Here is a 144,179-nt window from a genome sequence, read left to right as displayed (position 1 = left end):
ATACATATATATATATATATATATATATATATATATATATATATATGGCAAAAGGATCACCATAGTAATCTAGTCACCATCTATCACCACACACAGTTACAATCCTTTCTTATGATGAGAATCCTCCAGATCTACTCTCCTAGCAAATTCAAATATATTAACTGTAGCCACCAGGCTGTACATTACATCCTCAAAACTAATATATTTTGTAACTGAAAGTTTGAACCACTTGACCACCTTCATCCATTTTCCACCCCCACCCCACCTCTGGCGATCACAATCTAGTCCCACACTAGAGTGGTACATTTGTTACAATGGATGTACCTATATTGACACATCATGATCACCCAAAGTCCATAATTTATATTAGGGTTCATTCTTAGTGCTGTGTATTTTATAACGTTTGATAAATATGTGTCCACCATATAGCATCATGCGGTTTCACTGCCCTACAGACTGTGTTCTGCCATTCATCCCTCCTTCCGCTGATCCCCTGGCAACCACTGGTGCTTTTACTGTCTCCATAGTTTTACCTTTTCTGGAATGTCATATGCTAGGAATCACACAGTATATAGCCTTTGCTGATCGGCTTCTTTCACTATGTAGTACTCATGTAAGCTTTCTCCATATCATTCATGGCTTGATAGCTCATTTCTCTTTAGTGATGAGTAATATTCCATAGCCTGATGTACAACAGTTTATTTACTTATTCACCTACTGAAATACATCTTGTTTGCTTCCAAAGAGTGTTGGCAATCACAAATCAAGCTGCTGTAAACGTGTGAAAACATTTGTGTGAACATAAGTCTCTAACTCCACCAAGTAAACAGCAAAGAGCCCCACTGCTGGATTGTACAGTAGCAGCACGTTCAGTTCTGCAGCCTTTAAGGAATGCCTGAATGGGTAGTTTGAATCTTTTTTGGCTAAGGATGTCGTCTCCATTTTAAATTCATGGAAAAAGTTTAGTAGTTGGTTGCGATAAATGACCTTACCATATTACACTTAAAAGAACAGTTTAGAAAGTTGAAAGACACTTATGTCATTTAATAATGATGATTATGAGATTATAAAGTGATTATGATATCTCATAATCTCCATGAGAGAAGAGGTAATTTTTGATTTTGTTACCATTAATCATTAGCACCTGTAGAGTGCCTGAAACCTAATAGGTACCAAAAATATAGTGGAATGAATGAATGATGCCCTCTGGTCCTCCTGATCAAATTGCATTAGCCTGAATGTAAAACTCTTCAGCTTAATTTTGATGATTAGCCAGACTGGGGGACCATTGCTGTCACTACATTGTATGTAATAGAGTGTCCTCATTAATGTCCTGGGTTGGGTCAGTGGGTGGAACTATAATAGAAGAGAAGTCAGCTACTATTTATTAAGTACTGTGTCCACTGAAGTTCTTATTTGGGGGATGGGGTGGCTTAAACAACAAACATTTGTTTCCTACAGTTCTGGAGGCTGGACATCTGAGATCAGGGTACCAACACATTTGGGTTCTTGGTGAAGGCCCTCCTCCTGGTTGTGTCCTCACACGGCCTTTCCTTGGTGCAGAGAGAGAGAAAGCTCCACTTAAATGCTTCATTGCTAGCTATAGAAACAAATTCTGGTTGGTTTGAATGGAGAGTTATTTATTTTAAGGATATTGGGTTGCCTACAGAATCACTAGGAAGAATGGAGAATCAGGTTCACAATTATGCAACCAGAAACGATGTTCAAAATTATGTTGCAATACTTGCCCCGTAAGGACATTACAACCACTGTCCTCATCACTAGATACTGCAGCTTGCTCTGCAGACAGTTTTCGAATACCTCTGCTGCGTGTTCTAGGAACTTCATCTGCAGTTGCAGCCCCTACCAGAGAGAGAGTCCTGTGCAGTGTTTGCTACAGGGCATGGTTGGGCAAGTGATGTCTGGTCAGTTGAGCCTAAGTCATGTGCCCATGGTTTAGCTACAAGTGAGAATGAAAAAACCACATGCTGCCTGACCAGGCAGTGGTGCAGTGGATAGAGCGTCAGACTGGAATGCAGAGGACCCAGGTTCGAGACCCCGAGCTCGCCAGCTTGAGCAAAGCTCACCAGCTTGAACCCAAGGTCTCTGGCTAGACTAGAGCAAGCAGTTTCTCGGTCTGCTGAAGGCCCGCAGTCAAGGCACATATGAGAAAGCAATCAATGAACAACTAAGGTGTCCCAACAAAAAACTAATGATTGCTGCTTCTCATCTCTCTCCATTCCTGTCTGTCTGTCCCTGTCTATCCCTCTCTCTGACTCTCTCTCTCTGTCTCTGTAAAACAAAAAAACAAAACAAAAAATGCCCAATATATATAATAAATAAAAGACATTAAAAAAACAACAACCACATGCTTAGTTTTCATAGAGGAAATAAGGCCCTACCTTACCAAGGATCATAAAGATAGGGAATTTTACAAACATAGTGAAAGCTGTCAGATACCAGCTGGCTAGAAAGAATGATAAATGTTATCTACAAATCCTTATTGTGAGCTATGCTAATTATATATAAAAATTAGCATAAATATCCTTATTGTGAGCTTTGCTATGACCTCATAGTTCTTTCTTTGCATAGCACTTATCATTCTCGACGCCCTGTGTAGTAGTTATTTACATATATGTCCTACTTACCACCTAGAAAGGAATTAAGTATGTTGTATTTATCTTTGCATTTCCTTATTAACCAATGAAGTGCTTACTTTATAGTCAGGTGGCAAGAGGTTTGGGATAGTCATTAATATTGGTTTGAGAACCTCTTATTAGGGTGTGCTATGAATGGCTGTAAGCTGAACTAAATTAAATTTGTGATTATAGGGGCTGATATCTAAAGTAAATCTGAAAATTTTTCAAACTAAAGTTCTCATGTAATGTTTAATAAATCAAGTCCTGATATTATTAATTCTATAATATTACATTTCTGGCCCTGGCCAGATAGTTTGGTTGGTGGGGACATCGTCTGGAAGCATAGAGATTGCTGTTTTGATCCCTGGTCAAAGCATATACAGAAATGACTTGATGCTCCTGTCTCTCTCTCTCTCTCTCTTCTCTCTCCCTTCCTCTCTCACTGAAATCAGTAAAAAATTCTGAAAATTAAATAATTAATAGTGAATATTTCTAGAACATTCCCTCTCTGACACTTTAATTTCATCAGCCATAAGTGATTAGAATTATGTTAATTACACAAAAACAATTATTTACATAGACTCCTCCTCCTATGCCTTTACTTTCTATCACATTTTTTTTTTTAGGCAGAAGTGAATGGATCAGTTGTTCAAACTTCCAGTGTTTAACTACAGTTTGATAAAATACTTAAATGTGGGTACCAAGTGAAAAATGAGGTTGCAAAAGGTTAACATTTTCATGCTTTAATAACTATTAGTGCCATTCTGCATCTTGTCAAAATGATTCAAGCTCATTCTGGCAGGACTCAGCAGAGCAGCTAACAAAGACTCACTTGGTTTTAATAACAAGAAAGTTAAGAAATGAGAAAGAGCCATTATCCTCTTCTACTTTGGCATTAATGTAGAGGGAAGTGCCAAGGAGTCATAAACACTATATTAAAAATGTGAGTACGTTTTTTATCTTTCCAATTAGAGCCTGTGCTGATCTGTCAGCCGTCAGTGCTCCATTACACAAAACAGACTGCCAATGACAAAACAGTCTGATCAGGCCTGACCTGTGGTGGCGCAGTGAATAAAGCATCAACCTGGAACAAAACAGTCTGCACAATCACGTGCGTTTCTATAATATTATGCCGAACATAATATAAGGGCAAGGGGAAGTACAATGAAAAAAAAAGACTTAGAGTATTTAGTTCTATATATTTTTTAAATTTTATTTATTAATTTTAGAGAGAAAGAAGGGGAGAAAGAGACAGACAGAAACATTGATCTGTTCCTGTATGTGCCCTGACCGGGCATCGAACCTACAGCCTTTGCTTATCAGGATGAGACTCTAACCAACCAAGCTAGTTGGTCAGGGCTAGTTCTATATTTTAAGGTGCATTTATACAAAATCTCTGACAGTCTAAAATCAACAGGAAAATTTCTATGTAAGGAGTGTCAATATCATAAATGGTGACTCCAAATTCTCCCTGATATTATTTAGGGTTTTTTTTTGTTGTTGTTTTTTACAGAGGTAGAGATAGACAGGGACAGACAGACAGGAATGGAGAGAGATGAGAAGCATCAATCATCAGTTTCTCGTTGCGCGTTGCGACTTCTTAGTTGTTCATTGATTGCTTTCTCACATGTGCCCTGACCGTGGGCCTTCAGCAGACCGAGTAACCCCCTGCTGGAGCCAGCGACCTTGGGTCCAAGCTGGTGAGCTGTTTGCTCAAGCCAGATGAGCCCGCGCTCAAGCTGGCGACCTCGGGGTCTCGAAGCTGGGTCCTTCCGCATTCCAGTCCGACGCTCTATCCACTGCGCCACCACCTGGTCAGGCTATTTAGTTCTTTGATTCACACAAAGAAGATTCACCTGGCTCAAGAAGATTCTCCCCCCCCCCCCCCCCCAATAAGGAGCCTTAACAGGTGCTCCTATATCTTTGTCACTTTGGGAAAAGGTAATATTTTTCTCTGAAGATTTTTACTGGTATTATAGAAAAATATTGGGCAGTAATATTCTCCAAAGACTCTCTATAGAAAAATTATAGCTAGAATACTAGAAAAGTATTGCTGCCCTTGAAATTGAGATTGTTATTATTTAATTTCTTCTATCAATATGATTTTTAAATAATGTATTATTTCTGCAAAAGCTGAATGAAGAAACTTTACAAACTATTATTTAATGCTAATTAGAAGCCATAGGCACATCCTTTCTCTCTGGAGCATACCCACAACTTTCCCTCTTTCCTTCCCTCCAGCATGTTTGTTCTGTCTTTTTCCTAAGCAACAAGCGCCCTTCTTCTGACTCTGTAACTTGTTTCCTGAGTCCACACAGTCCAGCTGGCTCATTTCTTCTACCTCTGTGACGAAGAAGAAGAAGAAGAAGAAGAAGAAGAAGAAGAAGAAGAAGAAGAAGAAGAAGAAGAAGAAGAAGAAGAAGAAGAAGAAGAAGAAGAAGAAGAAGAAGAAGAAGAAGAAGAAGAAGAAGAAGAAGAAGAAGAAGAAGAAGAAGAAGAAGAAGAAGAAGAAGAAGAAGAAGAAGAAGAAGAAGAAGAAGAAGAAGAAGAAGAAGAAGAAGAAGAAGAAGAAGAAGAAGAAGAAGAAGAAGAAGAAGAAGAAGAAGAAGAAGAAGAGCCTGACCAGGCGGTGGCGCAGTGGATAGAGCGTCGGATTGGAATGCAGAGGACCCAGGTTCAAGACCCCGAGATCGCCAGCTTGAGTGAGGGCTCATCTGGTTTGAGGAAAAGCCCACCAGCTTGAACTCAAGGTCGCTGGCTCCAGCAAGGGGTTACTGGGTCTGCTGAAAGCCACACATAAGAAAGCAATCAATGAACAACTAAGGTGTTGCAGCGCGCAATGAAAAACTAATGATTGATGCTTCTCATCTCTCTCCGTTCCTGTCTGTCTATCCCTCTCTCTAACTCACTCTCTGTCTCTGTAAAAAATAAATAAATAAATAAAATTTAAAAAAAAAAAGAAGAGGCCATTAACATGTTTCTTCATAAACCAGTGCTAATCAATAAGACATCAAAAATATATAAATTGAGCTTGCTATACTAACGAAGTCTAACCTATTCGGGTACTCTCCCCTCCATGAGACAAACCTTTATATAGACTTAGACAATGTAAAGAAAAATATATATATATAAATTATCAATTATAAATATGCAGAACAATCCCTGCCATTATCTACAGATTTCTGTAATATTAAAGTACTACAAACAACACAAAAATGAAGAGGAAAATATTTTAGAACAAGTATCAATTTTGGGTTCAACAAGCCTTTATTGAGTATCTCTCATATGCAAGTCACTTGATTATGCACCAGGGAAATAAAAATGAACATAATCTCTGCTTATATGGTATACATGATTAATTATTTTAGATAAATTTGAATGAAAACAATTATAGCCCAATTATAGAGATAAAGCACTAAGAAATGCATAAACAAAGTGTCAACCACTAATGCTCAGTATTCCTCCTATAAAATGAGGATAAACAAATCTTGCATTTTAAAACAGAAGGTGTAAGATAGTGAACTCCGTAAATTAGCTATTCTGATTTTCTGGAATGCCAGAGACATTACTTTATTACATCTTCACTTTTAATCTCTGGATAGTTAGTTAGCTCAGTTGGTTAGCATAGCAAACATTCATTCTTCATTCATTCATTTATACTTTTTGAACATCTATTATGAGACAGGCCCTGTGATGGGCACTGGTAACACAAATGTGAAGAAAATTGTTGCAGACCAAGAATCTAATGGAATAGTAATGAATAAAAGATTATGGATCAAATCATTTTGTGAAACTTTTCTGCTCCATAGCTACTGATTGATCCCTTTAGCCAGCAAAGTGCAGTGATGAACTAGAAAAAAGCTCAAAGAACATGTTCAATTGATGATCAGCCACTAGCGTCATTTATATATATAAACATTGCATCTTTTCATTAGCCCTTATATTTTGAATTAGCATTTTAGTTTTTCTGCCTTATTTCTCTAAATTAGTAACATTCTCAATGCTATAAAATTTGAAGCCTTGTGGGGGGAAAGTATTAGAAGGGTGGAGCATTTTCTTTCAATAAGTCACTTATAACTTTGTGGTATTCTCATTCGATATCAGTTGAACAATCTTTTAGAATTATATTTTAAGTCTAATTTTGTTTTTGGAAACATAACCTGGTAATTTTGCTTGTGCAATTTCTTAAGTATGTCTTAAACTAAGAAATATACTGTACAATATCTCCTGTGGTCTTTTTCACTTAGTCAACTAAAACAATAAGTAGAATAGAAAATAATGCTCTACATGCCCCGTAGCGGACTTGTGGGGTGGATCCTGGTCAGGGCGCATGCAGGAGTCTGTCTCTCTGCCTTCCCTGCTCTCACTTAATTAAATACTACTACTACTGTTAATAATGCTCTAAAGGTGGCTTGATACAATAGGAATCTGATTTTTTATAAGTTGTAGACATAAACTAGCTGCTACAAATTCGGCTTTTCACATCAGTGGATAAAAAGTATTATTAAAATAATTACCCTTGTATAAAAAAAATGCAGATAACTATGTCAAGAGAAGTGCTGTAGCTCTTCAGGATTTTTTCATAATAAATGGAAAACAATAACAAAATAACTAGAATACTCCTATAATTAGTTGCAGTAGTTTTGAAAGAGCTGTTACTTTGCCCAGATCCTATTCTTTGTTTAAATTTTGTTTGACAAGCATTTTATAAATGATTAGAGGAGGTGGTTTCTGTTTCATTAATGAAGTTGATAATGGTTAATTCCTAAAATAGAGTAAACTGTTCAAAACCAGATCAAGAATGAGAAGCCAATTATGTAGAAATTATCCAGCTGTACTAAATGTGATTTCCTTTTGCTATTAAAAATCTCAAAACATTTGAAAACACTTGAGAGAGAAAAAAAACAATTAAACCATCTATTTTGTAATTTTATTTCTTACTGTTTTGTTTAGAATTAAAAGCCACATCTAGTTTAGTTTTCAAATTCCATGAAACAGTTCCAAAACAGAAAATGGAATTCAGTTGTTCTTAATATAAAACGGAAACCAGGACAAGTTTGACACATTCTTTTGGGTTGCTTAATATGAACTCCAACTGTAGAGACTGGCTTTTTTTTTTTTTTTTAATGAGGTGAGATTCACGTAATGTAACAAAATTAACCACTTTAAAGTGGACATTTCAGTGCTATTTAGTACATCCAGTGTTATGCAACTACCATGGTTCTAAAACATTTTCATCGTTCCAAAAGGAAAGCTCATACCCATTAAGCTATTACTCCCCATTCACCCAGCCCCAGCTCCTGGCAACCACCAATTTGTGTTTTGTCTCTAATGGATTTACCTATTCTGGATATTTCATGTAATGGAATCATTGGAATGGAATCAATGGATCAATGGATAACCTTGATCTTATGTATCTACCTTCTTTCACTTAATGTTTTTGAGGTTCATCCACATTGTAGCATATACAGAGTATCAGTATTTTATTTCTTTTTTCACTGAATATTCATATCACAATTTGTTTATCCGTTCATCTATTAGCAAACATTTATATTATTTTCATCTTTTGGCTAACATGATAGTGCTGTTATGGATATGTATTTGTTTGATTACCAGTTTTTAGTGGGTAATGTACTTAACAGTAGAATTGCTTGTCATATAGTAATTCTATTTAAGTTTTTGAAGAATTACAAACTATTTTCCATAACACTGAACCATTTTACATTCCTATCAGCAATGTAGGAGGGTTCCAATTTCTCTACATGCTCACCAATATTTATTTTCTATTGGTGTGGCTTGGTTTTTTTTTTTTCTGAAGCTGGAAACGGGGAGAGACAGACTCCCGCATGCGCCCGACCGGGATCCACCCAGCACGCCCACCAGGGGCGACGCTCTGCCCACCATGGGGCGATGCTCTGCCCACCAGGGGGCGATGCTCTGCCCCTCCGGGGCCTCGCTCTGTTGCGACCAGAGCCACTCTAGCGCCTGGGGCAGAGGCCAAGGAGCCATCCCCAGCGCCCGGGCCATCTCTGCTCCAATGGAGCCTTGGCTGCGGGAGGGGAAGAGAGAGACAGAGAGGAGGGGGTGGGGGGTGGAGAAGCAAATGGGCGCTTCTCCTATGTGCCCTGGCCGGGAATCGAACCCGGGTCCCCCGCACGCCAGGCCAACGCTCTACCGCTGAGCCAACCGGCCAGGGCCTATTGGTGTGGTTTTTAACTATAATTATAGCTATCGTAAGGGGTATAAAGTGGTATCTCAAGGTTTTTTTTGTTTTGTTTTTTTACAGAGGCAGAGATAGACAGGGACAGAGAGAGATGAGAAGCATCAATCATCAGTTTCTCGTTATGCGTTGCGACTTCTTAGTTGTTCATTGATTGCTTTCTCACATGTGCCTTGACCATGGGCCTTCAGCAGACCCAGTAACCCCCTGCTGGAGCCAGCGACCTTGGGTCCAAGCTGGTGAGCTGTTTGCTCAAGCCAGATGAGCCCGCGCTCAAACTGGCGAGCTCGAGGTCTCGAACCTGGGTCCTTCTGCATCCCAGTCCGACGCTCTATCCACTGCGCCACCACCTGGTCAGGCATATCTCAAGGTTTTGATTTACATTTACCTAGTGACCAATGATGTTCAGTATCTTTTCATGTATTTGTTAGCTATTTGTATATCTTCTTTGGAGAAATGTCTATTCAAATCCTTTGCCCATTTTTCTCTTTCTCTTTCTTTCTCTTTCTTTTCTTTCTTTCTTTCTTTCTTTCTTTCTTTCTTTCTTTCTTTCTTTCTTTCTTTCTTTCTATAGAGACAGAGAGAGTTGGAGAGAGGGACAGATTGGGACAGACAGGAAGGGAGAGAGATGAGAAGCATCAATTCTTTGTGGCGGCACCTTAGCTGTTCGTTGATTGCTTTCTCATATGTGCCTTAATGAGGGGGTGGACTACAGCAGAGTGAGTGACCCGTTGCTCAAGACAGCGATCTTGGACTCAAGCCAGTGACCTTGGGCTTCAAGCCAGCAAGCTGTGGGCTCAAGCCAGCGACCATGGGTTCATGTCTATGATCCCACGCTTAAGATGTTGAACCTGCGCTCTAGTTGGTGAGCTCGTGCTCAAGCTGGATGAGCCTGTGCCCAAGCTGGTGACCTTGGGGTTTCTGAACCTAGGTCCTCTGTATACCAGTCTGATGCTCTATCCACTGCACCACCACTTGGTCAGGCTGCCCATTTTTTCAATTGGATTTTTTGTCTTTTTGGTGTTGAGTTATAAGGGTTTTTTTTTTAAATATTCTGGATACTAGACCATTATCAGATATATGATGTACAAATATTTTATGCCATTTTGTAGATTTGCTTTTCACCTTCTTGGTAATGTTCTTTGATGCACAAAAGTGTTTAGGTTTGATGATGTTCAATTTATCCATATTTTCTTTTGTTACTCATGCTTCGGTTGTTATATCTAAGAAACCATTCCCAAACCCCAAATCATAAGAGTGTTTATGTTTTTCTTCCAAGAGATTTATTGTTTTAGCTCCTATATTTAGGTCATTAAGCCATTCTGAATTAATGTTTTTATACATATAGCATAACGTAGGGTTCCAACTTCATACCTTGAAGTTAGATAGCTAATTGTTCCAGCACCATTTGTTGAAGACACTATTCCCCCATTGAATGGTATTGACACACTTACTGAAAATCAATTAGCCATAGATGTATATGATAGAAATTGGCTTTTTTTTTTTTTTTTACAGAGGCAGAGATAGACAGGGGACAGACAGACAGGAACGGAGAGAGATGAGAAGCATCAATCATCAGTTTCTCGTTGCGCGTTGCGACTTAGTTGTTCATTGATTGCTTTCTCACATGTGCCTTGACCGTGGGCCTTCAGCAGACCGAGTAACCCCCTGCTGGAGCCAGCGACCTTGGGTCCAAGCTGGTGAGCTGTTTGCTCAAGCCAGATGAGCCCGCGCTCAAGCTGGCGACCTCGGGGTCTCGAAGCTGGGCCCTTCCGCATCCCAGTCCGACGCTCTATCCACTGCGCCACCACCTGGTCAGGCAAGATTGGCTTTTAAATTACTGCAAAATCAAATGAACATTTTCATCTTACCACAAAGATTGTCAAAAATTTGATCCAGACTAATGGGGATGTGTAAGGATTTTCTAGGTGTTACATGTTCTGGTCTCTGGGATAGGAAGCACTAGTGTTTGAATCACATCTCTGCACTTACTTGTCAGTGACCTCAAGCAAATAGCAATCTGTTCCTATAGGACAATGTCCAGAAGTTTCTTAGTTAAATTAATCATTATGATTAATGCTGATTGTTGGTATGTTGACCCAAACTGCAGTCATGCTTATGAACTGTGATTCTTTTACTACAGTGACAACTGGGTGGGGAAGGGAGTTTACTGGATCTTTTCTTTATGATCAAGTGTATCGTAGAAGAAAATAGTTTGGTATTTACTCTCCCATTGCACATGCTGTTCCCCTTACACCTTCTCCTTAGTGGTATGAACTCATAACAACCTGTGAAAGCCAACTGTGTGCCTCCCCGTCTAAGTTTGTGTTCTGAGACATCACGTTGGTAGCTTGACATTGGCCATGGTGAGTAAATATACACCAAATGTTACAAATCAAGTTTATTATTTCTCCAGTGAGTTGGTTCACTAACTCACCACTGCTTCCACTCCTGTCTTGCCTTGCCAATTTTTAATAATGTTTTAAAGACTTAGTTTGAGTGAAATCTTACTCCGGAAATCTTCACTCACTCTGTAGGTCAAGTGTACCTCCTGTCTGCTTTCATAGAAGCTGGTGCATAACTTTAGTTCCTTTTCACGAACTTTTTGAGGATCCAATTCTGTATCAGTCAGGATTTGGAAAAGTGGAACCAGAGATTTTTAAGGGGTTTCTTATGAGGAATTAGTTGATGCAGTTGTGAGGTTGGCTAAGCAAGTCCAAGGGCTATCAGCAGGTGGTCAGGAAGGGAAGTTCATCAGCAGGGTAGAACACATGGGCATGAGTTGTTTGGAGTCTTCTTTTCCAGAACCTCTCCTCTCTGTATCATTAGTCTCTCCCCTCTTCTCTGTAATCATTCCCATCTTCTTAAAAATGTAGTCTACTATTTCATGTTAAAAACAGCAACAAAGCCCTGGCTGGTTGGCTCAGCGGTAGAGCATCAGCCTGGCATGTAGAAGTCCTGGGTTCGATTCCCATCCAGGGCACACAGGAGAAGCGACCATCTACTTTTCTACCCTTCCCCCTCTCCTTTTTCTCTCTCTCTCTCTTCCCCTCCCGCAGCCAAGGCCCCAGTGGAGCAACACCCCACAAGGGTTGAGCATCGCCCCCTGGTGGACATGCCAGGTGGATCCCTGTTGGGCTCATGCAGGAGTCTGTCTGACCTCCCCCCCTTCTCACTTCGGAAAAAAATAAAAATAAAAATAAATAAAAACAGCAACAAAATAAAACAAGAAAATCTATGACCTAAAAACTCAGTCTAGAGACCATTCCACTTCTCTAATCCCCTTCATAACTAAACTTCTAGCCAAACAAATAGAAAAATGTTATATCCGTTGTGTTTTGCGACCTCACTTCCCATCCAATCTTCAGTCCACTGACAAATGACACTTCAACTTTACAACAGAGTGGGCTAGATTTGTAACTCTTTTAGATCATTTGTTACTGATAATGTAAACAATTTAATGTAAAACAATAAATAAAAATATTTATTTTAAATGACATGTATATATCTAGGCTAGCTGTGTATTGAGTGGCAGTATAAAAAGAGTAAACTTCAAGAGATTTCCCCATTTATGCTTATTAAAGAATATCTGTGATTATAAATAGAATGCTCAGGTGACAGTAACCTGTGTTAAATTCCAAAATATGTTCTGCTTTTGTAATAAGGTACCAAAAAGCTGAAAAATTAATATTGATATTCTAGGAGGAAAAGTCAGGCTTTCCTGTCCTGTCCTTCCTTTGGGGAGAGGAGGGAGAAGAATGTAGAAATTTCTGGCTTGCAAGAACAATGGGTCATTTCGTTTTAAATCTAAAATAAAGGTTAACTGAGAAACTTCTTCTCTTATAATGGGAGACAGAATATACATACCACCCTACATTGATTGTAGTTTCTCCCCCCTTCCTGGAATCTTGAGAGTAACATACCTCTAGGCAAAGGAGGGAAGATGAACCTTAAAAGATTTATAAACATCTTTGATTGTGTTACCTTGAAAGTCTTAATGTTTCTGTGTATCCCCTAAACAAATGTTGTAAGCTTATGCCATGATGTCATGCTCTTCCCCGCCCATGTGTGATCAAGGGTATATAACCAGCCCCTGAGATGTATTTGGAGCACATGGTTTGGGTTTGCAACTGCCCCATGTAAGCCATATTGCTGCCAGCATATTTAATAAATCTCCTTTAATAAACCCCTTCAAAATTCATCTGGACTTGATGTCTCTACATGAACTCGCAGAAGTGAGTGTTGTTGTGAGTCGGGGGCGCAGAGAGAGAGATCAGCAGATGAAATCATTGTGGACTAGCAAAGGACCACTGCTCGCTCAGGCAAATGGCCCCGAGTTCGCACTGTGTCCTATTTTTATTCACAAGACTTCAAAAAGCTTGTTTACTGAGAAATTGGCATAACATCAAGCGTAACTTTTACTTAAAGATACATGGAGTATACCTGCATGATAGCTTAATAACAATATAATATCAAAAGGCATTAATTGCTATTGCTTCCATGGTTTCCACAACATTCCTCTCTTTATCTCAAGGGATAACCTTGGAAGGTACAGAAATCTTATGAGAATGTTTTACTGAGGCCCTGGCCGGTTGGCTCAGTGGTAGAGCATTGGCCTGGCGTGCAGAAGTCCCAGGTTCGATTCCCGGCCAGGGCACACAGGAGAGGCACCCATCTGCTTCTCCACCCCTTCCCCTCTCCTTCCTCTCTGTCTCTCTCTTCCGCTCCCACAGCCGAGGTTCCATTGAAGCAAAAAATGGCCCGGGCGCTGGGGATGGCTCCTTGGCCTCTGCCCCAGGTGCTAGAGTGGCTCTGGTCGCAACAGAACAATGCCCCGGATGGGCAGAGCATCGCCCCCTGGTGGGCGTGCTGGGTGGATCCCGGTAGGGCACATGCGGGAGTCTGTCTTACTGCCTCCCCATTTCCAGTTTCAGGAAAAAAAAAAAAAAAAGAATGTTTTACTGAGAAAAGCCCAGCAACTGCCTTCAGTCACATAGACCTGTTTCAGTGACCCGCCTTCAAGTCACAAAACAATTCTCTTGGCAAAACATTTTTTTCTTGTTGACTGTGTTCCCATCCAAGGCCATGCAATGGGTTATTCCACTACAAGTGAGGTACAGTACTTTTCAGCATCTGGGGTACGGTACTTTACAACACTTTCACTATTTGAAAATATTAACATATATTTGCCCATATCTTTAAGTATCTCGGAATAAGTAGTATGCTAATTTCACAGTAAATAAATGGTATTATTACAAACTAGGGTAATATGTGTAAAGATATATAGCTAAAGTTCTTAATGAATTATTCATTGTAAAACTATACAAGGAAGCTGATTGACAATGAATTGTAATATCACAGATATAATCAGGGTGGAATTGCAGGGATGAAGGTCAAGCTGATATGAATTGGTGAAAAGTTTGACTCATTGAAAATTTTAATATGTATCATTTGAATACAGAAACCTATAATTCTACTTATAAGTAAAGGTTAAAATTGGGAATTGTTTAATAATAAAATTTATTTATAAATTACCCCTGTACACTTATAATGAAAGGGCTGAAATTCTTTTAAAAATATATTCTCTTAAGAAACAAATGTTTCTGATAAATATTTAGAACTTAGGCAGTGGATCTAAAAATCAAATACTAGTCTGACCAGGCAGTGGTGCAGTGGATAGAGCATTGGCCTGGGATGCAGAGGACCCAGGTTTGAAACCCCAAGGTCACCAGCTTGAGCACAGGCTCACCAGCTTGAGCGTGGGGTCAATGGCTTGAGCGTGGGATCATAGACACGACTCCATGGTCGCCAGCTTGAGCCCAAAGGTTGCTGGCTTGAAGCCCAAAGTCACTGTCTTAAAACCCAAAGTTGCTGGCATGAGCCCAAATACAATATATTTATACATAGTATATATATATCAAACACTATATGTAAAGTTAGCCTTTTTAAATGTAGGGTTGCCAGGAGGGTGTCACTTTTTCTTCTTCCTCCTCTTCCTCTTCTTCTTCTTCAAAAATTTTATTTATTTTACAGAGAGAAGGGGGGTGCAACAAGAAGTATCAACTCATAGTTGCTTCACTTTAGTTGTTCCTTTCTTTTTTTTAATAACTTGTGTAGCTCTACAGCTATATTTTTTCTTTTTTATTTTTTTGAATTATTTTTATTTATTTATTCATTTTAGAGAAGAGAGAGACAGAGACAGAGACAGAGACAGAGAGAGAAGGGGGGAGGAGCAGCAAGCATCAACTCCCATATGTGCCTTGACTGGGCAAGCCCAGGGTTTTGAACCGGCGACCTCAGCGTTCCAGGTTGACACTTTATCTACTGCGCCACCACAGGTCAGGCCTAGTTGTTCCTTTCTTGCTTGTCACATGGGCCCTGATCGGGCAAGCCCAGGGTTTTGAACTGGCAATCTCAGCATTCCAGGTCAACACTTCATCCACCACACTACCACAGGCCAGGCCAGAGTGTCACTTCTTTTAAGACATAATTTAGCCCTGGCCGGTTGGCTCAGTGGTAGAGCATCGGCGTGCAGAAGTCCCTGGTTCAATTCCCGGGCAGGGCACACAGGAGAAGCACTCATCTGCTTCTCCACCCCTCCCCCTCTCCTTCCTCTCTGTCTCTCTCTTCCCCTCCTGCAGCCGAGGCTCCATTGGAGCAAAGATGGCCCCGGCGCTGGGGATGGCTCCTTGGCCTCTACCCCAGGCGCTAGAGTAGCTCTAGTCGCAACAGAGCGAGGCCCGGAGGGGCAGAGCATCGCCCCCTGGTGGGCAGAGCGTCACCCTGGTGGGCGTGCCGGGTCGATCCCGGTGGGGCGCATGCGGGAGTCTGTCTGACTGTCTCTCCCCGTTTCCAGCTTCAGAAAAATACAAAAAAAAAAAAAAAAAAAGACATAATTTGGATCCTGGTTTTGAAATATGTTAAATGAATTATAATTCTATTATAATTATTCTTTGGTTCAATTAAAATTCACAGATACAGAGCCTATTATTTAAAAAGTAAACAAAACTTTGTGACGTGACTTTCAGGTTTTATTATCAGTTCGGCCCTGTAGTAGAGGAGGACCATTGAAGAATTCTGCATTAGTCTAGTAGTTGCAAAGTCGATACTGGCTGTGTCGGGAACAGTAGTAAAGGCGTATACTGAAGCTGTGCAGTGTTATGAGAAAGTGGGACGGAGGCCAGAACCTAGGGTCAGACATAGGTCATCAGGTCAGACATGGTGCGACCTGAGGAATAGGCATTTGGTGGTGGGACATGTCTGTAACCTTGCCTTCTTAGAATTGCCTTAAAGGGATGAGACTATGAACCTAGTATTCAACATACTTTGTTTATGTAAGTGACATCTGAAAAAATCATAATGAAGTTATTTATCTATCCCATTCAACTGCTTGGATTTTCATTGAGTTTATCTCTGCTACTAACTAGCTATGAGAACTTGAAAAAGGAGTAGTTTCCATTTGTTGTTTTTTAAAAATTTTATTTAAAAAGTTACATTTGATAAGGGGATATTGATCAATAAGAGTACATAGATTTTAGGTAAACATTTCTATAGCATTTAAATTGAGTTGTTTCTCTTTGAATTGCAGTTTTTCTTGGCCATAAAATGAGAGGGTTGGACTAGATGATTTATACACATCTCACATTATTCCAACTTATGAATTATTATTCACACATATAATTGGCTTTAACAATAATTTTTGTGGCTAATGAAAAGTTGAATTTAGCACCTGTATTAGCAGAATTTGAATGAATGAGAGTGATTTCCTTCCTGTGTATATTGCTTCGTAGTTTGTAGAGGCCCAATGTTTTGTAACCAAAATGGGAGAATGTAAATTCAAGCAAGAAAACAAACTATTTATTAAGTAAACAATAAGGAACTCTGGAGGAGTGTGACCTAAAGGTCCCAAAGGCCTCTATGCCTGATGATCTGGTTATTATTTGATTTATGGCAGCTTGGGACTGCTCTTGTTTTGACCCAAGAGAGGATTGTGTAGGAAGTTTGTTTCTGAGATAGAGCTGAAGCATTGGTCTGCTGAGTGTCTGGAGCCTAAGGGTACGTAGAGTGCCCCTGTCTCCTCCTTGATAAACAGGGAAAAGGTCCAGTTTGCTCCATCTGGAAAGCTGAAGTCGTTACTGAAACTGTATTTGGTGAAGACAAGGACAATTCCCAGTAATTTTATTTAACTGTGAGTATGCTTCTCAAATATAAGAACATTTTATAATTTTATGCCATCTAAATTAAATATAGATATTAATTTTGTTGGTAACTTATTTATTTAAAACTATTATTAAAGTATAAGATGTTAGTAAAAGGGTGTTTTATGAGATTTTTAGTTTCCATTAATTTTGCAAAGTGAAGAAGACAATTGTTACTATAATAGCTAAACTATCAAAAGCATTTTCTCCTTGAAAATAAGAAATTTAATTAAGTGAATTATACACTAATTTAGTTTTCTCCTAAAGAATGACAAAGCAATTTTGGACTGTAGTTGGACTTTACATTTGATATAAGGATATTGTTATATATTTTAAATGAAACCTATTTTTAAATTAAGAACTTATTGATTAAATATATTTTATGTTATGAAGCAACAGGATATATTGTAAATTCAAAGCACCTTGAAATATATTCCGATAAAGACGTAGTTGGGAATTATATTTCTGTTGAAAATGGTGTGATGATATAATTATGAAAATTATTCCAAATTAGGGAAATAGACACAAACTGTATTTCTACTTATCTAAAGTATATAAAATATTAATTTCATAGTTATGAATTTTATAAATATTTCATTTTTTTCTTAAGTTGTAAAAATAACTTGACATAATAGAAATGGAATACTTTTTCATTTAAAACTATATATGGTATTGTATGATTGCATTTATATGAATGTGTGGGACAGGCAAATCCATAGAGACAAAGTTGATTAGTGGCTGCCAGAGTTTGGGGATGTGGGGGGGCAATGGGGAGTGACTGCTTATGGGTTTGGGAGTTCATTTTGGGGTGATGAAAATTTCTGGAATTAGATGGTGGTGATAGTTGCACACTGCGTGAATATTCTAAAAATCATTGTATGCTTTAAAAGAATAAATTTTATGTTATATAAATTACATCCTAATAAAGCAGTATAATAAAACTTTGAGTACCTTACAGTGTAAAATTCTCCATGTATTTTATAAAGGATAGATTCTTATTAAAGAATCAAGAAACCTTGATTTGTATCTTTATTCAATCATATTCTTTTTATTTTCCTTGGTTTCAAGAAGCTCAGGGAATATTGGCTCATAGAAGCTCTGCTATGAAATATGTTTTTATAATTATGTATCACATAGCACTATCATTCTTTTTTTAGTAGAGGATTATGAACATATTAATGTTTTCTTATGAAGCAATCTGCTTTTCAGTTATACCAACTTTGAGCACTGCATTATTTATAACTCAAGTGACATTTATTACAAGAGTAGAAATGCAAAAACTGTATAATTTTTAACATATAAATATAGTTCTCAGGAATCAATTTTTTTCTGTTAAAGTTCTAGATATATGAAGATTTAGAGAGAACAATTTATGGTTAAGGTTAAGGACATCTAATTTTATTTATGAATTAAGTATCTTTTAGTAGAATAGCTATTATAGTCTTTTTAAAATATGGTTTTTATGAAGTTGTATTTGCTAAAGAAAAAATATAGACTTTGCTCATGCTAAATTGATTGTCTTGATAAAAGCTTCTCTCTTGACTAAGTTATTTTTTATTTTAAATAAATATTTACTAGGAAAGATAACAAAACAGAATCATTCCAGGCCCATTGTAACTTTTCACTTTACTTTAACAAGATAGAACATTTTCGATTACATACCTCTCTCTATGTTATTAATTTAATTTAATGTTTTAAAACTAATTTTAGGAACATTATTTCTGAAATTTTTTTTTACTATGCCATACTTATTTTAATACTTCTTTTAAACATTTAAAAGTCTGAAGAAAAACATTATTAATGAAAAATGTTATGTACAAAAATAATGTGACTATTACCATTGGTCCTATTTATGCCCTGGAATATAACTAATTCATAAACTGATAAAAACAGGTCTGATTTACAAAACATTTTTAGTCATTTATTTATCAGTATAGTACTGGTTTTAGAACATTGTTGTTTATGATATGAACCCTAACGGTGGCATTATTATAAGATGCTTATGTTTGTGTTTGTCAAGATATTACCAGCTTTTTTTTATTTTAAAGTGAAATAGAGAGAGATAGACAGACTCCCACATGCACCCTGACTGGACTCCACCCAGCAACCCCATCTGGGGCCAATGCTTGAATTAACCAAGCTATCCTTAGCACCTAAGGCCAGTGCTGGAACCCATCAAGCCACTGGCTGCAAGAGGGAAAGAGAGAAAGAAGGGGGAGAGACAGGGGAAAAGAAGCAGATCTCTTCTCACATGTACCCTGACTGAGGATTGAACCCAGAAGTCCATATGCTGGATTGATGCTCTATCCACTGAGCAAACCGGTCAGGGCCACTAGTTTTCTTCTACTGGGCTGCCTCTTGTTTGTTCCATATTATTTCTCAAGTGCAGTCTCACTCAGTAAAGTCTATATCTAAGCAGTATCAAATATTTTTAAATTTTTAGACATCTTCAGATATTTAATATTCTATGGAGCTTAATGATAAATGGAGCAATTTTTTTTTTTTTTTTTTTTTTAAGCCAGTCAAATTTAGCAGTGGGAAATGGAGCAATTTTAAAAGAAGGGTCAATAACAACTTCAAATTTTCACATGCATTTGTAATTTTCCAGAGTCCAATTGAGACTTAAAAGGGAAGTTAGGAAAGAACTAAACAGAACTATTGTTAAAAATTATCACACAAATTAAACCAATAACATTCAGAGTTCATTTTATAGTTAGAGCCAGTCGATGTGTTGTAACACAGGGAAAACAGAAGTATAGTATATACTGACTGATCCTGTTGATTTTAGTCCTTAATTGTCAAGAAAAACCTCATATTGATATTGTACTTATTTGGAGGCACTGCTTTCCTTCCTCTGTTCCACCCAATACTCACTATATGATTGCTGCATACTGTTAGAAGAGTGGGAGGTTATTTTTATTGATTGATTTTAGAGAGAGAGGAAAGAAGGGGGGAGGGAGGGAGGGAAGATGGGAGACAAGAAGAGAGAGAGAGAAGAAGCAGCATTCATTTGTTGTTCCACTTAGTTGTGCATCCATTGGTTGCTTCTTGTAAGTGCCCTGACTGGGGCCAGGGACAGGTCCACAACCTTGGTGTTTTGAAATGATGCTCTAACTGACTGATCCAGCTGGCCAGGACCAGAATGGGAGACTTTTAAAGGGACCTAGATCTTATTAGATGATAAAGAAGACAAATTTCAGAAATATTGTTATTTGAATCATCTTTGTGGATATAGAAACCTTAGCCATGAACATATCTAGAAAAATAAAGATTTTTCAATACAATCTCAGAAGTTTGTCATGTATATCTTTGAGTGTAATTTAAAACCTATTTTTTTTCTCTTTTGGTTCTTTTCAAAGGTTAAAACTGTCTTTATCTTCTAACAAAGAAGATAAAGCTATAAATATGATGGACTCGCTAGTGACCTTTATTTTTATTAAATAACTTTCAATTTCTTAAACTGTGATTTCCTGTTTAATTCTATTCAAAGATACATTATTTTTGGAGTTCCTTCCTAGAAAATAGCAAAAATAGTTTTTTCCTTATGGGTAGTATTAGATTTTGAATAATTTTCTCTCATAACAGCTTATGATTTTAGGCTTTATTATTAAAGTATAAAACAATTTTCAGTAACCAACAAACTATTTTCATTAGTCAAACACACCCCAAATTAATGTTTTAATATTTAGCATATCATAGTGCTATGAAAGTAAAATATTTACAAAGAACTTAGTAGATAAAAGTCCTATGAAAGTTATTCTTTTCCTTTTCCTACTCTTTAACTTCCTTCATAAAAAACCCTATTTTTCTTCCTAATTTATCTAAATTTAGAACACTGAGATCTTGAAACTATTAGAGTAAAGGTTATGGGAATCAGTTATTAGGTCAAAAACTGTGTTGGATGTTACATATATTAATTAAAGACCTAACAACTTTGTTAGGAGTGTTTTTAGTATTCTATTCTCCAAAGGAAGAAAGCAGGGCTCAGGGAGATTTCATCAATAACCCATACATAAGTGTGAGAGCAGCGTGTGAAACTTAACTCCAAAGCTTGGTACACTTTCAAGAGCCACAATTATTATTACTAAGATATATCAAGTTATTTGTGAAGAGCTGAGCAATAAGAAATTGGCAGAATTTAACAACTTGGTGTGTAAAATGTGAAAAATCAACATTTTTCCAGTTAAAGTGTAAATATAAATTTCTCGTGTACAAATTGTGCTAAATTCTTTATTTTTCAAAATGGTATTTTATTTTCACCAAATTATATTGATTTGATAATTATACTTTCAAATTGTCTACAAAATTATTGTCTCCTACAGGCTTTATTTCAGCATTCACTGATGAAGAAGTGAGAATTGTACCACAGGATGGCAAATTCTTATGTCGCTGCATCTGATGGGTACTGTCTTGTTGAACCAGTGCAATATTATGGTATGTAACCAAAAAACTATGATATAATACATAGTTAATAAAACATTATTTAATTTACCTTACTTTCCCATGTATAAGACGCACCTCCCCCAATTTGGGGTCTAAAAACTGGGTGTGTCTTATACAATGGTTGTAGATATTTTTTTACTTGCATTTACTGCTTTTTCGCACTTGTTTTTGAGCTCCTTGTTGAAGACAGTGATTTGTTATCAGACACAGATGAGGAAAGCTAATGGGTAGGAGTTTTGAGAGTGATGAGGAATTGTATGAATTTAATGATGAATAAAACTTGAGTTCAATAACTTTATGTAATACATTTTTTTTCAAATGTTGGGCCCCCAAATTAAGGTGCATCTTATACATGGGGGAATACAGTAGTGAAATATTTCAGTCATGTTGAATAGCAACTCTGAACTACATTTACTAAATTGCATGTAAACTAGCTTTAATGAAATTTAAGACTTTTTTGGGGGCAATTATGGTTAATTCCAGTTTTTTTAATTAATAAATGAACCACAGACTTTAAATTATTTCCTACAGGAGAAATGATTTCAAAAATCAGTAATACTAAAAGGTTGCAAGCCAGAATTAAATGTAGACAAAAAAGCACTAGTTAAAAATTGTATTCAATTTTAAAAAATAGAATTAACATGCAAATAGAAGTCATTTTTAAAGGCTAGCTAAAGCTAGTTTACATGTAATTTAATAAATGTAATTCAGAGTAGCTATTCAATATATAGGGGGTCCTCAGGTTAGGTCACAGTTTCATTCCTACGACAGTGATGTAACCCGAATTTTAGTGTAAGTAAAAACACACACTAGCTTAAGTCACTTACCTATCCTAACACAGTTGTAAAATCATAATCTAGAACATAGAAGCACAACTAAGTCACAGAAAAAGAAAAAGGACATAAATATACTGTATTGTACACTGTACTGTAGTAACAGAAAAAATGAATGTAAAAAAATATTTCTACCTATATTCCTGTGGTTGGCTTGCTCACTGGAAGGGGCATTGCAAGGTGGGAAAGAGTGACCTATTGGGAGGAAGAAGCTGGAGAGGCAGGAGAACCTGCAGAAGGTGCCGGAGATACTGGGTCAGGTGAATCAGGATCGCCTAAGGAACAGGAGACGCTGGAGACTATTCTACCTGTACTACAGGTGTTTCATCTCGAGAAGCAGCTGATTATAGAAGGTACAGGATCTGTTACAGGCCTCTCTACCTTCTTAAAGAATTGTTCCAGGCTAGTCTGGAAGGTTGATGACTTCTTTTCTTCTAAAATCTATCTATAGCATTGCAAGGCATCCATAACAGCTCTGTAGACCTTACTGAATCTGTCATCGCTGGGGTCCTCAGCCTGAAATTTTGCCAGCCCATCCTCTACCATAGAGAAACCTTCTGCCAAACCCTTGGTAATAAATCTCTTGGGTTCTGGGGTTTCTATCTCTTCTTTTTCAATCAGCTACTTCTCCAGCTGAATGAGATCCTCAGCAGACAGCTCCTCTCCATGTGACACCAGTAGCTCTGTGACATCCATGGTGATGGCTTTCCTCGTCTTTGAAGCACTGCCATCTGAACACTGACTTTCATTTAGGAGCCATGATAAGGGCCAAAAAGTCACCAAACAAAGCAACACAAACAGAACACTAGCTCTTTTAACAGTCCAAAATGGCATAGGGAAGCGTACTGGGGGACGCCAACTCCCTCACTCCTATGCCGCATTACTGCGTATTCTTCTGCTGTGTGCAACCAAACCAGTTCGCCCATAGAGTCTAAGTACAGCGCTAACAGTGTAAGCCAAAAACACTCACGTCTCAATTTTTAAAAGTTTTTATGGGAGTGAGCATTGTAAACTCGAAACATCATATGTCAAGACTGTCATAACTCGAGGACCCCCTGTATTTGAAATTTTAATCTTAATATAAGATTTTTATCAAAGGGAAAGAAATACAAAACATTTCAGGAGACAATAGGAGTTTTCTCCTAAAAGACTAAAGTGAGAGGGGTTCTGGCCGGTTGGCTCTGTGGTAGAGTGTCGGCCTGGCGTGCGGGAGTCCCAGGTTCGATTCCCGGCCAGGGCACACAGGAGAAGCGCCCATCTGCTTCTCCACCCCTCCCCCTCTCCTTCCTCTCTGTCTCTCTCTTCCCCTCCCGCAGCCAAGGCTCCATTGGAGCAGAGATGGCCCGGGCGCTGAGGATGGCTCCATGGCCTCTGCCTCAGAAGCTAGAGTGGCTCTGGTCGCAACAGAGCGACGACCCGGATGGGCAGAGCATCGCCCCCTGGTGGGCATGCCGGGTGGATCCCAGTGCATGCGGGAGTCTGTCTGACTGCCTCCTGTTTCCAGCTTAAAAAAAAAAAAAGAAAAAAAAAAGACTAAAGTGAGAATATAAACTTTTAAATGCAGGTTTTCTTTTACAGTTTTAACTCATATTTCCATGCCAAAGTAACAGCCAGTATTCTGCAGTCTTGAGACTGATCCAAGAAGGGCCCTCTTTTAAAAAAAGTTATTGTTTTTACTGATAATTTTTCTTCTTATATCAGGCTGTCATTAGTATTTATTCAACACTTTGCATTGGATTTGATGCTCTAAGATTTCAAATGATTTATGTGAATTAATAGAAATTATACTGTTTACCGATCTTGGTGGTAGAATTTTGAGGGTAAGAGTAAATCTAATCACCTGGTGATTCAGGATCAGGGAAAGGACAGATATGATTAGTTACAGACATGGAGCAACTTAAGTATTCCTGGATCCTTTGGGAGCCACTTTTCTGCATTTACATTCAGTAATTCTCCTGAAGGCAAAAAGTGAGTTGATGTTTGGGAGATTCTGATAATAATTTAAAAAGTAACAAATAATAAAAAATGATATTCATTAAGTATAATTTTATATTTTTACATATGATATTTTATTTCATTCTTACAGTAATCCTGTGAGGTAGGTGAATTTATCCCCAGATAATTGGTTGTTAGAATTGCTTGACAACAAAACAAAAAAGAAACTAGTAACTTAAATCAAGTCTACAAATGGCAAAAGAGGGTGTTATATTAAATGGGGAGTTCAGACTTTTTTTTTTTTTGCTTGAAATAACCAATGTTAAAGAACAAAAATTCAATTGAGTAAATTTGAAGATCTAATTGACTTTATTGAGCCATTCATGAATTAGGCAGTTTGCAACCCAGCAAGTAGAAAGGACCCCCAAGAAGCTGTACAATATGGAAGTCTTTTCTAGGCAAGTCTTTTCTAGGTGGAACAAGAAAGTTATTACCAAAAGAAGAGATTGTTGTTTAGGGGAAGCCAGGAGTCTTATCAGGCAGATGCTATCAGCTTCCTTGGAACCAGGGGATGGAAAAGGCTCACGTGAGACATTACTCACAGGTACTGACTGAGAAATTCCTGAATGGCTTATTAAGATTACGTTTCTAGAGAAGGCTGAAACTGCAATTACATCAGGAATTAAGTCTAGATTTGGTTTCATGTGCTTTAGCACAAGTGACTCCATTTTGGGCTTACGGTTTTCACTTTAACACCCAGCTAACTAGTAAAACTGTATTTTAGTTTCATTTTTCTTGGGTGGAAGGGTGGGATAATTTATTAATTCATCTCTAAAAACAGTTGTATCCACAGCAAGGGAGATGGAAAAGATGGGGAAAACCTTCTTTCATTCCAAATTGGGAAATATTTATTTCTACTGAAGCGGGGAGACTGGGTTGGTGTGAGAGCCGTTAGCGACTTCCTTGCAGCTCCTGAGTAACCTCTGCATACCTCTGGATGGCAGCATTTACCACGCATTGCAATTCAGTTTACTGTCTGCCCCTCATGCTGCACAGCGGTAGGTCCTGGGATGTAGTGGACAACAATGGACTAAAATTCTTATTTGTTGCCCCGGCCAGGTGGTTCGGTTGGTTAGAGCATCGTCCTAAAACTCAGAGATTGCCAGTTTGATCACTGGTCAGGGCACATACAGGAACAGATCAATGTTCTTGTCTCTCTCTCTCTCTCAACTTTCTATCTTGTTAAAATCAATAGATAAAATAATAAAATAAAATAAAATAAAATAAAGCTCTTGTTTATTGAGCATAAAACCCTTTGAAATTTGAAAACAATATGAAATTCTGACTTTTTATATTTGTTTTTTTATGTTAAAAAAAAACCTAGATATTGTGCCAGAACAAATCAATTATCAGCTGCATGACTCTGACTTTCAAGGATCACCTTATTGCCAATATTCTGCTGTCCAGTTTCCACCAGCTCTACAGTCCCCGTCTTTACAAAACCATTTCAACACTTCTAGCTTGGATCCACAGTTCAGTGGTAGAGACTATCGACTTGGTTCCTGTGAATTAAATAAATCCACTTACGTAGTTGCCCACGACACTGAAGATGGATTCCCTGGAATTAAAAGGTCCAGACTAACTCATTCTTCCATGCAAACTAAGGGACAGAAAGAACTCTGTGTAGTTTGTGGTGATAAAGCATCGGGATATCATTATAATGCACTTACTTGTGAAGGTTGCAAAGGTAAGGATAAAATTAAAACAAAACTGACATCCTAGTGTTCACTGAAGAGGCATGAAATTTGAGATGTGTACTCTTATTTTTTACAGTGTGAAAAATAAGAGCAGGGAGAACTTTGATATGTTTAAATGTGATCAACCTATGGGATCAAAGATATAAAAATGAAATGTAATAATATTTTATATTTCTCTTTAAATAAATTTAAAGAGAAAACTGAATGTATATGCCAGAAAAACAGTTTTCATGTTCCTAGACAAATCTGCTGTTGAAATAGGAAATGACTTTTAAAAGGATCTGAATGGCCTGACCAGGCGGTGGCGCAGTGGATAGAGTGTTGGACTGGGATGCGGAAGGACCCAGGTTTGAAACCTCCGAGCTCACCAGCTTGAGCGCAGGCTCATCTGGTTTGAGTAAAAGCTCACCAGCTTGGACCCAAGGTCCCTGGCTAGAACAAGGAGTTACTCGGTCTGCTGAAGGCCCGTGGTCAAGGCACATATGAGAAAGTGGTCAATGAACAACTAAGGTCTCGCAACAAAAAAACTGATGATTGATGCTTCTCATCTCTCTCCGTCCCTGTCTATCCCTCTCTCTGTCCAAAAAAAAAAAAAAAAAAAAAAGGATCTGAATGTTAACTAGTATATCTTCTCATATGGTTGATATAATTCATGCATTAGGAGGGAACCTGAATTAAATGACTTCTAAGATTCTATTTTTTGAATAATTTTTTTGAAAACCAATGGGAGGTCTACAAATGAAAATAATCATTGACAATGGAATTTCAAAGAGTGAAATAGTCCTTGATGAAGTTTTGAGGTTTTGAAACACTTCTGCAGTACTTTTATTCACAAATGCAATATTGGGACAGAACTTGGAAATGATTAAGCCAACACAGCACTTAGGTAAAAATGTCTGTTAGAAGTACAGGGTAAAGTTTTACTGTCAATCTCACAGCTCATTCCTCACAAAGAGCCATATGAGGACCAAGCGAAATGAGGTACTGCCTTTATGAATAGAATAGCTGGGCTAGTATTTGCTTAATCTTAAAAGGCAAACCCTTGCTGTTAAAACAAGGTTGAAGAATGAGGCATAGTTCTGGAAACCTAAGCAGAGCTTTCTACTCCTTTTGTTGAATCTAAGTCACGAAACTCCTCGTCTCACATACAGGGGCATTGACTAAGCTTATGAACTTCACTGTTTGGAAGGAACAAGAGGAAGATAGCAGAGATTATTACATAGGAATGGGAAATGAAAGAGGAAATGGGAAGAGGTGTTGCTATGCGTGGTTTCAGGAAATGAAAGTGAAAATGTAGAACCCCTACCCCACTCAAGTACACACACACATATGCACAAAACATGGCACATTCAACATCTCAGTCGAGTAAACTAGCAATCCTTTCTCAACTGGGGAAGCTGAAATAAAGGAGAGAGAGGAGTAAGTTTGGAAGACTCTTTATGGGTTGAGATAGAATGTGATAGGAGAAAAAGGGAGGTTTTCCTTATAGTTTTATTTTCAATTAGCACACATTTTTCCAAGGGGATCTGGAGAGGTGCTTCCTGTACAACATAGTTTTAAAAATGTGTTTGTATGGTATATTATAACCATAGTAAAATAGAGTTGTCTTAATGTGATAGAGCTATATAGTTTAATTTTCAATGTGAGTATTGACATGAACAACCTTGAAATAGAATATATCAAACAGAAGAGGCTTAAAATAATTAACCTGAAAAATGTATGTTAAACCAAATCATATTGAGGGAAAAAAAAACACTGAAAAAATTTAGTTAACTTGATTATCTAACCGTATTGAAGTATATATTAATAAAAACACATAGCTAAAAACTCCTAATAGTAAAATTAAAATTTTTTTGTTATTAGGTTTTTTTCGGCGTAGCATTACCAAAAATGCAGTATATAGTTGCAAGAATGGTGGTCACTGTGAAATGGACATGTACATGCGTAGAAAATGTCAAGAGTGCAGACTGAAGAAATGTAAGGCAGTGGGAATGTTGGAAGAATGTAAGTGGCATTGTGGGCTTTTTTTCTCTTTTGAAGGAGATTTTAGTTTTTTCTTACCTTATTGAGAACTTAGTACATTCCTCAAGAGATAATTTTAGAGTCATATTTGCCTGGATTTAAGCTATTTTTTAACATATGCTAAATTAGGATAGCCAGTTACCAATCTAGGTAATTATTTTTATAAATCCTGCTTTATACTGTATTACTCTAATTTTAGCAATAATCATATTTTCATAAATTAGAAACCCTTGTATTTTCATATTACTTAACCTAAAATTATGTAACGCATCTAGAAAGAACAGAATTTTAAATGAGTAGTTCTCCTTCTTCAGTCTTATATCTTTAGAAGCCTACATGATATCTGGGTATGAAGAACCTACTAACAATGAACATATATGGGTTAAAACCCAACTCAACAGACATAAGAGCGACAAGACAAGGAATGCAATTCTTTGCATTCCTTCTATGTTCATTGTGTCTTTAGCTTAATAAATTACATAATGTCAGTTGACTCTCACAGTAGTAGTTCTAAAATTTGGCATCATTTCCTCAATTCCTCCTATTCCCCAGGGCTCAATATTTCATGGTAATTTGAATAGTCATTTTTCTCTGTACAGTACTGTTAACATTTTTCATGTCTAATCTAGCCTTGTGCAAACTCATATTCTCTTGTACTTATACTATTATATTAGTTTCATGGCCATTTGTCCATTCTTTTTTGTTCAATCTGCCTTCAACTGCTATAATAATAATCTTCCAGTTTTGTTGTTATATTCTTATTCAATAAACACCAATACAATATTCTGTTTATATCACACTACATGTTATAATCAAATCCAAACTCTTTAGTCAAAGATCTTCACTATTTAAAATTCCCAGGTTGGAGATCTTCAAGTTGTCATGCCCAATCAGACTAAATCCTTCCTGTGTCCCTGTCTTAGTCTGCTCAGGCTGCCGTAACAAAATACCATTATCTCATTTTATAAGAAAAAAATAGACTTAGTTCATTCAAAATAATTGCAAGATATTTTCTTCGCCAGTCAAGGATTAAACTTCTAGAAACAGTAGCTCAACTGCTGTACCAACTGACTTTCTATGTTGCTTCCAACATATAATTAATGTGGAAATTTCTCTACTATAAAAGGTCTAAATTTGTAATTTGGAGATGAAAAATTAATTTTTAATTGATGTCTAGGATGACTATGGACCTCTAAGTAGACAGGTATTATGGAAAGAAAAGGTGAAAGTAATGTAGCAAATTAAATTGCTGTGTACATACTTGCCAAGAAAGTTTCTTTGTAAAAGGAAAGTCTATGATCATATATGTGTATAAATAATATAAGACAATTTTCATCAAATTCTATAATGTTCTTTGCTGTACCCAAACATTTGGTATGAATTTTGTAATATCACAGGTTTGCTCACAGAAATTCAATGCAAATCAAAGAAACTCCGAAAGAACATTAAGCAGAAGAATAGTTTTGACTCTAGCATCAAAGAGGAAGAGGTAGGAATAGACAACAAGTTTGTATCATCCACCCCTAGATCTGGAAAAGTGGTGAGAGTCTTCTTATAAGATTTTTTTTCTTTAATGATATGTCTTGTTAAATAACTATGCATTATAGTTTCCTCTTATATTTCTTATAGATCCAGGAGAGCATGGAACTAACTCAAGAAGAATATCAGCTTATTAATAACATTGTGGCTGCTCATCAAAAATATACAATTCCTTTAGAAGAAACAAAAAAATTTGTATGTGGTCCATTACTGGCAAGAAATAATTTATAATTAATTATGTTAGAATATATGAGCATAGCCCTGGCCGGCTGGCTCAGCGGTAGAGCGTCAGCCTAGCGTGCGGAGGACCCCGGTTCGATTCCTGGCCAGGGCACATAGGAGAAGCACCCATTTGCTTCTCCACCCCTCTGCCACGCCTTCCTCTCTGTCTCTCTCTTCCCCTCCCGCAGTCAAGGCTCCATTGGAGCAAAGATGGCCCGGGCGCTGGGGATGGCTCTGTGGCCTCTGCCCCAGGTGCTAGAGTGGCTCTGGTCGCAACATGGCAATGCCCAGGATGGGCAGAGCATCGCCCCCTGGTGGGCAGAGCGTCGCCCCATGGTGGGCGTGCCGGGTGGATCCCGGTCGGGCGCATGCGGGAGTCTGTCTGACTGTCTCTCCCTGTTTCCAGCTTCAGAAAAATGCAAAAAAAAAAAAAAGAATATATGAGCATAAACATAAAAGTTTAAAATTGGAAGAGTTATTTGAAAGAAAATAAAATTTTTGTTAATTTTATTTTTTTGTTGTTGATTAGCTGCAGGAATATGAATATCCTGAACTGAACTTTTTGCGACTTTCAGAAACAGTAGTCCTACACATACAAGGGCTAGTGAATTTTACCAAGGGACTTCCAGGTAATCACTTTATCTTTGGAAAAAAATAAATTTAACACTTAATTTTTAAGAAGTTCCTTTCTTAAAAGGAAGAAGACATTATAATAAAACAAAAACCTCTATTTCCCCACCAAAACTGCTTCTAAATTAAAAAACGTGTTTATTTTGTCTGCTTTAATAAATCAGGTGGGTAAAAGTATTAGTATTTTAAAATAGTCAAGTGATTTTAAAAAGTTAGACTTAAGACAATCAATGTGATTCACTATCATTTTTATTTCATTTTTACATTCTGGAAATACATTTTTTAAAAGTATTATCTCTTTATTATTATTATTTTTATTTTATTAATTTTAGAAAGAGAAAAAGAGGGAGGGAGGGAGGGAGAGAGAGACAAGAACATCCATCTGTTCTATATGTACCCTGAATGAGGATCAAACTGGCAACCTCTGCACTTTGGGATGATGATCTAGCCAACCAAGCTATCCAGCCAGGAAAAATTGTTTTTTAGATAAACCATGAAACACAAAATTTGTTATTAAGTAGAAATAAATCAAGCCACTCTTGCCTAAAACTTAGCTATCTATTTACAAGAACAGATAACTCGCTGTAAAAATAAATTCTTCAAGGCTAATGTATATATATATATATTTTTATTTTATTTTTATTTTTTTACAGAGACAGAGAGTGAGTCAGAGAGAGGGATAGATAGGGACAGACAGACAGGAACAGAGAGAGATGTAAAGCATCAATCATCAGTTTTTCGTTGCGACACCTTAGTTGTTCATTGATTGCTTTCTCGTCTGTGCCTTGACCGCGGGCCTTCAGCAGACCGAATAACCCCTTGCTCGAGCCAGCGACCTTGGGTCCAAGCTGGTGAGCTTTGCTCAAACCAGATGAGCCCGCGCTCAAGCTGGTGACCTCGGGGTCTTGAACCTGGGTCCTCCGCATCCCAGTCCAACGCTCTATACACTGCTCCACCGCCTGGTCAGACAAGGCTAAAGTATATTAAATTTATTTTTTTCTATAGGAAAGATTATCCAGTTCTGATAAAAGTGTCCTAAAATATTGCCACCTAGAATCAAGAATTTATTCAGATTTGAAGTTACATATCATGATTATTTTAAGGGAACATAACTGAACAAATAATATAAAATGTTAAATCCTATACCTAAATATGATCTTCACATTATCTACTTCAAACAATTATATAATCTTTTCTTAAAGGATTTAAAAATTTGACCAATGAGGATCAGACTGCATTACAGAAGGGATCAAAAACTGAAGTGATGTTTCTTCATGCGGCCCAACTTTACAGAGAATGTCTTGCATCAGCTTCTGAAAGTAAAAAAAGGCCAATTAACTCAATCTTAATAGTTGCTATTAAAATTAGCAGCAAATTTATAACATTGAGCTATTTTTTCTTATTATACTTTAATTTTACTAGTTATTATAGGAATAAGTACTTCATAACAGCTGTTTATAGTTTTCTGATTTATTGGTCTAGCTTTTGCCTTTTTTTTTTTTTAAGAGAAAACCATTCTTTATTATATAGCATCATGGAAAAACATTTTTGGAGGGTCTTCTATATAATCTTTATGTAAAATATGAACTCTATCTAGCTTTGTGTTTCAGTAATAATTATAAAGCTATCTTTCATTGGAAACATTTCCTATGTAACCGTTTAGAGGAGTTGAATTTATTATCTGTATAAAGATTTTTTAAAGATCAGAATTTTGTATTTCCCTTTTACTAGGTACTATGAGATTACCACCTCATTCAGCCAATTCACTGAATTGTCACAATCATAGTGATGATGGAAGTGTTATTTATTCCACGGAAACACTTTGCAACAAAGGCTGTCCTTCCACTACCCTGACTGGTATTATTTGTATTAACTGTATTAATACCCTGTATTATTTGTATTAATACAATACAAAATATTAATTAGATTAAAAAACAATTAGTCAGATATAATGTTTCATTTTCTTATATGTCTTTGAGAAAAAAATAATAATGGCAATATATTCTGTTTTGATGAAACTACATTTGATATTAATCTTTTCAGGTATTGTTGAAGAATTTATTGGCACGCTGTTTTACTTCTACAGAAGAATGAGTGAGCTTAATATTACTAATACTGAATATGCTCTGCTTGCAGCAACAACTGTGTTTTTTTCAGGTAAAAACCACTCAGCAGTAAAACTCTGGGTTAAGTTTGGCAATGTAGTCATAAAGTTTGTGGTTATTATATTATTCATTGATGCCAAAAGTATTACTTTTGTTTCCTCAAAATTGCTTTCAGCTTACAAACATGCTGTAATTTCTTGCCTCTTAAAAAATGCCTAATTGACCTCATATCCCCCGTTCAGCTAGTCTCCCATTTCTCTGTCCTGTATTACAGGAAAAAAAATTTTTTTAAGAGTTGTCTACACTCCTGCCTCCATTTTCCTCTTCTTATTCACTCGTGACTGAACCCAATACAGTCATATTTTATCCCCTCCTTTCCATTCCCTTGTATCTTGTAAAGATCTTCAGTGATTTGGCATTGCTGATGTTACTAGTCAGTTCTTAGTGCTCATCTTACTTGACCAGCTACATATGACAGAGCAGATAACTCCCTCTCTTAGAACAAACACTCATCACTTGGCTTCGGTTGATCACTCCCTCCTTGATATGCTCCTGCCAACTCCCACTCCCCATTTGATTTCCAGGGCATCATTTCTATGGATTTTCCTTCTCTGCTGCTGCTTGCTCTCTCTATTGTTAATTCATCCTGATCACCCACACTGATACATGTCAGAGTGTCCCAGGGCTCAGTTCTTTTTCATTTTATATTACTTTCTTTGAAATTTCATCTTATCTCATAGGTTTAACTGCCATCTATATGCTGCCAATGCCCAAACTTACATACCAACCTGGACTGCTCCCCTAACTCCAATACAAGATCTATTCAAGATTTCAATTTGAATGTCCAGTAGGCATATCAAATCTAACGTGTCCAAAGGTGAATGAACTCTTGTTCTCCCCTCTGACTCTCCTTTTCCTCCTCTCTACTAAATGTCATCTCCATCCTTCAAGTTGCATAATCCAAACTTCTTGTAATCATCTTTCACTTCTTTTTCTTACACCTATATTAAATATATAGCAAATCCTATTGACTCTAACCTCAAAATATATCTAGAATTCTTACTCTGTTCCTGCTGCTTTAATTAGAACTGCCATTCTGTCTTTCCTGTTTTCTGCCCTTGCATCTATTCTCTATAGAGTAACCAGAGTGATTCTTTGAAAACAAGCCAGGCCATGCCATTCCTCTAGTCATACCTCTTTAATGGCTTTCTGTTTTACACAGACTAAAGACAACGTTCTTTCCATCATTGCATACTACTATCCATTTTGCTTTTGATGTATATAGTCCTTGAAAATTTCAATCAGGCTCCTGTCATAAGTTCCTAAATTGACAAACTTTGGAAAGCTTTTTTCCTAGATAGCTACATGGCTCCCTCCTTTTTACCATCTTAGATCTCGGCTAAAAGTCATTTACTTCTGATTATCTTTTTAACAATAGTTGTTTCCTCTCCACCCTATATTCTTACTCCCTTTCCTTTTATTTTTCTATAACACTTATCACTGTCATATTATATATTTTTAAAATTTATTGATTTTAGAGAGAGAGAGATTTGTTATTTCACTTATTTATGTATTCATTGGTTGATTCTTGTATGGGCCTTGACTGGGGATCAAACCTGCGACTTTGGTGTATCGGGATAACACTCTAATCACCTGAGTTACCTGGCCAAGGGCTGTCATACTATATTTTATTTTTTTTAAATGTGCACTTGAATCTTTTCTCCCCTGCTACTCCCAGACCCAGAATATAAGTTCAATGAAGGCAGAAAATTTTGTCATGTTCACTGTTGTTATCTTCAACAAAATGGATGAATGAATGCTGCTTAACTATGAAGAAATACTCTTCATAGAGTATTATGAAGTTTAAATAAGATATTTCATAGATGCAAGTTACTTAGCATAATATCTGGTCTATATTAAGGATTCAGTAAATATTTGCTATTTTTATTATTTAAAAGCTGTATTTTAAAAAATTCATTCTCTTCCACCATTTTTCTAGCATTCATTAAGATATATATGATTATGTTTTTCAGATCGTCCATGCCTTAAAAATAAGCAACATGTGGAAAATTTACAAGAACCAATTTTACAAATTTTGTACAAATATTCAAAAATTTATCATCCAGAAGACCTACAGCATTTTGCTCGTCTCATAGGGAGGCTTACCGAACTGAGAACACTCAATCACAGCCATTCAGAAATACTTAGCATTTGGAAAACTAAGGACCCTAAATTGGCTAGTTTACTCTCTGAGAAATGGAATTTGTATTCACATTGCTGAAACTTTAGAACATTGTGGTTTCTCTTAAAATTTCTAAATCTAGATTGTTTACTCTATCATTAGAGGATGCTGTGAAAAACATGAACAGCATTACTATGTTACTATCAACATAAAATGGACAACATCAGAGCTCATCAAATTTTGTGGAATGTAAGACCATCATAGAGGGATATCTAAGATTCTATTCAAGATTTGACTCAAAAGAAGCAATGGTTATTGTTACGTTTCTACAAAAGGGAATAATGCTAAATAGAGTTCTTATCTGAAAAAACATTTTTCATTTAGTATAAAATTGAATGAGAAAGATATAGATTTCTTAGACATGAAAAAGGCTATATCTAGTAGAAACAATGTAATCAGAATAAAGACAGTTTGTGAACCTCATTAATTAATGCCCAATTGATAAATAAGGAACTAACATTTTAAACTGATTCCTGTTAAGGCCCTGGCCGGTTGGCTCAGCTCTACCGGGGGACCCGGGTTTGATTCCCGGCCAGGGCACATAGGAGAAGCGCCCATTTGCTTCTCCACCCCACCCCTCCTTCCTCTCTGTCTCTCCCTTCCCCGCCCGCAGCCAAGGCTCCATTGGAGCAAAGATGGCCCGGGTGCTGGGGATGGCTCCTTGGCCTCTGCCCCAGGCACTAGAGTGGCTCTGGTCTCGGCAGAGCGACGCCCCGGAGGGGCAGAGCATCGCCCCCTGGTGGGCAGAGCGTCACCCCTGGTGGGCGTGCCGGGTGGATCCCGGTTGGGCGCATGCGGGGGTCTGTCTGACTGTCTCGCCCCGTTTCCAGCTTCAGAAAAATACAAAAAATAAAAATAAAAATAAATAAATAAATGATTCCTGTTATAGTAATTTATGATTAAGGAGGAAAAAAATCTATGTTCAATTCTTACTTTTTCTTAATGTCTTAAAAAAAGAGATCTTTTATAAGGCCCAATTAAAAAATTTTGTGATGATAAGATACTGAAAAAGTTCAAGTAACAAATCATTAAAACATTTTTTAACATATTTTGGGAAATTTAGCATGATTTATAGCTCATTCTTGTAGAAGGTACTTTTCCATCATTTTGCCAACACGTTTTGTAGAAAAAAATGAAGTTCTTAAAATCTTTTCACAAATATTTTTATTCTTGTGAGGATGAAAATGATAGAATGGTTATATGTTAAAAGTAAATTTCATGTGAAAGTGAGAAATTCTATGGCGGCACTATTGTTTTGAAAGACACATACAAGTAAATAAAATGCTATGAATTAAATTAATTTAATATTAGGAGTAGCATTTTGGTTTTCAAATAAGAAAAGATGACCATAGTTGAATTTTTCACTGTTGTAAAACTTTAAAAAATTGAAATATTTAATTTATAGCCTCAATTTAGGAAGATCTTACTAAATGCATCTATTGTTGCCTTCAGGAGGTACCTTGTGCATATTCTTGGAGGAAACATTTTTATCATTTTTAGGGTACTTTGTATTCTCTTTCTTTTCTTTATTTAGACTGTTCTTAAAATGTAAAATGAATAACATATGATCATCCTTTCCAGCTCAAAAATTTTGTACTTTTAGCAGAAATTAGTATGTCTGGTAGATTAAATTTATATAAAATAAAATGGGTTATTTAAAAATATTACTAAAGTCCTTTGGAAGGCATTAGTTATTATACACATGGAGAGATTTAGAAAACACAATCTGTTCAAAACGAGTCATGTTATTGCTCAAACCTAGATTCTTAGCACCACAATATTTATTTAAGTTTATTAAAGCTGGGCACAGCCTGACCAGGCGGTGGCGCAGTGGATAGAGTGTCGGACTGGGGTGTGGAGGACCCAGGTTCGAGACCCCGAGGTCACCAGCTTGAGCGCGGGCTCATCTAGCTTGAGCAAAAGCTCACCAGCTTGGACCCAAGGTTGCTGGCCCGAGCAAGGGGTCACTCAGTCTGCTGAAGGCCCACGGTCAATGCACATATGAGAAAGCAATCAATGAACACTTAAGGTGTCGCAACGAAAAACTGATGATTGATGCTTCTCATCTCTCTCCGTTCCTGTCTGTCTGTCCCTATCTATCCCTTTCTCTGACTCTCTCTCTGTCCCTGTAAAAAAAAAAAAAAGCTAGGCACAGCCTGACCTGTGGTGGCACAGTGGGATAAAGCATCGACCTGGAACGCTGAGGTCGCCTGTTCGATACCCTGGGCTTGCCTGGTCAAGGCACATGTGGGAGTTGATGCTTCCTGCTCCTCCCCTTTCTCTCTCTCTCTCTCTCTCTCTCTCTCTTTCTCTCTCTCCTCTCTGAAAATTGAATAAATAAATAAATAAATCTTTAAAAAAAAAAGCTGGGCACGGTTAAAAAGGAAAGGCCTGGAATAGAAGAAGCAACAGGAGAGAGCCTAGGTGGGGTCGCTTAGGTTCTCTAGAAACTTTATGTGAAAGAAAGGAGCCTACGCTGGGAAGCAAGAGAAAAGGGGGCCTTGGATTCAGGGGTTTAGTTCAGGAGAAGCTGCTATTGCCCATTGCTCCCCAGGTTGCAAGTCTGGTGGGGACTCTTATCAGACTTTAGGAGATGCACACCTGTGGGGAAGAAGAGGTGTGGGGGGCAGGTGCTGGTGCACCTTGGAAGGAAGTGTGCTGGGTCCTTTACTTGAGGGATTTTAAAGACTGGAAGTTAAGGATAGGATTTCCATAGAATATTTAGCATCACGACATTTATTGTATCTAGTCTCTCAAGCCTGAAATCAGGCAGTCACCTTAGCTCAGTGGTTCTCAAAGTGTGTGCCAGGGTGCACTGGTGTGCCCTAAAAGATTTCCAGGTGCTCCCTATGGTATTCCAGAGAAATATGTGCCTGTTGGGGACCAAAAAACCAACAGGGTTTTTGGAGTTTAGATTTTTGGGGGACAGAGGTATGGGGAATTGACTGTAAGCTGACAGTCTGCCCAACCCCCCACCTCACTTGACTGATTAAGTTGAAAAAGGCTGTTAAGCTGTGGTGCTGGATTGTTTACACTACCCCCCATGTTCCCCGGAAAGACTGGAGGCAAGTTTCTTCTATTCTTTGTTTGATGTCAAGTTAAGATGATATGTATGGTGAGGTTTTGGGTTGATGATTAAACATAAGGAATTGTCTCTTGGAGCCTTTTGGATTTTTTTTTCTTTTTTTTTTTTACAGGGACAGAGAGAGAGAGTCAGATAGAGGGATAGATAGGGACAGACAGACAGGAACAGAGAGAGATGAGAAGCATCAATCATCAGTTTTTCGTTGCGACACCCTAGTTGTTCATTGATTGCTTTCTCATATGTGCCATGACCGCGGGCCTTCAGCAGACTGAGTAACACCCCCCCCCCTCCGCTCGAGCCAGTGACCTTGGGTCCAAGCTGGTGAGCTTTGCTCAAACCAGATGAGCCCATGCTCAAGCTGGTGACCTCGGGGTCTCGAACCTGGGTCCTTCCGCATCCCAGTCCGACGCTCTATCCACTGCGCCACCACCTGGTCAGGCGTTTCTTTTCTTTCTTTTTTTTTTTTTAAACTTTTGTGCTTTTTAAAAATTTTTCATTTTATTTTATTTATTCATTTTAGAGAGGAGAGAGAGGGGGAGAGAGAGAGAGACAGAGACAGAGAGAGAGGAGAGAGAGACAGGGGGGAGGAGCTGGAAGCATCAACTCCCATATGTGCCTTGACCAGGCAAGCCCAGGGTTTCAAACCGGTGACCTCAGCATTTCCAGGTCGATGCTTTATCCACTGCGCCACCACAGGTCAGGCGTGGATTTCTATTAAAGAAAAATATGTGGCAATATCTAAAAAAGATTTGAACATTTTACTACAATTTTAAACATCCTATTTATGTGAATCAGGATTTTCTACCCTCAACACAATTAAGAGTAAAAAAGGAATTCTTCAGTGTATTGATGAGGAAATGAGAGTTTACCTTTCAAATATATGCCCAAACATTGAAGAAATCGCTAGGACATATCAGGCACATGTTTCTCATAAACACAAGAATGAAAAAACTTAACACATTCGCACCAGGACCTGCCAAATTTACTAAATCTTACTAAGAATGTATCTATGTATATAAAAAAAAATAACTTTTTTGTCATTTAAAAAATTTTTTAACCCCTCTTTTTTATGAATTCTAAAAAGCATAACTCAAAAAATGTAACATAAAAATGTTCTTTAATGTCAGAATAAATTTAATTTTGTCATATTTATTTTGTTTAATTACCATAAAAGCATGCTTGGACTTTATATATTTTTTCTTTACTATTTGACTTAATTATTATAACATATTTCTCAGAAATTTGTATATAGTGTGCCTACAATTATTTGTAGGATTTTAAATGCATCCCGACTTCAAAAAGTTTGAGAACCACTGCTTTAGACTATTCTCTCTTTTGCTGCTATTAGAAAGTCATCAAATCCTATTCCTTTCAGTTCCTATCTTTCATACTTGAAACCTCTTTTCACCACCACCATCACCATCTTAGCTCAGGTCTTTATACCTCAGCCAGGCTATTGAAACTTTATCTGTAACTCATCTCACAAGCTTAAACCTTTTTCATAATACAAATTTTCCTCTGAACCTGATCATGCCTCCCTCGCTGCTCAAAATTCTTCAAGATTCCCACCCATAAAGGCTAAAATCCAAGTCTTTGTAAGGCCTTCATATCTGCTCTTTAAGTCTCCAGTCTCATCTCTTGCCATTTTTCCACGTCATCCTCACAACCTACGCCACACTTCTTGGACCCACTCACTCTTGTACCAATCTCTCTTACAATTCCAGTGCCTTTGCCCAACTTCCTTCTGCCAGGAATTCTCTTTCCCCCATTTCGCATCTAGCCAACTCTGTTCACCCCTTTATTCTCTACTGAAGTAAGTAACAGAATTGTATCACATCACGAAGCCTCCCCTGACCCCACAAGCTGCTGTGAACTCCCCTTTCCCAATGTCCTAGCGACTTCTTAAAAATGACCACCTTTAAATGATGACACCGAGCTATAACTGTTTGCCTATCTCCTTCCTGTGACTCTTGGAGAACAAAACGGACCTTTAACTCGGTTCCCATCTATCACAGCACCCAAGAGTTCTAACATTCTTTGACAAAAGCAGAAACTTAAAGAATGTGAACCGGGGAGGAGAGGGGCACAAAGAAAACCAGATAGAAGGTGACGGGAGACAATTTGACTTTGGGTGATGGGTCTGCAACATAATTAAATGTCAAAATAACCTGGAGATGTTTTCTTTGAACATATGACATTTATTAATGTCACCCCATTAAAAAAAAAAAAAAAAAAGAATATGAACTCTATTTTTTTTTTTTTTTTTTTTGGTGTTACTCTAAAGAGTAACAATCGGGGAAGGACTTGTCACCACCGAAGAGGAAGTCTCGCGAGATGTTGGCCTCGCGAGCTTGGCACGCTCACGTGCTTGAGAGTTAGTGGCGGTTATTTAACCGTTAAACGGCCGCCCGCCTGCCCCACTGCGCCTGCTGGCTGCACAGGCAGAGCGGCTTCCCGCCTTTTCAGAGGTTCGGAGGCCGAAGCTCTCGTGGGTTCTCTTTGGGGCCCTCCTAGGTGGCAGGTGGCGGTTCTGTGGACTTTCAAGGTATTACCGGGTAGGCCTGCCAAGCTCCTTAGTGGAGGACAGAACCGAGAGCTGGGCCAGTGTTGATACTGCGCCTCGCTCCTTCGGCGGCCGGAGCTGGCGCTGGGAGTTCGGCTCAGAACCCGAGGCGGTTCCTTCCTGGGAGGTGTTGTGTCGTAACAGGGCAGGTGGGCACGAGAACGGGCTTTCCTTCCAGGCGGTCACAGCCCGGTGCCATGTTCGAGTTCCCGGGGAGTCTAGAAGTCCGGGCCGCACGGCCATTAGTGGGGGGTGGGGAGCGGGAACAAATAGGGGTGCTTGGACTGGACAGGCGCAGCGACGAGCGACGCTGGGGGCTTCCACTGGAGCAAGGGCCTGCCCGGTCCACTCCCACAGCTGGCCGTGGGTCTAAAGCACCACCTTTGAAAAAATAAAGAAAAACTTTAAGAACCTTATATTGGGCCTGACCTGTGGTGGCGCAGTGGATAAAGCGTCAACCTGGAAATGCTGAGGTCGCCGGTTCAAAACCCTGGGCTTGCCTGGTCAAGGCACATATGGGAGTTGATGCTTCCAGCTCCTCCCCCCTTCTCTCTCTCTGTCTTTCCTCTCTCTGTCTCTCTCTCTCCCTCTCTCTCTCCTCTCTAAAAATGAATAAATAAAATAAAAAATAAAAAAGAATACCTATAGACTAAAAAAAAAAAAGAACCTTATATTGAGTGAAATAAGTAAATCAGAAAAAGCTAATTAACTATGATTTCACACATAGGTGGGATATAAAACAGACCTGTGGACAGATAAAAGTGAAGTCGTTACCAGGGGCAGGGGGACGTGTGTAAAGAGGGACAAAATATAAGGTGATGGACAGTGATTTGAATTTGGGTGATGGGCATACAATATAACGGTTCAAATGCTATAGAAATGTTTGCCTGAAACCTACGTACTCTTATTGAGCAACGTCACCCTGTTAAATTTAATTTTCTAAATAAATAAATAAAAATGGCGTATTAATGAAACAATGTACAATCCCCCACCCCCTTGAGGCCGTAGGTCATCCTGACTGCCAGAGAGAATGGAAAAGCAGAAGCCTTTTAAGTTGTTTGTCCCACCGAGATTGGGTAGCAGTCAGGTGTCTGCGGTGAAACCCCAGACCTCGGGAGGAGAGGCTAATTTTTTCAAGGTAAGTGTGTGTTTTGCATCTTGAATTTCTTAGTAACTTTGGGCAAAGGAGGCAAAGTAGTGGTAATATTTTGGTGAATATTTGTTTTGAGTAACTGGTCTGACTTACCCAAGAATTTTGAATAGCGTTGCTTGGGATGAACAGGGAGCCGACTTAATTTGTGAAGGGATCGCTCACTCAGAGACGTAATCGCCTTGGTTGTAGAACTCTGTGGACATAATGGAACCTAATTTTAATTCTTTCTCTTAAGTGACTAGAGGCAACTTATAGACCATGCTGTAGTAACATATAAATTAGAATAGTAGGATTAAGGAGAATTAAGAACATTGGGACAAATATGTTGACATACTAGTAAAAATTACCATAATGTGTGACTAAACTTAGAATTTGCCTCTGAGCTTCCTGGTTGATGGGATGGAAAGGGAAATTTCTGTTGTAATTTTTTTATTTTTTTTAAGCACTCACGAGAGAGAGAGAGAGAGAGAGAGAGAGAGAGGGAGAGAAAGAGAGAGAGCAGGGACAGACAGGCAGGAAGGGAGAGAGACAAGAGGCATCAGTTCTTCCTTTCATCACCTTAGTAGTTCATGGATTGCTTCTAATATGTGTCTTTGATGGGGGTGGGAGCTCCAGCTGAGCCTGTGACCCCCTTGGTCAATCTAGTGACGTTGGGCTCAAGCCAGTAACCTTTGGGCTCAAGCCAGAAACCATAGGGTCATGTTATGATCTCACTCTCAGGCCAGTGACTCCTTGCTCAAGCTGGTGACCTTGGGGTTTTGAACCCAGGCCCTCTCCGTTCCAGCTTGATGCTCTATCCACTGTGCCACTGCCTGGTCAGGCTGTAGTAAAGTTCTTATCAAAAGGAAGAATTATGCCAAGTTTCTTGGGTGAAACAGAGCTTTTTCTACTAAATTATTTAAAAATTTTCTCATGCTGAACTTTATATTGGAGATGGAATGAAACAATATTAAAATTTTTATATGATGTAGAAAAATTCTTATATCTCTAGAACTAAGAATGTAACTTTAAAATACTATATAGTAAAGATAATTCCTAGTCATATCATGGGAAAGATCATAATGAAATAGAAGCAAACTAATATCCTATGCTACTAATTAAAATTATTAATGTTATTCTTGAATAATACTTATAAAGCATGTAGTGCATAACTGATAGTTTAGCTTCATCTTAAAAGTGAAAATACTTAAGTTTCATGTCTTGTTTACATAGCAAAAGCTTTTGATATTTTAAACACCATATATATGTTAAAGGACAAAATTTTAGTCACTTCTTTAAGCAGATGCCTATTACATATTACAGTTATCAGAGTGCTATGGGACAGTATGCTTAAGAACTTCTCTGTGTTTCTAGAACTTCAACAAAGAATTTCAACAAATTAAAGATGATACTGCTTTTCCATTTACAATGACTAACCTCTCCAAAAATGACAGAAATACTAATTCAGGTAGGAGACTGGAAAATCAATATATCACCTCATATAGGAGCATTTTTAAAATGCACACTGCTAGATATAGAAAATATATTATATTGATAGCCTTCACATTAAAGCTGGTCATAACACTTAATATGTAAATTAATAAACAAAATAGAAACAGACTCATAGATAAGGAAAATCAACTGACAGCTGTCAGAGGAGAACGGGATTGGCTGAAAAAGGTGAAGCAAAGGAAAATTTTACAGACAGAGACAACACTGTGGGGATTGCTGGAGGTGCAGGGTGTGGGGGAGGAGGGGGAGGAGGAGGTGCAGGGTGTGGGGGTGGAGGTGGAGGGTGTGGGGGAGGAGGAGGTGCAGGGTGTGGGGGTGGAGGTGGAGGGTGTGGGGGAGGAGGAGGTGCAGGGTGTGGGGGAGGAGGTGCAGGGTGTGGGGGAGGAGGGGGAGGAGGAGGTGCAGGGTGTGGGGGAGGAGGTGCAGGGTGTGGGGGAGGAGGGGGAGGGTGTGGGGGAGGAGGTGCAGGGTGTGGGGGAGGAGGTGCAGGGTGTGGGGGAGGAGGAGGTGCAGGGTGTGGGGGAGGAGGAGGTGCAGGGTGTGGGGGAGGAGGGGGAGGAGGTGCAGGGTGTGGGGGTGGAGGTGCAGGGTGTGGGGGAGGAGGTGCAGGGTGTGGGGGAGGAGGTGCAGGGTGTGGGGGAGGAGGTGGAGGTGTGTGGGGGAGGAGGTGGGGGTGTGGGGGAGGAGGTGGAGGGTGTGGGGGAGGAGGTGGGGGTGTGTGGAGGAGGAGGTGGGGGGTGTGGGGGAGGAGGTGGGGGTGTAGGGGAGGTGGTGGGGGGTGTGGAGGAGGAGGTGGAGGGTGTTGGGGAGGAGGAGGTGGAGGGTGTTGGGGAGGAGGAGGAGGTAGAGGGTTTGGGGGAGGAGGTGGAGGGTGTGGGGGAGGAGGTGCAGGGTGTGGGGAGGAGGTGGTGATAGAGGGAGACTGGACTTGGGATGGAGAACACACAATGCAATATACAGGTGATGTAGAATTGTCACATGAAACCTGAATAATTTTATTAACCAGTGTCACCCCAGTAAGTTTAATAAAAAATTTAAAAACAATAAAAAATCAGATGTTGGCATATTTAAAACCAGTTGTCTTTTTTCTTGCAGATGCTGCTTTACAAAAAGTTAACTTTTTGCCCATGCTTGAACAGGTCAGTTAAGTATAATGCTTATAGAGATAATCTGTTTATTAAATTCCTTGCTTGAAAAAGAAAAAAAATTCTTCACCTGAAACATATAATTTTATTAACCAGTGTCACCCCAATTAATTCAATTGGAAAGAAAAATAATTCTTTAGTTGTTGGATTGCTAGTCTTCAGTATTTAATTGCTGCTATTTAGAAACTCTCATTAGAAATATTTTCTTACAGGAAACATTAATTTTTTTTTTTAGGTTGATAATTCTGACAGTTGTCACTACCAAGAAGGACTAAAAGACTCTGATTTTGAGGTCAGAAGATTTCCCATCCATATGAAATTTTTTGTAATTAGAGTATCATTTATTAATTGTATACATATATATTTTGAAAAGCAGTATCTCATAGAAGGTTTTTTTATGTTAATATTTTAAAGTATACCCTTTGTTCCCCCCCCCCTTTTTTTCTTTTAAAATCTGAAACACTAGACTGAGTTGCAATAGCATCTGCTTTTTTTAGGGGCAATTTAATTTTAAATCATAAAAATCAAGAACAGAAGAGGGGAGATAGATATAATATGTGAAAAGGCTGAGAAGCCAGTATTTTACAGTCTTTATTAGTAGGTATGATTGTTTGGCTGGTTTACTGTGTAAGGAATTTATAGGACATACTATATTTTTTATTTTAGTTGTAAAAACCATTCCCGCTAATGGCATATAGGTGTCTTTAAAATGAAGAGAAATTCCATAGTGCTGTATGTTTGTTGCTTTGGTTATAATATAACAGAATTTAAAAGTATAGAACTTATTTACATATTTTGATAACAGTATCAGTGAGGAGAAATCAGTGTGATTTTTAAAAAAATAAACTCTGGCATTTACATTATAATATGTAAATAAATGGATAATGCAGACAATCCAAATAAAATCTCAGGTTAAATGAAAGTTAGATCTTGTATTCACTATTATTTTTCTTGTCATTATGTTTTAAACTTTATGTCCTTTAGTTAGTCCTCAAACTATTTATATAACCAAAACATTTTAAGTCTATTGTTAAAATTTATAGATTTCTTGTAGAGTGATTTATTTTACCTTTTTTCCAGCCAGATTCTCTCACTGACTAAAATATTTCTAATTTCTGGCTTAGGTACATTTTGAAGTTATTCAGCAAGGTATAACTTAGTCAAATGACCAGTAACATTAATAGCTTAAAATGTTAATGTAGCGTTTAGTATGCCATTAGGATGTCAATGGAGCGATTTTGTCTCAACTATTAAGATAGTATACTCATGGATATTCTCAGTAGGTAGATGTAGTTTGATTATACTAAAATTTTGAACAATTAACAAGTTTTGAAAAACTGTTTTAACAGAATTCAGAGCCAATGAGCAGACTATATTCAAAATTGTATAAGGAGGCTGGAAAGATTAAGAAGTGGAAAGTGAATGTAGAATCTGAGCTGAAGCAGAAAGAAAATAAGTTGCAAGAAAACAGAAAGATAATTGAAGCACAGCGGAAAGCCATTCAGGAACTACAGGTATAAGGAACTTTGGAATTGAAATGTAGTATAGTAAATCTTATTGTAATACTATTTAAAATAGTATTTTTTATTCTGGGTCAGTTGCATTTATCTTGTTTCTGTGATGTAGATTTTAAGGACAGGCTTGTTGTTGTTTTTTTGTTGGGTTTTTTTTTTATTTTTTCAAAGTGAGAAGCAGGGGGGAGGCAGAGGGACAGACTCCTGCAGGCACCCTACTGGGATCCACCCAGCAAGCCCACCAGGGAGTGATGCTCTGCCCATCTGGGGAATTGCTCTGTTGCAACTGGAGCCATTCTAGCGCCTGAGGCAGAGGCCACAGAGCCAGCCTCAGTGCCCAGGCCAACTATGCTCCAATGGAGCCTTGGCTGCAGGAGGGGAAGAGAGAGATAGAGAGATAAGAGAGAGGGAAGGATGGAGAAGCAGATGGTCGCTTCTCCTGTGTGCCCTGGCTTGGAATTAAACCCGGGACTTCTACACACCAGGCTGATGCTCTACTGCTGAGCCAACTGGCCAGGGCCAGGACAGTGCTTTTGTCAAGTTTCATTGATATTAATTGCATTTCAGCTTTAGGAGGTGTACAGAAGACAGGTTACACAAAATAATGCAAATGATTAGGGGAATAATAAATTACTTTAGATGAGGAATGATTTCATTCTAATTTATTTTTATTTTTTTAAATCCTATTTTAAAGATGTTTTGTTTGATAGAAATATCTTGTATTGCAATATGACATAGATAAAACTTTATGAATTTGAAACTGTTTAGCTTAGATTTTATGGCATAGTGATAGAAAAATGTTGAGAAAATGCAACACTGGGTTAGGACAAAGATAAAACATTTCAAAGTGTTTAGGGAAGGTAATGTTGCATTAAAATGTAGTTGGATTTTTTTTTTATGATGATTCAGCAGACTTGATTTTTGACTGATGAAAGTGAGACCCATTGTCTTCTGGGAAATCCATAAGCTGTGACAAAAAGTACTTTTTGGTGTTCAAAGAAAAGAACTCCTCTAGACCATCATAGCATGTTAGCAAAGAAGTACTGCTTTTGCTTTGTCCACATAGCAAAAGCATTTGCTGCTTTAAACACTATCCATTAAAACAGCGGTTCTCAACCTGTGGGTCGCGACCCCGGCGGGGGTCAAACGACCAAAACACAGGGGTTGCCTAAAGCCATCGGAAAATACATATTTATTATACAATACATTTTTAAATAAAAATACATATTTATTATACAATACATTTTAAAATAAAATGTGTATTTATTATACATTTTAAAATAAAATATGTATTTATTATACATTTTTAAATAAAATATGTATTTCCGATGGCTTTAGGCGACCCCTGTGTTTTGGTCGTTCGACCCCCGCCGGGGTCGCGACCCACAGGTTGAGAACTGCTGCATTAAAAGATCTGCAATATAGTCACTTTTGTAAGTAGACGTACATTACATATGTAACTATATATTACAACGCTTGCTATTATACTCATTTATTTTGCTAAGCAAAATGTGATGGAACTGTTACTCTATTTTTTAAATTAGTTTGAAAATGAAAAAGTAAGTTTGAAATTAGAAGAAGGACTTCAAGAAAATAAAGATTTAATAAAAGAGTAAGTAATGACAAATTTGTTCTTTCCAAATTTATTATTAAAATAATTTACAAAAGTTTATTGAGTATTTTCTGTTATGTAATACTAAGTATATGTAGAATTCCACCTGGGTGCTATGGAGAAATAAAGACAGACAGGTTTTACATTCTTGCATTTGGCAAATTGTAGTCACAGACTGCTAATAAAATCTCAATTTAGAAAATGTTAGGCAGAAGAAACTATTATTTGGTTTCAAAAAGTTGCCTGATAATCCTGTATTTACAATTGCCTATGTATATTGTCTACCTTTCCATTTGACTATTATTTTAGGTACAGCACTTGCAAAATAGGGCTCAAGTTCAAGCTAATTCTCAAATTCCTGTTTTTTGCTAGAGGTTCAGTGATTCTTCCATTTTACTTTGGCTTAAAACTTTAGTAATCATCTTTGACTTGTCCTTTTCTTTGCTCTAGGCAATAGTTGTCTTATTTTATATATTTATCACCTCATTCAGCTTATATCATGCAGAATTTAATAGAAAAATGTAATTGTTGCCTGACCAGGTGGTGGTATAGTGGATAAGAGCATCAACCTGGGACTCTGAGGACCCAGGTTCAAAACCCTGAGGTTGCTGGCTTGAGTGTGGGTTCACCAGCTTTAGTGTGGAGTCGCCAGCTTGAGAATGGGATTATAGACATGATCCTATGGTCACTGGCTTGAGCCCAAAGGTCATTGGTTTGAAGCCCAAGGTCGCTGGCTTGAGTAAGGAGTCATTGGTTCAGCTTGAGGCTCCCCCTCCCACCTCAGTCAAGGCACTTATGAGAAACAATCGGTGAACAACTAAAGTGATGTAGCTACGAGTTGATGTTTCTCATCTCTCCCTTCCTGTCTGTCTCTTGCTAAAAAAAAAATAAATAAAGAATTGTTTAATTCAGCTGCCAAGTAAGTATTGAATAGTTAAAATGTAATGTCTGGGTCCACATAGAGTGCTGAATTTGTTTATTCCTTACTTGCTTTAAGTTAAACATGCTAAACATGGTTCTAGAAGCCTGTTACTGTCAGTGAAGTTGCTAAGTGAAAAATGCTGTTGCACTGGACTGTAGCTTAATTGAAAGTCAACCTGGAAAAATTTAAATGTCACACCTTAATATTTTCTCTGCTTAAATGAAGTTTGGTTATAGGGGGAAGGGAGAGAGAAGTTTCTAACATTGTGTGCTTGCTGTATGTTTGATACTGGCCACTTTTATATGTGTGTGTGATTGAGTTCTTATAAGATATATCCTGACTTACATCTTCCAAAACTCTTGGAATTTGCTAAGTGTTGAGAGTGACAGTGATGTCTCTTGTTAGGTTGATGCGGTGACTTTTGGACCCTAACTAAGGATGGGGTGGTTACCGGGAGAATCAGGTGATTAGAGGGATGGAACTTTCAGTCCTCTTGCCCGTATTACCACTTCCAGAGACAGGAAAGGACCTTGAGGTTGAATCAGTTGCCAGTGACCAGTGATTTAATCAATCATGGCAATGTAAAGAAGCTTCCAGAAAAACCTGAAAGGATAGTGTTCAGAGAACTTACAGGTTGGTGAACACCTGGAGATTTAGGGAGAAAGCGTGGAAGCACACATTCTTTTCCTATACCTTGTCCATCCATCTCTTCCATCTGGCTGTTCCTGGGTTACATCCTTTTATAATAAACTTGTGATCTAGTAACTAACATGTTTTTCTGAGCTTTGTGAACCATTCTAGGAAATTAATTGAAACTAAGGAGGAGGTCTTGGGAACATCTGATGTTAGCCAGTGTGTTCTAAGTATAGGAAACAACCTGGGCTTCGTGTCTGAAGACACCTGTGAATGGTGTCTGAAGTCTAGGTCATGTTTATTGAAGAGGTTGTCTTTTTCCTGTTGTATATTCTTGACTCCTTTGTCATGAATGAGTTGATCATATATGTTTTTTGTTTATTACTGGGCTATTCTGTTCTACTGATCTATGTGTTTGTTTTTATGTTGATACTAGTCTGTTTTGATTACTATAGCTTTGTAATATAGTTTGAAATCAGGAAGTTGATGCCTTCAGCTTTATTCTTTCTCCAGATTGCTTTGACTATTCAGGATCTTTTTCATTTTATACAAATTTTTTTTTTTTTTCTTTCTTTTTTTTTTTTTTTTCATTTTTCTGAAGCTGGAAACGGGGACAGACAGTCAGACAGACTCCCGCATGCGCCCGACCGGGATCCACCCGGCACGCCCACCAGGGGCGGTGCTCTGCCCCCCAGGGGGTGATGCTCTGCCCATCCTGGGCGTCGCCATACCGCGACCAGAGCCACTCTAGCGCCTGAGGCAGAGGCCACAGAGCCATCCCCAGCGCCCGGGCCATCTTTTTGCTCCAATGGAGCCTTGGCTGCGGGAGGGGAAGAGAGAGACAGAGAGGAAAGCGCGGCGGAGGGGTGGAGAAGCAAATGGGCGCTTCTCCTATGTGCCCTGGCCGGGAATCGAACCCGGGTCCTCCGCACGCTAGGCCGACGCTCTACCGCTGAGCCAACCGGCCAGGGCCATTTTATACAAATTTTATGATTGTTTTATTTCTGTGAAAAATGCTGTTGAAATTTTCATAGGGATTGTAGTGAATCTCTAGATTGCTTTAGCTGGTATGGACATTTTAACATAACTTTGCATCCATGAGTACAGAATATTTTTGTGTTTATTTGTGTCTTAATTCAGTTTATGTAATCAGTGTCTTAACAGTTTTCAGTGTATAGGTCTTTTACCTCCTTAGTTAAATTTATTCCTAGGTATCATATTTTTTTATGTATTTGTAGATGGAATTGTTTTCTTAGTGTATAGAAAGCAACTGATTTTTGTGTATTGATTTTGTATTTTACTACTTTACTGAGCTTATTTTAAAAGGGTTTTTTTTGGTGGAATATTTAGGGTTTTTTCTTTAAATATATGATAGCATGCCATCTGTAAATAGTAACAGTTTTACCTCTTCCTTTCCTATTTGGTTTCCTTTTATTTTCTTGCCTAATTGCTCTTACTACATTTTCTAATACTATGCTGAATAAAAGTGGTAAGAGTAGGCCTCTTTCTCTTGTATCTGATCTTAAAGGAAAAGCTTTTAGCTTTTCACCTTGTTAGATGTCGGCTTGTAACATATGGCCTTTATTATGTTGAGGTACCATTCTCTCTCTACCTACTTTGTTGAGAAATGAATATTGAATTTTATCATATGCTTTCTTGGTATATTTTGAGGCAGTCAGAGGTATTATTATCCACATAATGAATGGCTAGCAGAAAATTACCCATTTTATGTTTTGAAGGTAAATAAGTCAGCTGGAATATTTATAGGTTAATTAATAAATGAAAAGCCCAACCCTCTCCTTTTTTTTCCTTAGGCAAACCTGGAACCATTTACTGATAGATTATTATTATTATTATTTTTAATTTATTATTTTTAATTTTTCTGAAGTGAGAAGTGGGGAGGCAGAGAGACAGACTCCTGCATGCACCCGACCGGGATCCACCTGGCAAGCCCACTGGGGGGTGATGCTCTGCCCATCTGGGGCGTTGCTCCATTGCAGCCGGAGCCATTTTAGTGCTTGAGGCAGAGGCCATGGAGCCATCCTCAGTGCCTGGCCAACTTTGCTCCAATGGAGCCTTGGCTGCAGGAGGGGAAGAGAGAGATAAGAGAGGGGGAACAATGGAGAAGCAGATGGTCTCTTCTTCTGTGTGCCCTGGTCAGGAATTGAACCTGGGACTTCTACACACTGGGCTGATGCTCTACTGCTGAGCCAACTGGTCAGGGCATTGATAGATTATTGATAGATACTTGGGTAGAAACTTGTTAAGTATTTATTCCTTTTACTTTTAAAGGGAGACTTTACAACTAACTTTGCTAATTGTATAGTCAACCCATTTTTTTTTTTTTTTTTTTTGCTATTTTCTGAAGCTGGAAACAGGGAGAGACAGTCAGACTCCCGCATACGCCCGACCGGGATCCACCCGGCACGCCCACCAGGGGCGATGCTCTGCCCACCAGGGGGTGATGCTCTGCCCATCCTGGGCGTCGCCATGTTGTGACCAGAGCCACTCTAGCGCCTGGGGCAGAGGCCAAGGAGCCATCCCCAGCGCCCGGGCCATCTTTGCTCCAATGGAGCCTTGGCTGCGGGAGGGGAAGAGAGAGACAGAGAGGAAGGCGCGGCAGAGGGGTGGAGAAGCAAATGGGCGCTTCTCCTGTGTGCCCTGGCCGGGAATCGAACCCGGGTCCTCTGCACGCTAGGCCGACGCTCTACCGCTGAGCCAACCAGCCAGGGCCTGTCAACCCATTTTTTCTTCACATAATGATTTATAAACAATATGTGATATATAAAAAATTTAATGTTTAAGAATTTCTTTAAAAATGTAATAGTTATGTTTCATAACTTTTATATATGCTTTTGCTTGCAATCAGTTTAAACTTAGGCTAATTCTTTTCTTTGTTCCAGGAATAATGCTACAAGGCATTTATGCAATTTACTGAAAGAAACCTGTACCAGATCTACAGAAAAGACAAAGAAATGTAAATAATTTTCTTGTTCTATGTGATTGTATCAATTTATTATTATTTAATGGTAGTGTTGAGAGCAGAAGAAATAGTCTTTTCACTGTTCAGTTTCAGGCTCTCTCTAGTCTGAGATCAGATGGTGGTTTGAAGAAACTTTTAAACATTTTTTAGGTGATCTCTTAAATGAACTAAAGATTATACCTTGATGTGACACAGATTTTTTTTCCCCATAAGAAATTCTTAATACTTGCCTTATTATATGTGTGGTCATTTCTTTCTTTATGACTGTATCTTTCTCATTGAGGCCATGTTATCTCGGTTCTGTTGAGAATATCAAATAGTTTTCTGGAATTTTTATTTGGTTTCTGTAGAATTTCTTTTCAGAGGTAGGCTGTTTAACATCTTTCATTTTGTTTCCTTTCTTTTGACAATATTTTCTCATGATATAGACTTTTTTCCGCCTATGCATCACTGAAAAAGGCAAGAACTATCTAGACTAAATAAACTAAGTGATAAAATGACTTTTGTCTTAATTTATTCCCCCCCTCCCCCCGATTTAGTGGTTTAATCCTGTTTTCATGTTTATAGTTATATGGCAGGTCACTGAGCAGTTTGTAAAGTTTTCATCTTACATAGTTATATTTTCCTTCTTCCCCTTCGGTCTGGTTTTCTGGTACTGTGACAAATTTTGCAGAGTATATGATTTTGAGTAAGTTTAATCAACAAACTCAACTGTAATACTGGTGGCTGAGGCCAGGCAGGTTCACATTGGATTCAGGCAGACGGTAGAGAAACTGCAGAGCCAGAAAGCCTTGGGCTATTCCATTTAATAAAGTCTCACAATGGTGGACGAGCACACAGGCAGGGGAAAACTGTGTTTCAGGCAAACAAATAGCAAGAATGGCACCTCACAGTGGTGGGCAGGCAGTCTGCCATTTGCAATCCCCCTGAGTGCAAGCACCCATACTGTTGTATAGGCTATGCACACGTACCTCTGCCAGGGGCTCACACACTAATCAAGCAAAGTGCTTACAGCTGGTACATCAGCAAGCATACCTAACACAGCTGCCCCACATTCCACTCTGTTAGGGTTGCTTGCTTCATAATAGGTACATTACGTACATACCCAAAATGACAATTACAAAGGTACCATTTGCAGGCGTCCCCAAACTACGGCCCGCAGGCTGCAATTTGGCCCCCTAAGGCCATTTATCCAGCTCCCGCCGCACTTCCAGAAGAGGCAACTCTCTCATTGGTGGTCAGTGAGAGGAGCACTGTATGTGGGAGCCCTCCAATGGTCTGAGGGACAGTGAACTGGCCCCCTGTGTAAAAAGTTTGGGGACCCCTGATTACAGTGTCTCTTTAAGCACTCTGCCCAGGGAGTTAGCTGGAGGCCACCTCTAGTCCCATACCCCACAGTGCCAACAAGGCCCCCCATCATGATGGGGGGCCCGTATAGTCCACGGCCATGACCATTGAGGAAAGTGACCTTGGTGTGTCTCTGCAAATGGGTGAGAAGCAGTCCATGATAGCCCAGCTGTCTGTGCAAATCACCAAAGTAAAAAGTCCATTACAGGCAGTGCCAACACCTGCTGCACACTAGAAGGGGACCAGTGGATTGCCAATTTCACACGGGGCTCTCCAGCCCTCTTTCCTTCTTTGTTGGATCAGTCCCTTGGCCTTGCCCCTAGTCAAACTGGGACAACACATCTTTGAGGATCCTGAAACCTGAGCGCCAGCCATTTTCCTGACAGATGCAGGGGCCACGCGCTTCCCCCATTTTTCAACAGCTGGAACCTCTGTTCTGACTCAAGCTGCTGCCAAAGCTCCAACAAGACTTTATTAGGCTTGCCATCTAATTTCTCCCTATCTACCCTGGCTGCAATCAAATCCACCCACATCTGTGTTTGGGTAACTTTCACAGGTCCATTTCTCTTGTTAGTTGGGGTGGCAGAATGGGCAGCAGTCCTCACAGCCTTACGATCCATCTCTGTTCTGGAGAGCATGATGCCATCCAGCAACCATGTGCTTCTCCACCCCTCCCCTTCTCCCTTCTCTCTCTCTCTTTCTCTTCTCTTCTCTTCTCTTCTCTTCTCTTCTCTTCTCTTCTCTTCTCTTCTCTTCTCATGCAGTCATGGCTCAATTGATTTGAGCACATCGGCCCCAGGCACTGAGGATGGCTCCATGGAGCCTCCACTTCAGGTGCTAAAAATAGCTTGGTTGCTAGCATGGCCCCAGATCAGCAGAACATTGGCCCCAGATGTGGGTTGCTGGGTGGATCCTGGTCAGGGCACATGTAGGAATCTGTCTCTGTATCTCTCCTATTCTCACAAAAAAATCATAATGCCTTGATTCTGCTGATATGGAAAAATTTAATCTTAGTAAACTTGGGAGTTAGTAATCTTAGTAAACTTGGGAGTTTTTCCCTTGGTTTATATCTAAATTTGGGAGTGCCTTTGTAATACCGTGTGGTAGAGAGGGACATTTGTTTCTCAGTCATCTATCCATTGAGACTAATCATTTCAATTGGTATTCAGTTAATGGCCCACATGGGTTGCTGTTGAGTTATCTCTTGTATCTCTTTCAGGACCCATTCAAGTCCACTGGTTCTCTGTGCTTTATCCCCACTGTACTCACTTGTACAGAATATTGAAACAAGGGAAACCTTAAAGCTATCTAAATCCCCATCTGTCTAGATATATTTCACAGCCATTTTTTCCCTCAGGTTTTGTCATCTTTCTTGAGCCCTACTGCAGTAAAAAAGGCATAGTCCTACTCTGCTCAAACCATCTCATGTTTTTGTGGTCCCTCAACCTGAGGCTAAGCCTGGTGAGTGGAGAGGCTATCTGCCAGAAGCTAATAAGCTCTCTTAGCTTCCCCTTGTAAAGGCCTCCTCTTCACAAACTGGGAAATATTTCTTAGGTCTAGAAGATGGGAAGCTTTGTTCTGACCCATATAGATTTAAAATCTATTACTTGTTCTTGTCCTGGATCCTTCTGCTAACCCCAACACTTGGCTTTTGAAACTCAAAAGACTTTTTTGTTGCTTTTCGTTGAATCGTGTTTTTTTAAGGCAATGAATACTGCAATGTCTAGTTGCCCAATATGAAGCAGAGTAGGTTGTGTGTGTGTGTTTATGAGACAGCAAGAGAGAATGAGAGAAACAGAGACAGAAACACATAGACAAGGAGCTAAGGGCGAGGGGAAAGTGGGAGAGAGGGAAATAAAGGGAGATAGGCAGGAGGAAGAAGAGAGTAAGTTTGGGGGGATGGGGAAATTGATAGATGGATGAATCAATGGATAAGTATTAAGAAGAAAGACTAAAAAGGTAGGCTTATATTTTTACAGTATTTTATCACTGCATCAGACACTCTGCTACCAGAGTTCCTGCTCTCTCCTGACAGCTGTAAATGGTATATTCTTTTCTGTAGTCTTACTTATTTAATTTTTCAGTACTTGCCTGCTGGAAGAATGGCTAGGAGGGAATTTTGGTAGTAGTGGTGAAGATGGTATTGGGAAGATTGAAGGTGTTGGTGATAGAATGCAGTTTTTTAGTACAAATAGTTTCTGCAGAATAGAGAAAGTTTGCTGCTGGGTGTTAGTGAAAACGAGACAGAATGAACTTTCTGTTGAAATGATGTGTTCTACCTCTATTTCCTCAAAATTCCCAGCCTTTTACTATTCAAATAAAAATGGTTCAGCTCATGTTCCATATGCTATGATTAGTTCAGAGCTCTCTCCAGTATTTATTTATTTATTTATTTATTTTTTCATTTTTCTGAAGCTGGAAACAGGGAGAGACAGTCAGACAGACTCCCGCATGCGCCCGACCGGGATCCACCCGGCACGCCCACCAGGGCCGACGCTCTGCCCACCAGGGGGGTGATGCTCTGCCCATCCTGGGCGTCGCCATGTTGCGACCAGAGCCACTCTAGCGCCTGGGGCAGAGGCCAAGGAGCCATCCCCAGCGCCCGGGCCATCCTCGCTCCAATGGAGCCCCGGCCGCGGGAGGGGAAGAGAGAGACAGAGAGGAAAGCGCGGCGGAGGGTGGAGAAGCAAATGGGCGCTTCTCCTGTGTGCCCTGGCCGGGAATCGAACCCGGGTCCTCTGCACGCTAGGCCAACGCTCTACCGCCGAGCCACAGGGCTTCTCTCCAGTATTTTTGAGGTGTTTAGGATACTTGTATTATTCTAAAGTCAGTTCATATACCCCCCTTTTGGTTGGTTGACTCCTTGTTGATATTTGAGTCTATAATAGCTGCTGTTCTCTTGTTTTGCTGCTTGTTACTGTGAATCTGGGACTGATACCCTACAATTCAATGTGGTTTCTGTGCTGCAGGCCTTATTTGCAGAGATGATGAAGGGATAGCAACATTTTCTTATACTGTCTTGTACCTTCATTTCCTACAGTACTATCTAAGAACACTAAGTTTTACTGACTTTACTAAGGCTTGAGTATAGTTTGAGGGAACCATTGCTCACTTAAAGCACCAAAAAAAAAATCATAAAGAATTCATAGGGGATTTTTCTCCGGGGTCATTCTTAAAACCTATTCTTGCTGTCTTGAGGGTTAGTTTCCTTTTTGCCTTCTCAGAGATAGAGCAAGAGACAATCAGAGCAAGCTTTAACTTTCATGTATAGCTTGTGAATCTTAAATATATAAAGGAAAAAAATACTTTATAGAATAGCTGTTAAACCCCTACTCACTGAAAAGATTAAAATGACAGATGTATTTTACAAAACTTGAATGAATTAATGGATAGTAATATTATGGAAATTAGAGAAAATCAAACACTACCAAGCTTTTGAGGTTGATATGAAGTACAGTTGTGCCTTACTATTAAACTGCTTTGGTGCTACTTTAGATGATTCAAAAGATAGAACAGTGCCCTTCACTAACAGAGAATTTTCAATATTTTAATGTTTTCCTGAGGCATTTTGAGTATTATCTTGTTGGCATCATAATTGTTTTAAAATTTAATTTTAAAATGTTTTGTTTTAATAGATGAATATGAACGGGAAGAAACTAGGCAAGTTTATATGGATCTAAATAGTAACGTTGAGGTAAGTGGTAGTAAAAATCTGATATTTTAGACAGAGGTATTTCTAAGCAAGGTAGAGTGATAGCTTCAAAGATATAGAAAACTGTTCTTCCTAAGGGAATTATTATTTATTTGTGACATGTAATATCAGCAATACAATTCCTAATGAGTATTAATGTTTTGTTATTGGGTAGCTTTTTATTTATTTATTTAAAAAATTGAATTTATTGAGGTGACATTGGTTAATATAGGTTTCAGGTGCTTAATTCTACAACACATCTCTGTACACTGTATTGTGTGTCCATCCTACCCCCAAGTCAAGTCTTTGTCCACTACTGTTTATCCCCTCATAACCTTGTCTACCTTCCCCATACTCCTGTAATCACCACACTGTTGTCTGTGTCTATAAGGGTTTTTTTTGCCCATTTTTGCTCTATCCCCTTTACCTCCTTCACCCCCACCCCTTGCTGTGGGTAGCCTTAGAATTTACATGTTTGTGACACTGTTTAACTTAAATTTATCAAATATTTATTAACTCTGTGTCAGACACTAGCACATTGTGACACATAATCATTAATTTGAAAAACAGTATTTTAATGTGTCTGGTTCCCGCTTGACCTGTCTTATTCCATCCCGCCATTCTCCAGTTTGCTTCTCTGCTATAGTCACTCTTTTCTTTTTTATGTTTCTCAAACTTGCTAAGTTATTTCTGATCTTGGCTCTTTGAAATTGTTCTGTCTGTATAGAACGTTTGTGTCTTTTTTTTATTACCCCCTTACTACTTTATCTAAAATATCTCTCTATTCAATTAGTAATCTTCTTCTCGCCTTATTTAACTTTTCTGTAGAGCACTTAAAACTTTATGACAAGTGTGTGTGTATGTGTTTTTTCTTACACTGGAATATAAGTTCCAGTAGGATAAGGACTTCGTCTTATATCCTAAGTGCCTAAAACAGTGTCTAGCACATAATAGACACTAAATAACTATTTATTAATTAACTAAACAAATTATCTAATTTTGCAAATTAAGATTTGTTGAATATTGAATGAACTATGCTCCTAGATGATGAAACTGTAATTTGGACTCCTATGGGAACAAACCTCACAGAGGTTATGCTTTATTGGGGAAGAGAGATACTAAATAAGTAATAAAAAATAAAGATAAAATGACAGATTTTAATACTAAGGATATTATGTAAATGACTAGAATAATAATAATCATTTTATTGCTGTTTTATATAACTTATCTCTAGTACTTTTAAGCACCTAGGAAGCTAACACAATAGTCACTCAGTAAATTTTTAGAAATTATTTAATTATTAAAAGTTATAGGGTTTTCCTTATTCAGTGTTATATGGTTTTAAATCTAAAGGCCATGTGATACAAGTTTATTGATATTTTAATAGTTTGAAGAATGCTATTTAAAAAGTTTAAGTATGATTCTTAAAACTTAAACTTTATATTTCAGAAAATGATAATGGCTTTTGAAGAACTTCGTGTGCAAGCTGAGAATTCCAGACTAGAAATGTGTTTTAAATGTAGGGATCCTATTTAATTTTTATGTTACTCTTCTGCTGTTTATATTTTATTAGATTCTGTTAATGTTTTTATACCTTCAGCTTGCTGCCTCAACTCTTTGGATTTTTCTGTTGTATGTGGTTTTGTAAGTCCCTCAAAGTCTTGTGGAATATGGTAGGGAATTGATATGTTAAAAATACATATAAAAATACCTTAACTTTGAAGCTACATTTTCCCAGAAATAAAACTTATTATAGTTTGTAGTTAATTTTCAGAAGTGTGATTTGGTCTTGTTACGTTTTTTGGTACAGCTCCATGTAAAAATAATAATGCATATTTAAAATCTGTTATTTCAGGTTAATGTGTTATAAAGAACTTTTATATATGTGTTATAAAAATAGAATTTTTAAAAGTTATTGTAACTTTAACATTAAATTCACTATTTTACTAAATTTAGCAAGAAAACAGTTTTTGCTTGTTAGAAACATTTGGTGTTTACTTCTAGATAAATAAGGAAATGAAATAAAATACCAGAAACTTAAAATTTTGTTTGTTATACAATTATATTAAGATATTAAAGTATATTTGTTTTATTTTTAAAGTAAAGGAAGATTATGAAAAAATCCAACACCTTGAAGAAGAATACAAGCAGGAGGTAAATGACAAGGAAAAGCAGGTGTGTTTTTAAAATTAACTCTTGGTATATTCTATATTTGCTAATTTATAAAATACATATATTTCAAAAGAAATTTGTATTTGCTGACTGAACAATAAATTTCTAGTATAGAATTTTAGTGTTATAGATATTCAAATATTCAGCCTTTTGCCTAGCAGAATTAATTTCCATTGACTCAAATATACACACACAATGAATGCTGGTTCTTTTTAAAATAATCAAGGAATCTTCTACATTATTTTTTTTTCTTTGAGAGGGAGAGGGAGACACAGACAGAAAAGGAGAGAGAGAAGGAGGAGAGAGATGAGAAACATCAATTCATAGTTGCTTTACTTTAGTTGTTCATTGCTTGCTTTTCATGTATGTCTTGACCAGGGCACTCCAGCTGAGCTAGTGACCCCTTGCTCAAGCCAGTGACCTTGGGCTCAAACCAGAGGCCTTGGGCTTCAAGTCAGTGACCTTTGGGCTCAAGCCAGTGACCTTGGGATTGTGTTGGTGATTCTGTACTCAAGCCAGTGACCCTGTGCTCAGGCCAACAAGCTCACATTCAAGCTGGTGACTTCTGGGTTTTGAACCAAAGAGCTCATTGTTCTGGGTTCACACTCTATCCACTACACAACCACTGGTCTGACAATCTTCTATATTATTTATATTTTTTTTTTTTTTTTTTTTTCTGAAGCTGGAAACAGGGAGAGACAGTCAGACAGACTCCCGCATGCGCCCAACCGGGATCCACCCGGCACGCCCACCAGGGGTGATGCTCTGCCCACCAGGGGGTGGTGCTCTGCCCCTCCTGGGCGTCGCCATGTTGCGACCAGAGCCACTCTAGCGCCTGAGGCAGAGGCCACAGAGCCATCCCCAGCGCCCGGGCCATCTTTGCTCCAATGGAGCCTTGGCTGCGGGAGGGGAAGAGAGAGAGAGGAAGGCGCGGCAGAGGGGTGGAGAAGCAAATGGGCGCTTCTCCTGTGTGCCCTGGCCGGGAATCGAACCCCGGTCCTCCGCACGCTAGGCCGATGCTCTACCGCTGAGCCAACCGGCCAGGGCCTATATTATTTATATTAGTGAGTAAATGAACATTGCTGTAAAAAATACTTTATTTTGTGAGAACTTCTGGTCAGACAAAAACCTCATAAAATATGAAGATGATGACCATTGACCACTCAGCCCACATTTTGTAGTTTATTTTGAAATAGACTCATCAGGACACCAGTGAAGATGAATTAAACCTTTTTTTTTCTTTCTATTGTTATAGTGCAAGGCTTGAAAATGGTGAGTCTGTGTTCTTTGGCGTTCACAAGAATGTTGGTTTCAGATAATAATTATGCCAACTTTATCAGTTTCAAGCCTTCTGCTTCCCAATGAGAGCAATATATGGAAAGGAATCCTCTTTATTTCCCTGTTTTTTCCAGAGTTTTCTTCTCTGATTTGCCATATCATACCTTATAATGATGGATAACAAGGATATCTACATAAACAATAGTAGCAAAAGTTAAAAGTACAGAGAAGATATTAGAGTGTTATTTTAGTTCTGGTTTAATGATAGAAAATTTATGTGTTATGTTTACTTTGAAAGAGTTAGCAATTTTCTATATTTCTGAAAGAGGGAGGTCTTTTTAAAAATTAAAAGTATGATTATTATAAAGAACACAAAAATAGAATGCAGCTCTAAAAAACGTATTGAAGTTCTGGGTGCGTTGACAGAACTTAAAGATTGTTGGGGTTCCCTGTAAAATGATAGTGTGGCCAGCTAGTGTTTTTATTGGGGATTCCTAAATGTCGTTATTTTAAAGACTTTTTTCTTCACATTTCTGCCTGGGGTTATAAATTTGGCTGATGGCATTTTGGAGCTAGGTTGGCATGGTAGAAAGACAGGCTGAGTCTCATTATTCCATGTGCTAACATTTCAGTCATGACCTTCACCCCCACCATTCCTTATGCCTGGTATACTCAGATTTAGAGATTCTCTTTTTTTATTTGATTATGTCTGTGTCTGTTTCAAGGATAGAGTAGGGTTAGATCTCTGACTACATTCACTATTAGGGAGTAGAGTCCAGGAAAGAAGAGTTAAGTGAACCTAGGAAGGTCTTCTATTCTTTATAGACTTTCAGATAGTTTCCTTATAGTCTCCTGTTTCATACCTACCTTCCATAGTGTCTGTTGCCTCTTATACCCTGAAACGTTCTGGGGATCTTTGGGGTGGATTTACCTTGCTTCTCATTAGTATCTTCCTTGCACAGGCTCTTAGGTTTGACCTTGCTTTTCTATGCTAAATCATTTTCCATTCTTTTCAACTGATTTCTTTACATACTGTGGTTTGGATGATAGAAGTCTAATGCCATCTTGAATCTGCAGGTCTTCAGCTTATCTTTATAAGTTTATCTTTTCCTTTTCTTTACATATGCTCAGTGTTCTAGCCGTCTGAATATTTTCAGTTCTCTTGATGAAGAATGATCTCTTGATCCTTTGTGTTCTTTTATGAGTCTAGAATGCTTATTTCCCCATGTTTAATTTCTACTTGTCTATCAAAACTTGATTCAGTTCTCTGAGAAGGATGAATTTTTGGTTACATCCCCCAAGACTGATATAGGTGGACCATTTCCAATTCCTGTAACGTTTTTGTCCCATTACTAATAATATTCAAGTTCAGTTGTTTGTTTTCCTGGTGCAGGTTATGAGTTTTTTGAAGGTGGGTACCTCATTTCTGTATATCTAATGCTTATTATGGTTTCTGGAATGATGTGGATGCTCAATAAGATTTATGGAATAAATGAACCAACTAGACTTTATTATGTAATATTTTCAATAATAAGTTAAAATGCACGCTATAATATTGGGTATATCATATTACAGTAAGTCCTCACTTAATGTCATCAGTAGGTTCTTGGGACAGTGGCAAAACGATGTATAATGAAACCAATTTTATCGTAGGCTAATTGATATAAACAAAAGGTAGGTTTGTCTGGCATCTCATCAAAATTATGCAAAAAAATTATGCAAAATAATAGTGAATGAAACATTGTTTTTAAGGACCTGCTGCTGGTTCTTCATTCATTCATTTAATAAAGGATTTTTGTACAAGCTTATATTAAATGCTAGGTACAGCCAGCTGAAAAGTATATCAATAAGGACATAAAATAATCATAGGTGATGATAAATGCTAAGGTGTCATATTTTATTTTTCATTTATATAATGTTATTTAATATTTAATTTTAGGTATCGCTGCTATTGCTCCAAAACACTGAGAAAGAAAATAAAATAAAAGAGTTAACATTGCTGCTAAAGGAATCCAGAGATAAAGTTAATCAATTAGAAGGAAAAATAAGTAAGAATTTATATAATAAAGTATAACATATATATGTCTTATGTATTGCTCTTTATATGTTTTAATTTTTGGCTTTCATTACAGTTTTGTTGTAATGTTTTCTAGTGCTGTAATTCCCAACCTGGGATGAACCAGTTTAAGAAGAGCACGACAGAGTCACTTAGGGAGCTCTTTCAAAGTACATATGCTCCTCTTTTACCTTTTTATACTCTCACTTTGTTTAGTTTCAACAAAGTGCTCTATGAGAACAGGTGTCTATGTCTTTTTGTTTACTGATGCATTCCGGGAACAATGCCCGGCACATATTAGGCACTCAATAAATATTTTATGAATGAATGAATACTATTGGAGCACAATGGAAGGAATTATTAATTATTTCTGGAGGAAGACATTTGGAAAGGTATATAGGGAAAAATTGTTGAACTAAACCTCACATGACCAAAGTTTCTTATTTATTTATTTATTTATTTATTTTAGTGAGGGGGCAGAAAGAGAAAGAGAGAGAGAAAGAAGGGTGGATCAGGAAGCATTAACTCCCATATGTACCTTGACCAGCCAAGCTCAGGGTTTTGAACTGGCGACCTCAGTGTTCCAAGTTGATACTTTATCCACTGAGCCACCACAGGTCAGGCTTTTTAAAAAAATGTATTTTTTAAGACTTTATTCATTTTAGAGAGGAGAGAGAGAGAGAGAGAAAGAAAGAAAGAGAGAGAGAAGGGAGGAGGAGCAGGAAGCATCAACTTCCATATGTGCCTTGACCGGGCAAGCCCAGGATTTCGAACCGGCAACCTCAGTGTTCCAGGTCGATGCTTTATCTACTGTGCCACTGCAGGTCAGGGACATGGCCAGAGTTTCATGAGACAAATTGAAAGAGAGAATGCATGCAGAAGAAATGGCTTGTGCAAGTCATGGAAGTGTGAAAGTTAGGGTATATTTCAAACACTAATTAGTTTATCTGTATCTTGAACTCAGGTAGATGAGACTGGAAAAGAATGTTTGAATCAGATTATGAAGGATCTTGAATGTCATGTTATGTTGAGACTGTTTTACTGAACTTTTTCAAACTTGTTCAAATGGCAGAGCACTTGGTAGGCATAATACACTTTATGAAGCACTGGCACCTTTTAGAGCATCATGGGGGTCTTGTTGTATTGGCCACTTTTCTCTTAAAAACTTGCTTTTTCACATAGCAAATAATTATCTAGTTCTCTCTAACATATGCTTGCTCATTTCTTTTTTTTTAAAGATTTTATTTATTAACTTTAGAAAGAGGCTAGAAAGGGGAAGAGTGGGAAGCATCAACTTGTAGTTGCTTCCCGTATGTTCCTTGACCAGGCAAGCCAGGGTTTATAATTGGCAACCTCAGCATTCCAGGTCAGTGCTTGTATCTACTGCGTCATCACAGGTCAGGTGCCTACTCATTTCATATTACTGTATGGAAAAGTATATCTATTTTATCTTCCCAAAAGTGGAAGTCCTAGTATTATTACTTTAAAAAAAATTAAGTGAGAGCAGGGGAGGCAGAGAGACAGACTCCCACATGCACTCTGCAAATGATGGTCTGCCCATTTGGGGCACTGCTCTGTTGTTTGGCAACCGAGCTATTTTTAGTGCCTGAGGTGGAGGCCTTGGAGCCATCCTCAGTGCTAGGACCAACTCTCTTGAGCCAGTCAAGCCATGGCTGCAGGAGGGGGAAGAGAGAGAAAAGGGGGAGAGGGATGGAGAAGCAGATGGTTGCTTCTCCTATGTGTCCTGACTGGGATTGAACTGGGACATCCACATGCCCTGTCGATGTGTTACCAATGAGCCAGGGCCTCATTACTTTTTGTTATTCCAATTTTTACCCTTGACTACTTTGAAAATTACATGTTTCTATTTTTTAGTGGTTACTGGAGATATTACAGCATGGATTGACTATTTTTTAATGTGTAAAATTAATATATTTACCTTCTTTAGTTATTCAAGGACTTCACAGAATATTAATTACATTTAGTTCTATCTTTTTCTGTTTTTGTCTTAGTCCCTCATCTATTGCGGGGGTTAGATTCCAGAACCCCCTGAGATAGGCGAAAATCCATGAAGTAGTGTCCTTATATTTATTTTATTATTTATATATTTTTAAGTCTTTATAAACCCTCCTTACACTCTTATAAACCTTTTCCACACCATTATTAACCTTTCTCATATTTATTTTGCTTATTTTACTGAAAAAATAAATATATAAAAATACCTATATACCGCACAATCCCATGATACAGTGAAAAATTCGCAATACAAAATTAGATATATAAAATTTAAAAAATCCATGATTGTTGAGACTGCAAAAAGTGAACCGCGATATGGTGAGGGACGAGTGTATATTTTTTGTTTTGTATTTTAATTCTATAAATAAGACATTATTATTACTATTTTATATAGGCAGTGTTTATTTGGTTTTACCTATGTATTTTCCTCTTAATTCTGTATTTTTACATCTCAAGCCTTTCATTTGGATCATATCCTTTTTGCTTTAAAGGCAAATATTGAGAATATCATCTAGTAAGAATATGCTTGTGATCCCTCTTCCATTTTATTTGTCTGAAAATTTGTTTATTCAGCATGATATGTTATTTCTTGGTTGGCACACTCAGTAATTTCTAGAAATTTCTTTTAGCACACCAAAGGTATCATTCTGCTTTCTTTTGACTTTCTTTGTTTATTGGAAGAAAGTTGTTATCATTGTTTTCTTTTTAATTGAATTTATTGGGGTGACATTGGTTAACAAAACCATATAGGATTCAAGTCTGCATCGGGTTCCCATTGCCCAAAATAAAGTTTCTTTCCATCTCCATTAACCCTTCTTTGTCCTCTTCCACCTCCCGTCATCCCCTTTTCCTCTGGCTATCACCATACTGTTGTCTGTGACTATTTGTTTTATATATATGTTATATATTTTTTCTTAATCCCTTCATCTTTTTTCATCCAGTCCCCCAACACCCCTTCCCTCTGACAGCTGTCAGTCTGTTCTATGTATCCTTTTTTTGTATTTTTTTTTTACTTAGAGATGAAATTTAATGGGGTGACATTGGTCCATAAGAATACATAGGTTTCTTTCTATTTCCTAGTAAGTATTACCTATCTACAACTTTCTGTTTCAGAATTACAGAATGAAAACTTAAAGGAATCAAATGAGAAGCAGGATTATCTGACATCAGAACTAGAAGATTGCAAAATGTCCTTGCAAAGAAGTGTGGTATGATTTAAAAACTGATTACTGTATAATAAGTCTCACACTATCCATCAGTCAACAAATATTTATTGAATGATAATATGATGTACCAGGATCCAGAGCTTCAAATAGAGAAGATACAATCCCAGTCACAAAAGGCTTATAGTTTAATTAGAGACATTGGATAAAAATCACAATAACTAAAATACAAGGCCATGTTAGGTATCAACAGTGTGGTTCAGGCAAAAATTGCTATGATCTAAGAATTGTAAGAACGTTATAGCCTGGATTAGCTAGGTAGTCTCCATGGAAAGTTTGGGGCTAGAGGTGGGCTTTGGAGGAATGGTGAATTGAAATAAGAGTATTGGATAGAGTAGAAAAGGGGAGAGAGAGGGTAAGGAGGGACAGCAAATCACAGATGAGTTCAGCTTTTTTTCTTAAGGGGCTTGGATTATACTAGTTTCTGTTTTGTATTTCATTTCATTAGAGTGCTCAAAAGGCTTTAGAGGAAGATTTGCAGATAGCAACAAAAAAAATATACCAGCTCACTGAAGAAAAAGAAGCTCAAATGGAAGAATTTAATAAAGCTAAAGCTGCTCAATTATTTGTGGTTACTGATCTTAATACTACTATCTGCAACTTGAAAGAATTACTGACTACAGAACATCAGAAGTAAGTATATCTCTTATTAGCTGAATAAAAATGATTTACTTCTAATACTTAGTGCTATTTTCATTGTCAACTGACTTGTAGTTTCCCATAACAATTGTGATCAAGTCTTTTTTTGTTTTGTATAAACTGGGAATACATTTTAAGTTTATATTGGGTTGGCAGGTATCCTAGGAAAAGGTAGTAGGCATCTTCTAGAATAGTTCCAATACATGCTTTGCCATAGAGTCAAGCTACCTAGATAAACTGGTAAGTGCTGATGTAGTGATATATATATATAGATAGATGTATGTATTATATTTATTTATTTATTTTTGTATTTTCCGAAATTGGAAACGGAGAGGCAGTCAGACAGACTCCCGCATGCACCCGACTGCGATCCACCTGGCATGCCCACCAAGGGGCGATGCTCTGCCCATCTAGGGCATTGCTCTGTTGCAACCAGAGCCATTTTTGCGCCTGAGGCAGAGGCCACAGAGCCATCCTCAGCGCACCGGCCAACTTTGCTCCAATGGAGCCTCGGCTGCAGGAGGGGAAGAGAGAGACAGAGAGGAAGGAGAGGGGGAGGGGTGGAGAAGCAGATGGGCGCTTCTCCTGTGTGCCCTGGCTGGGAATCGAACCCAGGACTCCTGCACGCCAGGCCGATGCTCTACCACTGAGCCAACTGGCCAGGGCCGTGATATGATGTATTTAATTAAACTTATTATTAGCTTCATAGAAATAACTTCTTATGGGGAAGTGGGGTTTGCTTTACTGAGGTCTGTAACTTTCTTTCTGATTTATAAAATTAACCTGGTACAAAGAATGTACTTAAACATTTTCATTAGATTAATGGATTAATGAATATGATTAATTATAAAATAAGCTATTATTTGTCTAAAACGAGTTAAAAACTTGCTGTTTTTTACTACTTTGTATTAAGGAGAAATTCCTATAAGGCTGTGCTATGAGGTCTGTGTAATTATTTTTAATTGGTATTTCTTGTCTACTGCTTGAGTCTGGTGAAGGAAGGAAAACTAGCTTTTCCAGCTGGGCTAATCTGATATATTCATGATTGTCCTATCTAGCTGATTTGCAGATTTAAAAATTTTAAGTGATCTTAGTTGTCATCTGTTTCAATTACCTCAATTTTATAGATGAGGAAACAGAAAACCAGAGGAATTAAGCAAATTGCACAAGTTTTCATATTTTATATTGTTTCTAAGGCATTCAGTATAATAGTAGTTGCATACTCAATCTTAGAGTTCTAGGATGCATTAATTTGATTATCATCAATAACTAAGAAACAGATAAATTGTGACTACAAGCTTTGAGGTTTTATGTAGATTAATATACAACTATGTATTTATAATAGCAATATCTTATTTTAAAATGTTATGCCCCTGGCATAGACTAGATACTCAAAAATGTTTAATCATTGAATGAATGAATCTGTGCTAAGATATATTGTTGCTAAATTGCACCAATTTTAGTTACTAGATGAATTCTGAGTAAGAATATTTTATGTTGTAAACTAATAATATATTTTTCAAGATTGGAAAAAAGTGAAGATCAATTGAAAATACTTACCATGGAGCTTCAGGAGAAATCAAGTGAACTGGGTAAGATTTAGAGAATAATACATGTATATCATAATATTAGTCAATTTTAGAAACATAAGCACTAATTCAGAATAAAATATAGTTTCTCTTCTGTCATTTACCAATAATTATTGTTTGATAATTTTTTATTTGATTTTTCAGAGATGGGAAATTTAAACCTTAAGAAAGACTTTAAACAGTTCAAATCTGTTCTGTTGCAATTTTAAGAGCAATCTCATTGCCTAAGTTTAGACTCTTGAAGTAATGAGCTGTCTTTTTGTTGCTCATTTAAAGAGTGAAATAGTGCATATCAAGTTAATGACAACTATAAATACAAAACCTTTGTCAAATAATTTTTTCTCAGCTTCTTGGTACAGTTTGCTTTGCTTCTTCATGTGTCTCCCATGTTTAATTCAATCTGATATTGCTCTAAATAGGTTTTGCTCCTGTGGTCAATTTTTGTGTATATACCTGTGTTTGCTTTCACTCTGGTTATATAACAGATTCTCCCTCTAGCGCTTTCCATTGCTGCTGCTGCTTATTATTATTAGATATTATATTGATATTAGATAATGTAACTATTGAATTTAGATTTTGATTTTTATTCTTCAATTAACTTGGGATACATAATTAGGAACATAATAGACATGGTTTTTGTTCTAATGAAATCTACTTGGGGAGACAGGTCAAACAATCACAAACATTTAATATTCAAATTGGGGTAAGTGCTATGAAGGAAATGAAAATGATGCAATGGAAGAAAATAAGAGGACTTATTTAGATTTGGCAGTCAGGGATGGTAATGTGTCTAGTGTTTTAAAAATGTTGTTCAACTACTGCTCACAAAAATTAGGGGGTCAGGAAACATGCAGATACTCCAGTACTTTCAGCCATTTATATAGTGCATTTTCACCAATGAAATAAAAGTTGGTTTTGCATCTCATTTTCATAATTGAACAACTTTCTTTGAATTGCTTGCTTTTCTGATGTTCTTGTTTAATAAAAAATCAAATGCTTTTTTTTATTGCTTCATATTCATTTTTAAATATTCCTTAATTTTTGTGAGCAGTATATATATATACTTTAAAAAATTATATATAGAATATGAGAGAGAGAGATGGAGACGTGCTCAGTCTACTATCTTTAATCCTTGAGTTTAAAAAAATTAACTGTTTTTACTTAAAACTAACCTTCATGGTTAAATAAGCTTTGCATTTGACAGGTTTTTCTTTTAGACTCTACATTGGCATTTCAATTTTATTAATTTTTTCTTAAAGACTTTGGGCAATTATTACAAGTATTTGGTTTTTACTAATATACAATTATACAATATATAATTATATTTCCAATGGTTAATAATCCTTAACAGTGAGGAAAGACAGTGTTTCAGATATAATAAAATTTAAGTGACATAATTTTCTTACATCAAATGTAATAAAGAATAAAGCAGGAGGTATGGGCTAGAAAGACTTTATAGTTCATTAGCCTAATGTTGAATTCATGGAGCTATAGAAAGAAAAGCATTGTAAAGCATTATTATTTAAGGTGACAAGAAGGAAGGGTGTTAGAAAAGAAAACAGGGTCAGGAGTTAGGAAACAAGAAATCTGAATAATGCAAGGTCTAAAAAATCAAAGAGAGAAAAGTAGAGTGGTTAATAGTATCAGATGCCCGAAAGCTGCACAATAATGAGAACATAGAATTACACCACAAAATGGTTATTGGTGATCTTGAGATCATGATTTTATTAATATCATGGAGATAGGCATTAGTTCTGCATGGAGTTAAAAAAGAAGTTTGTAGATAACAGGAATTTGCCAAACAAAACTGAGATTTGACTGTAGTATGAAAGGGCAGAAAGGTCAATCAGATACTTACATATTCGAATAGATGTTTAGCTGTGATGAGGTAAGTTAAAGATTTCTCTATAGAGAGTCAATTATATTGGTAATAGAGCAACGAAAGTCTCAGAGGAGCTGGGAGTGTTGACATCCAGAGTACAATGGTTAGAGTTAGCTGGAGCCAAGTGGATCACTTGTAAGTTTGGAGTGAAGATGAAGAAGAGGCCAAACGTTTAAGAGAGAGTGATGAGTTGAAGAAGGTAAAAGCACACACATGCTGCATGACTACATTTTGAATATGGATTGATTGCTCATTTTGTTTAATGAACTTTGGGGTCATTTGGTTGTTGAATTAACTTTATAGAAACATTATTAATGCTTATCCATTATTTTTATATAGTCCCATTTGGACTTCCACTATACTTTAGGGCAGTGATTTTCAACCTTTTTTATTCATGACACACATAACTAATTTTTAAAGTTCTGCGGCACACTGAAAAATATATTTTTGTTGATCTAACAAAACATAGGTATAATTAAATTCATTCACATTGGACGGCTATTGTTGTGCTGGTTGCTGTCACGTTTTCATTTGACAGTGTAGAGGAAAAGAGGCCCGTGCCCCTGACTAAATAGGTATTGCATGTTTTAGAAATTCTTGCGGCCCTGGCTGGTTGGCTCAGTGGTAGAGCATCAGCCTGGCATGCGGAGGTCCCGTGCGGAGGTCCCGGGTTCGATTCCCGGCAAGGGCACACAAGGAGAAGCGCTCATCTGCTTCTCCACCCCTCCCCCTCTGCTTCCTCTCTGTCTCTCTCTTCCCCTCCCGCAGCCAAGGCTCCATTGGAGCAAAGATGGCCCGGGCGCTGGGGATGGCTTTGTGGCCTCTACCTCAGGCGCTAGAATGGCTCTGATTGCAACAGAGCGATGCCCCAAGATGGGCAGAGCATCACCCCCTAGTGGGCGTGCCGGGTGGATCCCGGTCGGGCGCATGCGGGAGGCATGCGGGAGTTTGTCTGACTGCCTCCCTGTTTCCAGCTTCAGAAAAATGCAAAAAAAAAAAAAGAAAAGAAAAGAAATTCTTGCAGCACACTGGTTGAAAATTGCTGCTTTGGGTACTCTGGTTGCATTAATCCATCTCTTAGTTTTCCCCTTTCAAATGGTATTATTCTTTTTTCCTGTCTCTCCTTTTCTAGTCTTTTAATCCAGCTTTTAATACATTTATATTCCTTTGCTTTTTTTAGAAGAGATGACTAAGCTTAAAAATAACCAAGAAGTAGAACTTGAAGAATTGAAGAAAATCTTAGTAAGTACTAGTTTCTCTCATTAATATATAGTAATTACTTTTCAAATCCACGGACTTAGACTCTCACACTATAAATGTTTTATGCTAAATTTTTCAGCTAAAATATAAAAAAAAAATGCATCTGATTTTTAGTAAAGCTACATTCTTACCTATACTAATATTTATACATCTTGATAACTGTCTTGGTGTCTTTATATTATTTGAACAGGTGTTGACAAGGACAGTACATTTAAATAAGATACAATAAGCATGTTATATAGCTGATTGTCAATTTGGTATGTCTTTGTTACATTTGGGTCACAAAGTTGCAGTTTTGAGAAATATATAGATATATAGTATTCAGTTTAGTGTTCAGGTAGAATCATGTTTAATGAATTTGCTAGGATATGGTTTCATTATATTTTAATTGATTACAATGTATAGAGCATGAGTTGGTAAACTTTTCTGGTAAAGGACTAGATAGAAAATACTTTAGGCCTTGTGGGCTATTAGGTGCCCTGGCCAGCTGGCTCAGTGGATAGTGTGTCGGCCCAGTGTGCAGACATCCTGGGTTCATTCCCCTGTCAGGGTACACATGAGAAGTGACCATCTGCTTCTTTTTCCTTCTCTCTCCTCCTTTTTTTCTTCCCCTCTTGCAGCCAGTGGTTGGTTTGAGGATCAGCCCAGCGAGGGAACAGGGAGGGGGACTGAGGATAGCTCAGTTGATTAGAGCATTGGCCCCAGATATGGGGGTTGCTGGATGGAATCCCACTCTCTTGGGGTTCATGCGGGATTCTCTCCATCTCCCCTCCTCTCACGTAAAAAAATAAAAGGTAATTATCTCCTCCTCCTTCTCCTTCTTTCATGCCCCTCCATTCTTCCTTGTCCTCCTCCTTCTCCCTTCTTTTATTTTTAACAACCTAATAAAAATGTAAAAATCATTCTTAGGTTAGAAGCCTACAAAAGGAAACTGCAGGCTGATTTTGTCTTGCAGACTGTAGTTTGCTTGCCCTTGCTACAGAAGACAGTGCAGTTTATGATTATAGACATTTAATTTTAGGTTTAACCTATCACATCTTGACCTGATTTTGCAACTCCGAATTCTTTCATCTTTTGGGAGCATTATTTCCAGATACTTATCCTTTCTGCATTGAATTAGAAGGCGGTGGTAGTGAGAAACAGTGGATGATTTTGAGAGATATTTGAGATTTAAATACTTCAGATTGGTGTAGGGTGATATTACCATTTGTTAAAAAGATTCTCCTTTTCTCGTTGAATGTTTTAACACATTTATAAATATCTGATTGGCCTTATTCATGTGGGTCTAGATCTGGACTATTTCTGTTTTCCTTGATCTATTTGTCTATCAGTAGACAGTGAAGCACATTTTTGTGCAAGATAAGGACAAATAGGATTAATATAATAGTAACTAATAAATGCTAATAAATTTGAGTGATTTACGCGTATTTTCTCCACAACTTTATTTAGGCAGTTTGTTTTGAATATGTGTGTTCTTATATTGTCATGATTTATTAATGTTTTTAAATAGGCAGAAAACCAAAAGCTTTTAGATGAAAAGAAACACTTGGAGAAGATTGTTAAAGGATTAAAAGGAACAGAGCAAGAACTAACGGAACTTCTCCAAACCAGACAGGTGTGTTTAAAAAGGATACATTATTCTTTCACATATTTTGTTAGTAGAGTACAGAGTTACAGAATAGATTATGGTGTAGCTATTAGCTTGTGAAAGATTTCTTCACAGAATTTCTTTTTAAAGTCTGTATTCCTGCTGTCTGACCTGTGGTGGCGCAGTGGATAAAGTGTTGACCTGGAAATGCTGAGGTCACCGGTTCGAAACCCTGGGCTTGCCTGGTCAAGGCACATATGGGAGTTGATACTTCCAGCTCCTCCCCCTCTTCTCTCTCTCTGTCTCTCTCTCTCCTCTCTCTCTCTCTCCTCTCTAAAATGAATAAATAAAATAAAATTTAAAAAAAAAAAAAAAAAAAAAAAAAAGTCTGTATTCCTGCTACATTTAAAATGCTAATGATTGATTTAGACACATGTAAAGGAGTTTCATATTATAGATAATGTGGGAGAAAAAGGTCAACATTTAAGATATCAATAGTATGTACACAATGCCATGGCTATAACAGTTAGATTTCTTGATGTTTTGCATATGTCTTTAATTGATACATTTAAAAGTTAGCCTTTATTAAATCCTTGGTTTACAAGAATTTTTATAGTTAAGATTTGACTTTAATGACCTGTATGATTTTTTTAAATAAGAAAATTTCAGGGCTTTGACCATTAAATCCCATTGTCATATTTAGTTTTGGAATTTACTTACTAATAACTTGTTTTCTCTTTTATTTTATTATTTTTTTTTTTTAATTTTTTATTTTTTTTTCATTTTTCTGAAGCTGGAAACAGGGAGAGACAGTCTGACAGACTCCCGCATGCGCCCGACCAGGATCCACCCGGCACGCCCACCAGGGGCGATGCTCTGCCCACCAGGGGGCGATGCTCTGCCCATCCTGGGCGTCGCCATGTTGCGACCAGAGCCACTCTAGCGCCTGAGGCAGAGGCCACAGAGCCATCCCCAGCGCCCGGGCCATCTTTGCTCCAATGGAGCCTTGGCTGCGGGAGGGGAAGAGAGAGACAGAGAGGAAAGTGCGGCGGAGGGGTGGAGAAGCAAATGGGCGCTTCTCCTGTGTGCCCTGGCCGGGAATCGAACCCGGGTCCTCCGCACGCTAGGCCGACGCTCTACCGCTGAGCCATCCGGCCAGGGCCTTGTTTTCTCTTTTAAAAAATATTAGCCAAAGAGAAACTCATCATTTTCTCCACAACTTTATTTAGGCAGTTTGTTTTGCATATGTGTGTTCTTATATTGTCATGATTTATTAATGTTTTTAAATAGGCAGAAAACCAAAAGCTTTTAGATGAAAAGAAACACTTGGAGAAGATTGTTGAAGGATTAAAAGGAACAGAGCAAGAACTAACGGAACTTCTCCAAACCAGACAGGTGTGTTTAAAAAGGATACACTATTCTTTCACATATTTTGTTAGTAGAGTACAGAGTTACAGAATAGATTATGGTGTAGCTATTAGCTTGTGAAAGATTTCTTCACAGAATTTCTTCTTAAAGTCTGTATTCCTGCTACATTTAAAATGCTAATGATTGATTTAGACACATGTAAAGGAGTTTCATATTATAGATAATGTGGGAGAAAAAGGTCAACATTTAAGATATCAATAGTATGTACACAATGCCATGGCTATAACAGTTAGATTTCTTGATGTTTTGCATATGTCTTTAATTGATACATTTAAAAGTTAGCCTTTATTAAGTCCTTGGTTTACAAGAATTTTTATAGCATTTATGTTATAATTTTAGAATGTCTTTTATTTGAAAAAATGTTTTCAGACTATAATAATATTATAGCTATTTTATTATAATAGTAAAAAGAGCTTAGTTTTTAAGATACTAATTTTATTAATATATTTCCTCTTAATAATATAACATTTTAATTGTAATTAATTACTTGGTAGAGTAAAAGTGATAAAAGAATTTTATATATAAATACAGTTTTACTAGTTGAGCTTCAGAATATCAAGATGGGATTTACCAACATTTGTCATAGTTTGTTGTTTTAAAATTATGATGGTTATAGCAATGAATCTACTTAAATTTTAAAAACTTGATATATTTTTACCAAATTTTTGCCAAATATGTGACTTGCTTGCATAGAATGATCAGGATTTTTAAGTGAGAAAATTGTAAAAAATAGTTGCTGTGGTTATACACATTTATTTTCCAGAAAAAAGTACATGATTTGGAAACACAATTAACTGCCATTGTGACAAGTGAACAGCAGTATTCAAAACAGGTTACAGAACTGAAAACTGAGCTTGAAAATGAGAAGTATGTTTTTGTCTATTTATAAAATAGCTTATGTATTCAATTACTAAGTTTTTTGGTATTTAATAATAAATTAGTAAATTATGTTCAATATTTATTTGAATGCACTTCAAGTCATATTTATTCCTAAAGATCAAAATAGTTTATAAATTTTGTTGCTAAGGGAAGTATAATGACATAAAAAGTACATCATAACATTAAGAATTGCCTAAGATCAATATGTATTACTTTTCTTGGAAATATTTGATTCCTCATAAATACAATTATCTGCAATTTTAACTAGTTATTAAATTATTTAATTGGTTCATGTTGATGAAATGAGAAAAGGTAAATTTATTCTTTACATTGACCAAATAAAATTTAACTGAATGATTCACCTACTCAGTAATTTTAGTTTTGAGAAAAAGTGGGAGGAAATAATTATTGTGTTACTATTTACAGAGTAGTAAACTCAAGTAGCCAGTCTAATGATGAACATGATTTTTTCTTTTTGATTGTTTCTCAACTCTAGATAAAAATGAGAAGTAAGCAGCTTACTCAGAATCTTGTTTCTTCCCTTTCAGCTCCCATTCCTGCCCCTGATACCTTTTCAGCAGTACTTTCTTAGGGATTCTGAGTAAAATTCATTAACTAAAATCCTTTTAATAAATAGACTGATTATTTATACTTTAATATAAATTGTTATCCTTGATGTATTTACTTTTTTAACCTTTCATTTTTTTAAAAATTTTTTAAAAAATTTTTTTTCAGAGACAGAGTCAGAGAGAGGGATAGACAGGGACAGATAGACAGGAACGGAGAGATGAGAAGCATCAATCATCAGTTTTTTGTTGCGCGTTGCAACATTTCATTCGTTCATTAATCACTCTCTCACATGTGCCCCGACCGCGGGCCTTCAGCAAACCGAGCAACCCCTTGCTCAAGCCAGCGACCTTGGGTCCAAACTGGTGAGCTTTTGCTCAAACCAGATGAGCCCACGCTCAAGCTGGTGACCTCAGGGTCTCGAACCTGGGTCCTCCGCATCCCTGTCCAATGCTCTATTCACTATACCACTGCCCGGTCAGGCCTTTCATTTTTATTAATGAAAACTTTTGCCTACTTTAAAATTTTTTTATTTATTAATTTTAGAGAGGAAAAGTGGGGGAGAGCGAAAGAGAGAGAGAGAGAGAGAAACATTGATTTGTTTTTTCAATTATTTATGCATTCACTGTTTGATTCTTGTTGTGCCCTGACCAAGGATGGAATCAGCAACATTGGCATATTGGGATGACGCTCTAATAAATTAAGCTGCCCAACCAGGGCCCTTTATCTACTTTATTTTATTTTTTTTTTTTTGTGAGAAGGGGAGGCAGAGAGACAGATTCCTGCATGCTCCCCAACCAGAATCCACCCAGCAGCCCATTAGGGGCTGATGGTCTGCCCATCTGCGGCTGTTGCTCTGTTGAAACTGGAGCCATTTTTTAGCATCTGAGGTAGAGGCTGTGGAGCCATCCTCAGTGCCCAAGGCCAACTCACTTGATCCAATCGAGCCATGGCTGTGGGAGGGGAAGAAAGAGAGAGAGAGAGAGAGAGAAAGAGAGAAGAGAGAGGGGTGGAGAAGCAGATGGTTGCTTCTCCTGTGTGCCCTGACTGGGAATTGAACCCGGGACATCCACATGCCAGGTTGATGCTCTACCACTGAGCCAATCTGGCCAGGGTCCTTTTATCTACTATTTGATAAATTTCCAGTATCAGTAAAGAAGTAGGAGATAATAGGTGCCCCTGAAATCATTCCATAAAGCCACACATTTTCCTTGTATTTAAAATGATCCTACCAGCAGCCAATAACAGCAGTAATCTTTCTTCCAGTGTAGAACATTTGGGACCTTGTAAGAGCAGTTTAAGTGTTTGCAAAAAGGTAGCTTTTCTTTATTTTAATTAAAAATAGTTCATGCCTCATGTACTACTCTAATCAGATCGTCAGAATTTTGAAATAGTTTCTAACAGACAGTCTATTAGAAAGAAAAATTATATGAAAAAAGTAATGTACCTTTTAAAGTATGTGAGAAAGGGTCCTGGCCGGTTGGCTCAGTGGTAGAACGTCGTCCTGGCGTGCAGGAGTCCCGGGTTCGATTTCCGGCCAGGGCACACAGAAGTGTCCATCTGCTTCTCCACCCTTCCCCCACTCCTTCCTCTCTGTCTCTCTCTTCCCCTCCCACAGCCGAGGCTCCATTGGAGCAAAGTTGGCCCAGGCGCTGAGGATGGCTCCATGGCTTCCACCTCAGGCGCTAGAATGGCCCTGGTTGCAACAGAGCAACACCCCAGATGGGTAGAGCATCGCCCCCTGGTGGGCATGCCGGATGGATCCCGGTCGGGCGCATGCGGGAGTCTGTCTGACTACCTCCCCGTTTCCAACTTCAGAAAAATACAAAAAAAGAAAAAAAGAAAAAAAATAAATAAAAGTATGGGGGGTTATGGTGTGGGCATATGCAAGGAAATAGACGATATCTTGATAAACTTACAGAAAAAATTTAAACATGTACAAAGTAGAGGGAATAAATAATGTAATGAACCAGCATGTACCTATCCCCCAGCCTCAGAAATTATTAACTAATGGCCAAACTTACTTAATTTACCCTTCTTACAGCCCTTCCCTCATTTTCTATAAGACTATTTTGAATTAAATTTCACATCGCATAATTTCATATGTAAATATTTTGGTATGACATTGTTTTTTAAAAATAGGCTTAAGAATACTGAACTAACTGCAAGCTACAACAGGCTTTCACTGGAGAACAAAGAACTAGCCCAAGAAACAAGTGAAATGAACTTAGAACTCAATAAACAGCAAGAAGATATTAATGTGAGTTGAAAAAGAAAGTACCAGTGACTTAGTTATTTTACCTGTAAAATTAAGGGGGTAGAATAGATGACCTCTAGGATTCTTTCAGCTTTAAGTGTTTGATTACTTAGAGCTGATACTTTGTTTCAGAAGAAAAATACACATACTGATCTTAGATGATAATGAGAACAGAGTATAGAGATGACCCAATGATAAAGTTAATCTAGTTTTAAGCATCAAAATTTGTATAAAGAATTTATTCAAGTATTTATTAAGTAAATCATATAAAGCATTAGAGTATACAGTGATGAATAAAATATCATTATTCCTCTCTAGGACTTTGTAAGTCAATAGAAAAAATGCTCAACTAACTTAAACAAAATAGTATATGTGTTGTTTTGGGGACAAAGTGTTATCCAAGTTTACATAATCACTTCTGCGTTGGTGGAAGAGAAGGCTTCAGAGTGAATATAGCATTGATTTTAGCCTTGGAGATTAATTATGAGTTCAGTAGGTAACAATGAGTGGAAACTCATTTCCTTGTAGCCACAGCAATATGAGCAAATGATACATCTCAAAGTATCACTGGGAAACAGCAATTAAGAATTGTTTTGTTAGCCGATGAATAGATATTGTTAGGGGAATAAAGGCTGGAAATGTAGTGTGTGGAACTAGGCAGGTTAGCTCATTCTCTTTATATGTAAAATTTTATGTCCTAAATATTAGTTTCAATTTTATTTTTGTTGAAACAAGATATCTAATATAAACAATATTATTTCTTTAGAATAACAAAAAGGAAGAAAAGAGGATGTTGAAACAAATAGAAAATCTAGAAGAAACAGAAACACAATTAAGGCAAGACTAATAGTTGGCCTCTTTTGTCTGGCGAAAGATTTTTAGTATTTGTTTCTATTAACTTGTTAGAGGTTAGACTAAACTTATGTTGAATCTAATATAAAGTAAAAAATTAGACTTAAATTACTGCTTTGGAATCCTATTTAAAAATAAAGTTGTAATAATGTCTATTTTATACTTAGAGTTGAAATAGTGAAATTAGACATGGAAGTTAATGTAATTTTTTAATTTAGAAATTAAATTTAATAGGGTGACATTGATCAATAAGAGTACTCCATAAGTTTCAAGTAAACATTTCTGTAGCATCTGAACTGTTGATTGCATTGTGTGCCCATTACTGAAAGTCAAATCACTATCCGAGAAGTTAACTTTTAAGCATTGTAAGCTTTCCATTATTTATTATTTATTAAGAAGATACACTAATCATATGCCAGAATATTTAGACAAGAAACAAAAAATACTTACTATTATTTTAAGCATTATCCATATTTCTATGTGTTTCACAGTCATCTATTTTAATGTAAAATAGATATGGCATTTTTAATTTTAATCTTATATTTTTGGATATTTATATTTTACAGTTTTTACTATCATAAACAATACTGTAGAAAACATCTGAGCAAAACATCTTACTTTGAATTTGATAGGATAAATTTCAAGTAGAATTTATTGAGTCAGAGGAATGATTATTTCAATTACTTTTGATAGTCTAATGGTTTCTAATAGGTTATATTTGTTGAAAACCATGCAGTATACAACCAATATTGTATGAAAACATTGGTTACAAAATGTTTTAATTCATTTTGGGTATTATCATTAATTTATTGATAATATAACAGATAAAAACAACTCACTGTTCTTGTCATTTGTCCTTTTCTTTTTTGGGGGGAGTAAACATTAGAATTTTTCATGTTTGCTTGCTAGAATATCCTCTCAAATTTTTTATACCTGTTACCCCTAGTATTTTCAGGTCTTGATTTATTTTCTTACTGATTTAATTAAGTGTTAAAATATATATATTAATCCTGCCCTGGCAGGTTGGCTCAGTGGTAGAATGTTGGCCTGGTGTGTGGAAGTCCCGGATTCACTTCCTGGCCAGGGCACACAGGAGAAGCACCCATCTGCTTCTCAACCTTTCCCCCCTCCTTTCTTTCTATCTCTCTCTTCCCCTCCTGCAGCCAAGGCTCCATTGGAGCAAAGTGGGCCTTGGCGCTGAGGATGGTTCCATGGCCTCATCTCAGGTGCTAGAATGGCTCCTGTTGCAACAGAGCGACGCCCCAGATGGGCAGAGCATCGCCCCCTAATGGGCATGCCGGGTGGATCCTGGTCTGGCGCATGCGGGAGTCTGTCTCTCTGCCTCCCTGTTTCTCACTTCAGAAAAATACAAAAAAATATATATATTATATATATATTTTTTAATCCTTTATCTTATTTTATTTACAGCACAGCTTTTTACTAGCCTGTTGTTTTTCTTTCACTTTGGTTGATTTTTTTGTCATACAGAAATTTCTTGATTTTGTATTAAATCTAATTGTCTTTTCTTTTGTAATTTTTCTCATTGCTTTTATGCTTAGAATTTTTTGCCTGAAATCAAATATTGATCTTTAGTTCATTTTGAAATTGCTGTATTGATATTGAGTTTATTTTTTTCTTTTTGAAATAAAACTATTTCAAGAGATCAGTTTACTTTTTTAAAAAAAATTTTTGTTGTTGATTTGAGACAGAGACAAAGGGAGGGGGGAGGTAGGGAAGAGAGAGAGAGAAAGAGTGAAACATCAACTTGCTGTTGTTCCACTTAATTGTTTCAGTTAGTTGTGCGCTCATTGATTGCTTCTGGTATGTGCCCTGACTGGGGATCTAACCCTGGCTTGGCATGCTAGTATGATGCTTTATTTACTGACCCCCAGGAGGTGCCTCAGTTTACTTATTAACATAGCTTTGGGTCTATAACCTGGTTTTTGATATGCAGTGTTTTCATGTTTATTATTTTATAAATAATCTGTTTTTGTGTTTTAAGTTTTCTTTTAGTTCATTAGTGATTTCCAAACATGTAAGTGCTTTTGTTAGTACTTATATTCTGAAGTATTGTTTTGATTTTTTTTTAATGAATGTAGTCATTAAAACTTACTGCTATTTTAAATTGTTTGAGATTTTCTTTAGACCTAATATACCCCCCCCATAGGTTTGTTAAAGGATTATATGAGTTAATGTGACTAAAGTGCTGAGCACAGTGCTTGGCACAAAACTTAGTATTTCCCAGATTTGGAAAGTCATCCTTTTAAAAAAATTATTTTTTAAAATTGTTTTTAGAGAGAGAAGAAATGGGGGGAGAGAGAGAAACATTGATTTGTTGTTTTACATATTTATGCATTCATTTTATTGAACCACAACCTTGGTGTATTGGGACAATGCTGTAACCAATTGAGCTAACCAGCCAGGGCCTGGAAAGTCATCTTTTATCATAAGTCTAATGATGGCTTTTGTCCTTTTTGCTCAGTTTTCTTTTTTGGACGTAGCTCACTGTATATTTTGGGGATAAATAGTAAAGATGTATTATAGAAAAGCTGCTTTTTATTTAAGAGAATTCAAATTATTTGAATAATATCTTTTAGCCCTGGCCGGTTGGCTCAGCGGTAGAGCGTCGGCCTGGCGTGCGGGGGACCCGGGTTCGATTCCCGGCCAGGGCACATAGGAGAAGCGCCCATTTGCTTCTCCACCCCTTACCCCCTTCTTCCTCTCTGTCTCTCTCTTCCCCTCCCGCAGCCAAGGCTCCATTGGAGCAAAGATGGCCCGGGCACTGGGGATGGCTCCTTGGCCTCTGCCCCAGGCCCTAGAGTGGCTCTGGTCGCGGCAGAGTGACGCCCCGGAGGGGCAGAGCATCGCCCCCTGGTGGGCAGAGCGTCGCCCCTGGTGGGCGTGCCAGGTGGATCCCGGTCGGGCGCATGCGGGAGTCTGTCTGACTGTCTCTCCCCGTTTCCAGCTTCAGAAAAATACAAAAAAAAAAAAAGATGAATAATATCTTTTAGTACAACAACCTACTCTGTGGACTTTTTTTTAAAAATATATTTATTTATTTAATTTTTTTCACAGGGACAGAGAGAGTCAGATAGAGGGATAGATAGGGACAGACAGGAAGGGAGAGAGATGAGAAGCATCAATCATCAGTTTTTCCTTGCGACACCTTAGCTGTTCATTGATTGCCCTCTTATATGTGCCATGACCACGGGCCTTCAGCAGACTGAGTAACCCCCCTTGCTTGAGCCAGTGGCCTTGAGTCCAAGCTGGTGATTGCCCTCTTATATGTGCCATGACCACGGGCCTTCAGCAGACTGAGTAACCCCCCTTGCTTGAGCCAGTGGCCTTGAGTCCAAGCTGGTGAGCTTTGCTCAAACCAGATGAGCCCGCGCTCAAGCTGGCAACCCCGGGGTCTCGAACCTGGGTCTTTCTGCATTCCAGATTGTGCCACCGGCTCAGGCCTCTGTGGACTTTTTGTATTATTATTTTTTTATTATTATTATTCTAGAGGGGAGAGGGAGAGACAGAGAGAGAGAGAGAGAGAGAGAGAGAGAGAGAGAGAGAGAGAAGGGGGGGAGGAGCTGGAAGCTTCAACTCCCATATGTGCCTTGACCAGGCAAGCCCAGGGTTTTGAACCGGGGACCTCAGCATTTCCAGATCAACGCTTTTATCCACTGCGCCGCCACAGGTCAGGCCCTCTGTGGACTTTTTAATACTCAGTTAAAGAGTAAATATCCTGGATTCAGTTTCACAAGGCCAGTCATTCCACATAATTGAAAATGATCCCATGCATCCAGTTTGGAGACTGAGAAACATTTAGTGGTAACAAAAGATACTACAGTTAGAAATAGCTTCAAGTGTCCATCTGAGAACAAGCTCTACTGTTTTTATGTGCAACACAGAGATTTTTAATTAATATTTTTTAAAAATTAAATTTATTGTGGTAACATTGATTAATAACATTATACAACTTTCAGGTGTACCTCATTATACTGCCTGGTATACTGCCTGATAACCACCTGAAATCTAGTTTCCTTCTGTTATTATATATTTGACCCCTTTGTCTTCCCCCAGTCCCTTTAAAAGTTTTTAAAAAGGTAATTCTTGCTTATGGTACAAAATTTAAAGGGACAAAGGAACACATGAGCCAGAAAGGTATCTTTCTTGCCTTTGTCTCTGCTGTCCAGTTGCCCTCTCCCAGAGTATCACTGCTTCTTGTGTGTGTTTTCAGAGCTATTCTATTACGTGTATAAGGTTGTATATGTATTCAGCTATCTCAGTCATGCACTTTTTTATTAAACTCACTTGTTTAATGTATTTGGTTTATTTGAGTAAAATTATGACTGTTTTAAAATTATGATTACTTTATGATTAAGAGAGCATAAAATTTTGACTTAAATAAGCATCAAGTATTTATAGAAGTATTTTTAATAGAAAAATGACTATAAGGACCCAGATCATTAATTTCAAAATAAATATATAAATTAATTTAAATATGAGTGAATTGTGCTTAATTAATATTAGTGCATGAAAATTACCCAGCAAAATGAAAATATAAACCAACAAAATTTAATAGTCAACCATTTTAGAAATTTAGAAAAGTAATAAATGAAAATATAAATTTTATCACAATGTCACTCTTTTATTTCTTTTAAGGAATGAGCTGGAATCTGTGAGAGAAGAACTAAAGCAGAAAGAAAATGAAGTTAAATGCACATTGGACAAGAGTGAGGAAAATGTATGTTATATTTAATAATAGATGTTATCACAAAATTTCAAATCATAAAACATTACCATGTGTCTAAAAAATAAAATGAAGTATACTGTTGAGTAAATAACTAGTTATCTAGGGACTGTTGTAGGCTGTTGACCTTTGAAATAAAGACCAAGCTTGGTTATTTTACTTATATAGTTTATATCTAGCAGAAATAGTAGTATAATTCTAAATTTCTTTCATAAGTGATCAATATTTAATGTTGATTTACAATTTTAGGACACATAAAAGGCTCATGCTTTAGTACTAATATGGAATATACTGCTAAATTAATAAGTTTGTGCTGTGTTTTGGTGGATATGATTTAATAAGTTGAGGTAGGAAGAAGATTTTTAGGGAAGAATGTCATACAAGTGGAATAGTACAAAGTATGTGACATTATAGAATATAATGTATATAGTAGGGGAAAATTGTGCAGAAATAGATCAGACTAGATTGTGAAGGCCTTGACTGTGTTTTTTCATTCACTCAACAAATAATATTGACTACTTACTATGTGCCAGGCACTGTTCTGCGTGCTGACTTTAGAATTTATTTGTTTTGGTAGACAATAGTGATCTAGTTAAGTTTTTCTTTATTAGGGAAGTAATATTTTTAATTTTTAAGAATGGAATAGGGAGTGGTGAAAAGCACTGAAATTAATTGGAAGGCTATAAAAAATTGTCTTGAAAGTTCCAGAAAAGGTATTGGAGAAGGCTCTGGTCTTGTGGTTAGTGACTAGAATAATCTGTCCAGGCTTGAGCTGTGTGTCCATGCCTGGAGACCAATTAACCTCCACTGAACTACAGGGACTGAGCAGGGTCTCTGGAATTTACAGTAAAGGAGTCTTTGCAGGGAAAGATTTTGGCCAGATCAAAATGTAGATCCTCTATGTAAATGCTATTGGAGACCGTAGAAGAGACAGCTGATCCAAACTTGAGTTAGGACAAGCAAGTTTTCTGGAAAAATTATACTTAATTTGAAATATTAGATTAATAGGAATTTGTGGAAGGTAGAGGGGTGGACACAAGTATATTAGGGAGAAGAAGAGTATTCCAAGCTACACACACACACACACTAGAAAGTATGAGAAAGCTGTCATATTTAAGCAAGTATAAAAAGTTCATCTTGGCTGAAAGGTGGGTTTAAGGTAGTGGTGATAGTTGGGAGAGTGGGGAGAGATGAGAGTAGATAATTTAGGTCTTAGAAGCTATACTTAAGAGTTTTGATCTGAGGAGTGTTGTAATTATATTTAAATTTTAGAAAGTTGTAAATCTATCGAAATAGTTCAAGGATGAGATGGTTTAGATCAGTGGTTCTCAACCTGTGGGTCGCGACCCCAGCGGGGGTCAAACGACCAAAACACAGGGGTCGCCTAAAGCCATCGGAAAATACATATTTATTATACAATACATTTTTAAATAAAAATACATATTTACTATACAATACATTTTTAAATAAAAATACATATTTACTATACAATACATTTTTAAATAAAAATACATATTTATTATACAATACATTTTTAAATAAAAATACATATTTATTATACAATACATTTTTAAATAAAATATGTATTTCCGATGGCTTTAGGCGACCCCTGTGTTTTGGTCGTTCGACCCCCGCTGGGGTCGCGACCCACAGGTTGAGAACCGTTGGTTTAGATTAACAAATGTTTGTGAAAGATGTGGTTAAGAGATTATAAACATTTATATGCAAGTAAATTAAAAAATCAAGATGAGGCCCTGGCTGGTTGGCTCAGTGGTAGAACATCAGCCTGGCGTGTAGAAGTCCCGGGTTCGATTCCAGCCAGGGCACACAGGAGAGGCGCCCATCTGCTTCTCCACCCCTCCCCCTCTCCTTCCTCTCTGTCTCTCTCTTCTCTCCCGCAGCCGAGGCTCCATTGGAGCAAAGATGGCCCGGGCGCTGGGGATTGCTCCTTGGCCTCTGCCCCAGGCGCTGGAGTGGCTCTGGTCGCGGGGGAGCGACGCCCCGGAGGGGCAGAGCATCGCCCCCTGGTGGGCAGAGCGTCGCCCCCTGGTGGGCATGCGGGGTGGATCCTGGTCGGGCGCATGTGGGAGTCTATCTGAATGTCTCTCCCGGTTTCTAGCTTCAGAAAAATACAAAAAAAAAAAAAAAATCAAGATGAGTTGGGAAAGTTGGTAAAATATTGCCAAGTGTTGCTGGACTAAGATAATAATGATGAACAGTAATATATAAAAATTAACATAAAGTGCAGTTTTTAAAGAAAGGACACTGAGACTGACCAGGCGGTAGCGCAGTGGATAGAGCGTTGGACTGGGATGTGGAGGACCCAGGTTTGAGACCCCGAGGTCGCCAGCTTGAGTGCGGGCTCATCTGGTTTGAGCAAAACTCACCAGCTTGGACCCAAGGTCGCTGGCTTGAGCAAGGGGTTACTCGGTCTGCCATAGCTCCACGGTCAAGGCACATATGAGAAAGCAATCAATGAACACCTAAGGTGTCGCAACGAAAAACTAATTATTGATGCTTCTCATCTCTCTCCGTTCCTGTCTGTCTGTCCCTATCTATTCCTCTCTCTGACTCTCACTCTGTCTCTGTAAAAATAAATAAATAAAAATAAATAAATAAATAAATAAAAGACACTGAAATAAACTGGGAGTACTGATAACTATTTTTGTAGAAACAAAAGATAGCTTTATAATTCTATTTCTAAAAAATACTTGTAGTGAAAATGACAATTCTGTTAACATGTTTAATCTGATGTCAAATACTATTTTTTAGGTTCGAAACATTGAATGTGAAGTATTAAAAAAAGATAAACAGATGAAGATGTTAGAAAACAAGGTATTATCAAATTACAAAAATGTTTGGGAATAGAGACTTTGTAACAATATAGATATGACTAGATTTTTAGGGCCAGCCTTTACACTTTAAACAGCCTTGATAGACCCTGGCCGGTTGGCTCAGCGGTAGAGCGTCGGCCTAGCGTGCGGAGGACCCGGGTTCGATTCCCGGCCAGGGCACACAGGAGAAGCACCCATTTGCTTCTCCACCCCTCCGCCGTGCCTTCCTCTCTGTCTCTCTCTTCCCCTCCCACAGCCAAGGCTCCATTGGAGCAAAGATGGCCCGGGCGCTGGGGATGGCTCTGTGGCCTCTGCCCCAGGCGCTAGAGTGGCTCTGGTCGCAACATGGCGATGCCCAGGATGGGCAGAGCATCGCCCCCTGGTGGGCAGAGCGTCACCCCTGGTGGGCGTGCCGGGTGGATCCCGGTCGGGCGCATGCGGGAGTCTGTCTGACTGTCTCTCCCTGTTTCCAGCTTCAGAAAAATGAAAACAAAACAAAAAAAAACAAAAACAAACAAACAAAAAAAACAGCCTTGATAGAAATCTCAATTCTCCTTTGAAGGCTTTGAGGAATAATATAGAATTTTCACTGTAGTTTTCTTTGAAGAGTCTCTAGGTTCATGCGTTTTTCACAGTGCTTCAAAGAGCAAAGTTTCATTAAATTCCTCTTGAGCTATCTCTTTCCTTTCCCAAATTTCATACTCTGAGAAGCTGCATTTGTTATGGATATCTTTAGAGTGGCAAGACGCTTTTTAAAAAATCATTCTTAGACATCTCTTACATCTCTCAGGAGATGCAGAAAAAATTCTGCTTTCTTTATATGAAATGTTTCACTGCCTGGCTGCCCATCCCAATTCACTTCTTCCTTCCCTGCACCTCAACTACACAGTGGTCCTAAATCTGACTTTTTATATAATGAGTAGTTCTCTGGAAAGCATAGTTCACTTTCTGAAGTTCTGGCCTCTAATAATCAATACCATTTTTTTTTCTATTTAGAATTCTGATGAATAAAATTCTTGATTACTGTGCACAAGAATTATTTTACTTAAGCATGAGCTGTGATAGTTTAATACTTTTTCATGATTTCTGGACATTCCACCAAATGTATTTATCTTAATTAGTCCTAAAATTTGATACTATTTAAATTTAAAAGGATTTAAAACTTATAAGTTTTTATTTTTTATTATCTTATTCAGAAAGAAGGAAGAGCGAGATGGTACAGTGAGTGTTGCAAGGAAAATATTTAACATAGTATTTTGTGCTTATAAGGGAGATCACATTTTTTTTCCATTGGAGTTTCTCTTTATGTTAATGGAATGTTTTTTTAGGATGCTTTAGGAATCTGTGCTACTTTTATGGTACTCCAGATATTTTGGTTGCTAATACCTCTTATTCCATTTCAGCATGTGTACCCAGGTGAAGTAGTCCCTCAGAGTGAGATATAAAAAAACGGTTCAGCTGATATTTCTTTAACAGGAATTAAAATATAGTTAGGAGGAGACAGAGCATCATTCCCCTTCCCCATAGATAATAAGTAAAAGAGATTTCAGAAATGAGAAATGGACTTGTTTTTTAAAGTACTGTATTTTCCCATATTTAAGACACACCTTAATTTTGGGGCCCGAAATTTGAAAAAAATGTATTACATAAAGTTATTGAACTCAAGTTTTATTCATCATAAAATTCATACAACTCCTCATCACTGTCAAAACTCCCCTCCACTAGTTTGTCTTCATCTGTGTCTGATGATGAATCACTGTCTTCATGTATTGCCTCATCCTCAGTTCCATCTGTGGCATTTGAAATGTCACACTTCTACAACTACTGTATAAGACACACCCAGTTTTTAGACACCAAATTTTTCGAAAAAAGGTGCATGGGGAAATACGGTAGTTGAATTCAAATGTTCTTTAAATATTAAGAATTAAGAATTTCAATTTTGTTAACAATTTCATTAACAATTTTTCAATTGTTAAGAATTTCAAATTTGTATTACAATTATTAAAAATTATACTTGAAAAAAGCGTGAATGACAAAAAATTGTACTTGTTCACATGATTTTAGACATTAATGGAATTATTTAACATGATATTTGATGTGACTTTTATATTTATGTAATATTTTTAGTTTGAAATTACTTATGACTGGAATATTGAATAAAATAATTATAATTTCTCATAATTTTTTTAGTGTAACAATTTAAAGAAACAAGTTGAAAATAAAATCAAGACAATTGAAGAACTCCAACAGGAGGTATGTACTGATTCTCAATATCTAACAGATTTTTTTCACTCCCATTTTAGAGACTAATTATTTCCTTTCCCTTAGTAATTTCAGTCTAAGTAAGGTGGCTGTGCAATATTGAATCACTTTGCTACTAAATCTAATTCTTTATCTTTAACCTTTAACAGAATAAGGCCTTAAAAAAAAAGGGTACAGCGGAAAGCAAGCAACTGGATGTTTATGAGATAAAGGTATTTGGGATCATTATTTTTGTTTTTAAAATAGTAAATAGATGAAAATTTAATGATTTTATACCCAGTAGCTTTTATTTTCAAACATATCTTTTGAGATTGTGGGAATAAATTCTTTTAATTGTAAGAGTACTCATCAGTGATTTAACTGTGTTATCTAAACAGCTTAAAGATATATGTATAGGTATGTATATGTATGTATTCATACTTCTTACACATACATTGAAAATTGAGCTTGAGTAGTAGACTTGGGGTGGAGCCTTGGGATCTACATTTTTTTTTGTATTTTTCTGAAGTTGGAAACGGGGAGGCAGTCAGACAGACTCCCGCATGCGCCAACCGGGATCCACCCGGCATGCCCACCCGGGGGCGATGCTCTGCCCATCTGGGGCATTGCTCTGTTGCAACCAGAACCATTCTAGCGCCTGAGGCAGAGGCCACGGAGCCGTCCCCAGCGCCCGGGCCAACTTTGCTCCAGTGGAGCCTCGGCTGTGGGAGAGGAAGAGAGAGACAGAGAGGAAGGAGAGGGGGAGGGGTGGAGGGGTAGAGAAGCAGATGGGCGCTTCTCCTGTGTGCCCTAGCCGGGAATCAAACCTGGGACTCCCGAACGCCGGCCGACGCTCTACCACTGAGCCAATCGGCCAGGGCCCTGGATCTACATTTTTAAAAAGCTCCATATATGGTTAACCTGCTGCACAAGGGGTTTGATAACCATTGACTTTGTAGGAAACAAACTCCTGGAATGTAAATTCATGATGTCAAGGGCATATTTGGTTTGTTTTCTTAGTTCCAATTCCTTGAGATATAATTTAGTAATAAAAAGCATGATTTTAAAGTATACAGTTTGATGAGCTTTGACAAATGTTTTTACAACTGTGTACAACAATAATCAAGAGCCAGGATTGCCCTGGCTGGTGGCACAGTGGAAAGAATGTTGTCACAGATGCCGAGGTCACTGGTTCGATCCTGGTGTTGCTGACTTGGTCCCAGGGTCACTGGCTTGATCACAAGGGTGCTGCCTTGACCTGGAGATCACTGATTTGAGCCCTAGTCAGGGCATATATGAGAAGCAATCAATGGGTGAACAATAAGTGAAACAAGGAATGCTCCTTCTCTCTCTCTCTCCTTTTGTCCCTCTTCCCCATAATACCCTCTCCCCCTTTACTTGCCTATTCTCTCTCCCTCTCCTTACCTGTCTCTTTCTCTTAAAAAACAAAAAATAAGGATGTTTCCATCATTCCAGAAAGTTCCCTCATGGCTTTTTGCAGTCTAAACTTTGTTCCCCAAAGACAACCAGTGTTCTACTTTCTGTTCTTTAAATCTGTCTATTCCAAAACTTTATTTAATTGGAACCTTGCCAAATATGTTTCTTATTTATATGGGTTAGATCAATGGGTCTTTTTTATTTTACTGCTTAGTCATATTCCACTGTATGAATATAACAAATTTGTTAATATATTCTATTAATGGACATTTGAATTGTTTTCAATCTTTTATCACTATAAAGCTATGAATTTTCTTGTATAAGAGTTTCACTGGACAGTTTTGCATTTCTCTTAAGTAAATATCTAGGGAAAGAATTTTTGGGTCATAGAGGTTGATTATGTTTAGTTTTATAAGAAACAACCAAATAATTTTCCAAAGTGATTTTACACTACTACTAGAAATGTATAAGAGGTCTAGTCTATATCCCACTTCCATTTGGTGTTGACAGTCTTTTTAATTTCAGTCATTCTTGTGGGAAAAGCCCAGCATCATGGGTATGAGACTGTTTAGTCATACAACAACCTACACTTAGTTTCCTGCTGAATTATTGTTACCTTGAAATTTTTAATAATTTATAAACTAGGCGTCCCTTCTTTTCATTTTGCATTGAGCTCTGCAAATTATGTAGCTGGTCTTGCTTGTAGCTTTATTTTCTATTTCTTATAATAGTGTTGAACATTTTTTCATGAGCTATTTAGTCATTTGTATATTTCCTTTATGAAGTATCTATTCAAGTCTTTTGTCTTCTGTTTTATTTTTTTATTGTAGTAAAACACCCATAACATAAAATTTACCATCTTAACTTTTTTAAAACTACAGTTCATTTACATTGTTGTGCAACCAATCCCCAGGACTCTCTTTATCTCATAAAACTGAAACTCTATACTCATTAAGCCATTCCCTGTTCCCTTCCCTTCTCCTCATTGTCCCTGGCAACCACTATTCTCTGGCCTATGAATTTGACTACTCTAGATACCTCATATAAGTTGAAAAATAGATTATTTTTCTTTTTGTGACTGCTTGTCGATTTCTGATAAAAGGGCAGAATTTTGGTAGAGATGCGTTGTATGGGAGAAAATATTTGTAAATCATGTATTTGGTAATGATGTATCTATAATATATAAAGAACACTTCCAATTCAATAGCAAAAGTCAGTCACAGAAAGACAAATACTATATGAGTCCACTGATATGAGGTGTCAAGGCCATGTTTTACCTAGGTAACAGTTTGTTACCTAAAACAGTCAAACTCATAAAAGCAAAGATTAAAATGATGATTACCAGGGATTGGGGGGGAGGGTCAAATAGGAAGTTATTCCTGTTTGTATGAGGTTTCAGTTATGCAAGCTCATAGTACCTATAGTCAGTGATGGATTGTGTACTTAAAAATTTATTAACAGGGTAGATCTTAAGTGTTATTATGACAAAAAACAACAACAAAGGGACTAAAGGAAACTTTTGAAGGTGATGTATATGTCTATTACCTTGATTGTGGTTATGGTTTCATAGGTGTATGCATATGTCAACACTCATCAAATTGTAGACATGAAATATGTGTAGTTTTTTGTATATTAGTTGTACTTCAATAAAGCTGTTTTGTTTTTTTTAAAGCATGTGTTTACTTTTTCTTTGAATCACCTGGGTGTTCTGTACAAATGGACTAGCTACTTATTGTAATAAAACATACTGAATGGATACTAAACAATTTAGATATTTTTGTGAAGCTCATTAAAAATTAAAATATGGCCCTGACAGATTGGCTCCGTGGTAGAGTGTCAGCCCAGTGTGTGAAAGTCCTGGGTTTGATTCCCAGTCAGAGCACACAGGTGAAGCGACCATTTGCTTCTCCCCCCCTTCTCTCTCTCTCTCTCTCTTTCTCTCTCTTCCCCTCCCGCAGCCATGGCTCGATTGGAGCAAGTTGGTCCCAGGTGCTGAGGATGGCTCCATGGCCTTCACCTCCGGTGCTAAAAATAATGGCTCTGGTTTCAACAGAGCAGTGACCCCAGATAGGCAGAGCATTGCCCTGTAGGGGGCTTGCTGGGTAGATCCTGGGCAGGGCGCATGTGGGAGTCTGTCTCCGTGCCTCCCTGTCTCTTAATAAAAAAAAAATATATGGCTGTTTTAAAAATATTGTCTAAATATGTATTTTAGGGGAGAAGATAGAGTTTATGGAAAATAAAGTGCATTTTACCACATGAAAGACAGAAAATGATCTAACAATAATTTCCATGAATAAGTAATCTTTAACGATTCAGAGAACCACAAAATGATTACGGTATTTTCAAGAAATCCACAGCATTTACTAATGTTCATGCTACTTTTCTTTCTTTTCTTTTTTTACTAAAAGGTCAGTAAATTAGAGTTAGAACTAGAAGGTGCAAAACAAAATTTTAAAGAAATGTCTGACAGCTATCAAAAAGAAATTGAGGATAAAAAGGTATCAGAAGAAAATCTTTTGGGAGAGGTATGAAAAACTAAATATGTTTGAGAATTTGTTATACTAACACTATATTTGTTTATTAAATAGCATTTTAAGAGAAAAATACATTTCTTTTTAAATTGACTTAAAAAGTATAATAACTTTATATTAGGTACAGTTTCTTACAGAAGCTAAAAGTACCTTGTTATTCTAAGTATTTGAGTATTGAGTAGTATATAATTATTTTAAAAAGGTTAAATGATCATTATAGTGTCATGTGGTCATCTCACTTAATAGCGTACCTTATAATAAACCAAAACAGTAATGCATTTTCTACTTGGCTTTCCTAAATTTCTGGTTGATTTCTGCATTTTATATAATAGCATGTGGTCTCTGCATTTTATATCATAGCAAATTATCTCTACATTTAAGTTAAATTTGTTTTTTGTGCTTAATTTTAAGAAACACTTAATTGATTTGATAGGTTGAGAAAGCAAAAGTAATAGCTGATGATGCTGTAAGATTACAGAAAGAAATTGATATACGATGTCAACATAAAATAGCTGAAATGGTTGCACTTATGGAAAAACATAAGGTAATATTTTTTCCTTTTGTGTAATGAAAACTATTGAAGCCATATTTATGCATAAAATAGTGAAAATCAAGATAGCACTGATTTATCAGAAAAATTATTGGTAATTTTTTCTAATTATAAATATTTATGTGTATAGATATAGATAGCATTATAGATAATTTTAGCTGGAATGTCCTTGATCTCCCATTTCTCTATGTTAAAGTATTTTTTAAATTGGTTAATAAAATTTTAAAGGCTTCAGGTATATACTTTCATTGGAAACACTGAATTTCATAATTTTAAAAATAGGTTAGAAACACCAGGACCTCTTAGAAAAGTGACTGATTGTATTGTGATCACCACCCCAAGTCAAGTCTCCTTTGATCACCATTTATCCCCTCTTTATCCTCTTCTGCCTCCCTACATTCAAATCTGAACCATACAAAGCTGAGCTTGGATGTCACTTTAAGGAAATCTCTCCTTATCATCTATGATGGAGTACTGGTCACTCTTTTTCTAGTAGTCTCTAGATTTTTTCCTAGTAGTCTCTTACAGCTCTTTTCACCTTGTACTTACTTGAGTATATACCCAGGATATATCATATATCTTGTTATATTTGTATCCTATGTGTGTGTCTAACATACAATATATGAGGCTAAATTTTTTATCAATAGAATAAGTAGATGAAAATTTTAATGTTTGTTGTGTTAGTGTGCTCTACATTTTATTGTTTAAAATAATTTGTTAGCGAATTAAGCCTTTATTCTCTTCCGGATTTGGAGAGGAGGTGGGGTATGCCTACCTATATACATCTTTCAAAATTGTTGGGATATAACATTATTATGAGGTAACCAATGAAGATTTAAAAAAAAACCTCTTGGCCTGACCTGTGGTGGTGCAGTGGATAAAGCGTCGACCTGGAAATGCTGAGGTCACAGGATCGAAACTGGGCTTGCCTGGTCAAGGCACATATGGGAGTTGATGCTTCCAGCTCCTCCCCCCTTCTCTCTCTCTCTCTGTCTCTCCTCTCTATCCCTCTCTGTCTCTCTGTCTCTCTCTCCTCTCTAAAAATGAATAAATAAAATAAAAAAATAACCCCCCCCCCAAAAAAAAACATTTAAAAAAAAAAACAAAAAACAAAAACCTCTTAAAGTAAGTTTGTGAACTCGTAAGTTTAAACATATTTGGTGTATATCTTAATCCAGTGCAACTTTTATTCTTTGGCCAGCAGGAGCCTCTTCAAATTGGTTGGCAAGTCCTTTTGACTTGACTTTTAATAGTTCTTGATAGCTTTCTTACTCTTTTATGACAGTGTTCAAGACTCATTTTGTATTTCTTGACTCAGATGTGGAATCAGCCACTTTCCTAAGAGATCCTAGTGTTTCTAGCCTGTTTTTAAAATTATAAAATTCAGTGTTTCCAATTAAAAAGAATTATTTCAAGACAGTTATCTATGTTTCATTATTTATATAATTTTTAAATAAAAATATACTCAAATATATATATTATTGAATTTATAATCATTATTCTCTTCAAATTTTAAATGTACAGGATACCAGTCACATTAAAACATAATCTATTTGGGTTCTGATATACTTAAAAAAAAATTTCTGTTTAATGTAGCATCAGTATGATAAAATCATTGAAGAAAGAGACTCAGAATTAGGACTTTGTAAGAACAGAGAACAAGAACAATCATCAATGAAAGCATCTTTGGTGAGATATAAAACAAATAGCCATAAAAGCCAATTTTTCTGTCAATATATGATAGCAGGTGGTAAAGAATAATATTAAATAAAGCCAAAATTTTTGAGTTACAGAATAAAAAAACCTTAGATATGAAAGGGATTTTATAGATCTTGTTGTTAAGTGGATTCCCAGTTTATTTTTTGAAAAGGTGAAATGAACTTTTTTTTTCAAATGATGTTATAAACTACAGTTAAGAAATAATTTTGGAGCTCTGATTGAGATTGGGAGAGGAGGGATGGGGAAGATTGAGAAAAAGTGAATAGGAGAGATACATAGTGTTAAATATTTTAGTGTAAATGATAAAACATTTGTCTAAATAAAATATTTATTTATGTTCACCTACCAGCTTTCATATTAGTATGTTTTTCAAGTGTATATGTTTTATAAGTGAATTTATTTCTCTATAAAATCTAAATTTATTTGAAACACTAGTTTGCATTTATGCATTTCTAAATTTCATGTTTCTTTTTCTTTAGGAGATTGAATTATCCAACCTCAAAAATGAACTTTCATCTACTAGGAAACAACTTGAAATAGAAAGAGAAGAAAAAGTAGGTTTTGTGGCATTATGAAGTAACTAATTGTAAGGGTTAGGTACAGCTTTGTGCTTTCATAAATGTTATATTAGAAAAGAACATAAAACATTTGGGTAACTGGATTAAAAAATACAGTTTTTCCCCCATTAGCTCTTTTTCAAAAGTATTTATAATACAGCTTAAAATCAGAGAGTGTGATGCCTCCCACTTTGTTGTTCTTTCTCAGGATTACTATGGCTACTTATGATCTTTTATGGTTTCATATAAAATTTGGATAGGTTTTTCTACTTTTGTAAAAAGTGCTGTTGGTATCTTTTCCTTTCTTAAGTGAGAACTAGGGAGGCAGAGAGACAGACTCTGGCATGCACCCCTACTGGGATCCACCCAGCAAGCCCACTAGGGGACGATGCTCTGCCCATCTGGTGCATTCCTCCATTGCTCAGCAACTGAGCTCTTTCTAGCACTGGAGGTGGAGGCCATGGAACCATCCTCAGCGACCAGGGCCAACTCTCTCCAACCAAGCCATGGCTGCAGGAGAGAAAAAGAGAGAGAAAGAGAGAGAGAGATGGGGGGGAGAAGCAGATGGGTGCCTCACCTGTGTGCGCTGACCAGGAATCGAACCTGGGACATCCACATGCCAGGCCAATGCTCTACCACTGAGCCTACTGGCCAGGGCCTGTCATATACTTTTAATATATCTATTGAGATCATTATATGATTTTTATCCTTTATTCTGTTACTGTGGTGTATCACATTAGTTGATTTGAATATATTGGGCCATCCTTTCATCCCAGGGATAAAGCCCACTTGATCATGGTGTTTGATGCTTTTAATGTACTGTTGAAATATGTTTGCTAATATTTTTGTTGAGGATTTTTACATCTGTTTTTATCAACAATATTGGCCTATAGTTTTCTTTTCTTGCAGTGCCCTTCTCTGGCCTTGTAAAATGAATTTTGAAGTGTTTCTTCCTCCTTAGTTTTTTATTTTGTTAGATTTTTAAATGGGTTGGTGTTCTCTAAATGGTAGAATTCACCAGTAAAGCCATCAGTTTTTGGTCTTTTTTGTTGGGAGGTTTTTGATTACTGATTCTATCTCCTTACCTGTTATTGATCTGTTCTTATTTTTAATTTTTTTTTACTCATTCTTGCTAGATATGTGTTTCTAGGAATGTATTCATTTCTTCTAGGCTATCTAATTTGTTGGTGTATAATTGTTTTAGTAATCTCTTATGATTCTTTGTGTTTCTGTGGTATTTGTCATTAATGTCTCTTACATTTCTGATTTTACTTATTTGACTCTCTTTTCACTTTTTAAATAGTTTAGCTAAAGATGTTGGTTATGTTTAGTTTCAAATAATCAGTTCTTAGTTTCATTCATATTTTTTGTTGTTTTTCTGGTCTCAATTTCATTAATTTCTGTTCTGATCTTTATTTTTTCCTTTTGCTAACTTTGGACTTAGTTTGTTTTTCTTGCTTGAGGGATAAAGTTAGGTTTTTTGCTTCAGATCTTTCTCTTTTCTTAAATGTAGGTGTTTATTTCTATAAACTTTCCTCTGAACTCCTTGTATCCTATAAGTTTTGGTATGGTGTTTTTATTTTCATTTGTTTCAAGATATTTTTGGATTTCTCTTTTGATTTCTTCTTTGACCCATTGATTGTTGATTGTGTTTGATTTTCACACATTTATGAATTTTCCAGTATTTCTTCTATTATTGATTTTTAATTTTGTATCATGTGGTTAGATGCATACTTTTTTTCTTTTCTTTTCTTTTTTTTTCTTTCCTGAAGCTGGAAACGGGGAGAGATAGTCAGACAGACTCCTGCATGCACCCGACCGGGATCCACCCGGCATGCCCACCAGGGGGGCGACGCTCTGCCCACCAGGGGCGTCGCTATGTTGCGACCAGAGCCACTCTAGCGCCTGAGGCAGAGGCCACAGAGCCATCCCCAGAGCCCGGGCCATCTTTGCTCCAATGGAGCCGTGGCTGCGGGAGGGGAAGAGAGAGACAAAGAAGAAGGAGAGGGGGAGGGGTGGAGAAGCAGATGGGTGCTTCTCCTGTGTGCCCTAGCCGGGAATCGAACCCGGGACTCCTGCACGCCAGGCCGACGCTCTACCACTGAGCCAACCGGCCAGGGCCTAGATGTATACTTTTATTAAAAAATGTTTTAAGACTTGTAGCCTAGCATCTGATTTATCCTGGAGATGTTCTATATGTGTTTAAGAACAGATATTCTGACCTGACCTGTGGTGGCGCAGTGGATAGGGCATCATCAGCCTGGAACCCTGAGGTTGCCGGTTTGAAACACTGGGCTTGCCTGGTCGGGACATGTATGGGAGTTGATGCTTCCTGCTCCTCCCCCTTTCTCTCTCTTCTCTCTCTCTGAAAAAATAAATAAATAAAAATCTAAAAACAAGAAGAGATATTCTGTTTTGTTGGGTAGAAAGTTGTATATATGTTTGTTAGGTTTGTTTGCTCTAAAGCAGGGGTCTCAAACTCGCGGCCCGCCGAACAATTTTGTGCGGCCCGCAGACTAATCCACGAAGTTCAAAATTCGCCCCACCAAACAATTTTGTGCGGCCCGCAGACTAATCCACGAAGTTTGAGTTTGAGACCCCTGCTCTAAAGCATAGTTTGTATCCAATGTTTCTTTATTTATTTCTGTCAGGATGATTTATCCATTATTGAAGGTGAGATACTGAAGTCCCCTATTATCATTGTAGTTTTTTTCTGTTTCTCCCTTCAGATACATTAGTATTTGTTTAATATATTTAGGTGTTCTGCTCTTAGGTGCAAATATATTTATAATTGTTATATTTTCTTCCTGAATTGACTCCTTTAACATTATATAATGATCTTCTTTATCTCTTGTTACAGCTTTTGATTTAAAGTTTATTTTGACCCTGGCCGGTTGGCTCAGTGGTAGAGCATTGGCCTGGCGTGCAGAGGTCCCGGGTTTGATTCCCAGCCAGAGCACACAGGAGAAGCGCCCATCTGCTTCTCCACCTCTCCCTCTTTCCTTCCTCTCTGTCTCTCTCTTCCCCTCCCACAGCCGAGGCTCCATTGGAGCAAAGATGGCCCAGGCGCTGGGGATGGCTCCTTGGCCTCTGCCCCAGGCGCTAGAGTGGCTCTGGTCGCGACAGAGCGACGCCCCGGAGGGGCAGAGCATCGCCCCCTGGTGGGCAGAGCGTCGCCCCCTGGTGGGCGTGCCCGGTGGATCCTGGTCGGGCGCATGCGGGAGTCTGTCTGACTGTCTCTCCCTGTTTCTAGCTTCAGAAAAATATTTTTTTCAAAAAAAAGAAAAAATTAAAGTTTATTTTGTCTGATATATGTATAGCTATTCCTATTCTCTTTTGGTTTCCATGTGTATGGCATATCTTTTTTCATCCCTTCACTTTCTGAGTATGAATGTCTTTAAGATTAGGTGAGTCTCTTGTAGGCAGCATATCTTTGGATCACGTTTATATATCTACTTAGCTACTCTGTGTATTTTACTTGGAGAATTTAGTTCATTTATATTTAAAGTAATTATTGTTAGGTAAAGAGTTACTAATGCCATCTATTACTTTCTGGCTATTTTTCTGGTAGTTCTAAACATCATCCAGTCATTGGTGGTTGATAGGATATGTAATGAGAACATTACTTTTATATTGGCTTAGTATACACAAGACATTCAGTGAGGAGAGATATTGACATAGGATTTATGGGCAGTCAAGGCAAATTTTCCTAAAATTCTGTGCATTGGAACTTTCCTTTCTCTGAGAACTTTAAGGCTTCTTTGGACTGTAACACTTCTGTTTTCTAGATGATTGGCATATTAAAGACATACTACATATTCTTTCCTGTGGACCAGGTTTCTTTTTCTTTCTCTTCCTCTACCCCTTCCCCTTCCTCCTCCTCCTCCTCCTTTTTTTTTTTTTTTTTTTGTTGTTGTTGTTTGTATTTTTCTGAAGCTGGAAACGGGGAGAGACAGTCAGACAGACTCCCGCATGCGCCTGACTGGGATCCACCCGGCACGCCCACCAGGGGCAACGCTCTGCCCCTCTGCCTCCGGGGCATCGCTCTGCTGCGACCAGAGCCACTCTAGCGCCTGGGGCAGAGGCCAAGGAGCCATCCCCAGCGCCCGGGGCCATCTCTGCTCCAATGGAGCCTTGGCTGCGGGAGGGGAAGAGAGAGACAGAGAGGAAGGAGAGGGGGAGGGGTGGAGAAGCAGATGGGCGCCTCTCCTGTGTGCCCTGGCGGGGAATCGAACCCAGGACCTCTGCACACCAGGCCGACGCTCTACCACTGAGCCAACCGGTCAGGGTCCTCCTTTTGTTTTTTACTAAATACACACATTCTAATCTCCAGGAAAAGTGGTGTATTATTTCTTATGTATTTTTTACTTTTCTGTACTTTCTTTTTATCCTTCATCTCTATTAATCTCATCTTAAAAGTTCATTGCCGGGTGTAAAGCCAGCAGGCAGGGCCACCACTATCAAAGCAGCCTGGCCCATGCAGGTTTGCATTAGATTCGGACAGTCGGTAAAGAAACAGCGGAGCCAAAAACTGATGGGCCATAGCCTTTAATCCTACCTTGCACCCGGTGGGCAAGTAAAAAATACACACTGGGCTCCAAAACCCAGTCACACTCAGTGCTCACAAAGCCACTGACTTATCCGAGTTTCCTAGAATCAAAGGTTTCTAGCTCACCAGCCTTCTTCTCCTCAGTTCCCCATCTCCTTCCTTATCCCAGATACAAACTCTACACAAACTGGCATCTCACTCAGCACTCCGCCATCTTGGCTGCTTCTCCTGGCCTCCTCCACGTGGCCTCCTTTAGCTGCTGGCTCTACTCTCTCAGCTCTCTCATGCTAACCTCAGGAACCAAGAGCCCAAACTCTCATTCCATCCCCATTTTATAGTGTAGAAATCCAAACCCTTAATCCAATATAGAAAACAGGGAAGTCTCTGATACAAAGTCACTCTCTGAGGCATGATTGGATTGTACCGCCCTACATCAAAAAAGGGTAGGAAAGGCTTAATCCCAAAACCAAGCCTCAGGCTACAAGGATTCTACCTGCCTTTAGCCCACCCCAACACACATTAATATCACCTGGGCGACGGCCTCCTCGTGTTATCTTTAACAAAGTGAGCATAATACATTTTATCTGCCCAACACTGGGGTCCAGCCCCGGGGGGGATCCAGGGGTCCCACAGGAGGAGACGGCGTCGGCGAAAATGGAGTGAGAGAGCCGAATTCTTTTCTTTCTCTTTATTCTCTGGTTAGCATTTACTGCCAGGCATCTCTGCTCAATGCTAGTATATCTCCCTTTTTATACACGCACACTGAGTTACAATCACATGGTGTTAATTATTGCTTTTGTTTCACTATGTTTTCATGTTTCCGGATAACAGTTAATTTACATCTATGAGTCACAAATCAGGTAGCAAATCATTCAAAATAACTTGAATAACAACATCAGTAAAAGCTTTTAAAGTATTAGTCTGTTGTGAGTTAAGGGGCAGAGAGAGATTTAGCAGACGACTAACAATGGACCACCACTTGCTCAGGTAAATGGCCTTGAGTTTATGCAGTGTCCTACAAGATTCTGAAAGGCTTGCCTTTAAAGAAATTAACATAACATTAAGGATAGCTTTCACCCAAAGATATGCAGAGTGCACTTGCAAGATAGCCCAGCAGCAACACAAGACATTAACTGTTATTACTTCCTACATTTTATTTAAACACTAGTTAAGTTCTGACTCTATTCTTCTCAGAATATACCACTATTTGCAGATTAAATAAGCAGGAAGAAAGGAATGTTTCTCTACTTATCACATGAAAAGGCTAGGGAGGAAAAAATGTTAAGTGAAGGCCGAAGGGTGCTCTGTGCACAGCCACTGCTTCCTACCCATTCACAAGTCACAATCTATTCTTTTTAACATGATTAAGAAGGAATTCTCTGTAAAGCCAGGAGGCAGGGCCGGGGCCACTATCACAGCAGCCCAGCCCATGCAGGTTCGCATTGGATTCGGACAGTCGGTAAAGAAACAGCGGAGCCAAAAACTGATGGGCCATAGCCTTTAATCCTACCTTGCACCCGGCGGGCAAGTAAAAACATACACTGGGCTCCAAAACCCAGTCACACTCAGTGCTCACAAAGCCACTGACTTATCCGAGTTTCCTAGAATCAAAGGTTTCTAGCTCACCAGCCTTCTTCTCCTCAGTTCCCCATCTCCTTCCTTATCCCAGATACAAACTCTGCACAAACTGGCATCTCACTCAGCACTCCGCCATCTTGGCTGCTTCTCCTGGCCTCCTCCACGTGGCCTCCTTTAGCTGCTGGCTCTACTCTCTCCGCTCTCTCATGCTAACCTCAGGAACCAAGAGCACAAAACTCCCGCTCCGTCCCTATTTTATAGTGTAGAAATCCAAACCCTTAATCCAATATACAAAATAGGGAAGTCTCTAATACAAAGTCACTTTCTGAGGCATGATTGGATTCTACCACCCCACATCAAATAAGGTAGGAAAGGCTTAATCCCAAAACCAAGCCCCAGGCTACAAGGATTCTGCCTGCCTTTAGCCCACCCCAACACACATTAATATCACCTGGGCAACGGCATCTTTAACAAAGTGAGCATAATACATTTTATCTGCCCAACAATCCACCCCTATGCTCACTTTACTACCCACAATTGACATCACCAGCATTCCTGTGCAAGGAAATTAGAACATTACACAGATTACAACAGCAAAAATCATACAGTTTCAACAATTACAAAAGTACATTTCACCAGTCTCTGAGCACTTTGCCCAAAGCGCAAAATGTCCTTGGCCTTCTTTCTAGCCACGGGAAAAGCTTCCAGGGGTAGGGGAGTGCTTCCAGCAAAGCCACCCCCCACCCCCATCAGGGTATTTCACATTGTCCAAAATCCATAATCTGTAAGTCCATCCAACAAAGGAGCCAATGCCCACTCCGGTCGTAGTCCAGGAAATCAGTCCGCGCACATGGGGCGTCAGCCACCCCCCTCATCCCTGCCATCCTGGCAGGTCTTACACTGTCCCAAAGAGGAGCACGTGACAATGGCAGTCAGCATTTCCATCTCTGCTCCGAAAAGCATTTCCAGGCCTATGTCCCAAAATTGCAGACCTACCAGGGCCGTAGTAGGTGCTCCTTCCAGCTGCACTTTTACCTTCTGGAGACTGCGGATTGCAACTCCAGCCCGATTCTCCTCATCCTCCAAAGAGGAACTGAAAACACCAGCTCCGGCTGCCGGGCTCAAACCCCGGGCTGCTGCCGCCTTCTGCTCCGCAGACCTTGCAGCTCCAGACCCAGCCTCAGCTTCAGCCTCAGCCCCGGCCTCCTGCCGCTGCTGGCTCTCCACAACAGCCTGGGCAATCTGCAACTCACAGACCTGTGAATCCTATTGTTGGGCAGATAAAATGTATTATGCTCACTTTGTTAAAGATGCCGTTGCCCAGGTGATATTAATGTGTGTTGGGGTGGGCTAAAGGCAGGCAGAATCCTTGTAGCCTGGGGCTTGGTTTTGGGATTAAGCCTTTCCTACCTTATTTGATGTGGGGTGGTAGAATCCAATCATGCCTCAGAAAGTGACTTTGTATTAGAGACTTCCCTATTTTGTATATTGGATTAAGGGTTTGGATTTCTACACTATAAAATAGGGACGGAGCGGGAGTTTTGTGCTCTTGGTTCCTGAGGTTAGCATGAGAGAGCGGAGAGAGTAGAGCCAGCAGCTAAAGGAGGCCACGTGGAGGAGGCCAGGAGAAGCAGCCAAGATGGCGGAGTGCTGAGTGAGATGCCAGTTTGTGCAGAGTTTGTATCTGGGATAAGGAAGGAGATGGGGAACTGAGGAGAAGAAGGCTGGTGAGCTAGAAACCTTTGATTCTAGGAAACTCTGATAAGTCAGTGGCTTTGTGAGCACTGAGTGTGACTGGGTTTTGGAGCCCAGTGTGTATTTTTTACTTGCCCACCGGGTGCAAGGTAGGATTAAAGGCTATGGCCCATCAGTTTTTGGCTCCGCTGTTTCTTTACCGACTGTCCGAATCCAATGCGAACCTGCATGGGCTGGGCTGCTGTGATAGTGGCCCCGGCCCTGCCTCCTGGCTTTACATTCTCCTACAGACTTAACCCTTTACGAGGGATATCATAGCCAGCCTCTTATGTCTTATGAGCCCAGTTCAAGGGGCTTACAGGCTTTTCTGTGGAACTTACACCCTCTGTCTCATTTCCAAAGAAATCACTACGAATCTACAGGGAAAGCATGGTACTATTATCCCTGTGCCACAAATAATAGCACACACCCAGAAAAGGGGGGATATAAGGCCAGATTAATTCAAAAAGTCAAAGGGGGGAGTATCGTTGTGCCTATCCTTTGTGGTGACTTTGTCACCCCGCAGCCATTGGTCTTCACTGCAGTGACTTTGTCACCCCGCAGCCATTGGTCTTCTCTGCTGTGACTTTGTCAATCAGCAGTTTTTGGTCTTCTTCTGCTGTGACCTTGTCAGCCAGCAGTTGTGGGTCTTCTCCTGCTGTGACCTTGTCAGCCAGCAGTTGTGGGTCTTCTTCTGCTGTGACCTTGTCAGCCAGCAGTTGTGGATCGGCTCCCGACAGTTCATTATTCAAGATCAACACACAGAGAAAAAGTGAATCTGTCTCAGCCCATAATATTTGGGATCTTTTTGCAGCTCTTTACAGTTTGTTACCTGTGTGTATTCCTTACTTTATAATCTGGTCCATTCACTTTATTTTTATATTCATATTTTTAAAAGATTTACTCAAGGCTCTGGTCGCAACATGGCGACGCCCAGGATGGGCAGAGCATCGCCCCCTGGTGGGCAGAGCATCGCCCCATGGTGGGCGTGCTGGGTGGATCCCGGTCGGGCGCATGCGGGAGTCTGTCTGACTGTCTCTCCCTGTTTCCAGCTTCAGAAAAATGAAAAAAAAAAAAAAAGATTTACTCAAGATTCCATAGATCAGGGGTCGGGAACCTATGGCTCGCAAGCCAGCTGTGGCTCTTTTGATGGCTGCATCTGGCTCGCAGACAAATATTTAATAAAAATAATAATAACGTTAAAAATATAAAACATTCTCATGTATTACAATCCATTCATTTCCTACCGCTCATGTTCATGGTTGCGGGTGGCTGGAGCCAATCACAACTGTCCTCTGGGACAACACCAAATTTTTATTGGATAATGAGTAACATACACGGGTCATTGTGAGGTCAGGAAGAAAACTCCCCTCCTTTAAATCAAGTAGTCAGCTAGCTAATTGCAGAAACCCTTTTGACAAAGAAGGCTAAAAGAAAAAAAGATGAGGAGTATCGTACTTTACAGCAGGAATGGACAGAGGAATTCGCCTTTGTGGAGAGAGCAGGTTCTGCAGTGTGTCTAATATGCAATAATAAAATTGCATTGATGAAACGGTCAAATATAAAGTGGCACTTCACCAGACGCCATACTACATTTGCATTGAAATATCCAGCGGGGGACAGCAGGAAGAAAGCATGTCAAGAGCTACTGTGCAGAGTGCAAGCTAGTCAGCAGCAACTCCGTGTTTGGACCCAACAAGGTGACTGGAATTCGGCTAGCTTTACTGGTACTTTAGCAATTGTGAGAAACAGAAAGCCATTCACAGATGGGGAGTATGCCAAAACATTCATGCTTGATGTTGCCAATGAACTTTTTGACCACTTTTCGGATAAAGACAAGATAATCAAACGAATAAGACATGCCTTTGTCGGCAAGAACTGTTCACGATCATACCATCATGATGGCAAATCAAATTGAGGCAACACAAGTGAAGGACATAAATGCAGCACCATTCTTTTCTCTCGCTTTGGATGAGTCAACAGACTAAGCCATTTATCCCAGTTCAGCGTGATTGTAAGGTATGCTGTTGGTGATACACTACATGAGGAAAGTCTTGCTGTTTTGCCTATGAAAGAGACAACAAGAGGGGAGGATTTATTCAAGTCTTTCACTGAGTTCACTAAAGAAAAAAATCTACCGATGGATAAACTTATTTCCGTGTGTATTGATGGTGCTTCGTGCATAGTGGGGAAAAACAGAGGATTCATAGCGCTTCTTCGTGAACATGAAAAGAGACCCATCCTAAGTTTTCACTGCATCCTACATCAGGAGGTGCTTTGTGCTCAGATGTGTGGCGAGCAGCTTGGTGAGGTGATGTCACTGGTCTGGTCATTCGGGTGGTCAACTTTATTGTTGCTCGAGCTTTAAATGATCGCCAGTTTAAAACACTGCTGGATGAAGTTGGGAATAATTATGCTGGTCTGCTTCTGCATAGCCACGTGCATTGGTTGTCAAGAGGGAAGGTGCTCAGCTGTTTCGCGGCTTGTCTGAGTGAAATCCGGACTTTTCTTGAAATGAAAAACGTCGAGCATCCTGAGTTAGCTAACACTGAGTGGCGCCTGAAGTTCTACTATCTCGTGGACATGACTGAATATCTGAACCAGCTCAATGTGAAAATGCAAGGCATTGGAAATACAGTCTTATCCCTTCAACAAGCAGTGTTTGCATTTGAAAACAAGCTGGAACTCTTCATCGCGGACATTGAAACAGGTTGTTTACTACACTTTGAAAAACTGGGAGAGTTTAAAGATGCATGCACAGCAAGCGACCCTGCTCAACATCTTGATCTCCAGCAGCTAACGGGCTTCACATCTAATCTCCTGCAGTCATTCAAAGCATGCTTTGGAGAATTTCGTGAGTGCACTCGTCTTTTTAAGTTCATCACCCATCCACACGAGTGTGCAGTGGACAACGCCAACCTGGTGTCTCCGTCAGAGATTTTGAGCTACAAGCTGCTGACCTGAAGGCCTCAGACGTGGGTGAATAAGTTCAAGTCACTGAATGAAGATTTGGAAGACTTGCACGACAGCAAGCAGAGTTGGTGAGCAAACACAAGTGGGGAGAAATGAAAAAACTTCAACCCGCGGACAAGCTGATTGTCAAAACTTAGAATGCGCTTGCGTGTGAGTATTGCTGTACTGACAATGTTTGGCTCTACGTATGCATGTGAGCAGTCTTTCTCACATCTAAAGAACATTAAGACCAACCTATGATCATGTTTAATGGATGGAAGTCTCAACGCCTGTATGAAGCTTAACTTCACCATGTATCAACCAGACTACAAAGCCATCAGCAAAACCATGCAGCACCAGAAGTCGCATTAATGGTAAGAAGTACTTTATTCATCATTGGTTAGCAACAGCATAACAACGTTATTAAAAAGAATTCAGAGACTTAATGTACTTTAAAAGTGTTGGTCTTACATAAAATGCACACATTTACTTGTATTTAGTGTTAAACATATGTATGACTCTCATGGAATTACATTTTAAAATATGTGGCGTTCATGGCTCTCTCAGCCAAAAAGGTTCCCGACCTCTGCCATACAGATCAAAATTTGGGAAAAAAAGATATTCAAAACCAAATAACAGGGTGACGTCACGGAAATGGAGCCGTGAGCAGCGCGTCCGACAGATCTCCCCAAAATCTCAACAAATTTTTCAACTAGAAACAGAAAAATATATCCTCGGAGCATCCCGGAGTACCACACACACACAGAAAGCGAAAGGACTGTTGCCAAGGAGGGAATATGCCTGTGGTGAGTCAACCCACATGTGCAGCTGCCCGTGCCGCGGTCCGGGAGTCCCGGCTACCGGCGTGCGCTGAGAAGCCGCGCGCACCCCTGTGCCGCAGTCGGGAGGGGCGCCAAACCTGACTTTCCTAGTCAGGAGATTCTCTCCTTGGGCAGGGCACCTCACCCAGCCATTCAAGCTAACAATCAAGCGTTGGGGGAGGGGCGCGCAGGCAGCCTGAAATACTCTCTGGAGCACAGCTGCGGATCCAATCACTGAAATTAGCTTAACCCAGGAAATCTGCGCACCTACGGGGCTCTAATTGATAAGATCTCTCCCAGTTCAGCGATCCAAGACAAGAGGCATAATATTTTTCAGTGCCGTTCGCTAAAGGGGCGGGGGCAACTTCTGATTGACAGAGCCTCCATATTCAGGGATATACCTAACAAGAGGGACTTGGCAGATATTAAGATCTATACAGCAAGCAGCGAATAGTGCATCTTCTTCCCAGCCAAAACAGGCTACAAAGTGTGGAAAGCCTGGGTTGAGTGGTCCAACTGAATGGTAGGCGCTGAACAGTCACCTTGACAACAATTGACTCCCAGCCCCACCTGATTACGCTGGAGGCTCTGACTGCCAGAGCCTTACCCAGAGCCTTGCGCTGAGTGAGGATAGAGTGGGGATTTCCCAGCTCTTTGAGCCTCTTACTCCCCAGACAGAAGCGGTGGCAGCCTCATAGCTGGATCACCAGGCTGCTAATTCAGGAAGGGGAGACTAGGGGAGAGACTCCAGGAAAGCAAACTCTCTCATTGTTGGACTCTGCAAACGCCAACAAGCCTTGACTACCAGCGAGACTAAAGCCAATTATATGACATTGCCATAGAATCCCATCAACTGCAAATCCCTACCTAAGCGTGACACAGGGGCAGAACCTGGGGTACAGAGTCACTGACCAGGAAGAGGGAGAGAAAAGAAAAAGGAAGAAGTTAACCTCTCAAAATCAAGAAAAATCCACAGACTTTATAACTTGTTCCACTAATTCTTTGTTGTTGTTGTTTCTTTCTTCTTTCTTATTGCCTTTAATATTATTTGTATTTCCTCCACCTCGGTCCTTTTATTCTCTGCCCATCTTATGCTACCCTTTTCTTGAACTACACTACCCATGAGTGTTACATTTTATTTCTTTTCTTCATCCTTACTATCCTTAAGGGTTACACTCCAAAACCCTTAACTCTCACTCTCTCCCCTTTTGTTTTCTTTTTGTTTTGTTTTTTTGTTTTTTTTCCCTTTCCTTTTTTTCTTCCTTCGTTTCTCTCTTTTTCTTATTTTTTCCTTTCTATTCGTTTCTTCTTTTCTCCTTTTACTTTTCCTCCCAGTTAATCCTCAATCATGAACAAATTATTTAATTTGGGACTCAAGTTTTTTTGGGTTTTTTTGTTGTTTGTTCTTTTTTTTTTTTCTTTCTTTTCTGCTTTTGTTCTTGGTTTTCCTTTATTTGTTTGTTTTTGTGGCATTTTGGGTACTTTTTACATTGCTTTTTAACTCACTAGCATTCCTCCCAACCCAAAGTCTCCATTGTATTTAGTCTTCGCTCCACTTACTACAACAGATTTTTACTTATTATTTTTATTTTTTTCTTCTTTAAATATTATTATTTTTTCTCTCCTTTTTTCTGTTTCCCTCTTATCCCTCTCATTATATCTCTTAGTCGACCATCACTTACCAGCAAATCATTTTGTGCTTGTCTAAGATATTCTCCCTGTTTTTTGTTTTTGTTTTTGTTTTTTGTTTGTTTTTTTTTTTTTGCATTTAGTAGGTCCCTACTCCCTTTTTTGCCCCTTGAACTCTTCACCCCAAATCAGGCCCTCCGTTATAGGCAGTTTTTGTTCCATTTAGCATAATATAATTCACAGGTCATCACGATATTTCCCTAAAGAGGTGAGAGGAGGGGAGGAGAAGAAAGAAAAAAGGGGGAAATAATAAATTATTACTTTTTTTGTGTGTGGAGTGTTTTCCCTTTTTTTTTTCCCCTTTTTATTCTTTTTTAATTCTAATTAACACTATCAACAAGACCACCTTCAGATGCCAATAAGAAAAAGGAAATCGAATATTATGGATACAAAAGATAGAGAGGTAACACAAATAGATGTGGAAAAATCTATGGAGAAAAGATTTAACATATTGGAAGCCTTGGAGCCAAATGACAGAGAATTTAAAATAGAAATCTTAAAAATACTCAGAGATATATAAGAAAACACAGAAAGGCAATTTAGGGAGATCAGAAAACAACTCAATGATCACAAAGAATATATTACCAAGGAAATTGAAACTATAAAAACAAATCAAACAGAGATTAAAAACTCAATTCACTGGCCTGACCTGTGGTGGCGCAGTGGATAAAGCGTCGACCTGGAAATGCTGAGGTTGCGGGTTTGAAACCCTGGGCTTGCCTGGTCAAGGCACATATGGGAGTTGATGCTTCCAGCTCCCCCTCTTCTCTCTCTCTCTGTCTCTCTCTCTCTCCTCTCTAAAATAAATAAAAAAAAAAATTTTTTTTTTTAAAAAATTAAAAAAAAAAAAAAAACTCAATTCACAAACTGAAAAATGAAATAACAAGCTTAGCTAATAGAACAGCCCAGATAGAAGATAGGATTAGTGAAATAGAAGACAAGCAACTTGAGGCACAACAGAGAGAAGAAGAAAGAGACTCAAAAATAAAAAAGAACGAGAAAGCCCTAAGGAATTGTCTGACTCCATCAGAAAGAATAACATAAGAATAATAGGTATATCAGAGGGAGAAGAGAAAGAAAATGGAATGGAGAATATACTCAAACAAATAATAGATGAGAACTTCCCAAGCCTGTGGAAAGAACTAAAGCCTCAAATTCAAGAAGCAAACAGAACACCGAGTTTTATTAACCCCAACAAACCCACTCCAAGGCACATCATAATGAAGATGACACAAACCAATGACAAAGAAAAAATTCTCAAGGCAGCCAGGGAAAAGAAGAATACAACATATAAAGGAAGACCTATTAGATTATCATCAGATTTCTCAGCAGAAACTCTACAAGCTAGAAGAGAGTGGACCCCAATATTCAAAGCCCTGAAAGAGAGAAACTTTCAGCCAAGAATACTATACCCATCAAAGCTATCCTTCAAGTATGAAGGAGATATAAAAACATTCACAAATACAGAAAAGATGAGAGAATTTATCATCAGAAAGCCCCCACTCCAGGAAATACTAAAGGGGGTTTTCCAACCAGATTCAAAGAACAGAAGAAAACAAAACCACAAGTAACAGCTCCACCAAGAAAACAATAAAACCAAACTTAAACTGTGACAACAAAAGAAAAAAAAAGGGGAGAAAAGATGAAGATTAACAGTAGCAAAGGATGATGAAGCGTAGAAATACTCATAAGAAAGGGTACTACAATGAATATGGTAGATACCCTTTTCATTACTTAATGGTAACCACCCTTGAAAAAACCACCACAAAAACACTTGACTTAAAAAAGGTAGCAACAGAAGAAAGAAGTATGGAATACAAACAAACAAAAACAAACAATAGAAAAACAAAAGAGAAGAATCAAACAAGATACAAAACTAACAGAAAGCAATTTATAAAATGGCAATAGGGAACCCACAAGTGTCAATAATTACACTAAATGTAAATGGATTAAACTTACCAATAAAAAGACACAGAGTAGCAGAATGGATTAAAAAAGAAAATCCAACTGTATGCTGCCTACAAGAAACTCATCTAAGCATCAAGGATTAAAACAAATTCAAAGTGAAAGGTTGGAAAACAATACTCCAAGCAAACAACACCCAAAAAAAAGCAGGTGTAGCAATACTCATATCTGATAATGCTGACTACAAGACATAAAAAGTACTCAGAGACAAAAATGGTCATTTCATAATGATTAAGGGGACACTGAGTCAAGAAGACATAACAATCCTTAATATATATGCACCAAACCAAGGAGCACCAAAATATATAAGACAGCTACTTATTGACCTTAAAACAAAAACTGACAAAAATACAATCATACTTGGAGACCTCAATACACCGCTGACGGCTCTAGATCGGTCATCCAAACAGAGAATCAATAAAGATATAGTGGCCTTAAACAAAATACTGGAACACCTGGATATGATAGACATCTACAGGACACTTCATCCCAAAGCGACAGAGTATACATTTTTCTCTAGTGTACATGGAACATTCTAAGAATTGACCATATGTTGAGCCACAAAGACAATATCAGCAAATTTAGAAAAATTGAAATTGTACCAAGTATAGTCTCTGATCATAAAGCCTTGAAACTAGAATTCAACTGTAAAAAAGGGGAAAAAACCCATAAAATTGTGGAAACTAAACAACATACTTCTAAAAAATGAATGGGTCAAAGAAGAAATAAGCGCAGAGATCAAAAGATATATACAGACAAATGAAAATGAAAATGAAAATACGACATATCAGAATCTCTGGGATGCAGCAAAAGCAGTAATAAGAGGAAAGTTCATATCACTTCAGGCCTATATGAACAAACAAGAGAGAGCCGAAGTAAACCACTTCACACCTTAAGGAGCTAGAAAAAGAAGAACAAAGACAACCCAAAACCAGCCGAAGAAAGGAGATAATAAAAATCAGAGCAGAAATAAACGAAATAGAGAACAGAAAAACTATAGAAAAAATCAATAAAACAAGGAGCTGGTTCTTTGAAAAGATCAACAAAATCGACAAACCCTTGGCAAGACTCACCAAGGAAAAAAGACACAGGACTCAAATAAATAAAATCCAAAATGAAAGAGGAGAAATCACCACAGACATCATAGATATACAAAGAATTATTGTAGAATACTATGAAAAACTATATGCCACCAAATACAACAATCTAGAAGAAATGGATAAATTCCTAGAACAATACAACCTTCCTAAACTGAGTCATGAAGAAGCAGAAAGACTAAACAGACCAATCAGCAGGGAAGAAATAGAAAAAACTATTAAAAACCTCCCCAAAAATAAAAGTCCAGGCCCAGACGGTTATACTAGTGAATTCTATCAAACATTCAAAGAAGACTTGGTTCCTATTCTACTCAAAGTCTTCCAAAAAATTGAAGAAGAAGCAATACTTCCAAACACATTTTATGAGGCCAACATAACCCTCATACCAAAACCAGGCAAGGATGGCACAAAGAAAGAAAACTACAGACCAATATCTCTAATGAATACAGATGCTAAAATACTAAACAAAATACTGGCAAATCGAATACAACAACATATTAAAAAAATAATACATCATGATCAAGTGGGATTCATCCCAGAATCTCAAGGATGGTTCAACATACGTAAAACGGTTAACGTAATACACCATATCAACAAAACAAAGAACAAAAACCACATGATCTTATCAATAGACGCAGAAAAGGCTTTCGATAAAATACAACACAATTTTATGTTTAAGACTCTCAACAAAATGGGTATAGAAGAAAAATATCTTAACATGATAAAGGCCATATATGATAAACCATCAGCCAACATCATATTAAATGGCATAAAACTGAGGACTTTCCACCTTAAATCAGGAACACAACAGGGTTGTCCACTCTCTTCACTCTTATTTAATGTGGTGCTAGAAGTTCTGGCCAGAGCAGTCAGACAAGACAAAGAAATAAAAGGCATCCATATTGGAAAAGAAGAAGTAAAGGTATCACTTTTTGCTGATGATATGATCCTATACATCGAAAACCCAAAGGAGTCCACAAAAAGATTACTAGAAACAATAAATCAATACAGTAAGGTCGCAGGATACAAAATTAACATACAAAAGTCCATAGCCTTTCTATATGCCAACAATGAAATATTAGAAAACGAACTCAAAAAAATAATCCACGATTGCTACAAAAAAAATAAAATACCTAGGAATAAACATAACAAAGAATGTAAAGGACCTATATAACGAAAACTACAAGGCATTGCTAAGAGAAATAGAAAAAGACACAATGAGATGGAAAAATATTCCTTGTTCTTGGATAGGAAGAATAAATATAATTAAAATGGCCATATTACCCAAAGTAATATATAAATTTAATGCAATTCCCATCAAAATTCCTATGACAATTTTTAAAGAAATGGAACAAAAAATCATAAGATTTATATGGAACTATAAAAAACCCCGAATAGCCAAAGCAATCCTAAGGAAAAAGAATGAAGCTGGAGGCATTACAATACCTGACTTTAAACTATATTATAGGGCCACAATAATCAAAACTGTATGGTATTGGCAGAAAAATAGACACTCAGACCAATGGAACAGAATAGAAAGCCTAGAAATAAAACCACATATATATGGTCAAGTAATCTTTTGATAAAGGGGCCAACAACACAAAATGGAGAAAAGAAAGCCTCTTCAACAAATGGTGTTGGGAAAACTGGAAAGCCACATGCAAAAGAATGAAACTCGACTACAGCCTGTCTCCGTGTACTAAAATTAATTCAAAATGGATCAAAGACCTAAATATAAGATCTGAAACAATAAAGTACATAGAAGAAGACATAGGCACTAAACTCATGGACCTGGGTTTTAAAGAACATTTTATGAACTTGACTCCAATGGCAAGAGAAGTGAAGGCAAAGATAAATGAATGGGACTACATCAGAATAAAAAGTTTTTGCTCAGCAAGAGAAACTGATATCAAAATAAACAGACAGCCAACTAAATGGGAACTGATATTTTCAAACAACAGCTCAGATAAGGGCCTAATATCCAAAATTTACAAAGAACTCATAAAACTCAACAACAAACAAACAAACAATCTAATAAAAAAAATGGGAAGAGGACATGAACAGACACTTCTCCCAGGAAGAAATACAAATGGCCAACAGATATATGAAAAGATGCTCAGCTTCATTAGTTATTAGAGAAATGCAAATCAAAACTACAATGAGATACCACCTCACCTCTGTTAGATTAGCTATTATCAACAAGACGGGTAATAGCAAATGTTGGAGAGGCTGTGGAGAAAAAGGAACCCTCATACACTGTTGGTGGGAATGTAAAGTAGTACTACCATTATGGAGGAAAGTATGGTGGTTCCTCAAAAAACTGCAAATAGAACTACCTTATGACCCAGCAATCCCTCTACTGGGTATATACCCCAAAACCTCAGAATCATTGATACATAAAGACACATGTAGCCCCATGTTCACTGCAGCACTGTTCACAGTGGCCAAGACATGGAAACAACCAAAAAACCCTTCAATAGAAGACTGGATAAAGAAGATGTGGCACATATACACTATGGAATACTACTCAGCCATAAGAAATGATGACATCAGATCATTTACAGCAAAATGGTGGGATCTTGATAACATTATACGGAGTAAAATAAGTAAATCAGAAAAAAACAAGAACTACATGATTCCATACATTGGTGGAACATAAAAACGAGACTAAGAGACATGGACAAGAGAGTGGTGGTTACCAGGGGTGGGGGGAGGGAGGACGCAGGAGGGAGGGAGAGAGAGAGTTAGGGGGAGGGGGAGGGGCACAGAGAAAACTAGACAGAGGGTGACGGAGGACAATCTGACTCTGGGTGAGGGGTATGCAACATAATTTAATGACAAGATAACCTAGACATGTTTTCTTTGAATATATGTACCCTGAATTATTAATGTCATCCCATCAACATTAATAAAAATTTATAAAAAAAAAAAAAAATAATAACATTTCTGTAGAAAAGAACTAAGTTTTTCTTTTTATTATTAATTTTAATGGGGTGACATTAATAAATCAGGGTACACATGTTCAAAGAAAACATCTCCAGGTTATCTTGTCATTCAATAATGTTGCATACCTGTCACCCAAAGTCAAATTGCCCTCCGTCACCTTCTATCTGGTTTTCTTTTGCCCCTCTCCTCCCCCCTCTCCTTCTCTCTCCTCCCTCCCCCACTCTGGTAACCACCACACTCTTGTCCATGTCTCTTAGTCTTGTTTTATGTCCCACCTATGTATGGAATCATTTTTCTGTTTTTTAAAATTTACCTTATAAAATTTATGGGTCAGTATTTTTTCTTGTTTATACTTAGGAAAGATTTTGATAATAGGAACATTCATTTGTGATAAAAGTAATGACTACATTATATGTACTTAATACTCATTTTTAATAGGAAAACCTCAAAAGAGAGGCAGAAGAAAACACAGTTACTCTCAAAGAAAAAAGTGACAAGGTAAGAGTTTTATATAATTTAGTTTTTTTATACCCAATTCATTTTATAAATATCTACTTAGAATTTTTTTTGTTCAAAATAGTAAAAGAACATTGAAAATATATCACACAATTTTGTTTCCTAAATTGTTTATTGCTATTTATTAATTCAAAAGCATTGGCTTAAGAGTTTAAAGCAGTTTTCATTTGGAGAGTTAGAGATTTCAATCTTTTGTATTTTTATTATATAAGATATTAAATTAGGTACTGCTGTGTTTTTTGAGAACTTTCCAGTGTTAGAGGCAAAATATTTTCATTAAAAATTCTAGAGTTTATGTTTAGATTATGTCTAATTTTGGGTTTTAAAGGGCTAAATAAATGACATCCTATTTTTCTCACTTAAATCTGAACCAATTAAGACAATGAAAATCAAAATATCTTAATATTGGAGAATGTAGCTTATATTTGAAGGCATAGGTACTTCTTAATCCTGAATTCCCAAATTAGACAAGTTTGGGATTGTCTAATTTAGGATTAATCCCAAGACCTGGACTGGGACAAGTCTATCCACTTAAAAATAGCCTGCTCTTGTAAAACATATGACATGAAGGAGAACAGAATGTGCGATTCTCAAGAGGAGAAGTAGGGTCAGGGTTGAACTATATTTCTCAGTCTCTCCTTCCAAATTCACTAATCCCATTAAGTTATTGTTCTTTCCCTAAAGTAACAGAGAGAGGTTAGGAATGTTATCCTAGTGTTGCTCCCTGCACATGGAAGGAAGCACCAGCTGTGTGGAAGAAGCATACCCTTCAGCTTCTAACCCATTGTGGAAGAATTCTAACTGCAAGTTTTAGTTTAAATGATTCACTTTTCTTTGTACACAGTGATGTCCCTACAGAAGTTGCTCTCGACTACAAACTGAAAATGACAAAGTAATTGAGAACAGTTTAGTTTCTAGGTATAGACAGTGCTATAATATTGTTATATTTGGGTTCAAAGAAAGAGAAGAAAAAATATTGTACCTGTGAGTAAATATTGAGTGCTTCATATGTTCCAAATCCTGTGGTAGGCACTTGAAAATATTATATTTGGAGAAATTATTGTCATAATTAAAATTAGCCAGCAGGATTAGATGTAGTCTAAGGGAAGTGTCTGATAAAGATAAATTGTTTTAACTGTAATATCTATTTCTAAATATGGGATGTATTCATGTTATAAAGATATATATTCCATATTGTTATAGAGGGTTTATTTTTTCATTGATTTGAGGGGGAGAGACATACAGAGGGGAGAGAGGGAGAGGGAAAGGGAGAGGGAGAGGGAGAGGGAGAGAGAGAGAGAGAGAGAGAGAGAAAGAGAAGCACCAACTTGTTCCATTTAGTTGTGTATTCATTGATTGCTTCTCATACATGCCCTGGTCGGGGTTCGAGCCCACAAATTTGGCATGGCTGGACAACGTTCTATCCATTAAGCAACCTGGTCAGGGTGTTATAGAGTTGTTTTGACTTGTGTAATTCCAACAATATATGTCTGTTATTTATATCTGTTATTAAGTAAATTTGTAAATGCCTTATATTATATCTGGGAGTCTGGATCTATCTTGCAAATAACGAGAAAATGGTCAAAGAAATGAAATAATTTAAATAGGTTTTTACTTTTTATACTTTATTCCAAAATTATTGGAATACCACAGGCCTTTATATTATGAAATCCTTAGATTTATCAAACATATCTGAGTTTGGGCAAGTTACTTAACTTCTTCATGGCTCAGTATCTTATCTATAAAGGGACAATAATAGTACCTTTTCCCTGAAGTTGTTATGAGGATTAAATGAGTTTATATATGTAACGAATTTAAAATAGTGTTTAGCACATAGGAAACACCATATAAGTGTTTGTTTAAAAAGCACAACAGAGAAAATAATTAATGTTCTATATATAAGCATCACTGGAAGTTTAACATTTCGAATTTTCTTTTAGGCTATGAGGCTACAGGGAAATGTTAATTCTCAGACATGGCCACACGGTGGTGTAGTTGCCATTCTCAGTCCTAAATCCATGAAAGCAGTTATGTATATTTTGGAGACTCCTGATAAATCCAGAGAGTAGAATTAATTTGTTTTCGTCAAAATTGTGTTATCAATTATGATGTAGAAATATTTAGAAAAAAGGATGCAGAAATGAAACTCTGAAAAAATGCTACATGCTAGAAGAAGGATGATGAAGTGAGATCACTAGGACCGGGCAAGAAACCTACAAATCACCATATTATCACCTTGATTATATAAATGGATAAAGTTAAGCCTAAAGATACTAAGTGAAAAAAAAAAAAAGATACTAAGTGATTTACTTAAAATCACTCAGCCAGGTAGTAAAAGATCCTGGAGAAAAAAGTATACTTGACAGCTAATCCAATGTTTTTTATAGCACTTGTGGTCATGTCATAATCCTGGCCCCTCCTAATTTGAACAATGAATCTATTTATACTGCAGATTAAGGCATTGTGCCATCAGGAATAGAGATTTTTCTTTATAGAATCCTCAGGTTTTTGTCAAGAGAGTTGAGATATCTTGTTTTCATAGCAACTCTCTGAAGACAAAGAGAGACAGTTACCATTTTCATCATAAATAGAAAAATAAAGTGACAAAATTAATTAATTATATATTTTATTCAAAGGTATCTAATCAATAATAAATTTGGGGGTAATTCCAGTGTTATTTCTACTAGTTGCTACACTTTAATTAAAATGACATTTAATGATGATTTTATTCCCTTCTGTTCTCCAATGTAGAAAACACAGACATCTTTTTTGGAAACACTTGAAACTGGTTATCGGAAATTTGATTCTAAAGCAGCTCCTTTACAAAATATATCTCAAAACTTTACATCAGCTGATCACGGCAAATCCAAAAATAAAAAAGACTACTTGTGGACATCTGCCAAAAGTACTTTATCTACACCACTACCAAAGGTTGGTTGATAAAATTTCAAAAGAAGTAGTATTTTATTTTTTAATTAAAAAAGGCAATTCTGGTTTTATATACAGTGGTCCTTTGTTATCGCGGGGTTAGGTTCCAGAGCCCCCTTGATAGGCGAAAATCCGTGAAGTAGCGACCTTATATTTATTTTATTATTTATATTTATTTTAAGGCTTTATAAATCCTCCACACATTCTTATAAACCTTTCCCACACTGTTACTGACCTTTCCCACACTCTTATAAACACTTCCTATGTGTTTTCCATATGTACAAGTCTTTGTCTACTCATCTGTCATACGCTACGTATTTTATTTTGATTTAGTACTTTTAATATGTTTTAATTAATATTGTTAATATTTTTATATTGTTTTCCATTTTTAGGCTAGAAAATGCTTATTTTACCACAAAAAAATAATTAAAATAATAAATATATAAAAATACCTTGATACTGCAAAATCCCATGATATGAAAAATCTGTGGTACAAAATTAGATATATACAATTTAAAAATCTGCGATACAGTGAGACCACGAAAAGTGAACCACAACATGGTGAGGGATGACTGTACCATATATCTAGATCAGACATAAATGTAAAATTGATTTCTTCCAAGTTTAAATTTTTTGTGATACCAGCATGAAATGGTTTTGTTTTGTTTTCCACAGCTTAATGGCATCTTGATCAGAGTCCATAGCCTTCTAGCATTCACCAATACATAGCTCCCTGCTGGGGAAATCTGGGTCTGACTTGACATTTTCTAGTATCCCTTTGCTATTTGTTACACATCATCTTTTTTTTTTTTTTTTAATTTTTTTGAAGTGAGAAGTAGGGAGGCAGAGAAACAGACTCCCACATGCACCCGACCGGGATCCACCCAGCAAGTCCACTACAGGGCGATGCTCTGCCCATCTAGTGCATTGCTCTGTTGCAACTGGAGCCATTCTAGCACCTGAGACAGAGGTCATGGAGCCACCCTCAGTGCCTGGGCCAACTTTGCTCCAATGGAGCCTTGGCTGCCGGAGGGGAAGAGAGAGAAAGAGAGAAAAGAGAGAGGGAAGGGTGAAGAAGCAGATGGACGCTTCTCCTGTGTGCCCTGACCCGGAATCGAACTCAGGACTTCCACACTCCAGGCCTTCACTCTACCACTGAGCCAACTTGGCCAGGGCCAGTTACACATCATTCTTGGTGTTGGGTTCTTTACTGAGCAGTCAATCCTCACGGGGCAAGTGCTATTATTAGCTAAGTAGCTCAATTCTAGCTGTTTCCACATGTTCACTTAAATTTATGAGAATTCATTCAACCTTTTCATGATAAATGGCAGTGTAGAATGCCTTACTTCTGACCCATCTGTCCCTAATTTCTTCTTACTCTGCTCAGCCAGACGCAGAGACAGATAAACAATTTTTTTGCCTACGTTTATATCTAACTAGAGAATGAGATGCCAATCTCCCCTTCTTGAAGGCACACCTAATCTTTATAAGACTGCCCTTAGTTATTTCCTCACATGTTTTGGGAACTGAGGGGAAAGTATCTTTACCTGTCTCTACCCCTCTAAAGCTAAAATTTCATGCCTTCCCCTCCTACTTTCCTCAAAATAACTGGGAACAGCGGTAGAGCGTCGGCCTAGCGTGCGGAGGACCCGGGTTCGATTCCCGGCCAGGGCACACAGGAGAAGCGCCCATTTGCTTCTCCACCCCTCCGCCGCGCTTTCCCTCTCTGTCTCTCTCTTCCCCTCCCGCAGCCAAGGCTCCATTGGAGCAAAGATGGCCTGGGCGCTGGGGATGGCTCTGTGGCCTCTGCCCCAGGCGCTAGAGTGGCTCTGGTCGCAACATGGCGACGCCCAGGATGGGGCAGAGCATCGCCCCCTGGTGGGCAGAGCGTTGCCCCTGGTGGGCGTGCCGGGTGGATCCCGGTCGGGCGCATGCGGGAGTCTGTCTGACTGTCTCTCCCTGTTTCCAGCTTCAGAAAAACGGAAAAAAAAAAAAAAAAAAAAAAAAAAATAACTGGGAAGAAGAGAGTTGTTTGGTGATTATAAGGCTTGCTTTTACCATCATTTAATAAGCCTCAGAGAAGGATCTGGCCTTAATTATAGAATGTGGGTTACTAGCACCTTCCCCCTCAGGTTTGTGCCCCAGCTGACAATTCCAGAGAAAAAGAAGGAGTCCCACTCACATCCTGTGATACATACATTATCCAACTCATGAAAATTATGAAAATTAATCTATATAGTTTAGAAGGCTTTTATATAAAGTTCTCTTGTATTTACTACATTATTCAGAATATAAAGGGATCTCCATTAAAGAATGACCTTACTTAAAAAAAAACTTATAATTGAAATATTGATATATGCAAGATGAATGCACAGATCTTAATTATACAATTGATGAATTCTTACAAACCAAATATAACCTTATAATCATCACTCAGATTAAAACATGGAATATTACAGTATTATAACCTCAGAAGAGTTTGTTATTCCCTTTCCTCCTTCAAGGCCAACTACTGTCCTAACTTCTTTTGCTTGTCAGTACTCTTAATTACATGATTATAGTTATACAATTTCTACTATTCAATATTTTATATAAAACCAGTTACAATATACACAATTTTCAAATGCAGCAATACATATCAAACCACATAGGCGTGAAAAGTTTACACACAATTATGAAGCTAGCTTAAGAATACCTTCAGGAGGCCCTGGCCGGTTGGCTCAGCGGTAGAGCGGCGGCCTAGCATGCAGGGGACCCAGGCAGGGCACATAGGAAAAGCGCCCATTTGCTTCTCCACCCCCCCCCCTCCTTCCTCTCTATCTCTTCCCCTCCCGCAGCCAAGGCTCCATTGGAGCAAAGATGGCCCGGGCGCTGGGGATGGCTCCTTGGCCTCTGCCCCAGGCGCTAGAGTGGCTCTGGTCACGACAGAGCGACGCCCCGGAGGGGCAGAGCATCGCCCCCTGGTGGGCAGAGTGCTGCCCCTGGTGGGCGTGCCGGGTGGATCCCGGTCGGGCGCATGCGGGAGTCTGTCTGACTGTCTCTCCCCATTTCCATCTTCAGAAAAATACAAAAAAAAAAAAAAAAATACCTTCAGGAAAATAAACATTTAGCCAGTCCTTTCAGCTCTATAAAATATGATTAGAAATATACTTAAAAATATAATTTAAAAAATCTAAACCATGATAGTAGGCAATTAAGGAGGTAGTTTCCTACACAGTTCCAACTTCTAATATTAGATGTACTACCTGTTTTTGCATTTTCTATAAGTAGAACTATATTCTTTTTGCCTTGGCTTTTTTAACTTAATATACTTGTAGGTTCATTCATATTGTTGCTTTATTTTTATTTCTCTATAGTATTTTATTGTGTGTCTGCACTACAGTTTATCTATTATATAGTTAAAAGACATTTGGGTAGTTTCCAAATTGCGCTTTATGTATAGTGTTGCTATAAATTTCTACTACTTAACATGTATATATTCTAGTACTTAGCATGTAGGTTGGATATATTCCTAGGAGTGAAATTGCTAGGGTATATAGGCTTACCCATAATACCTTCCATCTTAATAGATACTGCCTGAGCTGTTTTTACTCTGATACAAAATGTGTGTGTTGTGTATGTTTTTCCCTACACTCCAGTTCTCCAATTCTCCAGACACTACTGGGTGTTTTACAATTTAATTCACTTCTGACAATAACTAGCTGGACTTAATGTAGACACGATGATTAAGGACTCAGTCCCACAAGACTGCTTCCACTTCAGATGCCAGTCACAGTGTTCGCTTGCTACTTGTACCACTGACTAGCTGGCTGTAAATTGGGGGTTCCAATAACCACCTTCTCAATTTACTGGCATGACTCACAGTACTCAGAAAATTACTTATTTCCAGTTTATTATAAAGGATAAACTCAGGAATAGCCAAATGGAAAAGATGCACAGTCAAAAATGAGATCAAGGAAGAAATCTGAAGTTACTTTGAGACAAATGAACATGAACTAACAGTCTAAAACCTATGGGACACATGAAAGCAATCCTAAAAGGGAAATTTATAACAATACAGGCCTGCCTTAAGAAGCAAGAAAAATCTCAAATGAACAATCTAACTTTACACATAGAGAAACTAGAAAACGAACAACAAACAAAGCCCAAAGAGAGTAAGGAAGGAAATAATAAAGATTAGAGCAGAGGACTTCTGGTCAAGATGGTGGCTTAGGTAAATGTGGTACTCAGATACTTCTACAACCACATCATAATTATAGCTAAACTACAGAACAACCATCATTCAGAACCACCTGAAATCTAGCTGAATAAAAGTCCTACAACTAAGGATTTAAAGAAGTCACACCAAGATTATTAGTAGGAGGAGTGGAGATGTGGAACAGGCTGGTCCCATACCCACATGTGGTAGATAAAAATTGGGAAGGGCCTGACTGGGTGGTGGTGCAGTAGATAGAGCATTGGACTGGGATGCAGAGGTCCCAGGTTCGAGACCCTGAGGTTGCCAGCTTGAGCGCGGGCTCATCTGATTTGAGCAAAGCTTACCAGCTTAAACCCAAGGTTGCTGGCTTGAGCAAGGTATTACTCGGTCTGCTGAAGGCCCACGGTCAAGGCACATATGAGAAAGCAATCAATGAACAACTAAGGTGTCACAACGAAAAAAACTGATGATTGATGCTTCTCATTTCTCTCCATTCCTGTCTGTCTGTCCCTGTCTATCCCTCTCTCTGACTCTTTCTCTCTGTTTAAAAAAAAAATGGGAAGGATATCTTGACTTTGGAAGTCTCCTTCGAGGAACAAGAAGTCCCAGCCCAGGGTTCCAGTGATGAGAAGTCTCCATAACTTTCAGCTGTTAAAACAAGCAGGTATTGAGGCTGAGTCCCAGGCAGTTTCTCTTAAAGGGCTTACTCTGACTCACTTTCTCTGAACTCCAGTGCGGGGACAGCAGCTCAAAAGACAGTAAGGGACATATGGGGAGGAACTGAATTGTCTGGCATCAAGGTGAGAGCTGAGGAGAAGCTTTCTGCTAGACAAAAGTGCTTGCAGAGGCCGTTATTCCTGTGATTAGCCCTCCCTGCAGAGAGCCAGGAGGCTGTGCCATATCTGTGTCTTCATCAACCTGGCTATCACTATTTACCCTGCCCTTCTGATTGCCTGAGACCCTGCCCCACCAAACTTGAGGGCCCACCCAAGCTGTTTCTAGTGGATTTTCTATATAAATGGCCTGTCCTGGCTCACATATCAGACTTTCCTAAAATTTCTCAAACAAGTAGCATCTGGCCTCAGTGTACCCCAAACCTCTTGCTAAGTGGCTGGAGGCTAAGTATTTGCAGCAGCCAGCCATGGTTTGCAGAAAGGCCTCTCCTGGGCATCTCAAGTCCACCAGAAGTAGGAGCCATCTGGAGACCACGTTATAGCTCAAGTGGAGTAGCCCTGGGCAGAACCCAGGCTGCAGCTGACCTTGGCCTGCACCTCTTAAGAGGACCCAGAGCCAGTGCACCTGGTGGACAGCTTCAGACCGCTTCAAAGCATCACCCAAACACTTCTACAGTGACACACCCAAGGGGCAGATTCAAGAGGCACAGAGTCCTGCTTAAGTAAGTTCTGTTTGTGGAATGGGCCCCTGACCAACTGACCCTCCATGGTGGTTGGTGGTCACAGCCAGTCCTTGCAGCTGACTTGCCTTGGGGTAAATCCCTCCCATTGATGTGCCAACAACAATCAAGTCTCTACTACAACAAGAGAATGAACACAGCTCAAAGAGGGAATGTACCATGAGTGTCCAGCTTGGGTGAATGAAGAATCTGTGGCAACTGGACCCTATAGGACACCTACTACATTAGACCACTTTCCTAATCTCAGGAAACAGCAGCTGTATATAATATATAGAGACAAACACAGGGAGACTGTCAAAATGAAGAGGCAAAGAAATATGTCCCAAATGAAAGAACATAACAAATCTCCAGAAAAAGAACTAAACAAATCAGAGACAAGCTATTTACTAGATGCAGAGTTCAAAACACTGGTTATAAGGATGCTCAATTAACTTAGGGGAAGAGTAGTTGAACTTAGAACTTCAACAGCATAAAAAAGGACATATAAACCATTAAAAAGATTCAGAAATGAGGATATAATAACTGAAATGAAGAACTATTTACAAGGAATTAACAGTATAATAGATGAGGCTGAGAATCACATCAGCAATTTGGAATATAAGGAAGCAAAAAACACCCAATTAGAGCCACAGAATGAAAAAAGAGTCCAAATAAATGAACACAGTATAAGGAGCCACTGGGACAACTTCATGCATACCAACATTCACATCATGGGGTTGCCAGAGGAGAAGAGAGAGAAGAAATTGAAAACCTGTATGACAAAAATGATAGAAAATTTTCCTGGCCTGGTAAAAGAAATAGACATACAAGTTCAGGAAGCATAGAGAATCCCAAACAAGATGAACTCAAAGAGGCCTACACCAAGACACATCATAAAAATGCACAAGGTTAAAGACAAAGAATCTTAAAAGCAGCAAGAGAAAAACAGTTAACCTACAAGGGAGCACACAGGCAAAGCGACCATCTTTGCTTCTCTCCTTTTCTTCCTCTCTCTTCTCTCCCTCTTCTCCTCTCGCAGCCAGTAGCTCAGTTGGTTCAAGTGTCAGCCCCAGGTGCTGAGGATAGCTCCATTGGAGCACATCAACCTCAGGCAGTAAAAATAGAAGTTCATATTGTATATTTTTATAAAAGTTTTTATTACAAAGAACATCTGAATTAAATTTTTATCCCAGATTTGTACTCTGTATACATGCCAATAATAATGTAGAGTTATTGATTACTAAACACTCAACTTGCCTTTGTTAATAACATATGTTTTAGTTGATGGAATAATGTATTTTTTTAGGCATATACTGTGAAGACACCAACAAAACTAAAAATGCAACAAAGAGAAAACAAGAATGTACCCATTGAAGAAAATACTAAAAAGAGAAAAATGGTCTTTGAGTTTGATATTAATTCAGATAGTTCAGAATCTACTGATCTTTTGGTAAGCATGTTGCAAATAATTATTTGTTTGCATTATTGTCTATTTCTTGATATATATGTGTAATAGGTGTTCATAATATCTATTAATGCAATACTGAAGGACAGTAGAACTCTAATATAATAGAACCTTATTTTTTACAGCATTTTAAAGAAATTAGGGTTCAGATAATTTTTATAAATTTCAGAAAACATGGCATTTTTAAATACTTGCTATAACATAGTTGACATATGAGTTAATTAACCATTTTTTCCCCATAAGAGTATTGTAAAGGAGCTTTACCACATTTTCTTTTTATTTTTTTAAAAAAATGTTAGGTGAACATTTTTAATATTGCTGCAGCCAAATTTGTTATTCAGGGACCCTCTTGATTTTGCATATTATACATGTTTATTTTGCACCACTTATTGGTTGAAATCTTTATCAAGGTATTGGTTGACAACTATAACATTATCATTTTTTTTTTTTTTTTTTTTGTATTTTTCTGAAGCTGGAAATGGGGAGAGACAGTCAGACAGACTCCCGCATGCACCCGACCGGGATCCACCCGGCACGCCCACCAGGGGCGACGCTCTGCCCACCAGGGGGCGATGCTCTACCCCTCCGGGGCGTCACTCTGCCACAACCAGAGCCACTCTAGCACCTGGGGCAGAGGCCAAGGAGCCATCCCCAGCGCCCGGGCCATCTTTGCTCCAATGGAGCCTTGGCTGCAGGAGGGGAAGAGAGAGACAGAGAGGAAGGAGGGAGAAGCAAATGGGCGCTTCTCCTATGTGCCCTGGCCGGGAATTGAACCCGAGTCCCCCGCACACCAGGCCGCCGCTCTACTGCTGAGCCAACCGGCCAGGGCCAACATTATCATTTTTAAAGAGTTAATTCTTGCCTGACTTCGGTGGCACCAGTGGATAAAGCATTTACTTGAAATGCTGAGGTCACGGGTTCGAAACCCTGGGCTTGCCTGGTCAAACCACATACTGCTCCTTCCCCACTGCCTTTCTTTCTCTCTTCTCTCTAAAAATCAATAAATAAAATTATTTTTAAAAGTTATTAAAGGTGGCCTGTTTATGGAGGCTATTTCTCCTAGTACTTTGTATGACTAATTACTTCCTTTCATGAGTGTATTCCACACATACCAGATTTTCTAAAGGCACAATAATTTATTGAGAATCCTCAATAAACTTAGATTTATTTTATTAAAAACTTAGATTAATTCACTTAAACTTAGATTTATTTCATTTAAAAACAGATATACCTCATCACACTAATGGAAGAATGTACAAAATAACAGTTAAAGTCATTTGTTTCATTATTCCCATTCATAGCTATGTGATCCTTTAAGCTTTTCTACTGTTTTTCAACCTTCTATTTTCATTTGTCCTACAATAATGAGTAGTTGAAATATAAGGGCCTAATTATTAAAGTTAACATATAGACTTCCTACTCTATACCTGTTTGTTTTATAGATAATGTTTAACATTTTAATGATTAAAACTGTGAAACAGGTACTGTTATATAGACTTTATATGCCTTATTTCAGTTATTTCTTACAAGAATTTCATGTTGTAGAAGTATACATGGTGTTGCTATTCTCATTTTACAGATGAGGAAACTAAGTCATACATGTATCTTGCCCAAAATCATATAGCTTAAGACATTGAACCAGCATTTGGATACAGTCTGGCTCCAAAGCCTACCTAACTCATTGTACATAATAACTACCAGTTCAAACTGAAGTCAAAGTACATAAAACTATAATGAGAATTAGAAAGAGCATGAGCCTATAGAATTAGACATTACTGTGTTTCTAGTAGTATGAATTTAAGCTAGTTTCTTAGTTGACTGGGGAATCAGAATGACTCATAATTTTATTCCATTTTTTAAAAAGATTTTTAAAATTCATTTTAGAGAAGGAGGAGAGAGGGAAGAGCAGGAAGTAACAAATCTCATATATGCCTTGACCAGGCAAGCCTAAGGTTTTGAACTGGCAACCGCAGTGTTCCAGGTCGTCACTTTATTCACTGTGCCACCATGGGTCAGGTTCATTCCATTTTGAAAAGAGAATCACAGTTTACAACACAATGAACATAAGATAATATTATATATATAATTGCATACAATTGTTTAAATTACTCTAAAAAGGTAATCCATAATGGGTTTTATTGATCACTTGAAATAATAATGATAAAACATTTGAACTAGTAGCCTGACCAGGTGGTGCCGCACTAGATAGAGTGTCAGACTGGGATGCAGAGGGCCCAGGTTCAAAGCCCCGGGGTAGCCAGCTTGAGTATGGGTTCATCCAGCTTGAGTGTGGGGTCACTGCCTTGAGCTTGGGATCATAGACATGACCCCATGGTCACTGGCTTGAGCCCAAGGTCGCTGGCTTGAGCAAGGGGTCAGTGACTAGGCTGTAGCCCCCGGGTCAAGGCACATATGAGAACATAAACAACCAGTAACTAAGGTGCTGTAGCGAAGAATTGATGCTTCTCATTGTCTCCCTTCCTGTCTGTCTGTCCCTCTCTCTGTCTCTTTCACTAAAAAAAAAACAAGTTGAGCTAGTAATCAAAACACCTCTCAAGAAAGAAAAGTGAGTGACTAGATGGCTTTATTGATGGATTCTACCAAACATTTAAAGAAAGAAAGAAAAGGGAGGGAGGAAGGGAAGGGAAGGGAAGGGAAGGGAAGAAGGAAGGAAAATCTGATACTCAAATTCGTGTACAATCTTGAAAAAGAAGAATAATGTTGGAGGATTTAACAGTTCTTGACTTTGAAACTTACTACAAAACTAGCAATTAAAATAGTATATTATTGTCATGAGGAAAGATATAGACCAATGTAATAAAATAGAGAGCTTATAAATAAATTATCACAAATTGGCCCTGGCCAGTTGGCTCAGTATAGAACGTTGACCTGCCATGTGGACATCCCAGGTTCGATCCCTGGTCAGGGCACACATGAGAAATGACCATCTACTTCTCTTACCCTTCCTCTTCTCCTCTCTCAGCCAGTGACTCAGTTGGTCTGAACATTGGCAATCTCAGGCACTGAGGATAGCTCGGTTGATTTGAGCATCAACCCCACATGGGGGTTGCTGGGTGGATCCTGGTTGGGGCTCATGCTGGAGTCTGTCTATATTCCCTCTCCTCTCACTTAAAAAAAGATAAAAAAATTAATTCTCACATATATAGTCAATTGATTTTATTTTTAATTTTTATTCATTTTAGAAGGGAGAGAGAGAGAGAGAGTATGTAAAGCCAGAAGCCAGGGCCACTATCACAGCCACCTGGCCCATGCAGGTTCGCATTGGATTCGGACAGTCGGTAAAGAAACAACGGAGCCAAAAACTGATAGGCCATTTTCTTTAATTCTAGCTTGCACCTGGCGGGCAAGTAAAAACACACACTGGGCTCCAAAAGCCACTCACATTCAGTGCTCACAAAGCCACTGACTTATCCGAGTTTCCTAGAATCAAAGGTTTCTAGCTCACCAGCCTTATTCTCCTCAGTTCCCCATCTCCTTCCTTATCCCAGATACAAACTCTGCACAAACTGGCATCTCACTCAGCACTCCGTCATCTTGGCTGCTTCTCCTGGCCACATGGCCTCTTTCTGCTCTCTGCTCTGCTCCCTCTGCTCTCTCATGCTAATCATCCCAGGAACCAAGAGAGCAAGCTCTCGTTCTGCCCCCATTTTATAGTGTAGATTCAAAACCTTTAATCCAATATACAAAATAGGGAAGTCTCTAATACAAAGTCACTTCTCTGAGGCTTGATTGGATTGTACCACCCCACATCAAGACGGGTGGGAAAGGCTTAATCTCAAAACCAAGCCCCAGGCTACAAGGATTCTGCCTGCCTTTAGCCCACCCCCAACACACATTAATATCACCTGGGCAACGGCCTCCACGTGGGCAGCGCCACTTTAACAAAGTGAGCATAATACATTTTATCTGCCCAACAGAGAGAAAGAGAGAGACAGGAGGGGGGAGTAGCGGAAGCATCAACTCCCATATGTGCCTTAACCAGGCAAGCCTGGGGCTTTGTACTGGTGACCTCAACATTCCAGGTTGACACTTTATCCACTGCATCACCACAGGTCAGGCAGTCAATTTATTTTTGACAAAAGTACCAACCAACACCATTCAATAGAGAAAGGGCAGTTTTTTCTAACAGTTGGTGCTAGGAGACTTTTATACACAAGGATGAAGTTGGACTTTTACCTATACCATGTATAAAAATGGAATCAAAATGGATCATAAAGGCTAAAATTCTAAAACTCTTTGAGGGAAAACATTGGGGAAATCTTAATGACATTGAATTTGGCGCGGTGACTTCATGGATATGATACCAAAAAGCACAGGCAAAAAAAGAAAGTAGAAAAATTGGATTTCATCAAAGTTAAGAACTTTTGTGTACATAAAGACACTGGTATTAAAAAAGTGAAAATACAAGCTAAAGAATGGGAGAAAACATTTGCAAATCTTATATCTGACATTGGGTTAATATCCAGAGTAATAAGGAACTGCTATGCCATAACACAATGACAAAAAAACAACCCAATTCAAAAATGGGCAAAGGACTTGACTAGACATTTCTCCAAAGAAGATATACAAATAGACAATAAGAATATGAAAAGGTGACTACATAGAATTAAAAGAACATGAAAGGTTTTGTTGTTCTAAATTGGGTTAATTTATTATTTTCATATGGACAGTTAGTAATGAATGATTAGTTACTGTTCACTAAGTAAAGATTTAATGATATTTTACAACATACTTTTAAAATAACTTCTCTTTTCTAAAAAGCTGGTCAGTTGGTGCATACTGCTTCTAAACATAGTGTTACCTTGACACACAAGTTTAATTCATTTCATGGCTGAGCTCGTTACTCAATTTGCTTGTGTGTCAAATTGAATTTCCCCATTTAAATTAATGAGAATGCAATTAATCCATTCTGGCCCCCCAAAACCACATGAATTTTTTGTTTTATATGCTTTTAAATAAGGAAATGTACTTTATAAATAACAAATACACATACACACGCATATATATCATAGATATACACGCAGGAGTCTGTCTATATTCCCTCCTCTCACTTAAAAAAAGATTTAAAAATTAATTCTCACATAGTCAATTGATTTGTTTTTAATTCTTATTCGTTTTAGAAGGGAGAGAAGGAGAGAGACAGATACACACACATAATAAGAGAGAATGTGAAGAAATAAACTGTTTTATGAAATGATTTACCTTCAAGGTCAGGCAGAGATGCTGGTGGAGGGGGAAGTGACATTAGCATAACAATGGCCCTTCCCAAGCAGGAAGGTAATTAACAATTTCACAGATGGCTGCCCATGGCTATTTTTAACAATAAAAGTGAGAAAACTCAAAAAACACAAATTTTACAAGCTCATTTGCCCAACAGTCATGATTCAAGTATCCGCTTGTGACTTAAAGCAAAATATCCCGCAAGTGACTGCTTGTCTCTCAAATTGCTCATGATTTAAAGTGCTCGTGTGTCAAGGTACCACTGTATTTGAAAAGGTAGCTTTTTATGGATTACACTGGGGAACAATATTTTTTCATTTTCTGTTGCATGAGGTTTTAGAACTGTTTTTATACATTTCTGCACTGCTGATTCCAAATCTGAAATTCGTTTCTTGGTGCATGCTCTAATTTTTATGCAATTTTAATTTCTTTTTGTTTTAGTTAATGACATGCATTGGTTTTTAAATTGGAGTTAAAGGGCAATGACTCTTGGATTGAACATAACCATAAGGCAATTAATGTTTTACAAACATCACTTTTACATAATTGCAGTTGTTTTTAAATGTAAAAAATTATTATCTGATAAAAACACCCTCTTGTTTTAAGATTGAATCATGCCTTCTTCGAGTAGGCGTAAATGTAAGAATAGTCCTGACACCTTCTGTTATATATGTGGCTGTTACACACTTCAACGTCAAAGGCGCAATATTTCATCATTTGTGACACGTGCATATATTGTCTATTTTCAAGTTCCCCTTGGCGATCAAGACAAGAATTGGGCTCCTCATATTGTGTGTCATAATTGTTAGGAAATGCTTTGTGACTGGACAAAAGGAAAACGCAAAGGAATGCCTTTTGGTATTCCCATGGTTTGGCGTGAACCTAAGGACCACAGCAGTGACTGTTATTTCTGTCTGATCCATACAAAGGGCATCGGCAAAAAAAAACGGCATATGATCACATATCCTAATATTCCTTCAGCAATATGACCTATCCCACACTCTGAGACACTCCCGGTTCCAGTTTTCAATGGTTTTATTTCTTCTAAGGACTAAGAAAGTGAACATGGTGATCAAGTGTATTTTGATAAGATGCATGAGGAAATGGTTGTAGAATCTGAAGGGTCTTCTTCTGATGCCAAGCAGTCATTAACCCCTCAGCAGTTTAGCCAACCCAAATTGAATGACTTAGTAAGAGATTTGGGCCTATCAAAGAAAGCAGCTGAGTTATTAGCCTCCAGGCTTCAAGAAAAGAATGTACTTCACCGGTCAGCTAAAGTATCCCAGCATGAACAAATTTTTGTGGACTTTTTTTCGGAAGACAAACACTTTGTTTACTCTCATGATAGCAGTAGTCTTCTCAGCCAGCTACGTGTTACCACTTACAGTCCAACAGAATGGTGGCTATTTCTTGACAGCTCTAAACGGAGTCTGAAATGTGTTCTCTTACACAATGGTAATGTGTATGCAGCAGTTCCAATTGGTTATTCAACTCATCTGCGAGAAGATTACAATGACATAAAAATTGTCCTCAACTTTCTGAAGTATGAGGGGCATAACTGAATCATTTGTGTGGATCTTAAAATGGTAAATTTCCTGCTAGGACAACAGAGAGGTTTCACAAAGTATCTTTGCTTTCTGTGTTTGTGGGACAACCAAGCTCGGGAGAAACACTGGACACAGAAGGAGTGGCTGAAACATGAAGCTCTGGAAGTAGGGATGCAAAATATTGTGAATGAACCTGTAGTTAATCGAGACAGCATCATTTTTCCCCCACTTCACATCAGACTTGGCTTAATGAAGCAGTTTGTTCAGGCTTCGAATAGAGAAAGTGAATGCTTTCAACATATTATTTCTGCTTTTCCTGCCTTGTCTTTCAAGAAGATAAAAGCAGGTGTATTCAATGAACCTCAAATTCGAACCTCATACGTGACGAAGAATTTGCCAGGAAGATGAATAAGGAGGAGAAAGCAGCATGGCAGTCTTTTGTGGCAGTTACAAAGAACTTCCTTGGCAACAAAAAAGCAGAAAACTATGAACTTCTGGTTCAAAGGATGCTGTTGGCTTTCCATGACATTGGATGTAACATGAACATTAAGATTCACTTCCTGAACAGTCACCTTGATAAGTTTCCCGCTCAACAAGTACACAAATGCAAGAGCTACAAACGCAAATTTTTGTCTGAATAGCATTTAAATGTTTTGCGCAAATTTTATGATTAAAATAAGTGTTTTAATATGTTCTATTTTGAAATTGTAGACAAATTCTGATGCAGTCATATCTTTTAGTGTATTAGTTTATTTATTGCATTATATAAATTATATTTTCACAAAGATGATGCCCAAGAAGACATCCTAGCTCATTATGTTAAACTAAATGTTGAAAATTTTACAATAAGATGAAAACCTAAAATCTTGAATTGCAAAAAAATTGTAGCTTACAGAGAAAAGCTAATGTCATATTTGAGATCAGCACACTCGAATTAGGTAAGAACAAGTGTTTTTGTGGATGCAACAACAATTTTGTTCCCCAGTGTTATTGAATTCTGTTAAAAATATTAGAATTCATGAAAATATGAATATTTTCACCCATGAAGCCTCTGATGTTTTTTTATAAACATGACTTTAATGAGCAGGAAAAGATAATGTGAACTGATTGCTTACTTGACTAAATTTGTGTAACTTATTCATTAAGAAAATGGATTCTGGAGCCAACTTAACTGGATTTGAATCCTGGTTCTACCTCTTACTAGCTATATGATCTTGAGCAAGTTACTTGATATTTGTGTGTCTCAGTTCCTCCCCTTTAAAATGAGAATAGTTGTGTACTTACTTCACAAAAGTGTTAGATTAAGGCTAAAATATACAAAGTATCTTAAAACAGTATCTGACTTAAAGAAAGTACTAAATAAGTGTTAGCTGTTATTATTTGGGAGAATTGGGATACTCAGAACTTAAAAATTGGTATATGATATAATTTTTTTTTGTATTTTTCTTAAGTGGGAAGTGGGAGGCAGAGAGACAGACTCCCACATATACCTGACCAGGATCCACCTGGTAAGCCTGCTAGGGGGTGATGCTCTGTTGCAACCGGAGCCATTCTATTAGAACCTAAGGTGGAGGCCATGGCACCGTCCTCAGTGCCTGGGCAAATGCTCCTATGGAAGCTTGGCTGCAGGAGGGGAAGAGAAAGAGAGAGAGAGAGGAAGGAAGGAGAGGGGACGGGTGGAGAAGCAGGTGGTTGCTTCTCTTGTGTGCCCAGAATGGGAATCGAACCCAGGACAACCACACACCAGGCCTACTCTCTACCACTGAGCCAACCAGCCAGGGCTAAATGCTTCTCATATAGAGCTTAAGTATGAGTTTGAGTAAGTTGGGTTGGGGTAAGGGGAAGAGAAAGTTGTAATGTAAAGACTCTGAAACTGAAATAGAAATGAGTAGAAAATACTATTCATACATATCTTGTATTTCACATAACCTTTCAGGAATATAGTTAGTAGAATTTAAAATCCAGGTCTTTGTCAGATTGAGGTTATTTTGTCATAGTCTTTTTTTTTCTTTTTTTTAAATATGGAACGCTTCACGAATTTTGCGTGTCATCCTTGCGCAGGGGCCATGCTAATCTTCTCTGTATTGTTCCAATTTTAGTATATGTGCTGCCGAAGCGAGCACTTGTCATAGTCTTCTTTCTTTAGTTTTTCTTCTCTGGTCTCTCTCTTTTCTCTCTCTCCCCCCTCTTCTCTCCTCCTCCCTCTTCCTTTGCCTCTTCCTCTTCCTCTTCTTATGTGATATGTTGACAGAATTTTAATGTAATAATAATGATGGCAACCCCCAAATTATATTTTTGTATTTTTCTTTAAGAGCATGGTTACTGAGGAAGAGACATTGAAAAACCTAAGCAAGAATAATCATTCAACAACTTCTCATTTTTGTGTCAGAACACCAGAAAAGGTAACTTATAAATTTATTTTAGAAAGCAGATTTCAAATTCTAGACTTTATTATTTTTTTTATTAAACATTATGATTTTATTTTGTACTCAGACCCCTTCATCTCTAACAACCTCTGGATCTGCACGGAAGTTTGGAGCTATGAGGAAAATGCGGGATGACCGTTGGGCTGTAATTGCTAAAGTGGATAGGAAAAAAAAGCTAAAGGAAGCAGAAAGTCTATTTGTATAATTTAAGCAAACCAATGTGATTCAGGATGCTAATAAATAAAATTTAAAGTTAATTTTTTCTCACTTTATAATGAGTCAAACTTTTCTGAAATTGAGTCTTTTTGATATTTGCATAAATTGTTTCTTTATATTTTATATTTTGTTCTAAAAGTGAAATAACCACATATTATCTGAAAAGTTATAATTGTATTTGGAAAATTAGATGATTGTATTTTGTTTTTACCTTTTCTTGTATTCATGAAAACTGTTTTGACTTAAGTTTTCAAATTGTAAAGTTAGCTGTTGAACTCTAGGAACAGATTAAGATTTACTCTTAGTTCTTTACTATTAAAATATTTTTGATGCTTCCAAATGCCTCTCCTTGTTTCTTTGAAGTCATCTAGACAGCTAATTATTAACATTTTAATATATTCATTTAAAATTATTCGTTTAAAAAATGCCAAATTTTACAGTTCTGAAACCGCTTTACCTATAGAATTGACAATTTTTTTTAGTTGCTGAAAAAAAAGGCTATAGCAGTATGACTTCCTAAATTACTTCATTTATTTAACATTCATTAAACAAATATTTATGGAGTGTCTACTAAGGGTCAAGCACAGTTCTAGATACAGAGATATAACAGTGAAAAAGCAAATCCTCTTTTCTTCTAGAGCTTACATTTTAGTGAAGGAACTAGCCAGTAAACAAAATAAGCAAAGCATACAGTATATTAGTTAATGGTAATTGCTAAGGAGAAATAAAACAGGGAAGAGAGGAAGTATGAAGGAGGTTGAAATTTTATCTAGGGTGACTCTCACTGAAATGACAGTTGAATAGTAAGTAATCCTGTGGCTATCCGGGGGAAATCATTTTTTGGCAAAAGAAATAGGAAATACAAAGGCCCGAAGGTGGGGTGTGCCTAGTATATATATCTGGGAAACAGCAAGGAAGCCACTGAGGCTGGAGGAGAGTGTGCAGATAGGGAGAGTAGAAGGGGGAAAGGCTTGTTATTTAACAGGACAGGGAGTTTGTGTGGGCAGATTATGTAGCACTTGTAGGCCACATTAAGAGTTTTGGCTTTTACTCTGAATAAGATGTGAAATTAGTGTAAGGTCGGTGGATGGAGGGATGGTCGCGTGGAGAACTCAGACCCGCCCAATTTGGCTAGGACCGCCCACAATCAAGCCCGCCAAAGGAAGCTTCCCAGGAACCATTTGGAAAGAAGCGATCGTCTGCCAGCCAGTGAAATTTCACCACGTCATAGTAGCTCCCCTTCCCTAGAGGGACCCTTTAAATATCTGCCACGCGGTTTAATCTTTGCAACTTCCCTAGCCTCCATGTTTTTTTCCTCGGGGCCAGGGAACCTTGCCGGGAGGGGTGTGCGCTCTGTACTCAATAAAGCCGTTTACTTATTCTACACTTTGTGGCTCTGAGCCCTGTTCCTTCCTTCTCCGTGGGGAAAAATACCTTACAATTAGATTTTTTTGAACAACGAAGAGCCATAAGCTGACTCACTCATAGTTTAGCATTTGCATTTTTCTGACCAAATGGAAAGCAGACACAAGGCTAAAACAGAAAACAGGTTTAATGATTCTTATGAGAGAAGGTAGTGATTTGTACAAGGTGAGAGCAGTAGGGGAGTGAAGTCAAATTCAGGATTTATTTGGAGATCAGGGATGCGATAAGAGAAAGGACCAAGGATAGCTTCAGTATTTTTCACTCTGTAGTTTTGGACATCCAAATAGAGATGGTAAATTGGCTTAGAGACAGCTCTAGGGTAATGATATAAATTTGGGAGCCAACAGCATATTTCAAGTTATTGAAATAGTCCAGGTGAGAGATGGAAAAATTTCTTAGAATGAAAGTTTAATTCCAGACTTTTGGATTAGATCTAATACATGTCCTAAGAAAAACATCCATAGCTTTTATCACTCAGCTCCTAAAATATCTCCTACTTCATGTAAATGTAAAAATTAATAATGTCAAAGAGCAAGTTGCTTTGGTTGATAGAGGTTAGAAATAAATTATTCATAATTCAGGCAACCTGAATTCAGTATAATTAATAGTCCACAGGCTTGAGTAGTTCATCAAGAACTTGAATCAAGGTAGGTCAACTGTGGGTGAGAAATAGGAAATGACAAATAGATAAGATTTAATATTATTTAAGTTTTAAATAATCAGAGTTTAGAGCTGGAGGGAGCCAAAAAGGTAATTTAATTTCAACATATTAGTAATTTGAGGTCTATAAAAGCAATCAAGAGGAAAAGAGTTTTTAAAAATGACTTTAATTTTATATGCAATTACATTATTTACATCATGCACACATATCATATAAAACCAAAGAAAACTCACTGCAGTGTGGAAATATTCTTAAGATGTGTTAATTTTAACAATGTTAACCATATGGCAGCAGCATATTTAATTCAAGGTTTTAATAATACCCTATATGCAAAATAAAATCTGATATATCTCCAATAGTCTTCTCCCCCCTTTTTTTTTTTAATCTTATTTTTATTAATTTTAATGCAGTGACATTGATAAATCAGGGTACATATGTTCCAAGAAAACATCTCCAGATTATTTTGACCTTTGATTATGCTGCATACCCCTCACTCAAAGTCAAATCATCCTCCATCACTTTCTATCTGGTTTTCTTTGTGCCCCTCCCCTCCCCCCACCCCCCTCTCCTTCCTCGCCCCCTCCCTACCCCTCTACCCCACTTCCTGTTACCATCACATCCTTGTCATGTCTCTGAGGCTCATTTTTATGTCCCATCTGATGCATGGGTTCATATAGTTCTTAGTTTTTTCTGATTTATTACATTTATAACAGTATAATGTTATCAAAATCCACCCATGTTGTTGTAAATGATCTGATGTCATCATTTCTTATGGCTGAGTAGTATTCCATAATATATATACATATGTACCAAAGCTTTTTAATCCACTTGTCCACTGACGGACACTTGGGCTGTTTCCAGATCTTCGCTATTGTGAACAATGCTGCCATAAACATGGGGCTGCATTTCTTCTTTTCAAACAGGGCTATGGTGTTCTTAGGGTATATTCCTAAAAGTGGGATAGCTGGGTCAAAAGGCAGTTCGATTTTGAATTTTTTGAGGAATCTCCATACTGTTTTTCACAGTGGCTGCACCAGTCTGCATTCCCACCAGCAGTGCAGGAGGGTTCCCTTTTCTCCACATCCTCGCCAGCACTTATTCTGTGTTGTTTTGTTGATGAGCGCCATTCTGACTAGTGTGAGGTGATATCTCATTGTGGTTTTAATTTGCATTTCTCTAATGATTAGTGATGTTGAGCATTTTTTAATATGCCTATTGGCTATCTGTATGTCCTCTATGGAGAAGTGTCTATTCATTTCTTTTGCCCATTTTTTGATTGGATTGTTTGTCTTCCTGGTATTGAGTTTTACAAGTTCTTTATAAATTTTGGTTATTGACCCCTTATCAGACGTATTGTCAAATATGTTCTCTCATTGTGTAGTTCGTCTTTTTATTCTGTTCTTATTGTCTTTAGCTGTGCAAAAGCTTTTTAGTTTGATATAGTCCCATTTGTTTATCCTGTCTTTTATTTCACTTGCCCGTGGAGATAAATCAGCAAATATATTGTTGCGAGAGATGTTGGAGAGCTTACTGCCTATGTTTTCTTCTAAGATGCTTTTGGTCTTATGGCTTACATTTAATTCTTTTATCTATCTTGAGTTTATTTTTGTGAATGGTGTAAGTTGGTGATCTAGTTTCATTTTTTTGCATTTAGCTATCCCAACACCATTTGTTGAAGAGGCTGTCTTTACTCCATTGTATGCTCTTACCTCCTTTGTCAAATATCAGTTGTCCATAAAAGTGTGGGTTTATTTCTGGGTTCTCTGTTCTGTTCCATTGATCTATATGCCTGTTCTTATGCCAGTACCAGGCTGTTTTGAGTACAATGGCCTTGTAGTATAACTTGATATCTGGAAGTGTGATACCTCCCACTTTATTCTTCCTTTTCAAGATTTCTGAGGCTATTCATGTTCTATTTTGGTTCCATATAAATTTTTGGAATATGTGTTCTATATCTTTGAAGTAAGTCATTGGTATTTTAATCGGTATTGCATTGAATTTATAAATTGCTTTGGGTAATATAGACATTTTAATGATGTTTATTCCTTCTAACCATGAGCACGGAGAGCTGGCATTTTCTAATTGAGCACAGAAAAAAATCACTTCATGAGACCAAGAGACATTGATAAGAGTGTGGTGGTTACGGGGGGAGGGAGGAGAGGGAGAGGGAAGGGGGAGGGGGAGGGGCACAGAGAGAACTAGATAGAGGGTGACAGGTCAATCTGACTTTGGGTGATGGGTATGCAACATAATTGAACTTTAAGATAACCTGGACATGTTGTCTTTGAATATATGTATCTTTATTTACTGATGTCACCCCATTAAAAATAAATAAAAGAAAAAATAATAATAATAATAACATTAAAAAAAAAAAAGAAAAGAAAAAAATCACTTCAGAGGGATCACAAGTTCCCCACTACTTCAAACTAAAATTTTCCATTTCAATAGATACTTGCAAGTTAACCTGCAGGATTATTAATGGGGAGCTGGTTTCCTTGGGGCTGTTGACCTTAAAAGTATGATTTTCTATGTTAATTTTAGTTTGTTTGTTTTTTAATATCTACAAAGTCTGAACAAATTTCTAGGGATATTCTGTAGTGGGTTCAAGTGTGCTGCTTGTGGGATGAGCTCCCAGTGGATTCACCTTCCAAGTCATCTCAAACCCTTTTATGTGTCACTCCCCAGCTTCTACCCTTCCTGTGTGTGTCTCCAGATGAGTCAATTATTTTTTTTATTTTTATTTTTTTTCTGAAGCTGGAAACGGGGAGAGACAGTCAGACAGACTCCCGCATGCGCCCGACCGGGATCCACCGGCGACGCTCTGCCCACCAGGGGGCGATGCTCTGCCCCACCGGGGCGTCGCTCTGCCGCGACCAGAGCCACTCTAGCGCCTGGGGCAGAGGCTGAGGAGCCATCCCCAGCTCCCGGGCCATCTTTGCTCCAATGGAGCCTTGGCTGCGGGAGGGGAAGAGAGAGACAGAGAGGAAGGAGGGGGGGGTGGAGAAGCAAATGGGCGCTTCTCCTATGTGCCCTGGCCGGGAATCAAACCCGGGTCCCCCGCACGCCAGGCCGACGCTCTACCACTGAGCCAACCAGCCAGGGCTCAGATGAGTCAATTATTTAATTACAGTTGAGTTTGGAAGTCCCTATGGGGTGGCCTACATATCATAAGGAATACCCTCTCAACGCCTCCACACAGATTCTTGGCACCTAAGAATACCTGAGATTCAGGCTGGAGGGAGGAAGTGTTCCTTATCTTAGGAGCTGAACAAGTTCAGGCTCTCATTTATCCAGTAAAGGTTTTCTTTGTTCAGACTTGCAGTTAAGTAATTCCAATTGAAAAAGACCAAAATTAAAGCCAGCCATCCATTATTTATCCCCCAGTCCTGCCTTAACCTAGGTGCTTAAACCTTAACCTTCAGGTTCACTTTGAGGATTTCCAAAAACAGCTCAAATAAATTCATAAAAAAATTATTACAAGTTTAGAAGTTGTTTTATATTGACAGAATATATTTTATTATCAAAAAAATGTATTTTCAAAAGATATAACAGATTACAGGAACCTTTTGTAAACCCAGGCAAAACAAATATTTTCTGTTAGAACTTTGTTTTTATTTTTATTTATTTATTTTTTACAGAGACAGAGAGAGAGAGAGAGAGAGAGAGAGAGAGGGACAGATAGGGACAGACAGGAATGGAGAGAGATGAGAAGCATCAATCTTTAGTTTCTCGTTGCGACCCCTTAGTTGTTCATTGATTGCTTTCTCATATGTGCCTTGACCATGGGGCTTCAGCAGACCAAGTAACCCCTTGCTCAAGCCAGTGACCTTGGGTCCAAGCTGGTGAGCTTTGCTCAAACCAGATGAGCCCGTGCTCAAGCTGGTGACCTCGGGGTCTTGAACCTGGGTCCTCCACATCCCAGTCCGACGCTCTATCCACTGTGCCACCACCTGGTCAGGGTTCTGTTAAGAACTTTAAAAGGCATTAATTAAATTGAATTAATAGTAGTATTAAATGCTTTTCTAGACCACCTGTTTAAAAAAAACATTTGGAATAACTTATATTTTATAGTATTATTAAAAGTAACAGAGCAGGCCCTGGCCGGTTGGCTCAGTGGTAGAGCGTCGGCCTGGCGTGCAGAAGTCCTGGGTTCGATTCCTGGCCAGGGCACACAGGAGAAGCGCCCATCTGCTTCTCCACCCCTCCCCCTCTCCTTCCTCTCTGTCTCTCTCTTCCCCTCCCGCAGCCAAGGCTCCATTGGAGCAAAAGATGGCCTGGGCGCTGGGGATGGCTCCTTGGCCTCTGCCCCAGGTGCTAGAGTGGCTCTGGTCACAACAGAGCGACCCCCCGGAGGGGCATAGCATCGCCCCCTGGTGGGTGTGCCAGGTGGATCCCAGTCGGGCGCATGCGGGAGTCTGTCTGACTGTCTCTCCCCGTTTCCAGCTTCAGAAAAATACAAAAAAAAAAGAAAAAAAAAAGTAACAGAGCAGGCAAAACTTTTTATTTGTCCATGGTGGCCTCCTGAACCTCTGCTTGGATTTTAAAGGTGCCCTGCTTTTCCTTTATACTGAGGTCCTGGTATGACCCTTTCACAGTCTCTCACGGAGTTCAGAGATGTTAATTCTCCTGTTGTTCTAAGAACTACAACAGTTTTTAGACCTCCAGGAAGAGGCTTTAAGATATTTAAATAGCCTGTAGGTTGATTGGCCAGCGATCTGTCCCTGTCCTGAACTCCTGCTGGAGCAGAAAGGTAAGGAGTTTCTCCCTTCCCTTCCCCGGTTGACCTCCAAATTTCTCTCCAAAAACACCCCTTCCTGATCGATGGTTTTGACTTCGGACCCCATATCTACAAGTGGCCTGCCTCTACTCCTTTATGGACTTCTACGAAAGTCTAGGCACGCCTAGCCAGGCCCCTCTCCTATATCCCGAGATCTCAGCCTTAGGGTGACAACCTCCTGTCTGAGACTCTCTTTCTACAGAGATTTTTTCCTCTCGGAACTGTGACTGAAGGTGGGGACTCCCCCTGTTCTCACCAGTCTCCTCTACTGTGGGCTCCTCTCAGTCCAAACCATCCTGCTAGACTCCCCTTGGAACATGGGCTCCTCCCAGTCTCAGGCCTCAGAGACTACTCCTCTACTCCTTCGGGACTACTCCTTTGGGATGCTGTGTCATCTTCACTCAACTCTCTGAGTTTCACAGTTTGGGAGGTTTCTACTTCGAGCAGCCTGCTTCTATGGACTTCCTCGAAAGTCTAGGCACCTAGCCAGGTTGCTTTCTACTACTATTACAATATCCTAAGAGATCTTGACAATTTCTGCCACTGGACAGGGAGGGCATCAGAAATTCCTTACGTGCCAGCTTTCTTCTCCCTTCACTCCTGTCCTTAATTTCTGTGCCGCCTTTTGTTTATTTATTTATTTATTTATTTTCTTTCATTTTTCTGAAGCTGGAAACAGGGAGAGACAGTCAGACAGACTCCCGCATGCGCCCGACCGGGATCCACCCGGCACGCCCACCAGGGGCGACGCTCTGCCCACCAGGGGGCGATGCTCTGCCCATCCTGGGCGTCGCCATGTTGCGACCAGAGCCACTCTAGCGCCTGAAGCAGAGGCCACAGAGCCATCCCCAGCGCCCGGGCCATCCTTGCTCCAATGGAGCCTTGGCTGCGGGAGGGGAAGAGAGAGACAGAGAGGAAAGTGCGGCGGAGGGGTGGAGAAGCAAATGGGCGCTTCTCCTGTGTGCCCTGGCCGGGAATCGAACCCGGGTCCTCCGCACGCTAGGCCGACGCTCTACCGCTGAGCCAACCGGCCAGGGCCGCTCACTGCAGTTGAAAACAAAAAAAAATCAGTACAACAAGCACAAGCGTACATGCAGTTTATTCAGTGTCACAAAACGATCAGAAACTGTAGTTCACATCACAACTGCTGTTAACTAAGCTAATATCTAGCTAGGATGCTAGAGAAATGAAAAATACAAGTAGGCCCCTAGGCTTACTTAATTTTATCCAAAGTATTTTGAACTTCGTGGATTAGTTTGCAGGCTGCACAAAATTGTTCGGCGGGCCGCATGCGGCCCGCAGGCCGCGAGTTTGAGACCCCTGCTCTACACCCTGACTCTTACTTTCTGTTTGCCTTTACCTGGACACTAATGCAGCCCAGCAATATACGTGGACTGTCTTACCCCAGGGGTTCAGAAACAGCCCACACCTGTTTGGGCAGGCAGTAGCTCAGGATTTAACAGCATGCAATCTCAAAACTAGTACTCTTTCACAATACTTAAATAAACTATTCCTCTGCAGCCCCTCCCTGCCTGCCTCAAGGAGACACACCACCACCCTTTTTAACTTCCTCGCTATGAAGGAATATCATGTCTTCTCTGCTAAGGCTCAACTTCACTCTTAGTCCGTAGTCTATCTGGGCACCACCTTAACCCCACCACCTGAGGTCTCACCCTAGATTGAATTCAGACCCTCCACAGTCTCCAACCACCTCTTTAACAAAGTGAGCATAATACATTTTATCTGCCCAACAGGCCTACTGTCCCTTTTACACTTTTACACTATTAGTGCAAAGGCTCTTCCCCTAAATGACTGGAAGGCGATTGCTTGTGCCAGTCTCCCTGGGGGTGATTATTTGTTATGGAAATCAGACTTTTACGAAAAGGCCGCTGAGCCAGATGAGAGAAACCCGCAAGAGCAGGTTGCTGTTACTGCTGATATGTTAACTGGAGAAGGACAATATGCCCCTGTGGCGGCTCAATTAGAGTATCAACTAATTACTTATCAAATGATTAACCAGATAGCCACACAGGCATGGAAATGCCTGCATAAGACAGGGGCCAAAATGGAGGAATTGAGCAAAGTTAGGCAAGACGCTGATGAGCCATTTCAAGAATTTGTTTCTCGGCTGATTCAGGCAGTTGAAGGAATAGTGGCGGGTTGAAGTAGGAATAGTGGTGACAAAGAAGTAGGAAGGATTTTAGTAAAACAGCTAGCGTATGCTAATTCTGTTTGCCAGGCTACACTTTGGCCTCACCGCAAGAAGGGTGATACAGAGGATTATATCAGAATATGCGCTGATGTTGGGACTTCATACATGCAAGGTCTTGCTTTTGCCTCAGCGCTTAAGGAGAGGCTTCCAGGATTCTTTGATAAAAAGCAGAACAAACAAAAGAAGTACTTCAGGGAAGTACTTCTGCCTGTAAATCCGCTGGGTCCAGCCCTCACAGGTGGCGGCTACTGCGGAGGGGCAGGTGATTCAGGGAGGTGGACAGCAGAGCTTTCCCCGCCCCCATCGACTAAGTTTGCCGGTCAAATAGAGTTGAGGTAGAGAGCAATCTCAGCATAATCAATCTAGGGTGACAGTTGCAGGAGCTATTAGAATTTGAGAATGAATAGAAGACTTAGATTTTAGGAAAGTTGCAGCTTTTTCCTGTTACTGTCTGATTTTCTTTCATGTTTTAGCTACAGAAATATCATTTTGGGTTTTTTTTCCCTATTCTTTGCCTGGAAATTAGGGTGAGGGATGCCTGTCTGGGTGTGGCCATGTAAAATTTTCATGTGGCTGCTTCAAGATTTTTCTCGAGAGAATTTTGTTTATTCTCATCCTTC

At 38.4% G+C, this 144,179-nt stretch overlaps 2 protein-coding genes and 2 non-coding genes across 4 annotated transcripts; 3 read left to right on the top strand and 1 right to left on the bottom strand.

Moving 5' to 3' along the window:
• The first annotated feature begins 5,629 nt into the window (after positions 1 to 5,629).
• Positions 5,630 to 5,747, top strand: LOC136383654 (small nucleolar RNA SNORA28). Its single transcript, XR_010747468.1, has one exon. It is a non-coding gene; the product is annotated as a small nucleolar RNA SNORA28 (small nucleolar RNA).
• An 11,173-nt stretch (positions 5,748 to 16,920) lies between these two features.
• LOC136383096 (bile acid receptor-like) lies at positions 16,921 to 35,239 on the top strand. Its single transcript, XM_066352656.1, has 11 exons — positions 16,921 to 17,047; positions 21,380 to 21,491; positions 25,653 to 26,015; positions 27,889 to 28,029; positions 29,445 to 29,587; positions 29,677 to 29,781; positions 30,338 to 30,437; positions 31,641 to 31,757; positions 32,170 to 32,295; positions 32,482 to 32,595; positions 34,577 to 35,239. Exons 2-11 carry the CDS (start codon positions 21,428 to 21,430, stop codon positions 34,822 to 34,824), a joined length of 1,521 nt encoding a protein of 506 aa, XP_066208753.1. The 5' UTR covers positions 16,921 to 17,047; positions 21,380 to 21,427; the 3' UTR covers positions 34,825 to 35,239.
• A 6,209-nt stretch (positions 35,240 to 41,448) lies between these two features.
• On the top strand, positions 41,449 to 134,603 carry SYCP1 (synaptonemal complex protein 1). Its single transcript, XM_066352658.1, has 32 exons — positions 41,449 to 41,571; positions 42,940 to 43,033; positions 44,173 to 44,216; positions 44,458 to 44,514; positions 45,572 to 45,736; positions 47,281 to 47,348; positions 51,807 to 51,880; positions 56,869 to 56,927; positions 58,374 to 58,443; positions 59,026 to 59,099; positions 62,314 to 62,422; positions 65,560 to 65,654; positions 66,118 to 66,302; positions 67,833 to 67,900; positions 70,960 to 71,021; positions 73,918 to 74,022; positions 74,819 to 74,922; positions 77,644 to 77,761; positions 78,525 to 78,595; positions 83,267 to 83,348; positions 86,127 to 86,189; positions 88,379 to 88,441; positions 88,600 to 88,662; positions 92,275 to 92,391; positions 92,831 to 92,941; positions 94,544 to 94,636; positions 95,146 to 95,220; positions 114,993 to 115,052; positions 117,822 to 118,001; positions 124,896 to 125,039; positions 134,155 to 134,244; positions 134,336 to 134,603. The coding sequence occupies exons 1-32, from the start codon at positions 41,464 to 41,466 to the stop codon at positions 134,471 to 134,473; spliced, it is 3,009 nt and encodes a 1,002-aa protein (XP_066208755.1). The 5' UTR covers positions 41,449 to 41,463; the 3' UTR covers positions 134,474 to 134,603.
• On the bottom strand, positions 133,858 to 133,965 carry LOC136383611 (U6 spliceosomal RNA). The gene has a single exon (XR_010747436.1). It is a non-coding gene; the product is annotated as a U6 spliceosomal RNA (small nuclear RNA).
• Positions 134,604 to 144,179: the final 9,576 nt, after the last annotated feature.

Source organism: Saccopteryx leptura, chromosome 11, assembly GCF_036850995.1.
Source record: "Saccopteryx leptura isolate mSacLep1 chromosome 11, mSacLep1_pri_phased_curated, whole genome shotgun sequence".
Classification (NCBI taxonomy): Eukaryota; Metazoa; Chordata; class Mammalia; order Chiroptera; family Emballonuridae; genus Saccopteryx; species Saccopteryx leptura.
This window is presented reverse-complemented; position numbering and strand designations above follow the sequence as displayed.

Excerpts from the sequence above, each read along its gene's own strand:
- LOC136383096 (XM_066352656.1), top strand. The coding sequence starts at position 21,428 with ATGGCAAATTCTTATGTCGCTGCATCTGATGGGTACTGTCTTGTTGAA. Across the intron at positions 28,030-29,444 it reads AGTGGGAATGTTGGAAGAAT|GTTTGCTCACAGAAATTCAA; the intron begins GTAAGTGGCATT and ends GTAATATCACAG. Across the intron at positions 29,782-30,337 it reads TAGAAGAAACAAAAAAATTT|CTGCAGGAATATGAATATCC; the intron begins GTATGTGGTCCA and ends GTTGTTGATTAG.
- SYCP1 (XM_066352658.1), top strand. The coding sequence starts at position 41,464 with ATGGAAAAGCAGAAGCCTTTTAAGTTGTTTGTCCCACCGAGATTGGGT. Across the intron at positions 44,515-45,571 it reads TAAAAGACTCTGATTTTGAG|AATTCAGAGCCAATGAGCAG; the intron begins GTCAGAAGATTT and ends CTGTTTTAACAG. Across the intron at positions 62,423-65,559 it reads TCAATTAGAAGGAAAAATAA|AATTACAGAATGAAAACTTA; the intron begins GTAAGAATTTAT and ends TTTCTGTTTCAG.